Below are 131,785 nucleotides of genomic sequence, written 5' to 3'. Positions count from 1 at the left end.
CGTCATTGACCCCACCGCAGACTTCGTCATCAAAACCCCCCAAGACTATGTTGCAAGGTTTATAATTAAACCAAATAATGAATTAAACAAGTAGCATTATTATACAAATGAACCAAGAATTTCTGCCGCATCCTGTGCTCGTTAATTACGAGGCATCTCGCGACGGCGTTGTTAGAAATTGTAGACTGAAGAAGCCGGTTGGATGGAAAAATAATCACGGATACTTGATGTTTGGTGCCGGAAAGAAGAAGTATTATGTTCATAGGGTGGTATTTGAAGCGTTCAACGGATTAATCGAGGACGGTCTCGTTATTGATCATATTGATGGATGTCCTCAAAATAATTCTCTTATAAACCTGCAAGCCATCTCTCAGAGTGAAAATAGTAAAAAAGGCCAAACTGGTAAATGCTCAAAAAAAGCAAAAAGCGTAAAGTCATTTGATACAACAACTCACGAGGAAAAAATATTTCAGTCGATGAATGAAGCCAGTAGATATTTTGATATTTGTAGAGCCTCAATACAATTTGTTGCAGAACGAGTATATCAAACAGCGATCTCAAAAAAGACGGGTCACAGAATTCGATTTTCATATATAACATCAAAGGGAGATAACTCGTTTTGTGATAGCGTCGCATGACAAGAGTTACGTCCCTTGAAGTCCAATTAATTAATCATTTTACGATGAAAACTAATGAAATACACGCTGTTATCTAACAGCTGTATTCTTTTTTTTAGTGTTTTATTTGAGTATTTGGTTTCATTTAAACGCTGTGAAACACCATTAATAAGTATTTAAGGATTCAACGATTCAAGGGAATTCAAATTAACACACACCTTGTGACTGACGCGGTTGTACTAGTCACCTTATATATAAGATGATTCGTTATAAGCCTGGGGCTTTCGAAAGCCAATTCAACTAATCAAAACTAACCCACGCTCTTGACCCGGGCGTGTGGTTGTCTTTTGTTCACAATCATGCAACCGGGTTAATTTAATTGGGTTGCTTTTGATTGGTTGAATTGGCCGTAGAGTTCCGCCCCGCCGTTTTATGTTTGTGCTGTCTTGTGCCGTCCCATCATCCATCAATCATTTCATTGTAAATATATCTATCCCTAATTAAGTACATGTAGTGATGTCCCCCAAGCATATCTTCTGGGCGGTCTACGATGACGTTTGTCACCCTAGGCCTCCCTCCCGGAGATGTATGTTTTGGGGTTCCCTTGGGCTCAGATGGATGCGAAGGCACCCAAGGGGTTTGTCCTTAATTAAGTATATGTATATACCTGTAATCTGCCACAACACTCGAGTGGAGATTTACGGCATTGTACTGTCCATACAAAAAACGGGGTCAAAAATGACCCCAATAATTTTATTAAAATTTTTGATATTAGAAATAAGATGTTTATAAGAATATGGATTCCCAAGACATCAATAATATATTAACTGAGATTTCAAAATTAAAAAATCAAGGAATTGTATTATCTGATAGGCTCAACAGCGAGGAAATATTATCCGATTATGAGGCTATAAACGAACAATCGAAGCGAGGGCGTTTTACGCTAGCCCGCGAGTATTCTTTTATAAAACGATTACAACATACGTAAGCGTATTCATTGGGTTATTCACTGCCGTTGAAACAATACGAAAAAAACTCGGGCAGCTTTATGAAAAACGCCGCGAGATCTCTAGTAAGATTAAAAACATTAGGAGGATTATAGACGAAACCCCAGCATGAAGTTACCTGTGCCCACGTCGCGTGACGAAGTCGGCATACCAATGTAACATTATATACATGTGATGTACAATGCCACCATGGAAAGACCCGGCGGAAAATTTTATTTGAAATCGCGGATCAATTTACAATAATGGTAGGTGAATCACTTACTACTCGGCTAGCCAGAGAGCGGCTAGCAGCGCTTAGAAAGTTTATACCGTTACGAGACAGAGTGAGAGAGAAACTTCAAACGCGACAACAAATGCAAACTGATTTTGCTGTTGGAAGTGAACAGTTATTTGCCCCGGTAACTAAAGCGACTAAGGATGTTACAGCGGCAACTGTACCCGTTCTCGATGCGCTTGAAAAGATAGCGGCAGAGACAAAACAAACAAAAAAGTCTCTGGAAACACTCCCTGCAAAAATAGCGGCTGCTACAACACGGAGGCCACCACCACTCGCTATAACCGAACCACAAGAACCTTATGTTACAATGGCCGACGAAGAAGAACTAGGCGCCACCGCAAGAGAACCAGAAGAAGAAATACCCGAAGAAATACCCGAAGAAACACCGAAAGAAAAAAAGAAAGAGGGAAATATACCCCGTAATGTTCTTAAAAAGTCCGCAATAGATCAAATTAGAGACATCGACGACGATGAAGAATTAATTAATTTTGTTGTTACAACATCAACTAAGAGCCTTCGAGATGAGTATATCAATGAAGGTTACAAGAAAAAAATAACCTCGACGGAGAACTGGGCAAGAATAGTGTATTTAGCGAGTAAACATAGAGACGCATTACCATATCGTGGTGATCCCGATTACGATGAATTCCTCGAGAAAGTTAAAAGTAGAACACCAAAAAAGGGAAAAGGATACTCTGTTGGTAAAGAATCCTACGGCGTTACCTGTCCTGGTAGTGTTCTCAGTGATATATCACGGCTGGAAGTACTAATCGGAGGAAAACGAGCTGGAAATAACTCTACGGAAATAATCAATGAGGCCGCTGATATTTGCAAGCGGTTATTTGCAGGCGGTATCATGGACATTAATGCATATCGAACGCTCATAGACGAACTTGTGGATGATTAAAATTATCGTTTTTGTTAATTTTTGACTGTTTTTTGCCATTTTTTGAGGGTAAAAACCCCAGGAAATCATTTAGAGAAAATCGATGTTTTTCTGAAAAATCGAGAAAAAAACGACTATAGGCAACCAAAAATGACTAAAAATCAAGAAAAAACCAGAAAAAAACCAGATTTTTATCGAGGGCAAAAACCCAAGGAAATTTTGATAAAATTTATTCCGGTTTTCCACACGGCGGTGGGAAGGGGGTCAATCACTGGTGATCACAATCACTAATTGGAAAACTGGTGTTTTTAATAAGGATGATCATACACTACAACCACGATAAACCAGTACTCGTCTACGTGGTAAACTCGCGATTGCCTGTTTACCGCGCGTACTATGGAGATGGTCTCGGTAGCACCATTGCGGGGTTATTTACAAGAATGGCTCCAAAAGTAGCGCCGTTAGCCAAACAATTAGGAATGAAGGCTATTGATGTTATTCGTGATAAGGGAATCAGCGCTATTGGAGATGTTGCCGGAAAGGCGCTTTCAGCCGCGCGGAACAAACTAATGTCGTTGGTAAAATCCAAAGGATTTTCACGGAAAAGAAAACAGATGCCATCAACGACAGTGATGCCTGCGAATGTCAGTAAAGTAATAAATAACGCCGTGGAAGAAAAATTAGAGTCGTTGGCGGCGACTTCGCCATCCGCCGATGCGTCAACCAACGCGATCATTAACGCGATAGCGGGGAGTGGTCTACGACGAAAACGACGTTGATGGATTTCAATTGAAAACACCGACATGAATAATAATAGAAATGTTTGCGCAAACCGCTGACCCCGCGTTTGATATGGATGCCCCAGTGCGCAGGGATGATTCTGTCCGTGATTATCAATATTATTCTTATTATGCAACGCAACCTGACCTACGATCGCGAATTGAACTTCAAGTCCAAGATACCAGTAAATATTTTTTGCCGTGTGAAGCGTTTATCGAAATCGAGGGAGAACTCGTGACAAATGCTGCCGATAATACACCGTACGCAGATGACGATCGTGTTCGAGTTGGCTTCGTTAACAACGGTATCATGGCGTTATTTGAGAGCGCCAGATATCTTATTGATGGGCGAGAAATTGAATCAATAGAACGCGAGGTTGATGTTGCAACGACGATAATTGGGTTAGCGAGGTATTCAGATGATTATACAAGATCGGCGGGCCCATCTATGATGTTCGCAAAGGACACCACTAATAACGCTGATCATCTTCAGTATGTTAACGTGCTAGTGGAAAGAGATACCGCAGTTGACCCACAGGCTGAAGCAAATAACCCAGACCGCAGAGTAAGACCAGGCGCTAATTTCAATATTATAAAGAGTATCAACAATGATTACAATCTAGGATTCGCAACACGAGTAGGGATGTTGCAAAGACCACGCCGGCAGTTTTCATGCGCGATTCCACTCCATCACATATTTGGATTTTGCAGAAATGTTAGAAAAGTTATCTATGGGGCTAAGCATACAATCGCGCTGACACGAAGGGGCGATGATAACAATGCAATATGGCATGCTGCTGGCGTCGCTGCCGGTAAAGTCGTTTTAACTAAAATGGCATTGTGGATGCCGGTGTTGACTCCATCAGTTACCACGGAAGCACGATTGTTAGCATTTATGGAACAGGGAGGAAAATCGTTGTTGAGTTGGCTAGCGGTAACAACTGATGCTAAAGAGGATAACGTTGCCGATACGTTTACATGGCACCTGGCATCAAAACAGGGTGTTTCAGCCCCGCGTCATATATTCATAGCGCTACAGAATAGGGAACGATTGGGTAATCAAGAACGCAGCCATATGATATTTGATCGATTAGGAGTCAGGGAGGTTTCGCTGAGAATAAACGGACAACAGGAACCATCCGAGGATATACAGCTTAATTACGGTGACAACCATGTCGCACGTGTGTATCATCGATTGCTGTCATATATGGGTCGTGATCAAAACGTCGACACTGGTCTGCAAATATCACAACTTGATTTTAAAAACCTGTATCCGATTTATTATTTTTCGTTGGAACATCTTGATTTAACGAGACAATCCGTTGTTGATATACACTTCAGAGCTCGTATAGCCCCGGGTGGTGTTGATTATAGAGCGGTTGCTGTCATTCTCAGCGATAAATCAATGCTGTTGGAAGGCGTTGGTGGACGAATGAGAATCGTTGATGCACCAGTGGAAAACATGTAATTGAAAACATAAACGCGTTTACAATAAAATGTCGTATAGTGTCGTCAGTGTAGAGTTGACCGATGGTCAAGTCAAGAAATTACGATCAAAGTCGGCTAAACAATGTGGAACCACAATAACGCTGAAGCTGTCACAGATGGCAGGTGGTAATCATAAGATATCGTTGACGGCGCGTCAAATAAAACATTTCAATAATGCGATGAAGAATAAAAAGGGTGTTCAAATAGATTTTTCGGCCGCAGCGATTAAAAACATGGAAAAGACCGGTGGGATATTTCCGCTGTTAGCTGCGATTCCAGCGTTGATTGCCGCGGCGGCCCCAGCAGTGGCGAAGGCGGCGGCGTTAGGAGCCGTTGGTACCGCGGCGGGAATGGCATTGAAGAAGGCAACCGGGAAAGGCTATAAAAAAAAACGACCCGTAGCCGGAAAGGGTCTAAGACTACCGGGAACCCCGTATTCATGGTACTCGGGGAAGGGTCTAAGACTACCGGGAACCGTTTAATGACTCCAATGTCTAATTTTGATTTAATAGATGCCGCAAACGCGTTAGCGATAAAAAACTTCAGAGGTGTTTTCATGAGGGATCAATTACCGACAAAACCAAGGAATATTGAGACCGGTATAATTAACCTCGATAAATCCTCCGGAGCGGGGACTCATTGGGTTGCATACGCAATTGATCCGCGTGCGATCGTCTATTTTGATTCATACGGGTTAGCCCCGCCAAACGAGTTCATGCGGTATATCCGGGCGTGTTCAGCCCGGGTTTTTTATTCCACGCTGCCAACACAACAATTAAGTGACCCACCGATATGCGGCCGTGAGGTATTGAACGTACTCGCGGCGATTTCATCATCGCGGAAACCACCTCATGTGGTTGTAAACGAATACACTAGTGGGGTCGTAGAGGCCCGGCGGGTTAATTAGAAATGCTGGTTTTTTTTACAATAATAATGATTGATATCTGGGGACGACCGGTTTCGGCGCTGAAAAAACCCATGGAAACGCTCGCCACCGATGACATAAAAAAAACTAATTGAGGATGAAATCGCTGATACGTTAAATTTAACCAGTGTTGACCCGGGCGAAATAGTTGTATTTCAAGACCGCCAGGGTAAACTGAAATCCAGTAATGTGTCGCTGAATGACGTTTAAACACGAAATAATGATGCCTCCGAGGACACTATCGCGCTGTATACCGGCGATGGACGACTTAAATCAGGTGAATCCATCTTGACGATAAATGGAAAAATAAGTACACTTGACAACAATTATATATCCGTGTCGGATTCGTTAAAAAGTACTATTTCGGAGTTTACAACGCTGTCGGGCCAAATTTACACGTTACGAAAAAATTTTAACAGGGCTGATAACGCCATTAATAATTTCTTTGGTAAAAAAAATACCAAACCGGAAGAAATTACAATAACTATAAATGATATCACTGCGTATGGACAGGAAATAGAAACAATCAAAAATAATGTTGAAACGAACAAAGCGGGGTTATACGTTCATATACAGGAAATAGGAACAATCAAAACTAATGTTGCAGCGAACAAAAGGGATATAGAAACGCATACACAGGAAATAGAAACAATCAAAACTGATATTGAAGCGAACAAAAAGAGTGTAGACGCGCATGAAGTTCTCATAAAAGCATTCAGCGTTAATGTTGAAGCGAACAAAAGGGGTATAGAAACGCATACACAGGAAATAGAAACAATCAAAAATTATGTTAAAGAGAACAAATTTGCTGTAAACGCGCATGAAGTTCTCATAAAAGCATTCAGCGTTAATATTATAACGAACAAAAGGAGTATAGACGCGCATACACAGGAAATAGGAACAATCAGAGCTGATGTTACAGCGATTAAAGACAGACTACCGGAGGTGACAAAAATAAAAATCCCTCATGAAAACACCATCAACTCGGTATACACAATTCGGCATGAAACATTTATCTGGACTCCTACGAATAATACAGTAAATATCACCGCAACTGTTAAGGGCATTTATCGATTGACACTGGTTTCAATGATGCAGTTTAATATATTATCGTCGAGTTCATCCGGGGTTAACAATATAATATCAACAATTATAAACAAGGACGCAACTGAACAATTTACAATTAGAGCCGTTGATAGAAATTTAACCCTGTCAAACATTACATGGTATGTGGAATTTGTAACGGATCTAAGTAATTAAAAACACTAGCTCTTTTAAAATAAAAATGACCACCAAGGTAATTGAATCAGAGGTATCACCGACGTCACATCAATATCGATTCGATACCGTAAAAGAATTCTCCGCGAATTTGAAAACGCTTTCCGAACAATACCGTGTAAAAATAAAAAAATACCGTCGAAAAATAACCGTCATCGACGCGGTCGTGTACTCGGTGTCGGGTATAGTAGCCGGTACCGGTGTTATTTTATCCACGGTGACCATGATGGCCCCGATCGCTGTTCCAATCGCTATCTCCGCGGTGACAACAATTGCTGGAGTCGCCAACGCAATCACTAGAAAGATATCATCGTGTTCTCAGAAAAAACTCAACGAGTATACATTAAAACATCAAATAGTATCCGACGCATACTCGAAATTATCCGGGTTGATCTCGTTGGCGATAGATAATTCGTTTATATCCGATGCTGAATTCTCCACGATGGTCCAGTTGTATGACTCCGCGATGTCAAAAATCGAGGATTTTCAACTGAAAACCACGTGGCTGAAACAACTTCAATGGGCTTAAAACAAGCAGGTTGTTAATATTAAACACTAGAAACGACAAATAATAATAATGTCGCTGAACCCCGAAGGGTTTCAATTGCTTCAACGGATCGCGGAGAACACCACTCCGGTACAAACAAATATGATGTCGATAACATCAACGAAGCCAGAATTCAGTGTAAACTTCCCATCACCGGTTCCAGTGAAGGAAATAGCGCTGGCAAAATTGCGAGTATATCACAGTTGGCCTAATATCCGAGCGGACGCATTTAACGGACAACAACCTAATAACTCGCTGGTTTTTGCATGGACAAATAAACCCGATGGGACCCCAGACTGGAATGAGGTTACAATACCAACTGGGTCATACCAAGTAGAACAAATCAATAAAGAATTTCAACGCAGGATAAAATCGATCACAGGAAAAGAATCAAAAATCGCTATTACGGTTCATGAACCGACGTTATCGTCGACGATTGAAATAAGCACACCGGGGTATATGGTTGATATTTATAACAGTTCAATAAGAACCATACTAGGTTGGCCCGAGAATCCACCTAATGAAATCTCCGCGTATTTGCACACGAATGCGCAATCGTATCATGAGATTAATCCCAGTTATCTGGATGATTTGTCTATTATAAGAAACACGTTATTACCCAGCGAGTTTATATTTCAAGACAGGAATACCATGCAATGGTTTTTTCCGTATAAGAAAACTCCTGAATCGTCCGCAGTGGTCACAGTTCGTTTAGATGATATCGCTAGTGTGTTTGCCGAGATTAATCATAATTACCAATTGCAAGTAGAACAGCTACGGCAAACAAAAGCACGAAAACACGTTGAGGTGTTAAATCAGCTTATATCAGACATGGAATATATCAATGAACGAATCGTTAAAATAATATCCGATAGCAGCGATGGTAATAAACAAAAATTCCTAACCGAGTATAATATCACAGAAGCCGATTTACCCGATTTCAAGTTTCCAGGATACAACGCGCCAAAACTAAGAAAGTCTCTTAATGATTTTCTTGGTCCATCAACTATCCTCAAACACGATAACGGAGATGGTGGTAGGCATATTGCTCCATACAACGTAAATATCGCATCGGTGATAGCAATCAATCTAGTGTGTGATGTTATCGAAGGGAGTTACCAGGTAGATACCAAGCAATCAAATCAAGCTCAACAGGGGTATATCCTTTATTCATTTTCGCCAACAGCCCCTCCCGGATTTTTAATCGTTGAGAGCCCGATTAATCCGGTCTATATGCAATGCCATAATCGGTTTTTAACAAGAATTAATTTTAGACTTACCGATCAGTCAAATAACCTAATTGATCTACAAGAGGAGGAGTTAGTAATCACTCTGTTTGTAAGATCATTGTAAGCAGCAAGGGGGAAATGACATCGACGCGGTCGTCGCTGTGCTTACCGGACGCTGACGACGCTGGGGATCGGCGCGCAGAAAGTATTAATTAAACCAAATGACGTCACCATCGTGTAGGATGGACCGACGTCGTTTTTTTTTACCAGCGCTGACTACACCGGATCCGCTGAGTGCAGAAAGTAATAATTAAGCAAAATAACGATTGGACAAAATGTCCGATTCGCCCCCCTTGCTCACGATATCGTATCGGACTTGACCAAATATTCGGTTAGTTGTAAATAACTTCTTAGCAGCAGGGGGGGTAATGACATCGACGCGGGACGCCCGATGATTATCACGGGAAAACACCAACGAGATGTTGTCGCGAAATACAGCGTTTTCGAGCAAAAAACGCTAAGTCTCTATTTGCCAAACGGAGACTTTATTTTTTTTTGTTTGAAAAGTGAGATTTCGAAGGAAGGCTCTATTTGTCGTTTTAAAACCTTAATCAAATTTTGTCTGAAAAAGTTGTCCGATTCGCCCCCCCTGCTGCTGGTAAGCCACGTATTCAAAATGTAATTGGTAGGCCACGCACTATGCCCCGTATTCAAAATGTAATTAGTAAGCCACACATTTTTCCCTTATTCAAAATGTAATTGGTAAGAGACACATTTTTCCCGTATTTAAAATGTAATTGGTAGACCACGCACTATGCTCCATATTTAAAATGTAATTGGCAGACCACGCACTATGCCCCATATTTAAAATATAATTGGTAGAACACGCACTATGCCCCATATTTAAAATGTAATCGGTAAAGCACGCACTATGCCCCATATTTAAAATGTAATTGGTAGACCACGCACTATGCCCCATATTTAAAATATAATTGGTAGACCACGCACTATGCCCCATATTTAAAATATAATTGGTAGAACACGCACTATGCCCCATATTTAAAATGTAATCGGTAAAGCACGCACTATGCCCCATATTTAAAATGTAATTGGTAGACCACGCACTATGCCCCATATTTAAAATATAATTGGTAGAACACGCGCTATGCCCCATATTTAAAATGTAATTGGTAAACTACGCACTATGCCCCATATTTCAAATGTAATTGGTAGAACACGCACCATGCTCCATATTTAAAATGTAATTGGTAAACTACGCACTATGCCCCATATTTAAAATGTAATTGGCAGACCACGCACTATGCCCCATATTTAAAACATAATTGGTAGACCACGCACTATGCCCCGTATTTAAAATGTAATTGGTAGACCACACACTAAGCCCCATATTTAAAATGTAATTGGTAGAACACGCACTATGCCCCATATTTAAAATATAATTGGTAGAACACGCACTATGCCCCATATTTAAAATGTAATTGGTAGACCACGCACTATGCCCCATATTTAAAATATAATTGGTAGAACACGCACTATGCCCCATATTTAAAACGTAATTGGTAGACCACGCACTATGCCCCATATTTAAAATGTAATTGGCAGTCCACGCACTATGCCCCATATTTAAAATATAATTGGTAAGCCACACATTTTTCCCTTATTTAAAATATAATTGGTAGAACACGCACTATGCCCCATCTTTAAAATGTAATTGGTAAACTACGCACTATGCCCCGTATTCAAAATGTAATTGGTAGACCACGCACTATGCCCCATATTTAAAATATAATTGGTAGAACCCGCACTATGCCCCATATTTAAAATATAATTGGTAGAACCCGCACTATGCTCCATATTTAAAATGTAATTGGCAGACCACGCACTATGCCCCATATTTAAAATATAATTGGTAGAACACGCACTATGCCCCATATTTAAAATGTATTCGGTAAAGCACGCACTATGCCCCATATTTAAAATGTAATTGGTAGACCACGCACTATGCCACATATTTAAAATACAATTGGTAGACCACGCACTATGCCCCGTATTTAAAATGTAATTGGTAGACAACACACTATGCCCCATATTTAAAATGTAATTGGTAGACCACGCACTATGCCCCATATTTAAAATATAATTGGTAGAACACGCGCTATGCCCCATATTTAAAATGTAATTGGTAAACTACGCACTATGCCCCATATTTCAAATGTAATTGGTAGAACACGCACCATGCCCCATATTTAAAATGTAATTGGTAAACTACGCACTATGCCCCATATTTAAAATGTAATTGGCAGACCACGCACTATGCCCCATATTTAAAACATAATTGGTAGACCACGCACTATGCCCCATCTTTAAAATGTAATTGGCAGACCACACACTAAGCCCCATATTTAAAATGTAATTGGTAGAACACGCACTATGCCCCATATTTAAAATATAATTGGTAGAACACGCACTATGCCCCATATTTAAAATATAATTGGTAGAACCCGCACTACGCCCCATATTTAAAATGTAATTGGTAGAACACGCACTATGCCCCATATTTAAAATATAATTGGTAGAACACGCACTATGCCCCATATTTAAAACGTAATTGGTAGACCACGCACTATGCCCCATATTTAAAATGTAATTGGTAGACCACGCACTATGCCCCATATTTAAAATATAATTGGTAAGCCACACATTTTTCCCTTATTTAAAATATAATTGGTAGAACACGCACTATGCCCCATATTTAAAATGTAATTGGTAAACTACGCACTATGCCCCGTATTCAAAATGTAATTGGTAGACCACGCACTATGCCCCATATTTAAAATGTAATTGGTAGACCACGCACTATGCCCCATATTTAAAATATAATTGGTAGAACACGCACTATGCCCCATATTTAAAATGTAATTGGTAGATCACGCACTATGCTCCATATTTAAAATATAATTGGTAGAACACGCACTATGCCCCATATTTAAAACGTAATTGGTAGACCACGCACTATGCCCCATATTTAAAATGTAATTGGCAGTCCACGCACTATGCCCCATATTTAAAATATAATTGGTAAGCCACACATTTTTCCCTTATTTAAAATATAATTGGTAGAACACGCACTATGCCCCATATTTAAAATGTAATTGGTAAACTACGCACTATGCCCCGTATTCAAAATGTAATTGGTAGACCACACACAATGCCCCATATTTAAAATATAATTGGTAGACCACGCACTATGCCCCATATTTAAAATATAATTGGTAGAACACGCACTATGCCCCATATTTAAAATGTAATTGGTAGACCACGCACTATGCCCCATATTTAAAATATAATTGGTAGAACACGCACTATGCCCCATATTTAAAATGTAATTGGTAAACTACGCACTATGCCCCATATTTAAAATGTAATTGGTAGACCACGCACTATGCCCCATATTTAAAATGTAATTGGCAGACCACGCACTATGCCCCATATTTAAAATATAATTGGTAAGCCACACATTTTTCCCTTATTTAAAAAATAATTGGTAGAACACGCACTATGCCCCATATTTAAAATGTAATTGGTAAACCACGCACTAAGCCCCGTATTCAAAAATGTAATTGGTAAACTACGCACTATGCCCCGTATTTAAAATGTAATTGGTAGACCACACACTATGTCCCATATTTAAAATGTAATTGGCAGACCACGCACTATGCCCCATATTTAAAATATAATTGGTAGAACACGCACTATGCCCCATATTTAAAATATAATTGGTAGAACACGCACTATGCCCCATATTTAAAATGTAATTGGTAGACCACGCACTATGCCCCATATTTAAAATATAATTGGTAGAACACGCACTATGCCCCATATTTAAAACGTAATTGGTAGACCACGCACTATGCCCCATATTTAAAATGTAATTGGCAGTCCACGCACTATGCCCCATATTTAAAATATAATTGGTAAGCCACACATTTTTCCCTTATTTAAAATGTAATTGGTAGAACACGCACTATGCCCCATCTTTAAAATGTAATTGGTAAACTACGCACTATGCCCCGTATTCAAAATGTAATTGGTAGACCACGCACTATGCCCCATATTTAAAATATAATTGGTAGAACCCGCACTATGCCCCATATTTAAAATGTAATTGGTAGAACACGCACTATGCCCCATATTTAAAATATAATTGGTAGAACACGCACTATGCCCCATATTTAAAACGTAATTGGTAGACCACGCACTATGCCCCATATTTAAAATGTAATTGGTAGACCACGCACTATGCCCCATATTTAAAATATAATTGGTAAGCCACACATTTTTCCCTTATTTAAAATATAATTGGTAGAACACGCACTATGCCCCATATTTAAAATGTAATTGGTAAACTACTCACTATGCCCCGTATTCAAAATGTAATTGGTAGACCACGCACCATGCCCCATATTTAAAATGTAATTGGTAGACCACGCACTATGCCCCATATTTAAAATATAATTGGTAGAACACGCACTATGCCCCATATTTAAAATGTAATTGGTAGACCACGCACTATGCCCCATATTTAAAATATAATTGGTAGAACACGCACTATGCCCCATATTTAAAACGTAATTGGTAGACCACGCACTATGCCCCATATTTAAAATGTAATTGGCAGTCCACGCACTATGCCCCATATTTAAAATATAATTGGTAAGCCACACATTTTTCCCTTTTTTAAAATATAATTGGTAGAACACGCACTATGCCCCATATTTAAAATGTAATTGGTAAACAACGCACTATGCCCCGTATTCAAAATATAATTGGTAGACCACACACTATACCCCATATTTAAAATATAATTGGTAGACCACGCACTATGCCCCATATTTAAAATATAATTGGTAGATCACGCACTATGCCCCATATTTAAAATGTAATTGGTAGACCACGCACTATGCCCCATATTTAAAATATAATTGGTAAGCCACACATTTTTCCCTTATTTAAAAAATAATTGGTAGAACACGCACTATGCCCCATATTTAAAATGTAATTGGTAAACCACGCACTATGCCCCGTATTCAAAAATGTAATTGGTAAACTACGCACTATGCCCCGTATTTAAAATGTAATTGGTAGACCACACACTATGTCCCATATTTAAAATGTAATTGGCAGACCACGCACTATGCCCCATATTTAAAATATAATTGGTAGAACACGCACTATGCCCCATATTTAAAATGTAATTGGTAAACCACGCACTATGCCCCGTATTCAAAATGTAATTGGTAGACCACGCACTATGCCCGTATTCAAAATGTAATTGGTAGGCCACACATTTTTCCCTTATTCAAAATGTAATTGGTAAACCATGGACTATGCCCCGTATTCAAAATGTAACTGGTACACCACGCACTATGCCCCGTATTCAAAATGTAACTGGTAAACCACGCACTATGCCCGTATTCAAAATGTAATTGGTAAGCCTCACATTTTTCCCTTATTCAAAATGTAATTGGTAGACCACGCACTATGCTCCATATTCAAAATGTAATTGGTAAACCACGCACTATGCCCCGTATTCAAAATGTAATTGGTAAGCCTCACATTTTTCCCTTATTCAAAATGTAATTGGTAAACCATGCACTATGCCCTGTATTCAAAATGTAACTGGTAGACCACGCACTATGCCCCGGATTCAAAATGTAACTGGTAGACCACGCACTATGCCCCGGATTCAAAATGTAATTGGTAGACCACGCACTATGCTCCATATTTAAAATGTAATTGGTAAACCACGCACTATGCCCCGTATTCAAAATGTAATTGGTAAGCCTCACATTTTTCCCTTATTCAAAATGTAATTGGTAAACCACGCACTATGCCCCGTGTTCAAAATGTAACTGGTACACCACGCACTATGCCCCGTATTCAAAATGTAATTGGTAAACCACGCACTATGCCCGTATTCAAAATGTAATTGGTAAGCCACACATTTTTCCCTTATTCAAAATGTTATTGGTAAACCATGCACTATGTCCTGTATTCAAAATGTAACTGGTATACCACGCACTATGCCCCGGATTCAAAATGTAATTGGTAATCCACCCATTTTTCCCTTATTCAAAATGTAACTGGTCGACCACACACTATGCCGAATATTTAAAATGTAATTGGTAGACCACGCACTCTTCCCCGTATTCAAAATGTAATTGGTAAAAAACGCACTATGCCCGTATACAAAAAGCAATTGGTAGGAACGTACTTTTCCCCGTATTCAAAATGTAATTGGTAGACTACGCACTATGCCCCGTATTCAAAATGTAATTTCTAGACCACGCACTATGCCCCGTATTCAAAATGCAATTGGCAGACCACGCACTTTTCCACGTATTCAAAATGTAATTGGTAAGCCACACATTTTTCTCTTATTCAAAATGTAACTGGTAGACCACGCACTATGCCCCATATTTAATATGTAATTGGTAGGCCACGGATTATGCCCAGTATTCAGAATGTAATTGGTAGACCACGCACTATGCCCCGTATTCAAAATGTAATTGGTAGACCACGCACTATGCCCCATATTTAAAATGTTATTGGTAGACCACGCACTATGCCCCGTATTCAAAATGTAATTGGTAGACCACGCACTATGCCCCATATTTAAAATGTTATTGGTAGACCACGCACTATGCCCGTATTCAAAATGTAATTGGCAGACCATACACTCTTCCCTGTATACAAAAGGCAATTGGTTTGAACGCACTCTTCCCCGTTTTCAAAATGTAATTGGTAGACCACGCACTATGCCTGTATTCAGAATGTAATTGGTAGACCACGCACTATGCCCGTATTCAAAATGTAATTGGCAGACCACACACTCTTCCCTATATACAAAAGGCAATTGGTTTGAACGCACTCTTCCCCGTTTTCAAAATGTAATTGGTAGACCACGCATTATTCCTCGTATTCAAAATGTAATTGCAGACTGCATATTAAATGGATCAGGTTGCAGCCTGGAATGCAAATTTAAATGTACAGAGAGGCTTCAGGCGTTGTATTTACATCATCGCTTGAATATTGATGATATTTAAATCCTGTTGAAGCAGAAAAGACATTTCACAAAAATTATCTTATTTTGCAAACGAATATGGCATTTTGTTTCGCTGAATGTTTAATATCTACCATAATTATCAAAGGATTACATGTTGTCAGACATCTCCGTTGGTCTAAGTGGTTCCAGTGTCCGCTTCGGATTCATGATGTCGCGGGTTCGAACTCCGGCCAAGTCATTCGTATTCCACGACACAATGGCGGACATTCGTATTCCATAACACTGTGGTCGGCATTCGTGTTCCATGACACTAAGGCAGGCATTCGTGTTCCATGACATTATGTCGGGCATTCGTATTCCATGACACTATGACGGTTATTCGTATTCCATGACACTATGGCAGGCATTCGTGTTCCATTAATACGATTCCCGTTCGAAGTACACCTGTCGGATTATACGTAGCGAATTGTCTGGCCGAGAGACCCGATTTATATCCATTGTCTGGACCGTGATATAGACTTGAGGATGAAGAATAGGAACTATGCACCCTCCTGCAGGCTGTTAGAGACAAATAATGACGTCAGAAGCCGCTGAAGCTGGATAGTCAGCGTGTCAGACTCGCAACCTTAACGATTCGGGTTCATATTCTGCCATTAGATCACTCTGATTACCTCGGTACAAAATAAAATTCTTGTGTCTCTTTGTGCCGTAAAATTCCTAACCAAATCGATATTCAGGTTTTGAGTTGAAACACATTAAAATTTGATAAATGTACCTTCTGTCTCTAGCCTTTCTCCCTAACTCACACTGACGTCCTCCGTGAATTACTATTACTTATAATGGATCGAAGAAGTGAGTGAATGAGCGAGTTGGTGGTGGTGATGGTATACAGAAATATGGTTAAGTCATGTGACGAAGTGCAAAAATACTATAAGCGAAATTTAAAACTTGAGCTCTCAAGGGATATTAGTCTTAAGGATATTGAACCAGTCCAGACATCAACTAGCCTTACGTCCTACGACAATAAACGAGTTGCGCTGGAAAATACCACACAAAACAATACGTCAACTTTTCGTACGTCACAATTAGGCGGAAGTGGTTATCCATTCTGAAGAATGACTGGTACTGGTTGGTAGAGAAAACCTTTCCTAGTTTTTCATGGATTCTGGAAATTACAGTGCATTTAGGATAAGTTAATTCTTTACATTTAAAACATTTTTCAAAACAATAACAAATCCAGAAATTTAGTTAACATAATTATCCTAACTGATCAATTCGATTATTCTTTGCTGATCAGTGAATCAATCAAGACCTTGTAAAGCATGTTAATATTTTATATTACTTTGAGAGAAATAACCTACATTGTCTTAATAAATTTAAAAATAGGAAATCTGATAATCATTTTATATATTTAGTATCACTTAGACTTTCTGTGCCTTTTGGGGTTAAGAAAAACAACCAGACGATGATTTTAGTTCCGCGAAATAGTATTAAATAGTTCAAATATGGCAGAAGAGCTACGGAGGACAAAACAGAATGTTTTGTAACAGTGTAGGTTTGGCAATACCACCAGTAAAACTGTAAGTAGTTTTAATATTTTACATGAGAGTCCATGCGAACCCGTCGATATATATCTCTCGCTTTTTCCCTCATCAGTTTTCATTGTTTCTTAAACTAAGTTATGATTTTTAAAAAAATATTTAACAAGAATAAGATGACAAAATTAACATGTTAATTAATATTCTATTGACGCAAATAATGTTTGTGAGTCAAGGATTGGTTCTCAGCTTTCGGAGAAGTATTGTCCAAAGTTTACAACCAAAAATATCCATCTTCGTCGGTCTTGACATTATTATGGAAGCATTTCTTGAATTTTTCTCCCATTTTGAGTTTTGAGGTTATTGTAATCTTGATCAACGTTTTCGGCTGAGCACTTCCTATCAAACAGTTGGTATTTTTTCCCTTGTACATCTGACATGGGTCTGTCCAGTTATTTTTTGACAGTTATTAAAACCTCTTGAGATATGCCCCAGGTACCAACATATAACCCTTCAAGATACACTCGGTAACCACAACATAATTAGCATTTTGTTGTACCGACAGTGAAGTGTAGACTTCACTAGCTTTGCTAATAAGTACACTTTGTATTAATAAATTCCCATGCTTTCTTAGCCATATTAACTTTTCAGTAACTTTCTATTGTTATTCTTCTTTTTCTTTAAAAGGGGGTACTAACCTAATACCAAAAATAGAACTTTTGTGTGAAATGGAAGGATGCTTTCCGTCTGCTAGTTCTAAATCTTTTAATCTAGATTGCATTTCCCTTTGTTCCTTTTGCATTTTCATTTCTTTTTCTTCTTTCACTTCTTACACTTGCATTCCTATCTCTTCTCTTTCTCTCTCCCTTTCCTCTTTCTCCAGCTGCACTTGTCCTTGTTATTTCTTTTTCCTCTTTCTGCAATTGCAACTATCTTTTTTCTTTTTGATTCTTTCTCTCTGTCCCTCTGTCTCTCTCTGTCTCTGTCTCTCTGTCTCTCTTTGCATTTGTATAATGTCCTACTGAAGATGAAGCTTTCTGAACTCGAATTCCATCTGGTGTTTTAACTCTAATTCCATCTGGTGTTGTAACTCGAATTCCATCTGGTGTTTTAATTCAAATTCCAGCTGGTATTTTAACTCTAATTCCATCTGGTGTTTTAACTCGAATTCCATCTGGTGTTTTAACTCTAATTCCATCTGGTGTTTTAAATCTAATTCCATCTGGTGTTTTAACTGTAATTTATTTAATGTCCCCTCCGAAAGAGATGCAGACTTACTAATCAAATTATAATTTTTAATTTTCTAATGAATATGTTAAGTAAATAAATTCTCTCAAATATTAACTGAACACAACTAAAATATTGTTTCTTTTTCAGATTTGAAGATACAGAATGAGTAATTCTAATATAAACAACCTTGATATAAAAACTAAAGAAGACACAATAACATATACAGAATGAGTAATTCTAATATAAACAACCTCGATATAAAAACTAAAGAAGACACAATAACAGATCCAGAATGATGGTCAATAGTTCATTTCTAAAACGAATGTCCTGGACTCAGATCCAACTAAAGCTGTTTGACTCCAAGTAATAATGATCTTAAAATATTATGTAAAATCCTGGCTAAGAATGAGCTACATTATTCAGGTAGGTCTAAATTTCTACCCTAAAGTATGGACAAAGGTAAATCACAAAAGACAAATGAAATATATACCATAACAAGAAGCTAGCTTTGCAGTATCCTTGTAAGTGTATTTCACACACACACACACACACACACACACACACACACACACACACACGCACGCACACACACACACGCACGCACACACACACACACACACACACACACACACACACACACACACACACACACACACATATTCTTGATAATATTTTGAGAATATGTGAGCTGCCAATAAACTATCAATCATGCCAACCATTGCTTTCCAAGTTTAACGAATCTGTCGTTGGATACTCTATGATAAATTAGTTTGCTGATATAAATATTCATGACACTAGATGAAACAACAAAATAATCATTTTCTAAACCTTGTCGATGTTCTCCCAGCAAGAGACTAGTTACAGAGGGATTAAGCCACGTGATCATATGAACAATTGACCGCAAATTTCATGAATGTGGAGATCAATGGGAATGCTGTCTGAGATCTTAGCTTACTGTCTTCAACCGATTGCAGTGAGATAACATCTCTGGAAATGAATATGTATACACATCTTTATACGTCTTCCAGTGGAAAGCCATTGAATAAAATCATTACATGTATTATGCCTATCGGTTTATAGAATTAAATATTTTGTTATAAAGAAAGAAAAATTTATATCACGAATCCTCTGTATAAAACTAAATATTTATATAATGAATCAGACTAAACATATATATAACGAACCATGTATATAACTAACGATTTATACAATGAAACATTCTAAGAATCATTTATATAAAGCCAAACATTTATATAACGAAATATTTACATAACAATTCATTGATGACGCGGTTTTATGAAAGAGGGTTAATGAACAGACACAAGCTAAACAATCTACAGCTGAGGGACTCAGTCTCAAAGGGGCCTCTCAGATCTTCAGAATTTTTTAAAATTTATTACAGTTTTATTATAATTTTATTTAAGTCATAATTTAGCCGTGATCTTTTCCATCTTATGTTCACTACTATCATCTATGCAATATATTTTACATATTATACAAAATTGTAATAATTAACAAACAATTGTCAAGTCAGTTGTCACACAGCCTTGTTGTCTGATAACACTCACCAGATAGGGTCTCTAAAGCCTCCCTTAGCTTAGGGCCTCACCAGGATTTAAATCCGGACCTGATAATGAGTTATAACAAATTGCGACTATGGAACAACATATGATATGTTAATAAGTGCGATCAGAATCGTGACACGTGCTTTCAATTATATTGATTAGTGGATTATTGTAATCGTCTGTCTTGTCTTAATTCTGGAGAACTTGTACAGCATCTATGTTCGGAAGTTGTTTATCCAACATATAGGCCTATACAAATGGTAGTTTTCATTTAGTCCGATATAGTTCAAAGTATTCGTAATAACTGTACGGTTTTGTTTATAATCTTTCTGGATTCCAGAATAGAAAATGGTCAGGGCGATATGATTTTTTTCTTTATCCCCATTTGTAAGGGAAGTAATAATTATTTAGATGGTGACTTAAACTTTGACATAAGAAATTGCATTAGCATTTCTTTTTCTTTCATAGCAAAGAGCAGTGAAGAGACAGGGTTTTTCTTTCATAGCAAAGAGCAATGATGAGACAGAGTTTTTCTTTCACAGCAAAGAGCAATGATGAGACAGGGCAAATCTGTTCTTAACAATGTGGCGCTTTTTTTGTTCGCCTTCTTATGCAATTAATGAGAGAGGGAGAAAATCTTTCCGTCGGTGATGGCAAGAACGGCATCATCAACAAAGTAAGCGTGTGCCAGGCAAGTGTGCCTGACGTTTTATGTTTTCAAACTGCTCGGCTAAATCTTTAATGTTTTAACGCTCTCATACTTGCAGTCAGTGACCAAAAAGAAATGAACGAATGAGAAAAAGGGCATGGAAATGACTTTTGCGACAAATAAATGAATAAAATAAATAAATAAATAAATAAATTTTAAAAAGTTAAAAAAAGGTTGTGAAGTAAGAATGTTTCCCAAGCCATAATTTAACCGAGATCCATTTCTCTGTCCAAAAAATAAAGACAATTCTGACTTTATGCGTTAGCAATAAAGACGCAATGTAATTGAGAGAATGTTTGTTTTTGTGTGTGATGGTGGTGATGACGGGGTGATAGCGGTGGGTCTGGTTGACCTCAAAACTAGGCAAAATAAAACTCTGATTGGTAATCTACAGGCATCTAAGAATGTTTTCCTGAAGTTATTAACGCAAAGGGATCTGACAGTGACGGTGAAAAGTAAGAAAATTTCAAATGAATTGCAAAAAGGGCAATTACATTGTCAGCGCATTATATTTAAGATTTTTTTTTCTACTAGAAGATATTTAGCATAATTCCATAATTGCAAGCAAGGAAAATATCTAGAAATAATGCCGTAATTGCAGGCAAGGAAAATTTATAGACGTAAACCCATAATTGCAGGCAAGGAAAATATCTAGACATAAACCCATAACTGCAGGCAAGGAAAATATCTAGACCTAATCCCATAGTTGCAGGCAAGGAAAATATCTAGACCTAATCCCATAATTGCAGGCAATGAAAATATTTAGACATAAACCTATAATTGCAGGGAAGGAAAATATCTAGACATAACCCATAATTGCATGCAAGGAAATTATCTAGACATAATCCCATAATTGCAGGCAAGGAAATTATCTAGACAGAAACCCATAATTGCAGGCAAGGACCTAAACCTATAATTGCAGGGAAGGAAAATATCTAGACATAACCCATAATTGCATGCAAGGAAGTTATCTAGACATAATCCCATAATTGCAGGCAAGGAAATTATCTAGACAGAAACCCATAATTGCAGGCAAGGAAAATATCTATACATAATCCCATCATTGCATGCAAGAAATATCTAGACATAATCCCATAACTGAAGGCGAGGAAAATATCTAGACCTAATCCCATAATTGCAGGCAAGGAAACTATGTATGTATGTATGTATGTATGTATGTATGTATGTATGTATGTATGTACGTACGTGTGTGTGTGTGTGTATGTGTGTGTGTGTGTGTGTGTGTGTGTGTATGTATGTATGTATATAACGGTGTGAATTCTTCATTAGCATTTTAAGATATGAGTCTCATATGATATTGTTATGTGTGGATACCTGATTAGTATGGACGATGATATGATATTGTTATATGTGGATACCTGATTAGCATGGACGATGATATGATATTGTTATATGTGGATACCTGATTAGCATGGACGATGATATGATATTGTTATGTGTGGATACCTGATTAGCATGGATGATGATATGATATTGTTATGTGTGGATACCTGATTAGTATGGATGATGATATGATATTGTTATATGTGGATACCTGATTAGCATGGATGATGATATGATATTGTTATATGTGGATACCTGATTAGCATGGATGATGATATGATATTATATGTGGATACCTGATTAGTATGGATGATGATATGATATTGTTATGTGTGGATACCTGATTAGTATGGATGATGATATGATATTGTTATATGTGGATACCTGATTAGCATGGATGATGATATGATATTGTTATGTGTGGATACCTGATTAGCATGGACGATGATATGATATTGTTATGTGTGGATACCTGATTAGTATGGATGATGATATGATATTGTTATATGTGGATACCTGATTAGTATGGATGATGATATGATATTGTTATGTGTGGATACCTGATTAGTATGGATGATGATATGATATTGTTATGTGTGGATACCTGATTAGTATGGATGATGATATGATATTGTTATGTGTGGATACCTGATTAGTATGGATGATGATATGATATTGTTATGTGTGGATACCTGATTAGTATGGATGATGATATGATATTATATGTGGATACCTGATTAGTATGGATGATGATATGATATTGTTATGTGTGGATACCTGATTAGTATGGATGATGATATGATATTATATGTGGATACCTGATTAGCATGGATGATGATATGATATTATGTGTGGATACCTGATTAGTATGGATGATGATATGATATTGTTATGTGTGTATACCTGATTAGCATGGATGATGATATGATATTATATGTGGATACCTGATTAGTATGGATGATGATATGATATTGTTATGTGTGGATACCTGATTAGCATGGATGATGATATGATATTATATGTGGATACCTGATTAGTATGGATGATGATATGATATTGTTATGTGTGGATACCTGATTAGTATGGATGATGATATGATATTGTTATGTGTGGATACCTGATTAGTATGGATGATGATATGATATTGTTATGTGTGGATACCTGATTAGTATGGACGATGATATGATATTATATGTGGATACCTGATTAGTATGGATGATGATATGATATTGTTATGTGTGGATACCTGATTAGTATGGATGATGATATGATATTATATGTGGATACCTGATTAGTATGGATGATGATATGATTTTATGTGGGGATACCTGATTAGTATGGATGATGATATGATATTGTTATGTGTGGATACCTGATTAGCATGGATGATGATATGATATTATATGTGGATACCTGATTAGTATGGATGATGATATGATATTGTTATGTGTGGATACCTGATTAGTATGGATGATGATATGATATTGTTATGTGTGGATACCTGATTAGTATGGATGATGATATGATATTGTTATGTGTGGATACCTGATTAGTATGGATGATGATATGATATTATATGTGGATACCTGATTAGCATGGATGATGATATGATATTATGTGTGGATACCTGATTAGTATGGATGATGATATGATATTGTTATGTGTGGATACCTGATTAGTATGGATGATGATGTGATATTATATGTGGATACCTGATTAGCATGGATGATGATATGATATTATGTGTGGATACCTGATTAGTATGGATGATGATATGATATTGTTATGTGTGGATACCTGATTAGTATGGATGATGATATGATATTATATGTGGATACCTGATTGGCATGGATGATGATATGATTTTATGTGTGGATACCTGATTAGTATGGATGATGATATGATATTGTTATGTGTGGATACCTGATTAGCATGGATGATGATATGATATTATATGTGGATACCTGATTAGTATGGATGATGATATGATATTGTTATGTGTGGATACCTGATTAGTATGGATGATGATATGATATTATATGTGGATACCTGATTAGCATGGATGATGATATGATATTATGTGTGGATACCTGATTAGTATGGATGATGATATGATATTATATGTGGATACCTGATTAGTATGGATGATGATATGATATTATGTGTGGATACCTGATTAGCATGGATTATGATATGATATTATCTGTGGATACCTGATTAGCATGGACGATGATATGATATTGTTATGTGTGGATACCTGATTAGCATGAACGATGATATGATATTGTTATGTGTGGATACCTGATTAGCATGGACGATGATATGATATTGTTATATGTGGATACCTGATTAGCATGGACGATGATATGATATTGTTATGTGTGGATACCTGATTAGCATGGATGATGATATGATATTGTTATGTGTGGATACCTGATTAGCATGGATGACGATATGATATTGTTATGTGTGGATACCTGATTAGCATGGATGATGATATGATATTGTTATGTGTGGATACCTGATTAGCATGGATGATGATATGATATTGTTATGTGTGGATACCTGATTAGTATGGATGATGATATGATATTCTTATATGTGGATATCTGATTAGTATGGATGATGATATGATATTGTCATGTGTGGATACCTGATTAGTATGGATGATGATATGATATTGTTATATGTGGATACCTGATTAGTATGGATGATGATATGATATTGTTATTAGTGGATACCTGATTAGTATGGATGATGATATGATATTGTTATATGTGGATACCTGATTAGTATGGATGATGATATGATATTGTTATTAGTGGATACCTGATTAGTATGGATGATGATATGATATTGTTATTAGTGGATACCTGATTAGTATGGATGATGATATGATATTGTTATTAGTGGATACCTGATTAGTATGGATGATGATATGATATTATTATTAGTGGATACCTGATTAGTATGGATGATGATATGATGACCATTAGTCCATGGATGTAATTATGAGTCCATGGATGTAATTATGAGTGAATGAATGTAATTATGAGTCCATGGATGTAATCATGAATGAATGAATGTGACTATGAGTCCATGGATGTAATTATGAGTCCATGGATGTAATTATGAGTGAATGAATGCGATTATGAGTCCATGGATGTAATTAATAAATATTTTCGTGTTTGAGATGAATGAATACTACGCTATTGCAAATACATATTTGTCAGTATTTTATTAAAATGTTTATTCAAAAAACATAGAAAGATTATGACAAGTATAGCCACATATGTATTTTTCCATAACAATAAATCTTTCAACGCAGTTTTAGGTCTGGTCTGTAAAAAAAATATTTGAAATTTGTGTATTCATACAAACATCTTGGTGTCAGTGACTTAATATGCGTGTACATCATATAGATCTTCTGCTATTTTGGGCAGAATGTCAATTTTTATACACGTCAGTGTGTTTTCCTGAATATGTATGTGAACCACTGATCTTCTCATTTTTCTCTCTCACTTTCCTTGACTTTCCTCTTTTCATTTATTTTGCAGTGACACGAAATAATTGTAAAGAACTACCGACATTTTCTGTTTCATTAAAAAGTGGTTATAATACTGTTCCAGTATATAATGTTATAGTTGTTAAGTCTATTGTCCCCGATTTCATGTATTATGTGTTAAGTCTACTGTCCCCGATTTCACGTAGTACTTGCTAAGTCTATTGTCCCCGATTTCATGTATTACGTGTTAAGTCTATTGTCCCCGATTTTATGTATTACGTGTTAAGTCTATTGTCCACGGTTTCATAGATCGTATTGAACTTTCAGTAACATAAACTTTATTATTTACGTCTTCTATCTTTCCATTGATTTCTTGATTTCTACAAACTCATTCTTCCTCTGGAAAGACTACTATTGAAAATTGTCGTTCTGTCTTTCGTAGACAGCTGTTGCTGTCTTCCATTGTTGTCAGCTGTCGCTCTCAATCTGTCTTCCATTGCCAGATGTCTTTGTCTTCCAGTTTTTTCCCCCACAAGCCTTACATTTCACATCGAACTTAAATACCTTCATCAGTATCTGTCTTCTCAACGTCTTTTTGTTGAAGAAGAGATTGTGGTACATTCTAATTTCTAGAGATTCGTTTTCTTCTCGCACTTACTCTCTAATGTCAATATTCCAGTACGTATCCTTTAATTGATGTATGTTTACTACAGTTATAATATGTGATATATATTTACTACAGTTGTAATAACTGATGTATGTTTACTACAGTTAGAATAATTGATGTATGTTACTACAGTTAGAATAATTGATGTATGTTACTATAGTTAGAATAATTGATGTATGTTACTACGGTTAGAATAATTGATGTATGTTACTACAGTTAGAATAATTGATGTATGTTACTATAGTTAGAATAATTGATGCATATTTACGTTTACTTCAGTTATAATAATGTATGTATGTTTACTACAGTTAGAATAATTGATGTATGTTACTACAATTAGAATAATTGATGTATATTTACGTTTACTTCAGTTATAATAATTTATGTATGTTTACTACAGTTGGAATAATTCATGTATATTACTGCAGTTAGAATAATTGATGTATATTTACGTTTACTTCAGTTATAATAATGTATGTATGTTTACTACAGTTAGAATATTGATGTATGTTACTACAGTTAGAATAATTGATGTATATTTACGTTTACTTCAGTTATAATAATTTATGTATGTTAACTACAGTTAGAATAATTGATGTATGTTACTACAGTTAGAATAATTGATGTACACTTACGTTCACTTCATTATAATAATTTATGTAGGCTTACTTCAGACTTTAAGCTCTCAAAATCTGTCAGTCTTGTAAAGCACTTGAAAGAACTTAATCCCGTGGCAACGAAATCTCGATGATCTGAATATTTTTCTTCTTGTTATCGTTTTGTTATACTGCAATCATTGTTGTCATTATTAATGAATATTTGTTATACTGCAATCATTGTTGTAATTATTGCTATTTATTTGTTATACTGTAATCATTGTCTGTAATTATTATAATCTATTTGTTATGCTGTAATCATTGTCTGTAATTATTATTATCTATCTGTTATATTGTAATTATTGTTGTAATTATTAATATCTACTGGGTACACTGTAATCAATGTCTGTAATTATTATATATTTGTTATATTGTAATCATTTTCTGTATTTTGTATTATCTATTTATTATACTAACATCGTTGGTTGTAATTATTATTACTATTCTTATTATTATGATCTATTTGTTATACTGTAATCGTTGGATATTTCAAGATGATGGATTATCGAAGTAGTCTGGTTGCTGTCTTATCGGTTAAATTTAAGATAATGTTTTCTTATCGTTTGAAATATTGTGATAAGTAACAAAAGTGTATTATCTGTAATGACATGTACAACGTATCATTTTTATTATCAATGGGATATGACAAATATAATTTTCTAAGACAATCCTTCCACAATAATATGACTTAGCCGCACCATGTAAGTAAGAAAGAAAAAAAGAACATGATTACGATTCCTGCATATCAGTTCTGACGACCGGCATTTGCGGCCAATCCTTGTGTTTACTTTTATATTAAATTCATCGTGTCTTTTTCTCTGTCGTTATAGATATCAGTCCTGGCGTCCGGTCCTTGCAACTATCCTTCATATTAAGTCATCGTGTCTTTTTCGTTATTGATATCGGTCCAGTCGTCTGGTCCTTGAAGCTATTTCTTGAATTTACCTTCATATTAAATAATCGTGTCTTTTTCGTTATTGATATCAGTCCTGTCGTATGGTTCTTTCAACTCTCCTTCATATTAAATAATCGTGTCTTTTTCGTTATTGATATCAGTCCTGGCGTATGGTTCTTTCAACTCTCCTTCATATTAAATAATCGTGTCTTTTTCGTTATTGATATCAGTCCTGGCGTATGGTTCTTTCAACTCTCCTTCATATTACATCATCGTGTCTTTTTCGTTATTGCTCTTTTTGCTTTACTCATGATTTTATCAACGGTATTCAACCTAATTATAACAAAAGTTGCAATCTTAATTTGAAACATTATTGTATACTAGTTTGTCTTTCAAAGCGTTTGCAACTATCTCTAACATAGTTCACCATACCTGTAAAACCTAGAAATATAATAAGCTGTATGGCACAGACCTTCGCAACTCCTAAGCTGCAACAATCTTTCCACCGGAAACAGTTGCCACGTACCTCTACAATGTGCAAAAACTCGAGATTTAGTGGAAACGCCATTTATGATTGGCTGATTGCAAGAATTCGACCTAAGACTCATTCTTGTTGATTTATAATATCCAGGCTGGTGTTACATGTCTTTAATTCATTGATCTTCGTGTCTTGTCTTAACTGATTTTTGCATCCATTATTTTCACCCATTCCTAATCTATAGACGTGCCCTGACCAAGCTGTTAAAGTCCGCAGCAACCCTGGAACTTTCTATGGTAAATATTCAACAGAACACAATAAAATTTTCACGAAAACAACTTTAATCAATGTTGTCTTTAATCAATGTGGATTTCAGCTGAAGATTATGCTGGTGAATGTGAGTTTGCTGTAAGTCGTGAAAAGGTTGTGTCTTTCTATTCATTGATACAGGCATATATCGGTATTCCTTTTGGCAACTGCTTTACCGTATTCACTTGTATCGAATGCCCATAAAGGTAAAAACGAGTAGACCTATATCTTCAGGCGCATAATGTGCAGACATATAAGGGGTCTTATTTTCATTCTATGAAATATTTTGACTGCGCTGCACAGACCCTGATCTGGGTCTACACTTCTTGTAACTATACGGTGGGTACAACACTAACAACTCAGGTGATATCGATCTGTAAGTAGTTAATCCGCCATAGAAAAGGGTTGCATCATCGTTGAATCAAATTTGAAACAAAGATAGGTCAAAGGTCTTTCGATTTATATGATGGCATGAATAAGTACTGTGCAGCAATTGTCGGTGGCAATACGAACTATTTATTGGCCAATGTAAGACAGTTTCTGGGTGTTTTGAAATGTGGTTACAGAATGCAGGTAAATCAGAAAGCAAACATTGATTGTTTAAAAGTGCAGTTTTTATTGATTAAAGTTGATTGTCAGGACAGATTACGTCCATCATTATTTATATACAAAAGTAAAGTTTTATTTATGAATTTAACTTATTGAATAGATAAATTGCACTCAGACTGATAATATAATTACTCACTTGGCTGCAATTTGTGAGAAATGCGATGGGATGCTTTTAACTCTTCTCGTTTCAAGATTTGGTCAAAAGGTGCAAAACTTTCAAGTTATATTTAAGTGTATACGTAACATTTCCCACAACGATGTAGTGTCCACTATTGCTGCATTATGACAGATTTAATTTATTAATATGAATTTGATTCATTAATTTTATTTTTGTTGTATCAGTTTTTATATAAATTTGTATAAAATAATATAAATTGCAGAATTGTTTTGTTGCTGAAAGAACTATCTGTTATTGTCAAAGTTCACATTAAATGCAAATGCAACTATGTATTTGATATATGCCTTCACAGTTTCTCATAGAAACCATTTCTTGCTGGTAGTTGCATTTTGGTAAGGCTATAGGATCTTTGCTGTCATATCAAGATAGAAACGAATGTTTCATTAAAGCAGGAGCGTAAAGAAAATGAAGGAATCAGAGACAAATACCTTGCCCCTCGCACAATCGACCATATTGATTTTGCCCGGTAATGAGGCAATCAAAATGTATACAATTCTTTAAATATGTCGGCATATATATCCCTTTCCATTGGATGAACATCGCGCGGACGGCAAAGAGCGCAATGTCATAAAGCAAGTAATAGTCAATTCTACGCATACTGTTTCAGGACTCTTGGTGACTCAGATGTCATGTCATTGAAGAGCTGCGAGAATTTTTTTATTATATTTATGGCTTCTTCTGTGTAATTTGCTTCTTTGACCGCATTCTTGTCAAGGAAACTGGGTCTATATTTTACTCTTGAATTCTTTCCGACTAGATGGATTCAAATGACATCGAGCATGCTTTTAAAAAAGAAATAGAAAATATATAAACAACAAAAGCTGATGAATTTTTCATCTTTTTTAGATACACGTTGGTTAAGTCCAGCAAGTTTCACGGTCAGCTCGGGACAAGATTTTACAGGAATGATTCAAACTATGTCATATTACAACTAATATTGTACGCTTCTTACTTCACTTCGGGATTTTAAGCTCAAGAACTCTCGACTCTGACATTGAAAAAGAAAACAATATATTTTGAATGAAACGGCAATAGAAAAATCGTCATAACATAGGTCGGATGTTCCCGCAGAACTGTTCTTAAAGTTTATGGGAATTATTCTGTAAAACTGTTTTTGCTCGTTTCCGCCGTTACGTCCAAAGCAGCTGCCTCTAGGACAGTCAAAATGACAGGTCAATTGGTAAAGACCCCAACGATGGATGGAGTGGCAAAAATAATCGAAAAGCCAAAAGAGGAACCTGAAAGGGAGACGTGGGACAAAAAGATAGACTTTCTACTCTCTATTATTGGCTTTGCAGTCGATCTCGGAAATGTTTGGCGTTTTCCCTACATATGCTATAGGAATGGCGGAGGTAAGATACTAGGTTGAATGAAAATGAATTTTCTTTCTAATATCTTCTTTTTAATATTTGCCATAATATTTCATAATATTCAAGGTTTTGTGATGATTGCCTTCTTTATCTCTCCAATAATAGAATTTCACAAACACTTGACTTTTGGTTTGATATTTTAATCGGTTTTAATTGTTATGATGCAGTCATGTAATCCAATATCTGACAAGTATTTCCTTCAAAACGCGATGTAAAGAAGAGAAAATACACATGTTTTGTTTAAAGAGTATATTATACAGTACTGCACATTCCCCACCCACACACCCGGATTTCGCCTCTAAGCATGCTTTGGCCTCCATCAGGAAAACTTAGTACCTCATCACTGCATATTTGCCCCTGAACCCGAAAAATTATTGGTGTGTGTGTGTGTGTGTGTGTGTGTGTGTGTGTGCAATTATGTACTAAGAGTGTACTATTTACGTACAGCTGTAAAAATTCCAGATGAATCAGTGTGTGTGTGCGATTTGGATTTTTAACGTAGCTTTAAAAAATTACAGTCATATCGCTACGATGTCTGCAGTGTGACAGATTATGGTGGGGCATCATGCCGCAGACATGTAGCATGATGTCCCACCTAGTCACATTATCCTGACACCAGGCCGACCAGACCTAACACTAACCTCTTAATGCTGAGCGCCAAGCGAAGCACCTATTAGTATCATTTTTGTAAGTCTTTGGCATGACTTGGCCTGGGATTGAACCCATGACCTTCCGCATCTGACGCGGACGCTCTAACCACTAGTCCACCGGAGCGGTCTCAGATCAATCAGAGACAAATTAGTGATGTGTTGCAATCAATAATGATGCAATAGTTTCGCAATATTTAAGAAGTATAAAATAATTTACCAATATTTAAGGTTATGTAATAATCTGGCAATACCCAAGATTATATAATAATCGGCAATACATAAGAATATGTAATAATTTGGCAATACTTAAGATAATGTAATAATCTGGCAATACTTAAGATGATATAATAATCCGGCAATTCTTAAGATTATGTAATAATCTGGTAGTACTTAAGATTATGTAATAATTTGGCAATACTTAAGATAATGTAATAATCTGGCAATATTTAAGATTATATAATAATCCGGCAATTCTTAAGATTATGTAATAATCTGGCAATACTTAAGATTATGTAATAATCTGGCAATATTTAAGATTATGCAATAATTTGGCAATATTCACAGGACCAGATATATGTACCAAAGTATGGATTCTTATGAAATGGAAAATTAAGAAAACCTAGAAAGTCAGCCTACTTGAAATGAAAAGTTCTCCATATTTCTTTTGTTCTCGAATGTAGTCCGTTTAATATATTTAATGCATCTCTTGAATAATTAGATATTAACATGTAAATAGGTATACTATCTAGATGTTATTTGCTCGAAAGAGTAAATAACGGTTATAATAATAATAATAATAATAATAATAATAATAATATTTGCTTAACGATTGCAACAGATTATGTTAAAAAAATAGTTACAACAATTATTTAAAAAAATGTCACATACACGCACTCAAGTTTCCTCGCAAACGTGCTCACACAGATTTAAAATAAATTAATATACGTGACTATACTGATTAACAAACACATGTATTAACAATATATTATAGGCAGGTATACACATTTGAGCATGTTTGATATTTCATCAAGTTGGTGAAAAGTCTTATATTGTTTCACCCACGACATGAAATATATCCTTCATTCAATCGTAGCAAGCAAATTTTTTTTCTCTATCTTATGCTTAGACGTATTGGCTAGTAAGATGGCTAGATTGGCTAGCAAGATGGCAATATTGGCTAGCAAGGTAGCTAGATTGGCTAGCAAGATGGCTAGATTGGCTAGAAAGATGGCAAGATTGGCTAGCAAGGTGGCTAGATTGACTAGGAAGGTGACTAAATTGGCTAGCAAGGTGGCTAGATTGGTTAGCAAGACGGCTAGATTGGCAAGCATGGTGGCTAGATTGGCTAGGAAGATGGCTAGAATGGCTAGCAAGTTTGCTAGATTGGCTAGCGAGGTGGCTACATTGGCTAGGAAGATGGCTAGATTTGCTAGCAAGACGGCAAGATTGGATAGCATGGTGGCTAGATTGGCTAGTAAGATGGCAAGATTGGCTAGCATAGTGGCTTGATTGGCTAGCAAGATGGCTAGATTGGCTAGCAAGGTGGCTAGATTGGCTAGCAAGGTGGCTAGATTGGCTAGGAAAATTGCTAGATGGCTAGCAAGATGGCTAGATTGGCTAGCAAGATGGCTAGATTGGCTAGCGAGGTGGCTTAATTGGCTAGCAAGATGGCAAGATTGGCTAGCAAGATGGCAAGATTGGCTAGGAAGATTGCTAGATTGGCTAGCAAGATGGCTAGATTGGCTAGCAAGGTGGCTAGATTGGCTAGATTGGCTAGCAAGATGGCTTGATTGGCTAGCGAGGTGGCTAAATTGGCGAGCAAGATGGCAAGATTGTTTAGCAAGATGGCAAGATTGGCTAGCAAGATGGCAAGATAGGCTAGATTGGTTAGCAAGATGGCTAGATTGGCTAGCAAGGTGGCTAGATTGGCTAGCAAGGTGGCTAGATTGGCTAGGAAAATTGCTAGATGGCTAGCAAGATGGCTAGATTGGCTAGCAAGATGGCTAGATTGGCTAGCGAGGTGGCTTGATTGGCTAGCAAGATGGCAAGATTGGCTAGCAAGATGGCAAGATTGGCTAGGAAGATTGCTAGATTGGCTAGCAAGATGGCTAGATTGGCTAGCAAGGTGGCTAGATTGGCTAGCAAGATGGCTTGATTGGCTAGCGAGGTGGCTAAATTGGCGAGCAAGATGGCAAGATTGTTTAGCAAGATGGCAAGATTGGCTAGTAAGATGGAAAAATAGGCTAGATTGGCTAGCAATATGGCTAGATTGGTTAGCAAGGTGGCTAGATTGGCTAGCAAGATGGATAGATTGGCTAGCAAGGTGGCTAGCTTGGCTAGGAAGATGGCAAGATTGTCAAGCATGATGGCTAGATTGGCTAGCAAGATGGCAAGATTTGCTACCAAAGTGGCTAGATTGGCTAGTAAGATGACTAGATTGGCTAGCAAGGTGGCTAGATTGGCTAGGAAGATGGCTAGATTGACTAACATGGTGGCTTGATTGGCTAGCAAGGTGGCTAGATTGGCTAGCAAGATAACAAGATTGGCTAGCATGGTGGCTAGATTGGCTAGCAAGATGGCATGATTGGCTAGCAAGGTAGGTAGATTGGCTAGGAAGATGGCTAGATTGGCTAGCAAGATGGCAAGATTGGCTAGCAAGGTGTCTAGATTGGCTAGTAAGGTGTCTAGATTGGCTAGCAAGATGGCTAGATTGGCTAGCAAGGTGGCTAGATTGGCTAGCAAGATGGCAAGATTGGCTAGCAAAGTGGCTGGATTGGCTAGCAAGGTGGCTAGAGTGTTTAGCAAGGTGGCTAGATTGGCTAGGAAGATAGTTAGATTGGCTAGCAAGATGGCAAGATTGGCTAGCAAGGTGGCTATATTGGCTAGGAAGATGGCTAGATTGGCTAGCGAGGTGGCTAGATTGGCTAGTACGATGGCTAGATTGACTAACATGGTGGCTAGATTGGCTAGCAAGGTGGCTAGATTGGCTAGCAATATGGCAAGATTGGCTAGCATGGTGGCTAGATTGGCTAGGAAGATGGCTAGATTGGATAGCAAGATGGCAAGATTGGCTAGCAAGATGGCAAGATTGGCTAGCAAGGTGGCTAGACTGGCTAGGACGATGGCTAGATATGCAAGCAAGATGCCTAGATTGTCTTGGAAAGTGCCTAGATTGGCTAGCAAGATGTACATTATAACAGATTGAAGTATCAGGATTCTTACTGATACTATTTTTTCACTACAGTGAAATGTAAAGATTATTTCACTCAGAAAATCCAGTAATTCATCGCCTAGCATGAATTAATAATACACATTAACATTTGGAGAGATTGTTTTTGCATATCTTATAGTAATAAACGTTCGCATATGGAGAGAGTTTGCCATCTATATATTACAATCTAATTGCACACTTATTTGTCACTGGAAAAAATGTAATATCTCTCTCTCTCTCTCTCTCTCTCTCTCTCTCTCTATATATATATATATATATATATATATATATATATATATATATATATATATATATATATATATATATATATATATGTGTGTGTGTGTGTGTGTGTGTGTGTCTGTCTGTCTGTCCGTCTGTCTTACGTGTGTCTGTGTGTGTAATGTTAATGTTTCTGCTTTTTAACCATTTTTATTACAAACAGGCCAACCTCCAAGTAAGACATCCTCGTATTTCCAAATTAAGCAATCCTCTTAAATAGACGCATTCCCAGAGTAAGCAATCTTCTTAAATAGATGCATTCCCAGAGTAAGCAATCCTCTTAAATAGACGCATTCCAAGAGTAAGCAATCCTCTTAAATAGACACATTCCCAATGTAAGCAATGCTCTTACATAGACGCATTCCCAGAGTAAGCAATCCTCTTAAATAGGCACAACATAAATTATTAATGATTATGATATGTCACTGGATTGTTTACAATTGTTATAAAAGTAAGAAGAATGAAATATTGTGTCTTTGTACAGCTCCTTAATTATGATATTTTTTTAAAAAAACAATCAGCAGGAATGTGATATGTTAAATATCAAGCATTTGACTCTTTCAAACCATCAAAATATCAAGCATTTGACTCTTTCAAACCATCAAAATATCAAGCATTTGACTCTTTCAAACCATCAAAATATCAAGCATTTGACCCTTTCAAACCATCAAAATATCAAGCATTTACTATTTACAGACCTTTCAAAAACAACCGAATAATATGCTCGATCTTTAAAATTCTTTTTTGAAATGAACACATTGACAAAGCGAGTACGAACCCAGTAGTTAATGGAATGAATCTAGACGAAGTCTATATCAACCCTATACTTCAGGGATTGAATCTTGACAAAGCCTATATCAACCCTATACTTAATGGATTGAATCTTGACAAAGTCTATATCAACCCTATACTTAATGGTTTGAATCTTGACAAGGTCTATACCAATCCCATACCTAATGGATTAAATATCGACAAAGTCAAGATTAATCCCATACTTAATGTATTGAATCTTGACAAAGCTTATATAAATCCTGTACTTAATGGATTGAACCTTGACAAAGTCTATATCAGCCCTTTATTTAATGGAATAAATATTGACAAAGTCTATATCTACCCTATACTTAATAGTTTGAATCTTGACAAGGCCTATACCAATCCCATACCTAATGGATTAAATATTGACAAAGTCAGGATTAATCCCATACTTAATTGATTGAATCTTGACAAAACCTATATAAATCCTATACTTGATGGAATCGATTTTGACAAAGCCTATATCAATCGTAGTAGTTTGTAATCCCGGCTCGGCTAACGTGGTAATACTACAAATTTTGCCAGTAGCCAGCATTCTATATCAGTCCCATATGTAATGTATTGATCTTGTCAAAGTCCATATCAATCACATGCTTTATGTATTTAATCTTGTCACAGTCCATATCAGTCACATGCTTTATGTATTGAATATTGTCAAAGTCCATATCAATCACATGCTTTATTTATTGAAACTTGTCAAAGTCCATATCAGTCACATGCTTTATATATTGAATCTTGTCAAGGTCCATATCAATCACATGCTTTATGTATTGAATCTTGTCAAAGTCCATATCAATCACATGCTTTATTTACTGAGACTTGTCAAAGTCCATATCAATCACATGCTTTATATATTGAATCTTGTCAAAGTCCATATCAATCACATGTTTTATGTATTGAATCTTGTCAATAAAGAATGAGTGCCTAGTTAAAATGAATGATTTAATCACAAAATGGAATATTTTCATCAGTTTGCATTCATTTGCATAAATGTTAGAACAGTAAACGAAATATTTCACCGACAAGACTATTAGCGTAAACTATATTTTTCGCACAACTTTATTTTATAATTAATTTTGTTACGCGATGAGGACTACCATACAAAAATACACTTCATAAAGCTAACCCGCATTATTACGCAAGTTTATTACTTATCCCCTATAATAATAATAATAATAATAATAATAATAATAATAATAATAATAATAATAATAATAATAATCCATATTCAGATTTCAATCATACAATTTTATTATAATTCTACAAAATATTAAACAGAACAACTTTTTTTCTAAATGGTGTAAGACTTCTTTTTTGCGTCCTGTGTAGTAAGTCACATTACAACGTGAAATGCAGGTTGGAGTGACTTACTTTTGATGGAAAAGTAGACTACTTCTCATGAAGCAAGTATATACTATGTTACATGACTAGGCGTAATGACGTGTGAAACACCGAGCTGAACGCAAAGATTAATGTTGTGTGAAATATAGTCACAGTGACCTAGTACTCGTCCTAACAAATCTGCCTAGCATGATACACTGCCTTATCTGATAAACTAGCTAAATGAAAACATTACTGTAGTTAGCAGCGATTAGGACTATAGGTTGCATTAACGTCGTTTTTACAGAAGGATACATCTTTATACCAACGCACATAATTCTGAAAGTGATAGTGTCTTAAAAATGAGCTAAATGAAATTATAACTTTGCGAAACTGAACTTGATGCAATGTTAAGCACGTATCCCTGAATCACGAAATATATATCACAGTGACATAGTGTTCACTGATATATCTATCTCTTGTTAAGCATTTCTATACCAAATCAAGTTACTATGTGGGAATGATTAAAATGCAAACCCTAACTTCAGTGTTGGCGCCAGAAATACGGACGAACAGACTACATCAATCCGTGAGACGAAATTGCTTTACAAACGGTACAAAATAACACTTTACAGCGTATTGATTGTGTTAATTTGTTAAGTATCTGCGAATGTAGCGCGCATTAACATTAATGTAATGAAAAAAATTCAGACGGTATAATTCATGTTATCATTTACCTGGTTCGTGAATTCGTTTGTAAATGTTTTTCTTGGGATGAAGCGATAAATTTTTTGTCACTTTTTGGACCTTGTCAGACACGTATTGGGTTTGGTGTTTTACGGCACAGCAACACAAATAAATCATTTAGCGCTGAAGGAATTGGAGTAAAGGTCCTTGTCCAAGGGTAACCGATGGTTACCAACCCGGGTTGGTCTACGGGTAGGATTTGAACTCGCTCCTTTTCCGTTGCGAGTCCAGCATGCCAACTAATCAGCCATTTTTCGCTTCTGCGGGAATGTCATCGGACTTTTTAAGATTCCCGAGATGGCATTGGGATACATGGGGATAAATTTGGTGTTGTTAAAATTACGTAGAATCCATTCAGTTTATTGGTGTATAACATGGCGTACGAAGAGCTTATCATTCTTACCTCTCACATCAGTAAGAATGATAAACCTTCTGTAGGCCATGTTATACATAAAAAAACCGAATGGATTCTACGTAATTTTAACAGCACCAACAAAAAAAATATTCTCAGAGCAACTACTCCGATGGCCTAGAGGTTAGAGCGTACCCCTCGGATGCGGAAGGTCGTGGGTTCGATTCCCGGCGGAGTCATACCAAGACTTACAAAAATGGTACTAACAGCTGCCTCGCTTGGCGCTCAACATTAAGAGGTTAGTGTTGTTGTTGCTATTCTAGGGTTTAACGACCATTTTTCAGCACAAGATAGGCTATACATGGCGGCCAGTATAACTGGTGGAGGAAGAACCCTGGAATAACCAGGAAAGAACCACCGACCCACGAGAAGCTACTGGCAGGCTTTCCCGCGTACCCACGCTAGCCGAGCCTTGGACTCGAACCCACGCAGACAGAGGTGAGATGGCAGTGATCCGTAACGGAGAGCGCTTTAGACCACTCGGCCACTCGGGGCCCCCAAGAGGTTAGTGTTAGGACTGGTCGGCCTAGTGTCAGGATAATGTGACTGGGTGGGACATCATGCTACATGTCTGCGGTGTGATGCCCCAGTGCTAGACATCACTATAAACTGCCACACCGCAAACATCGTAACAATATGACTGAAATTTTTTAAAGCTATGTTAAAAGTCCAAATCGCACACACAGTCCAAATCATACTTCTCACAGCGATCTATCATGACAGAACATTAAGTACAATCACAGTCATCGTACTACAGGCAAATCCGATTTAAACGGCCACCTATGGGGAAAAATCACGATGAGACATACTACAATCAACTTTGTTTTATTTTCCGCTCCTCATTTATTTCAAGAACTTCTTGAAATGGGACAGGGTAAAAGGCATTTGCAACAAGCACTGTGGAGAGAATGTTGATCTACCTCTATACTACTTTCATATATTTCGACTCGAGTTTCTATACATGTATTTGGGGAAAAAAGCGATGCATAAAGCAGATAGCGGATCCTAAAGGATGTTCCCATGTGCGAGAGAAATTATATTGAAACAGTCTAAAGCACATTAAATTTCAGGGCTGAAACTGTTTTAAGTGACTGTACATTCGTTTTTGTTTTTCTTTAGCGAGGATGAAGTCATGAAAACCCAGAACCACCCCCACCCCGTGCAGGCCCGGAAGTTAAGCAGATTTTAAAACAAAGAAAATAAATTTTGCCAACAGTTATAACTGTACTATGGAGAAGATCATGTTTCCAATGTTTTCACCTTCTATTGTATTTATCTGTTTCTTTGTGCAATGCATGTATTTCAGTGGCGACTTTAAAGGGGTTCAGGGGCTACAATCCAAGTTTTCAAAGAAAACGTGATTAGGTTAACAGGTTAAAACAAAAAATGACTCCTCCCGTTAGTCCCCTCCCCCGGGTTAAAAAACCTCTCTTTTCGTGTTGCATATATTAAGTGGGCTTTTTTCTTTCTTTCTTTCTGAATTAAAAACATAACAAAACGGAACAGTGTTCCCAATTCTCTCAATACCACCCACGCCCGGCAGCCATTGATCGCACTTTTTATGTGCCTTGTGTAACAGCCTTACTCTAAAAGAAAAGTAGTTTACAAGTCTAAACTCTTAGATCAATATGCGATGATGGAAGAATTCATTGAATGTTTGTAAGAGAAATTTGATTTTTATGAATGATTGTAATCCGGCTCCACGCCTTTCCGTTGTCGTCATATATTGATTAATGCTGTTTAGCGGTGTATTTTAGTGCATACAAAATGAGCACTTCCGATATGGCGACTTTCTTTGCATTGTTTTAAAATCGGGCTGCTGTGCTTTTATTATTTATTTATTATTTTATAACATTTTTTAAATTTTCAGGGATGTTTTCTTTTCCGAAATGGACATTCAGGTATATTTCTTGCTTTTATTGCGAAATAAAATTCCCGCGAGAAACAACCGCCAAGCAGTATATCAACAGACATCTTTTGCCTCCACTCTTGTTAACTGTTACCACGGAAACATTTCTCCCAAAAATGATTCAGCCAGATAAATAATCGTTACCGTTTCTGTCAATTCTTTTCAACAGTTTCACCTGAGATAAGGGAGCAAAGGAACGTTATATAATTATCGTTATAGTTGATATAAAAACAAATCAACATTTTCAGATGTAATAAGGCAGCAAAGGAACGTTCTATAATTATCGTTACAGTTATTGTAAATTCTTTTCAACATTTTCATCTAAAATAACGTAACAAGGGTACATTATATAGTTATCGTTACAGTTGATGCTATTCCTTTTCAACATTTTCACTTGCTGTAAATTCTTTCAAGAGTTCTCACCTGAAATGGGGCACCAAGGGTGTGTTCTACAATTAACGTTATCGCTGCTGGCAATTCTTTTAAAAATGTTCACCTCAAAATAATGTAGCATGGGATATGTTTTATAATTATCGAAACAGTTGCCGTCAATTCTTATAAATGGTTATATATGATATAGGGTTACAATGATACGTTCTAGCGGTCTGACGAATTGCCCTATATGGATCGAGATTTTGTAATAAAAAAACATATCCTTGTTCAGGCGTGGAAACGAATCTAGTCACTGCAATAAAAACTATTTAATTAAGGTCTTTACTTTCACCGCTGATATAAAACACATTAGTGCTGAATTCGTTCGTTTCTTTAATAGTCACGCTTTAATGTTTTAAAAAAGCTTGTTCAAAACAGAAAACAGTGCAATTTACTGTGACGATAAACATACTGTATATTTGATATGTGTATTTGACGAAAGCATCAACAATGAATAGAGTTCTCAGTGAGTGTCTCTAGCAAGCGTAGTTCAAGTAGTGGTCATACAAACTGCAATATGTGTTAGTTTTACTAAAAAAGTGACACTGATTGTACTATTTTCAGCTTGTACAGCTTTAGTCATTTGAAGTAACAAAAGATATTTCAATGTTTGATACTGCATTGTTAGCAATGCATACTAGTGATATAAATAATACCACATACTGCATTGTTAGCAATGCATACTAGTGATATAAATAATACCACATACTGCATTGTTGGTACTGCATACTAGTGATATAAATAATACCACATACTGCATTGTTGGCACTGCATACCAGTGATATAAATAATACCACATACTGCATTGTTGGCATTGCATACTAGTGATATAAATAATACCACATACTGCATTGTTGGCATTGCATACTAGTGATATAAATAATACCACATACTGCATTGTTGGCATTGCATACTAGTGATATAAATAATACCACATACTGCATTGTTGGTACTGCATGCTAGTGATATAAATTATACCACATACTGCATTGTTGGTACTGCATACTAGTGATATAAATAATACCACATACTGCATTGTTAGCAATTCATACTAGTGATATAAATAATACCACATACTGCATTGTTGGTACTGCACACTAGTGATATAAATAATACCACATACTGCATTGTTAGCAATGCATACTAGTGATATAAATAATACCACATACTGCATTGTTAGCAATGCATACTAGTGATATAAATAATACCACATACTGCATTGTTAGCAATGCAAACTAGTGATATAAATAATACCACATACTGCATTGTTGGCACTGCATACTAGTGATATAAATAATACCACATACTGCATTGTTGGCATTGCATACTAGTGATATAAATAATACCACATGCTGCATTGTTGGCATTGCATACTAGTGATATAAATAATACCACATACTGCATTGTTGGCAATGCATACTAGTGATATAAATAATACCACATACTGCATTGTTGGTACTGCATACTATTGATATAAATAATACCACATACTGCATTGTTGGCAATGCATACTAGTGACATAAATAATACCACATACTGCATTGTTGGTACTGCATACTATTGATATAAATAATACCACATACTGCATTGTTGGCAATGCATACTAGTGATATAAATAATACCACATACTGCATTGTTGGAATTGCATACTAGTGATATAAATAATACCACATACTGCATTGTTGGCAATGCATACTAGTGATATAAATAATACCACATACTGCATTGTTGGCAATGCATACTAGTGATATAAATAATACCACATACTGATGTTTCCTCCGTTCGCATTGCATTTCTGCTTGTCCATGTCATCTATTGAAAATGGCTGCCGTTTCACAATTAACTGCCATTTATTGAAAATGGCTGTCGTTTCACAATTAACTGTCATTTATTGAAAATGGCTGTCGTTTCACAATTAACTGTCATTTAATGAAAATGGCTGTCGTTTCATATTTAAGTGGTCTCATCACTATTGTCTGATCAAACGATTCCAAAGTTGGATGAAAAACTAAAGAGCGCAAATGACAACGAATTCTTGATAGCTGAATTTATTAATTGTACATAGAGACAATACTACGGCATATATCGTTCTATAAACATGGACGTCCTTCCATTAAGAAACATATTGAAAGACACGGAAATTTAAAAAGAAATAGTTTGTGAGCCATTACGACATCTGTTATTTTATGTAAATTAATGTAAGAGCAAATTATATCCCGGATATTTCATTATTATAGTAGTCATTATAGGCTATTAAGCAAAATTAAAGAATTATTTAAAAGAAAATGTGTCGGCTGCAAAAGATAATTTATTTGTTCATGGGTGTCTTTTTCTAGTCTTCTTGGTTTAAACCGCTTGTTTTCAATGTTCTAAGGCGGCGTATCCAGTATCGAGTTTCTTTCCTGGTTTGGGGACTCCAGCTGTGGTTGTGAGCAATTGCGATAAGTGTTATGTCACTGAAAGTGTGACCGGGGGAGGAGAAGTGTTCTGTGACCGGGCTTCTGTACAGCTTCTTTGTTATCCAATCAGATCTATGAAGGTTGATCCTTTTGTGCATCTTTTCAGTTTCTCCGACATACTGAAGGCTACAGATTTACATGTGATGAGATAAATGACATTCTCTGTTTTGCACGTTTTGTTTGGTCTATGTATGTTTAGTTTTTCTCGGGTCACTGTGCTAGAAAACGTCCTGGTCTATATCATATGTAGACAGGTTTTCCACAATATATCGCCACAGGGGCCAGATTGACTAGGGTGGTCTTGATTAGTGATTGGCGTTAGCTTTGCCCTGACTAGGATGTCCTTGAGGTGTTTTGGTCTTCGGTAGGCTACTTCAGGTTTGTTAGGGAGGATTAACTTTAGTGCGTCTGACGATTCCACGATGGGTCGGTGTTTCCCGATGACTTTACCTACTTTGGGGTTGTCTGGATGATAGGTCAGGATAAATGGTATCCTATCAGCCTTTTCGTTCTTTCCATATTTTAGTAGGTCATCGCGGTTTGTTTGTTTAGCCCTTTGTGTTGCCTCCATAATCAGGTCTTTGTCGTTGCCTAGGTAAATTCTATAGTTAGATAGCTCTTCAGACCTTTGTAGGAATGTTTCGTCGTCGGATCAAATTTTGCGTATCCTAAGTGCCTGGCTATATGGGATGTTCCTAATGCAGTGTTTTTGGATGACATATGCTTGGGAGGAGATACTGGTGTTTGTCGGCTGGTTTCAAGTAGTTGTCTGTATGGAGTTTGTTTTCTACCAGCGTGGTTGTTAAGTCCAGGGAAACCTGGTTTGAGTTGGAGACTCCTGCCGTGAATTGTATTGAAGGATGGAAGCTGTTTGCCTTTGATATGAAATCATCCAGACTTTCTCTTCCATGTTGCCACTTCATGTCTATATCATCGATAAAGCGTACCCACTGGTATGGTGCAAGTTCAACCGATGCAACAACGTAAATTAATATCACTACCAGTCTAAAAACAACAAACTAATGAACAGTAATACCAGTCAATAAACCAAAGTAATGAATAGCAAGCACTACCGGTGTAAACTCATCAATCTAATGACCAACGTTACCAATCTAAATGAAACCGGATCACAATTAATTATACTATATAATCTCTACATTTGTTTCTCAGTATTGAGCTCTCCATTGTGTCCAGTATCTTATTCTAAAGTACATTCAAATACAAACTCACGGTTTAAATTCTGGACATTGGTTATCAGTCATTTTATTGAGAGGCTGGACTCAAAACAAAGTACCATACATTGGGTCACATATTTCACTACAGGATCAGCATCAATGCTACATTATTCAATGTGCACTCTCGCCGAAATTTAAACACACCATGATGTTCACATTCCAAAGAATAAACAATTACCTTTAAATCAACACCACGAATGCCATAATATATAATTTTTGCATAAAATTCCCGTTTGTTTGTATCCTACCCCTTACCGATTTCAATAACGATAACCTTTAGTATGATTTTTTTTTTAAATGCACAGAACTTAGTCATATCATTCATTGATTTATAATATCGAACAGACTATCACCAGTGTGGCCTTAACACTGTCATCGTCTGTGGGTTTCATGCTTCAATGACTTTCCATACCAACACGTCGCCATATTGCGTACGCTATGGACGACTCTACTTTCCCCGCAAAAGTAACTGTGTTAGGGTCCCCTGGTCATAATCAGGTTTGACATTATAAATCACTGAATCAACTGACTAAGTTATATGCATTTTTATATCCTGTACATGCTTTTCGGTAGAATGGGGTGGGGTGGGGTAGGGGTGCAAACAAACGGGGAGGTATATTCAAACTATAACTCTTGTATCACCATCAAAGGAGAGAGGGAAAACATTCTCTAAAAATAGACTGGGACTACATTCGTAGGTACTGAACGGGAACTAATAACTGTGATCTGATTCCAAATACAAGATAATGAGCAAGACGACCAATCTAAATACAACATATCGAGTAACACTACTAGTCTATATACAGACACCTAAGCTAAAGATAACACCAGTCAATATTCCCAAGTAGTGGGGAACACTAACACTCTAATATTCCGACTATATGGTCTTAAATTAAGCAACAGAAAAGAGCGAAAACCAACAAGGTTTGTAAAATGCAATAAATTATGTATTTTACCAGAATACAAAATGAAAACTTACAAAAGAACTTAGTATTGTGAAAGTATTGATCCTTCCGAATGAATTCTAGTGGTGTTCCGTATGAATTTCAATCTTGAAAGTGCCGATGTATCAATAGTCTGGACTAGTGTTGATGTTCTAACAGTCTTGATGTATCATAATGATTTAATCCAAAATGTCTCTAAATGAGTTCATAATTGTTCCGAAATAGAGACTTATCCGCAAAAGAAAGTACACTTGTAATTCCAATAATTTAAATAAAACAAATCCTCTCAAATTAAATCTGAACACAGCGTAAGTTTAAGATAGGAATAAGCAATTCTAACATTTTAAAAAAACTAATATAAAAACTAAGTCACAATAAGAGGACCAGGATGAGGATCGTCTTAATGGAACTTTCCATTAAAATGTTAACAAAGTTCCTTTCTGGGATCTTCTAGGGGCAGAATCATGACTGCATCTAGAACTAAAATCTAATAAAAAGTATTTACACTATATGACATTAGGCATGTGGGCACAAACCCCTACTTTCGACTGTGGACAAACGTCAATTGTTTACCCTGCATGACATTAGGCATGTGGGCACAAACCCCTACTTTCGATTAAGGACAAACGTAAATCATACAATACAAATTAACCAAACATAACACTAAATACATACATTTAATAAGTAAAATTCAAGTTTAAATAAAGCACGTAATGAGTTAGACTACCTGTCTAAATAAAGCACGTAATAAGTAAGACTACCTGTCTAAATAAAGCACGTAATGAGTATGACTACCTGTTTAAATAAAGCACGTAATGAGTAAGATTGCTTGTCTAAATTAAGCACGTAATGAGTAAGACTACCTGTCTAAATAAAGCACGTAATGAGAAAGACTACCTGTCTAAATAAAGCACGTGATGAGTAAGACTACCTGTCTAAATAAAGCACGTAATGAGTAAGACTACCTCTCTAAAAAAAGCACTTAATGAATAAGATTACCTGTCTAAATAAAGCACGTAATGAGTAAGACTACCTGTCTAAATAAAGCACGTAATGAGTAAGACTACCTGTCTAAATAAAGCACGTAATGAGTAAGACTACCTGTCTAAATAAAGCACGTAATGAGTAAGACTACCTATCTAAAAAAGCACTTAATGAATAAGACTACCTGTCTAAATAAAGCACGTAATGAGAAAGACTACCTGTCTAAATAAAGCACGTAATGAGTAAGACTGCCTGTCTAAAAAAAGCACTTAATGAGTAAGACTGCCTGTCTAAATAAAGCACGTAATGAGTAAGACTACCTGTCTAAAAAAGCACGTCATGAGTAAGACTACCTGTCTAAATAAAGCACGTAATGAATAAGACTGCCTGTCTAAATAAAGCGTGTAATGAGTAAGACTACCTGTCTAAATAAAGCACGTAATGAGTAAGACTACCTGTCTAAAAAAAGCACTTAATGAGTAAGACTGCCTGTCTAAATAAAGCACGTAATGAGTAAGACTACCTGTCTAAATAAAGCACGTAATGAGTAAGACTACCTGTCTAAAAAAGCACTTAATGAGTAAGACTACCTGTCTAAATAAAGCACGTAATGAGTAAGACTACCTGTCTAAATAAAGCACGTAATGAGTATGACTACCTGTCTAAATAAAGTACGTAATGAGTAAGACTACCTGTCTAAACATAATGATTCAATCGACCAGTTTAAATATAACCACGTAACATATAACACTATCTGTCTCATTACCGTTAAGAAATGATTACAGCTCAGGTAGTCTAAGTGATTAGAGCATCCGCCTCAGATGCTTAAGGTCGCGGGTTCGAAACCTGACCGAGTCATGCCAAAGAAATAAATATAGTACTAGCAGCTGCCACGCTTGACGCTCAGCATTTAGAGGTTAGTGTTAGGACTGGTCGACCTGGTGTCAGGATACTGTGTTTGTGTGGGACATGATGCTACATGTCTGCGGCATGATTCCCCAGTGCTAGACATATAAACTGTCACACTGCAGACATTGACTCAATTTATTAATAACACGTTAAAAACACATACACACACATCCGGGCACGCGCACATAGACACACACACACACACTAAGTTTCGGTGTCTTTCAAAAGCAAACACTTCTATTTGGCCATTATGGGAACGAGGACTAAATGCAAGATTTATTTACACCCAAAATCTTAACAACGTGTGAAGCTAGACGCCTTTACTAAGTGTATTGACCTTGTCGTTATAAACCGCAAGCAATAAGTATAAGAAATTTACAATTCTACAGCATCAATGGAATCCAGGGGTAAGATCTACGTTCCTTACTGATATACAGTGAAACATTTGGGAATCGGATGACCACATTAATAGTAGTACTATTGGACTCATAGACCAAAACTCAACTCGTGATAAAGTGAAGCATTGATGGTCTTTATTACCCAAAATGCAAATCGATATTTTGACAAAAACCTTACTTTTTAGGATGGGAATTTGATATATGTATTAAAGATAATGAAAAAAGCAAACATACAGGAGTGTATTAAACGTACTTTGAACAATTAAATAAAATGAATTTTATAATGAAGATAAAATAATACAAAGTTCTGCACAACGCGTAAGTCACTCTACTCTAGATCCTGAAGACAAATATTGAAGGATTTACGAAAAAGTCAGCCGCGTGAATTTTGGAATCTTTTTAAAAGTCCTAACGTTTTGATATTTATTCGAATGATTGTTGTGATTTTTATGAACAGCCTTATCAGAAAATAATACAAGTCAATTAGAGCAGAGAGTTAACATACAAGACGAACGTAAAACTGAGAATTTAACCGACGCGATATTTGCAGGGTTGGATCCTCCATTTACCGTTGAAGAACTTTGTTCAGCTGTAGAATTTAAAACAAACAATAAATCACCAAATTTGGACACAGTTTTGAATTAATACATTATTGAGTCTTTTTCATTATTGCAAGATGAAAAATTTGATATGATATTTAGCAATGGTATTTATCCTTGAAACTGGAGAAATGGTCTTATTCATTATCCATCCAATGCAAGCTATACGAGGATATCATTGCTTAGATGTGTCTTTATTGATGTTTTAAAAACGAATTTGATCTTGTCGAAAGGTTAGGATATCATTGCTTAGCTGTATCTTTAGTGATGTTTTAAAAACGGATCTGATTTTGTCGAAATGACAATTGTATGTAGTAAGTAATAAGTGACTGGGAAAGTGTTATAAATTCAGTACAGTCATGTTTAAAGCGACCACACAGACTTACATACTATTCGAGTGTTATCTTGGGGTTCTTCAAGGTGAAAGCTTCTTTCCACTTCTTTCTCTTGACATAAAGGATCTAGAAATCGCAATACAGTCAGTCGGATATCATTTTAGAATAAATGTCATTATATCAGTTATTGTTGCTGATGATGTTGATATCTTCAGACATGGCACATGGTCTACAAACGTTGGTAGATACGTTGCATACATACCGAATAACATGGAGCATATTTGTAAATGATAAAACAAATTTTATGATTTTTAACAAAAGAGAAGACTGGTCGTTTTTTCTAAGTAATTATCTGTATTTTCTAGATGATGTGGACAATTTAAAATATTTAGGACTTGTTTTTAGCAACAGAAGCTCGTTTTGGGTGTGCAATAAGGACTATTGCTGGTCAAGGTCTCAAAGCAAAGAGCGGACTTCTGAAAAATGCTAATAATCTACAATGTCCGGTCAATATATTGGGTGATTCATTGGAATATTTTACATTTACAATTTTGTCTTATTTTGATGTGGAATTTGTGGATTTTTGAAAACAGACAATATAGAATGGGTACATAGAAAATATTGCAGTTGGTTACAATATGTTAAACTTTCTACCAACAAAATGTTTGTAGATAGAGGGTTGGGTCTGCATTTACCATATCTAAATAGACGTGAGATTCATTAAGTCTTGGTCCAAACTTAAACAAATTATCAAAAAATATTCCAATTAATATTTACAGATCGCAAAATTAAGAATGACAAAATCTGTGTTTCTAAGGTGAGATCTCATTCTGATTGGAGTTCAGAAAAGATAAATCTTCTAAACCGCTTCTTGACTTAAACAAATTACAGAATGGCTTTAAGCAAATTCAGGATTTCATCATCCCCATTAAATATCGACACTGGTTATATATGTGGGAAACTAACGACATGAGAGATGTGAACATTGTATAAATAATGAGATGGAAGATGATTTCGTCTTAATCTGTTCTCTTTACCACTCACTTAGAAAGTCGTATATCGATCCTGATTATTGATAGAAACCAAACATGTAAAAAGTACTAAAACAACTCAAAAATGAAGACTTAAAATATTTAGGTAAATATCGTAATATATCGAAGGTATTTTACCTCACCATTGTTTTTTTTTTATATAGATTTACTACATTTTTGTGATTAACTACTTGACTGTGGGAAGTAGGTGATGGGGAAATATTTCTCAGCCCGAGTAATTAGTCAGTTTCTAAGGGCAAACATCATTGAGAGCAGTGTTGATGAGGTTTGATGATGGCTTGCTTTAGTTTCGTAGCTGAGTTCAGGTCAAAGCCAAATATATGGGTATGGCGCCAAGTAGTTCCTATTTAAATCTAAATGTGTTCATACGTTGTGTATTTCCAAGTCAAATATTTGTGATAGGGATCGATATTTTGTATAATGGAATAAGTGAGAAGAGATTTAGCCATTGTCTGGAGATCTTTTTTATTGTTATCATGATGGTAAATGTGATGCAAAGTCACATGTGAAATGAGGCTCAAAAGTTTGGTTCGACTGACTCATGGAAAGAATAGGAAGATAGTTTCCTGTATTTGATGGTTCGGTTGTGATTTATAATATATGATATATAAGTACTGACATTACGTTACGGAACTCTAACAAGGAGAAGCCATGGAGTTGTGAGGTTGCCGTGCAAAGGTGAAGTTGTTATGCAAAGATGAAAGTGTGTTATTTTGTGGTCATTGCTTGATGAGAGGAAAATTATTTATGGTCTTGGTGCAGTTATTAAAACGTCCAGTTTTCAACGATTGTTGTCGAGAAGTTATTGGAAATAAGGGGAAAATAAGGGAGATCGAACCGAAACCAGCGAGTGTTTGCATATAACAATATGTTTATAATGCAATCCATCTTTGATAATCCTCTCTCTCTCTCTCTCTCAGGATTTATGCTATCGCCATTATTTATTCATTTATGCAGCTGTGTAGTGAATACGAGTCGTGTATTGACTATGTACTTTTTTGCATGCTTTAGATCAATAAAATTCTATTCTACAGTCCTAAGAACAGACATAACCAGTCAATACACCCACGTAACGAGTAACGCGTCTAAATACAACACCTAATGAATAACACTACCAGTCTAAATATAGCCACGAAATAAATATCAGTACCAGTCTAAATATAATTACGAAATGATTTTCACAACCAGTCTTAACACAGCTATAGGAGGCACTCTACAGATAAGTAGTACTTCTGAGACAGTGATAGGTGTAAGGTAATTCTGAGATAGTGACAGGTGTAAGGTAATTATGAGACAGTGACAGGTGTAAGGTAATTCTGAAACAGTGACAGGTGTAAAGTAATTCTGAAACAGTGACAGGTGTAAGGTAAATCTGAGACAGTGACAGGTGTAAGGTAATTCTGAGACAGTGACACGTGTAAGGTGATTCTGAGACAGTGACAGGTGTAAGGTAATTCTGAGACAGTGACAGGTGTAAGGTAATTCTGAGACAGAGACAGGTGTAAAGTAATTCTGAGACAGTGACAGGTGTAAGGTAATTCTGAGACAGTGACAGTTGTAAAGTAATTCTGAGACAGTGACAGGTGTAAAGTAATTCTGAGACAGTGACAGGTGTAAGGTAATTCTGAGACAGTGACAGGTGCAAAGTAATTCTGAGACAGTGACAGGTGTAAGGTGATGTTTGTGTTGCAACATGGGCAATGATAAGAACGTTGGCATAACTCTAGGCTACTTTCATGTTCTAAGGCTGATATTTCTTTCTATATTTTACTTGTGGAAATTTTACATGATTTAAGCATACTGCTAATAAAATGGCTGCTCCCTTGTGCTCTAAAACCAGAATAAATCTAAATTACAATAGCTTTAGCAGTTATTAAAATAGTGAAAATGGATTTTTCAAGACCAAACAATACCAATTTATGAAAGTGATATGAGTGAATTACGAAAAATCTTTTAAGAAATGTTAACAAAGTTATCGGCTCTTTTCTTACGATGTACATGTGAAGTCTAATAAGTGAAAAATGATCAAGCGAAGCAAGCATTTTTTCCCCCATAGATACACATCTGAAGTAAGTCTGAGATGTATACTCTATAAGCCAAATTACATTCATCAATTAAACACCAAATTACACCCATCAATCATACACCAAATTACATTCATCAATCATACACCAAATTACACCCATCAATCATACACCAAATTACACCCATCAATCATACACCAAATTACACCCATCAATCATACACCAAATTACACCCATCAATCATACACCAAATTACACCCATCAATCATACACCAAATTACAACCATCAATCATACACCAAATTACACCCATCAATCATACACCAAAATAAAGGGAATTACTAATTCTTTTTACAATTTCTTAGTTATACAATTTTTTTTTTAAATAGCCAATCGAACCAGTGAGGAAACCAGGGCATATACATTTGCCACAATAAACGGTATCTAGTAATGTTAAGAACAAAATCATGTAAAGAGTAATTTCTTCCATCTATCTAAAATACGAGAATAAAAACGAATGTCATGGTTCCACATACATTTCAAGAGAAGTTTTAATTCTTATTCTACGGAGATTCGAATAAAAAATTATCTTACCTGTAATTGTATTATTTGTATTAGATATTAATTCTGCCAACTATTGTCAATCGTTCTCTTATTGAATTCAGGGACAGCACTTTCCGTTTCGTCTGGTGTATATTTATAATGCTCTATAATTAATCCTATATAAATTGAATTCCTTCATAGGAATCCGAATGACTGTCTAGATAGATTAAAATGTCGCTACACACGAGTGCATACAACACCGATTAAGTAGCATCATTTTTTGGTGATCTGTGCTTGGTCGTGATTGGTGCCGTTTATTCGCGTCCTGGGTTCGAAGCTCCGTAGAGTACGAATTAAAAATGCTCTAACGTGTATGAATACAGCAAAGTAATGTTTAACAATATCGGTCTAAATGCAGCCGCAATATGTAATACCACAAGTATAAATTACAGGCACGTAATGTGTAACACCACGAGTTTAAATGTAACCACGTAATGTGTAACACCATCAGTCTAAAGTTAACCATGTAATGTGTTACACTATCAGGCTAAATCTAACCACGTAATGTTTAACACCATCAGTCTAAAGTTAACCATGTAATGTGTTACACTATCAGGCTAAATCTAACCACGTAATGTGTAACACCATCAGTCTAAAGTTAACCATGTAATGTGTTACACTATCAGGCTAAATCTAACTACGTAATGTGTAACACCATCAGTCTAAAGTTAACCATGTAATGTGTTACACTATCAGGCTAAATCTAACCACGTAATGTGAAAAACTATTGGTCTAAAATATAACCACGTAATATGTAACACTATCAGTCCAAAAAAAATCGCGTACTGTGTAACACCACCAATCTAAACACAGCCACATGCTAACAGTTAGGCAGCTATTTATTCTGTATTTATTGTGTTAGCTTTCTGTCGGAATTTTGAGTATGCGATGGTGACGCTACTCACGGCTGAGGATTGTTGACCCAAGGCATGCATGTGTGTTCTTTTGAGTGACCCCTACCCCACTCCGACAAAAAAAAGAAGAAAAAGAAAACAAGAAACACACACAAAAGAGCAGATAACGTTGAAAACCCAACAGTGAATGGGTTGCATGACGAAAAGGAGGCTCTAAAACTGGATTGCAGAGACGAAGAAGAAGTTATAGTTCAGCACCATCACCACCCCTTTACAGCTGTGCATTCCTCTCTTGTTTTGTCTGCAGGTAACGACGAACTTACGATAAATCGGACGAAACACATTCTTTCTTGAAACTCAAAAACTAAGTAGTTGAACAAATTTTACTCGATGGGTTAAGATTCTTTTTATTGTACAAGGAAATGTTGGTGTCAGTAATTCTGTTTGTTTTTTGTTTTGCTTATACTGAAAGGTGTCTCTATGGTTTTGTTTGTATGTACTGAAAGGTGTCGGTTTGACTTTGCTTTGTTTATATTCGAAGGTGTCGGTTTTGTTTTGTTTTGTAATTCTGGAATGTGTCTGCGTATACACCCACCCACACACCCACCCACCCACACACAGAGGATTTCTAGACTGGTTCCCTCCCTCAAAATGTTGCGTTATTAAGCGACGTTTCAGAAACAAGTGATAGCATCATTTGCGACGTATATGTAAACAGCAACAATGATAATAAGTCCTAGTATTTATTAATATTAACCCTCATGCCAGATTTTAAATTAATTCATAATTCTGTGCAAAAGACGCTGATGAAAACCAAATGTTTTGAAGATGACATAAAGCAAATGAAGGAACTTTTCCAAGGTTTTCTTGATATCACTGGTCAACAGTGAAATCATTACTGACTTGAAAAGGCCCTAATCTGTAGTATTTTGGTGTGCCGAACACGAATATAACCGTGAAAAATTTGTATTGGCTCTCGTTTTGAAGATATTCATATACCTCATTTTCTATGTTTCACTGTGTAAATTTCTCCAGTAGGACTGCAGCAACATCCGGAATAATGATGTAACATTGCATAATACCATCATGCTCACATCATCCACAGTTGATTGCATCATTTTCTGATGCAATGCAATACTAATGCCATGCGGCTGCTGAAGTAAGTTGACGTCAGCAGTGTACTATACATGTGTAGGCTTATTATACTAATGCCAGGCGGCTGCTGAAGCTGACGTAAGCAGTGTACTATATAAAGCCCAATCAGATAGGTTCAGCATTTAAAATATTTTAGACGTTGTGCGAGACAGTTCAAGCTACTGTTACATAAAACTTATTATTTTATCCATTTACGTACAATAAAGAACAGTAATGCCTCGAAAGTGTGTTAATACCGCGGACAATTTTTGCTATATTTGTGGGGAAGTGACATTTGCCAACCAGAAGAAAAGTATCAATTCTCAAGTGAAGAAGGCATATCATCTTTACTTCGGATGCAAGGTTGGTGACCAAGACAAGCCTTGGGCTCCGCATATATGCTGTGCTACATGTACAACACAGCTTTCACAGTGGTTGAATTGCAAAAGGTCATCAATGCCGTTTGCAGTCCCAATGGTGTGGAGAGAGCCAAGCAACCACCTAAATGACTGTTACTTCTGCTTGGTTCCTCCTCTTTCCGGCGGAATAACGAAGCGAAAGAAGTCGAGAATAGTCCAAACATTCCGTCTGCATTGAGACCAGTTCCACATGGTGAGGGACTTCCTATTCCAGAACCTCCAGCAGAATATTCTCTTGATTCATCTGACGAAAACAAAGGTGAGTCGACCTGTTCTTCTCCTGGTCCATCAGCATGCAGTGATCCAGATTTTCACTGTGATGCATCATCAACCCCACACAGAATAACACAGGAAGAACTAAATGACCTGATTCGTGATTTGGACTTATCAAAGAACAAGGCAGAATTGCTAGGATCAAGACTCCAACAATGGAATCTTCTAGAAGAAGATGTCACAATTACTGCATATCGAAAGCGCCACCAGCAATTGGAGCCTTTCTTCAGAAAGGAAAGTAATCTGATATTCTGTTCCGATATTGAGGGCCTCATGAATGCTTTAAAAATCACTCATGACCCACAAGAATGGAGACTATTTGTGGACTCTTCGAAACTGAGTCTCAAGGCTGTGCTTTTGCACAATGGAAACATTCTTCCATCTATTCCAGTAGCGTATGCTGTCCACATGAAAGAGACATACGATAACTTAAGGCAGCTACTGAATTCCATTGAGTATAACAAGTACAGCTGGCACCTCTGTGGTGATTTGAAGGTAGTTGCCCTTTTAATGGGACTGCAGCAAGGATATACAAAATAAATGTGTTTCTTATGCGAGTGGGATAGCCGAGCAAGGGAAATGCACTACATGAGGAAGGAATGGACTCACAGGCAGAATGTAGCCATTGGAGAGAAGAATATCCAACACCCAGCTCTGGTTGAGGCTCAGAAAATCTTGCTACCACCCCTTCACATCAAACTAGGTTTGATGAAGAACTTCGTGAAAGCCATTGACCGGACTTTGCCAGCATTCCGATACCTGCATGAAAAATTCCCTCGACTCAGCGAAGCAAAGATTAAAGAGGGAGTTTTTGTGGGTCCTCAGATTCGAGAGCTTTTCAAAGATGACCGGTTCAACAACTTGCTGGAAGGTGACGCGAAACAAGCATGGAATGCTTTTCGCCTAGTTTCTACAAACTTCCTTGGAAATGTTAGGGCAGAAAACTATAAGGAACTAGTAGAAGACATGTTGATGAAGTATAAGAAACTTGGCTGCAATATGTCTCTAAAGATTCACTTCCTTCATTCCCATTTGGATTTCTTTCCTAGCAACTGTGGTATTGTTAAAATGGTCCACTACAATGCTGGCTGACTACTGCTGGACACTCCTCAGAGATGCTCCCGAACAGCTGTACAAGAGACAGGCGAAGAAATCTAAGATGTAGTCAATGACTTGATTTTTTATAGGTAGGCTATTACAGTTGACCTTTTACTATTGGAATGCATTTCGTTATGTAAACATTAATTTCTTGCAGATTACAAAAAAACTAGAGCCAATTTTGCAATTTGACTGTCATATTCGTGTTCAGCACATAAAAATTGATAAGAATTGACTAATTTTATTTCAGTAACATGACTTTTGTAAAAATTTGTTGTCCAGTGTATTAGACACAAACAATTTCCTCACATAAATGTGGGTTCATTGCTGTTGTATTATGCATTATGCATTTCTTTATTTGTTTCTTTGTTTTCATATTATCAAATATATTTTCATGTGTATCGTTTTTCCTTTTATCTGTTCTAGGTGCCTTTCTACTGCCGTACATGCTCATGCTGATATTTGGGGGTCTTCCATTGTTTTACATGGAGCTCGCCTTGGGTCAGTTTCAAAGATGCGGCTGCCTTACTGTGTGGAAACGGATCTGTCCCATGTTTAAAGGTAAGACCTCGCCTTGACAGCGTTGAAGTATATGTTTTGACAACGCTGTTTCTCATATTCATATGCAACAGGATATGCATTTGAGACGTTACATGCAATGACGGCCATGACGGCAGCGTCTAAAGTATTCGATTTTTTTAAAGAGTTCTGGAAACCGGTCGGTCTTAATGAATGCAAAAGTTAGTACCCCGAAATCAAAATATCAAGCATGTTGGTGAGAATGAACTGTTTACATTAACATGTCTATACTATTTGCCTAGGCTGTTTTTTAAAAAAAAAAAAAGATTAAGGTGTCTGTCATTACCAATAATTGCTGATTATGGCTGCTATTTATTGCTGCCATTCGATACAAATAATTGCTTTTTCAGGATCATACATACAATTATATCGATCTTCTTTGAATGGCATTCTGGATGGGTAAATTTAATACAAAAATGATATAACCGTTGGAAGGAACGAAGGCACCACTCAGTTTCGATTTTTGGCAGAATTATGTGAAAATTAAAAAAGGACAAAAGCAAATATTAAGTCTCACTTTCAGATTTTACTGTTTGCAAATTCATCCATGACATCAATGTATGTTTTGAATACAGAGCTTTCATTCTGTCTATTAATGTACAAGTTTTCATAAAATAATAGGGAATGAATCGCATCAACGGAGACATTCAGAAAATAGTCAAGTCATTTTAATTATCCACCTGATGTGCTTGGGGTTTTGTGTGTGTTCTTTTTAATTTATTTTTTTAATTTTTTTGCTTTATGTTTGAAGTTTGCTTCTATGCAAATTTCTTCTCGGCTACAACATGTAAAAGCAGCTTTGATGATGATGATGATGATGATGATGATGATGAACACTTCCACAAGGGTCGCAAATATCATACAGTCCTGTAAATAACAACAGGCTCCGTGAATATACAGCCAGTGGCTTTAGTGGAAAGACCAAAAGCAAGAGCAACAAGTGTCTTTTATGTTACTTAGTTGAAGACAATAGACTGAATACAGGAAATGGTCTGCTTTTTATCTAAATTGTCAAAGATAGTTATCTAAAACTGTGGACATGATTTTGACGGATTTTAATTATAACAAACTCAATGAATATGTCAAAACAATTATCAAATTTCATCACATACAGAAGATTCGATGAAAACAGTTAATAGAAAGCAAAATCATCTAATAATCTCCGATATTTTTAAGAAACCTTCCTAAAGACCACTCTTGGTTTTTGACAGAAATTGTAGAGCTGTGACATTTCTAAGAAACCTTCCTAAAGACCAATTTTGGCTTGTAACAGAGATTGTAGAGCTGTGACATTTCTAAGAAAACTTCCTCAAGACCAGTCTTGGTTTTTGACAGAGATTTTAGAGCTGCTAAGCGCAAAGACCTAAGATATCTAACACAGTTCAGAATGCAATGAACGCTAAAATATCACTTGCAGATAGTATATAGAAATTTAAATCTTTTTAAAGAAGCAAGCAAATTAGAACAACAACAACAAATACAGTAGGTGGTTTAAGCTTAAGTATGCTGTAAAGAAACACCACCACCACCCCAAGAAAAAACACAAAAAGACAACAACCAAAAACCCATACCAAAATAAAACTTTTTGGCGCCTTTTAAACAGTCGTGTTCTTTATTTACAGTCAACATTACGTCATTAGCTTGGAATCAACATCTATCATCAGCCAGCATGAATACCTTTCAGAATTAATTAATTTCATCTGTTCTGTTGACCACTTACTAGAAAAGAAAATATTCAAATAGTTCTTTAAACACAGATAAAATGTTTCCGCTGAGGAGGTCCAACTATCACTTAACAAACTGTAGTGTGGCAAACCCGGGTGATTAGATGCTTTATTCAGCGATTTCTTTATTTGAACGGGCAATTTAATTGCACAATATTAACAGTATTTGATATACCATTCGTTACCAGATATTATCAAGAAAACTGGTCAAAACTTTCATAACACCAAATCCTGTTGAAAGGTGATGCCAATTATATGTGCATTAGTTTAATTATCTGTACATAGCAGTTTTCACATCAGTTCTGGGCAATACAATAAACGATTGGTTGGAAGAAAATAAATTACTTGACAAAGATCAATCAGGTTTTACATGAACGATTGAAGAAAATAAAGGGTTAGATTCGTTGCAGTATTTATGGACTCTAAAAAGGTTTTGATAGGGTTGAGAGGAATTTATTAAACCATAAACTAGTTAGAGAACATATTAGTGGAAAAGTGCTAAAAATTATCAAGGTAATCTTCAACGATGCAAACGCGTGTGCTAAGTCCAAAAGTGTTACTACCGTTGTTTTGTGATTGCTCTGTATGTCCATGAAAAAGGTAATGTTTCATCGCTTTTACTCTTTTCCTTTTTTGTAGCGGTGAGAAACCTTTCTTAGCAGAAAGACACAAGGGAGTTTCTACAGAAACACTGTCATTATATATCTAGATGATTTCATTTTTTTTTTTATTTTATGACATCGGTAACCCAATAATTCTTAACAGACTGTATATGAATACTGCCTGAAGTGGAACATTAAAGCGGATAGGGATAAATGAGGATTGACTGCATCTCAGAAGACATGAAAAGGAGTACTATAGCCTTAGAGACTGAATCAAATATCTAGGATGCTTATTTTCTTTTGTCTCATTAAGAAAAAAGACTTCATTGTGCATATGCAAAAAAACAAACGTTATCTTTGCATGCATGAAGGATATGCAAATTTTCAAGCTAACTCGTTCAAAATGTGTGCGGGGGGATATAAAAATACATCTAACTGTATTACTACGTATGTGTAGTCCAAAGATAGCCCCCATTCTCAACTATGGCTTAAAGAGAGCCCCCATTCTTCACTATGACTCAAAGGCAGATGCCATTCTTAATTATGGCTCAAAGATAGCCCCCATTCTTAATTATGGTTCAAGGATAGACGCCATTCTTACCTCTGTCTCAAAGATAGCCCCCATTCTTTATTATGGCTCAAAGATAGCCCCCATTCTTTATTATGGCTCAAAGATAGCCCCCATTCTCAGATATAGCTCAGAGATAGGCCATATTCTTTATTATGGCTCAAAGATAGCCCCCATTCTTAGATATGGCTCAGAGATAGACCATATTCTTTATTATGGCTCAAAGATAGATATATATATTTAATAGGAAAGATGTGAACATATTTTGGGGTAAGAAACACGTGAATGTTATCGAAATTATGGTCATTGATTTTTTGCTTGTCAACAATATCTTAAGTACTTGATAGATAAAGGCGTTTATAATTACTATACACAGAGTGGGGCAAATCAGGGGTAATATGAAAATATCTGATAAGAAAAATTATTTGTACAGTAAATATTTAAAAATGATTTTCGTTTATAGCTACTTGTATGGAAAATTGCATGGAAAGTGTTTGCCTTACGATTCATACACAAAATGATAATGAAAATACTCTGATGAGAAATTGTTACAAAAACCTTTGAGATTAGATAAAATATTTTGTCATGACTTCTTTTCCATAGACTCTGGATATATTAATTTCACAAAACTTCAGTTTTGCTCCTTGTAGGTTTTATGGTTTTCGTTTATTTGTATTTGTATTGTTTGATGATTGAACAACATCGTTTCGCCTTATTGGAGCAATGAATTGCACTCTGTTCAATTGTTACAAACTAAAACAACCATGTATAACATATGATGTATGCAATAACATTATTATTATTATTATTATTAGTGTCATTTATTATTATTATTATTATTATTATTATTATTATTATTATAATTGTTGTTATTTTATTATTATTATATTATTATTATCAGTATTGTTGTTATTATTATTATTATTTGTGTTGTTGTTATTTTATTATTATTATTATTATTATTATTATTATTATTTGTAATGGCTTTTTACTGCAATATGAGAATATGCAAGAAGAGGAATCTCGTACGTATGATACAGTATGCAAATGATCTTAGACTAGCCACCCAATAACCCTCGCCTAACAACGGTACACAAACTTCACGAAGTGGTATGTTTCGGTTGTCGTTGTTGTGGGTTTTACGTCATTCTGAAGTACATGGTAGGCTATGTGGTGGCCAGTATATCTGGTGGAGGAAGAACCTTAGAAAGCCTCGGGAATGAACCATTGACCCACGTGAAAATACTTTAAGCTTTCTCACATATCCACGTTGGCCGAGTCCGAAACTCGAACCCATGCAGACGGAGGTGATGTGTCAGTGATCACGCGAACGAGTTACACCACTCGCCCACCAGTGGCTCGCTTTCCGGCTGTAATAGAAGCTATGCAACGTTCTTAGAAGACTGGGCCCCTCCGTTATTCAGCTTGTTTTGGTTATAAACCTTTTAGAAACTAGAAATAGAAACTATTCTGACTGGTCAAACTACTTCATTGGTCGATTGCTGGATAGTTGTCTAACTTTGGTGTAACATTTATAACTCTAAATGTAGAATAAAGTTTTCAGTCAGAACGACAATAATTGGCTAGCCAAGGCAAGGTGGTATACCATAATAGAGTGTATGAAAACGGAACGGTACCAGACGGCAATTGCAAAAAGACGATGCACGGAAAGTGTTGTCGTTTCTAATAATAATAATAATAATAATAATGATAATAATAATAAACAATTTACAGGCTTAAACAAAACCGAAAAATAATATCAGATATGACACAATATATCACATTCTTCATTCTTCTATTGTTTGCATTTTTGTTCCCCAATATTCGGTAATATAACCATTTCAGGGTATAGATTCTGAAAATTCAGTCATCTAAGGGAGACATGCAGGAGATAAGTAAAACAAATTATGCTAAAGCATTGTTCTTTTGGAACCGTTTTTTCTTTCAGGACTCGGGATTGCCATTTGTGTGGTAGCAACCTACGTGTCATGGTACTATAACACCATTATAGCCTGGTCCTTTTATTATTTCTTCTCCTCCATGCGAAGCGAGGTGCCGTGGAAACATTGTAACCATTCATGGAACACGCCAAACTGTACTTCCTTCGCCGACAGGATCCAACTAATTGAAGCGGCAGCAAACAATACGGGTAACATGAGCCGCACTATCAACTTCAACCACTACAAACTAGCAAACGAAGAATTTTTTGAGTGAGTACATTACTTTTTTATACAGTATATATACATTACTATTTTAAACAGTATATAAACTTTTAGTGTGCGATACGAATGTATTGGTCGGCACATGTATCATGATTCATATCATTTCCAACTTTGCCGAAAGTAATGGACTTAAGTGATACATATTAGCAAAGGAGGTGTTTCTCGAATTAGAACATCAATATTGCAAACAGTAGGCCCATGTTTATGCAAACAATAGTTTCTAAAGTAATGAATAAATATATGGGGTCGTCCATTAATTATGTCAACAAAATGGGGGGGGGGGGTGTTTGACGAAGTTTGATAATTGTTGACATGGGGGAGGGGGTGAGTTCAAGATAAATTGACGTCAACAATGTTATTTTTTACAATAAATTTAATAAATCAAAATAGGAAATTAGTCGGTGCGTTGGTATGGCACACACTCGCTCGCCCGTCAACAGCTCACCAGTTTGATCCTAAACCGGTTGAGCTCTTGCCAAGGAAGTCATAGTCTTGCATCATCATATTTTGTTTTTATTCAATGTAGATTGTAGACTGTAGACAGACTAACCACATATGGTATTAATCTGAAGAAATTAATGAATCAGCCACTACGCCCATTATAACAATTGAGGAACATCTGGCTTCCCCATGGGAAGATGATAGAAGTTAGAATATAAAGTCTCGATTTTTTCATGAATTCAAAGTGTTATAGTCAATTTGAAATCTGTTAAACAAGTTAAAAAAATGTATTAAAATTTATTTGTAGACCTTTTAATTTCCATAATTCTATTTTTAGCATAAAAGCCAGCCGTATAAAATATTGTAAGTTTGGGGGGGGGGGGGTTAAAAATATGTTGACAATTGTTTTAGGGGGGTCACTGAAAGTTTGACAGTTGTTGACGGGGGTGGGGTGGGGGTAAAAATTGCCTAAAAATTGTTGACATAATTAATGGACGTCCCCTATTTCGTTCAATCGAATGCTGTTAAACGCCTATTATACTACGACCACACATTCATAACTTGAAAAATGCAATTTGACAACCATGCTTTGCTGTGTTTGGGAGAGGAGACAGAGCTTTCCCTAGACTACAGTGGGTGAGGAAACCAAGAATTTTCCCCAGCATGCAAATGTGTGGAAACCAAACCTTTTTTTCCCTATGCAGGGTGTGGAAACCGAGCGTTTTCCCTAGCCTACATTAGCAGCTAAAAAGATATACATGTTTCTTTTCAGGCGAAAACAGCTCCAACAATGTTAAGATTCTGTATTCCAGCTTTCAAAATTGTGACATCATATAATTGTTGTCACGTCCTTTATAATACGGCTTTTGTCACATGCATTATAGGGCCTTTGTCACATGCATCATATAGCCATTATCACATGCATTATAGGACCTTTGTCACATGCATCATATAGCCATTATCACATGCATTATAGGATCTTTGTCACATGCATCATATAGCCATTATCACATGCATTATAGGACCTTTGTCACATGCATCGTATAGCCATTATCACATGCATTATAGGACCTTTGTCACATGCATCATATAGCCATTATCACATGCATCATAGGGCCTTTGTCACATGCATCATATAGCCATTATCACATGCATCATAGGACCTTTGTCACATGCATCATATAGCCATTATCACATGCATTATAGGGCCTTTGTCACATGCATCATATAGCCATTATCACATGCATTATAGGACCTTTGTCACATGCATCATATAGCCATTATCACATGCATTATCGGGCCTTTGTGACATGCTTCATAGGGCCTTTGTCATTCATACATCACAGGGCTAATGTCATGTCATACATCACAGGGTAATTGTCATGTCACACATAATAGGGCTATTGTCATGTCATACATCATTGGGCAATTTGTCATGTCACACATCACAGGGCAATTGTCATGTCATACATCACAGGGTCATTGTCATGTCATACATCACAGGGCAATTAGTCGTGTCATACACCACAGGGCAATAGTCATGTCATACATCACAGTGCAATTGTCATGTCAAACATCAAAGGGTCATTGTCATGTCAAACATCACAGGGCCATTGGCATGTCATACATCACTGGGCCATTGGCATGTCATACATCACATGACAATTTGTCATGTCATACATCACAGGGTCATTGTCAGCTGTTCTTATAATAACGTCGGCATCTAAGTCCGTTAAACATAAGCAGTACATTGTGGTAACAGAATAAAATGAAGAAACAAAAATAACAGATAATTATGGAACCGACTGCAAACTGCAGTCGCTATGCGTGCTTTTCGTATCTTTGTTCTTAAATTAAAGCGTTGCTTATGTTAAGTCCTGCACATTTTCGCCGCCATGTTAGTTATCGATTGACCGCTCCGGTGGCCTAGTGGCTAGAACGTCCGCCTCGGATGCGGGAGGTCGCAGGTTCGAAACCCGGCCGAGTCATACCAAAGACTTACAAAAATGGCATTTACATCTGTCTCGCTTGGCGCTCAGCATTACGAGGTTGGTTTTAGGACTGGTCGGCCTGATGTCAGGATAATGTGACTGGGTGGGACATTATGCTACATGTCTGGGGCATGATGCCCCAGTGCTAGACATCACTGTAAACTGTCACACTGCAGACATCGTAGCAATATGACTGAAAAATTGTTGAACCTACGTTAAATAATCTAATCACACACACACACACACACACACACACACACACACACTTATCGATTGGGGTTATTCATCTTTTATTAAAGTAATCTGAAACACGTCAGCACGTTTTCAGTGACGACAATGCTGCGTGCTTTCTTCTTTCCTTTCCTTACTTTTATCTTCATTTTACAACCACGAATAAAACCAGGGTCACTTTGGGATCTTCTATTTCTCCAGAAATGCAGTGTTGGGACTCGATAAAGCAAACGGCTTGGAATACGTGGGTCCGGTAAAATGGGAGATAGCAATGTGTCTTCTTCTCGTCTTCACTATTGTCTACTTCGCCTTGTGGAAAGGCGTGAAAAGCTCTGGGAAGGTATGTCATTGTTTGCATTTTTCTTTCTCTTATCAAATTTTGTTTTATTTCACACATTAATTGAATCGAAGATTGACTTTCTGTGATGTGAATAATACCATAAATTCCAAAGAAACTGACTTTGTTTGAAGGAAGAAGAAGGAAAATTCGCTACTTGATTGCATGTACGAATGTTGAAGAAAACATATAGAAGATACCTTTATTGTTTGTCTGTATGAATGCTTGAAGGAAACAGATTGAAGTTACATTAATTGATTGCCTGTACGAAAGTTTAAGTTTTTCAGAAGAGTTTATAGAAGACACGAAATTTAAGATCTCTCTCTCTCTCTCTCTCTCTCTCTCTCTCTCTCTCTATATATATATATATATATATATATATATATATATATATATATATATATAATTATACACATCTATATATACATACAATTATATATATCTATACGTACATACAATTATATGTATGTATATATCTATAAATACATACACTTATACGCATCTATATATACATACAATTATACATATCTCTATATACATACAAATAAAGATGTCTGTATATACATACATATCTACATATACTTATACAATTATATCTATTCATATATACATACAATTATACATATCTATGTATATATACAATTGTACACATCTATATATACATATACGATTATACATACAATTATATATATCTCTATATACATGCAAATATAGATGTCTATATATACATACAATTATACATATCTACATATACTTATATAATTATATATATATCCATATATACATACAATTATCCGTATCTATATATACATACAATTATCCATATCTATATATACTTACAATTATATATATATATATATATATATATATATATATATATATATATATATATATATATATATATATATATATATATATATATATATATATATATAGGGAGTATATTTGTATTCTTTATTTCAACAAATTCATTGTGTGATCGGTTAAAATATATATTGTTTGTTTTTTTGTCAAATGGCATTTTAGTAGGAAATCCAGTGATATGATGAATTTGGCGTTCGGATTGTTTGCTCGGATGTTTGTTTAGCTACAAATCAACAACGATAAGACAAAAACAACGACAACAACAGCAACAACTACTACTGCTGCTGCTTCTAACTACTGCTACTACTACTACTACCGTTGCTGCTACCTGTTACTGCTACTACAACTCTTACAATTTCAACTGCAAAACAATTATTATTATTATTATTAATATTATTATTATTATTATTATTATTATTATTATTATTATTATTATTATTTACAGGCTGTATGGATAACTGCAACCATGCCGTATGTGGTTCTGCTGATTTTGTTAGTTCGAGGTTGTACACTAGAGGGCGCTTCGAGGGGCATCTATTACTATCTATACCCACAGTTTGACAGAATGCTTGATATTGGTGTGAGTAACCGCGTAATTATATCTCACGGACCTACGTTTGTCATTTTGTACGTTTTTTAACCACATAATTATATTTCACAGAATAATAGTAAACGTTTTTAACCACATACTTGCATTCAAACGACCAAATTTCGTACGTTTTTTAAGCCATCAATTGACAGGAAAGATATGTATTTAGAACTAAGACTAATTATTTAAAATGGAAATTTGTAAGTTGTTTGAGACATAAAAATGCTAACTTGTTTACTAATAATTTAGATGAAAGTGAAACTTAATTGTATTGATAAATGATATAATACGAATTATACGGGTATTCATGTATAAATCAAAAGGTATACATCCATGCAAACATACATACCTACATACATACCTATCTACCTACATACATACGTACGTACATACAGCAGCAGAGAGGGTGAACAGACCAAATTTCCCGAGCAAAACCCTTGTGTTAGACCAAAAAAAATCCGTGCTCGTTCATATAGGTCATACCACGTCTACGAGTATTGTTTGTCCCAAACAAGATTGTAGACGAACCCTCTCTGCTGCTATTCATGTTGCAAAAGAAATTTTTACCACCATATCAAGTTTGATGAATATTTCTCAACGCGTTCTCCTCATCTGTTTCATCTTTATTTGTTCTATGTTTCAAGTAATATTCAAGTTCTGATGGTGGTTTTGGATTTATGTTCTTTCTTTTTCTGTAATAGTTCATCAAACTTCTGTATCGATCTCCACCACAATTTTTGCAAATCTGATATAATCCTCTAACGCCGTTGTTACATCCAACACAACTTCGTGGACCAGCATGAGGATTTTTCTTTAAAATATAATTATGTTTTTTACAATATTCTCCACGACACCTTTTGTTACATTTATTTGTTGTTCCTTGAACTAACCACGCACAGTTGTTCATTATATGAATGATATCTGTTTAATTAAATTTATCAATTTATCCAAATATTTTATCAAGACCCACACGATATCTTGTTCTAGGATCATGTAAATTTATTGTTATAAATCCATGCGGAGTAGCTTGCGCTCGTGAAAAGAAATTTCTGAATTTAATTATATCCATGTCACCGCTGCACCAAGTTTGATGAATATTTCGCAGCTTGTGTGTGTCTACGCCATTAAACACAACTAAAATATTACAATTGTCCCTGATTACTTTTGGTATTTGTGTATATCGTTGAGTAGCATAGATAACATCTGTATTTTTATGTCTGCCGCGAGAAAATATCCTGGCTGGATTTGATTGTTTATCCAGCATCACATCATCATACACAACTAAATTATTAATAAATCCGTCTAAAAAATCAACGGACGGTGCTTCATCAATATCTGTTATAAACTCTATAACATCATTATCTTCGTCCAGTAATCTTGCATTTTCGTTAAAATCTTTTAATACTTCATAACATCGTTGATCATCAACGGATGGTGCTACTAAATATATTTTATCCCATTTCAAGCATCTCATTATCAGATTAAGTAATAACGGCGTCTTACCCGAACCAGATGGTCCTATGATAATCATTCTGATGGAATTCGGTAGCGCAGGATGATGCTTAACAGGTTCTCGCGCTGCCAAGTTGCTGAGAAATCAATTATATCCATATATATTATAACATGAATTTATATTGTTTACGCTGTAGAGTTAAAACTCCGACTACTAATTTAGCTACAGTTATAACAAAAAATAAAAAAATAGCGTATGGTGGAAAATGTTCTGTATGCGGTAGAAAGAAATTTTCGTTTTTACCTAATAAGCGCGGTGGTGATGTTGCTAATTTGATGTCAAAGTTTCCGGGTACTCCATGGGCTAAATACCCAGGAGAAAAACATCTACCAGGATATAGTTATTGCGGTCCTGGTACTGGACTCGATATCAGGCTCGATAATCAGGATCAACCAAAACCAGGCGAGGAACCAGTAAACGCTATTGATCGAGCTTGTCATATTCATGATGTAGCTTATAAAAGTAAAAATCTACAGGATAGGCATATTGCAGATGTGAAATTAATTCAGGCGTTAAATTCCATAAAAAATAAAAATATCAGAGAATCATTAGCTAGTTGGTTAGTAAGATCTGCGATGAAAAGTAAATTAGCGTTTGGGGCTGGTAATTAATAATGGAATTAATTTATTATTCACCAAAAGGATATTGGAGAGGCAAAGCAGCAATTGGTAAACTCGCTGATGCAGCAGCGGTTAAACATTCTACTGCTAGCTCGTGGTTATCCAAACAGGCAATATAGCAAATTTATCTACCACCACCGAGACGAATTCAGTACGCATATTTCGATGTTAGTGTTCCTAATGAAGTTCATCAAGCAGATATTCTGTTTTTACCACATGATACTGTGCGTGGAAAAACGTACAAGTACGCGTTAGCTGTAGTTGATGTTGCAAGTAGATATAAAGAGGCAGAGCCGCTATTAACGAAAACATCATCTGAAGTAGCCGATGCGTTTGAACGAATTTATCAACGAGGTGGTGGACCACAAGGTGGTCTGCGATGGCCACAGCTGCTACAGGTTGATCCTGGTAAGGAATTTCTTGGTCCAGTATCATTGTTGATGAAACGACATAATACCAAAATACGACGAGGTCATACTGCAATTCACCGTGATCAGGCAATTGTTGAGCGATTTAATCGAACACTCGCTGAGCGGTTATTTGGATATCAATATGCTAAGGAATTTATTCAGGATACGAGATCTCGCGAATGGGTTGCAAGATTACCAAGCGTGATAGCTGCATTAAATAGCGAGATCACAAGAACAACCAACATGAAACCTATTAGCGCAGTCACAAAAAAAATATACCAACACAACGAAAAGGTACTGAAAAACAAAAAATAGTGGGTGATGTTACAGTTAGATATTTATATGAACCGGGTGAACTTGAAGGTGGTAGCGCGAGAGCGACTGATCCTATTTGGAGTGTTACCACACACAAAATATCCACCGTGACAAGATCACCAGGTAGACCTGCAATCTACAGATTAGATTCGGCTGCTCCTCAACGTGGATTTGTACGTGAGCAACTACAAATAATTCCCACGGATACACAACTACCACCGCGATCACTTAACTAGCACTAGCGCCTCTACGTCGATTACACTCAAGACAGGTCAACATGGTATTTTCTCGTGTATGACCGCGACTATTATCTTTTCTATCTACGGTAAATTGTCTTGAATCATTACTCGAATACCGCCATAACATTATACAATTGCAACTTGCGCAATGATTATTCTGCTGCTGTTTTAACTCAATAATAAATTCAACATCAAGATCAAAGTCGCGTTTATTTTTTTATCACAATGTTTGTATCCGATTAATTTTTTTCTAATTATATCATCATCAATGACGTTGAATTTATTAACGATTTCAGGAATTATAATTCTCCGTAATTGAGATATATTTCTCACCCTCGATACCGCTAAATAGACTAAATTTGACCACTCGATGTGATCGTCTACAATCCAGACTCGTGTGTTAGAAATAGTTAATCCCTGAGACGAGTGGATCGTCATAGCGTATCCCAACACCCATGGAGATTTGTCAGCGCGTAATGCATCTTCGACCACACTGATATCAACGGCGACAATATCATTTAATACGAGATTTTGATTCTCAGTCTGTCCTGGAATATCAACATTAATATTCTGTTTTCGTGTATCTGATGGTCTGTAACATAACGGTACGGGTAATTCTGAATATTTTTCTTTATGCAGCTGAAATAACTGCTGTTGTAAATCGTCTCTGATTATTTTTCTGCTTGCTACGATCAAATCGTTGGGTCTCCATAAATTCAAAAAATCACTCATTGAGGTCTCTGAGATTACTCCGCGTATTATTTCACACTGAATTTTCTTTGATTGTAATCTGATTAATTTTTTAAATTCCTTTAAATTTGCATCAAGAGCTCTATGATCATCGTCTATTTCTTCGTAATAATCAACGAAATTTTTTAACCAATCATGTGGAGATGGTCCAACAAAAGGCGGCGGTTGACCATGATCGCCACACACCACCACAGCGGTATTTTTCGTCAGCAACCAATCAAGAAACATTTTTAATGTATCCAATGACACCGTACATATCTCGTCCCAAATAATTATTTTAGGTATATATTTTTCTCCCATTCGTTCAGGAGTCCATGTATCCCCGCGCCACCGAAAGAAACTATGATACGTCCACGATTGTACTTGCCGTTGTTTCATCTCGCGTGCAAGTCTATGTGTGGGTGTCAGCACGATCATATCTGAATTTCTAAAAACATTAATCGTTCGAGTCGTCTTTCCGCATCCACCAGGTCCATTGAGATATACTGTCTTATATCTAGTTATTGGATCACTCAACGATGGCGCTTTCGACATTTCTGATATTTTATTACACTTACGATAAAAATGTCTCATCGGAACATCTGCTGATTCTGTATAATTGTGTAATATTTCCTTTTTTATTCTCCACGAACTCCATCGTTCATCATTACTTGTAAATTTCATAACAGACTCTAAATATTTACTCGAAATATAAAACGAATCTGTTGCGACTCTGACTGCGGTCTCAGGAAATCTATTAATCATCGATAATAAATTTATGGAAACATAAGCCAACATGGAAGATCTTAGATGAGTATAGTGTGGGGATATATCATTTATGTAACTAACGATCGTACCCAATTTTGTTCCGTCGGATAAATAAACACTTTCTCGATTTACAAATATATTTCTCGCTGTTGTATCAGCAATTATAAAATCGTACTCGGTATCATCTAAAATTAATCGTGTGTGATGTCTTTTATGATCATATGCACCACCCTGAGTAAATTTACCTATAATTTTTCTACCGAGATCTTTTGCGGTTTTGAGTTTAATCTCGAGAATTTTAGGAGCTTCTTTGATAATATCATCTTCGGAAACATCAGGACATTTTTCCTTAAACTCGCTAATAACTTCATCAACACTGATGGAATCTGGGATGGGCAACCAAACTTCGGTCTGCGCGTGATATGATATAATTGCCTCACTAACCACCAACGATGTCAGTATCGCACAATCTAGCATATATCGTAATAAAACTATAGGCGCCCAACGTTTTTCACAAAAATGTCTGCCAAACCAAACATAACAAATCTTGTGAAGATTTTCCTTAAGCTCGAATGATTCAACACAAGCGAATCCAGTCACATCAAAATCAGGTAATGGTCCATTAATTGCCACTCGCGTCATCTCGTTTGTAGGGTGACCGAATCTTTTAAAGTATACAGAACATTCTCCGTATCCTAGAAAACTTCCTGGATAACATGCAACCATATCAACCGAAATAACATCGTTGTAATTATACTTGGTATTCCACAATCCGCCATGTCCGTATTCGACGCAACTTGCGCGTACATCCTCGAGTAAATCAAATCGTGTTGGTTTCCATGAATTTCTTTCTCTAGCGAAATAAGCCGCAACAGATGGAACGGTAAAGCAATTAGTTAGTAATTTGTCAGTATATTCCGTGGAGTGCACGCACTCTAAAAACGTATCCGCGAGATTTTTCATCTCGTCATGGAGAGATTCTGTTCGATATATTTCACCGTTTGGTCTAACAAACTGATCAAATCCACCTTCCTCATTACTTTTAAATAACCATACCGATACAGGATCGTTTTTACTTATTTCGTTGATAAAATCAAACGTATCTGGGAGGTAAAATCTAATAGTTCGATCACGTGGAAATATTGTTACTGCGCTGGTCCATGCGTGCGCGTTATGATCAATAATATTTATTGAAGCTCCTTTCGATTTATATTTTGATTCCTACAGTACTTCTCCCGTTATTGTCGCTACGGCTATTGGAAATTTTAATATTTTTCCTAACTCAGCAACATCTTTTATTGTAGCACCGGTATCCTTAACTGAATCAGCCCACGAGTTTATATTTTTACGTCTTAAATCAGTTAATCCATTTCCACGCATCTCGTTTGTAAAGTGTTCTATTACTCGCTCGGCTACACAATTTAACCTTGAAAATTTCATGGGTGTCAGTTTATCAACGTTGGGTTTTTTATTTATCTCATAGATTCCATAAATAACCGCTGTTACAGGATACGCTCGCTCATAATACTGTTTGTCAATACCCGTCAATAGACCCGGTCTGGAATTTTTACCTAATATGGCAATTTTATTATTGCCAAGGACAGGATCATATTTGTCACGGATAATCCAACTACCTGTTTCTGTTAATACAATAAATTTTACTCTGAAGAAATATTTTTGATGGCCCTCATACTCAGCGATGTAGTTAATGATAGTTGCCGCTCGCTTGTCATTCATTGTGGCGTCCTTGACAGTATTGCGTATAATCTTGAACGTTGACCATGTATGAGATGCACCATCCGTGTAAAATTCTTTCTTGGCGTCGTGAATTTTATTGATCAAACTTTTATTTTTCGGATCAACCAAATCTCGTACTGGCAAGTCTGGAGATAATCTGTCGAGGTTGAATTTATATTTAACAGGCCTAGTTTGGGATAATCTCTCAAACTCATTCATATAATTAAAACAAATATTTAAATAAAGAAAATTATATATATACAATGTCTCAATGCAAATGGTTGATGATCGGCTCAGTTAATCGATGCAACAAATCCTACAGAAAGGAAATTTGTTGGATGCACTTACAAAGTATACGACGAGGAAGTCTAGGACCAATGCCGTGTCTGCGATGTGGTATTGGAGTGCGAGGAAAAACAGAATTATGTGGAAAGTGCGGTGGAAAACGGTTTAGAGAACTTAAAAGATATTATGACAAAAAAATTAATAATAGTGAAAACGCTATAAAATCCGTGGAGGATTATATATCAAGATTTCAGACAAACAATGATTTAAACAAATAATATTATTATAATGGAGCAAAATATATTTGTCCCACATCCTCTCATCAAGAATTACGAATCAGATCGTAATGGCATGATCAGACACTGTAGGTTGAGGAGACCAGTTGGTCATGTCATTAATTCTGGTTATCTAGCGTTCACATATGAGGGAGGAAAGAAAAGCTATCTCTGTCATAGATTTGTGCATGAATGTCATAATGGGATGATCAATGACGGTCATGTTATTGATCATGTTGAAGGGGATCCTCAAAACAATAATTTATCCAACCTTCGTGTTGTCACACAAAGCGTGAACTCTGCACGTGGTAATACTGGAAGATGTAAAAAAATCGGAAAGAGGGCGGTAAATTCCACAAACACAGAAACTGGCGAAGTAATTATATTTCGTTCGATGCATTCAGCTGCGAAATACTTTGATATTCACTCATATTCAGTGCAAAAAGTAGCAGAAAATATAACCAGATCTGCTTTCTCCAAAAAATATAAGCAGAAAATCACCTTTCAGTACTGTTAACTATCATCACCACCTCGAATTAGATTTATTTTTTGGAGGGTCAGAAATTGTCATTATTATACTACTTATTTTTTGACTCACGAAAGGGAGGTAATTTATGGTCATAATCATACACAACATCCAAGGTCTGTGATGCCTGGTGGAGCAAGTTGAACACACATAGACACAGACAGGTTATTCTCCCTACTGACCATAATGGTTTGTTTTGTTTTGTTGGTTTTGACAGCATCTTTAACACATAACTGGCTATATTATGCTGAGGAAATGGAAGCTATCTGCCTTTCTCAAGGTCATCATTACATCTAACCTACAGAAAACCGACATGTATATTCCAGCCTACTGAGTGCAGAATCCAGCGTCTAGTCTGTATCGTGTGGCAATGTACTGACTCATAGGTCCACGATAGTGTTTGGAATTAAAAATCAGTGCATTTTCCTTGTTCAGTGCAGAAATATAATGCGAGATTGTGTATGTATGTGTGATTATTTATTTATCGAGTAAACTCCCTTTGACCAGTCTAGCAATTAGATGATCTAGACCGGATGTTCTATCATACATGGCGTGGTATAGTAAATAGCAAATTCCTTAATTTAGCTTTGTTTGGTGAAAATATATCATATAAACGTATTTCTTGAATTCAGAATTGTATTATTCGAAATTAGTTCCTTTTCAATGATTATTAGCTATATATTAACTTCCGAAGCATATGTTTGTAACAAGATTTGATAGCTCAATCGGTGTCGTATTGGACTGTGACGCTCGCGGTTCAGGATCGAATCCCCATGGCTGACAACATGTTGGCTGGTTTGCTCATAATTGCGAATTTTATAATAATTGGGGGCTCCGCCAGATCCCCCCGCTCAGGAAAACTCAACCACGTATCAACCGGTGGTTGATACATATTTTCGTATCACCCACGGGCTTGATTATTGTGGGTGGGTTTTTGCTGAGCGTATATGTTTGTGCCGTCCTTTATTCAATTATTCATTGTATATATTTCATTTCATACATAATGAACTTGCTAAAAAACTCGTTTCATGATATATGTTTGTAATGTCCTTCATTCATTGTACATACCCATTTCATTGATACTTAATGAACTTGCTAAAAAACTCGTTTCATAATATATGTTTGTGCCGTCATTCATTGTATATATCCATTTCATTGTATATATCCATTTCATTGTACATACCCATTTCATTGTACATATCCATTTCATTGTATATCTTCACCAAACACACCCTCTTGGGCCTCTATACCGTTGTTTGACGGGTTAGTGTTTCGTGTACCTGTACCTTGAACTCGCTAAAGACTCGATAGGGGGTTCAGGGATAATTTTTTTTATTTTAAAGATTTACATATTATATAATGAACCATGAAAATATCAAAGACATTATTTCTGCTATTAAAAGAAAACGGAATTAATATATCTGATGAACTAAATCCTGAAAAAATAATATCTGATTTTGAAACGTTAAAAGAACTTAAAAATGAAAATAAGTATGTTCTATCATCTCAATATAAGTTTATAAAGCGGATTCAGGCAGCTATATTTCAGTCACTGGCTATGGTGAACGATGATCAAGTAAATGAATGTATTCCTCTTTCTGTTGCAACAGAAAAGATCAGGTCGGAATTATCCAGCGAATATGAAACAAAAAAAACAAAAACAATCAGTACCCGCATAAGATACTTAAGAAAAATTATGTCAGCGGGTAACGACTGAGTAGTAGTATAATTTCCCTCACTGTATATCACATCAGAATTAATTTACATAAAAAATAAAATAATTCAGAATAATAATAAAATATTTTTTGGAAAACTGATTGATTTCTATACTTTTAAGTACCAACCACCCCATCAGAATTAGCAAACTGATTGATTTGTATACTTTTAAGTGGCAATCACCCATTCAGAATTAGCATACTAATTAATTTGTATACTTTTGAGTAGCAACCACCCCATCAGATTGATTCACAAAAAAATAAAATATTTCAGAATAATAATAAAAGTATTTCAGAATAATAATACAATATTTTTTTTGTAGTATTTTTTGGAAAACTGATTAATTTGTATAATTTTCAGTACCAATTACCCCATCAGAATTAGCAAACTGATTGATTTGTATAATTTTCAGTACCAATTACCCCATCAGAATTAGCACACTGATTGATTTGTGTAATTTTCAGTACCAATTACCCCATCAGATTGTACAAAATTGATTAATTTGTGTAATTTATCCCATCAGTGATTATATTTATTTATTTTTTTAAGTTGATCGACTTTAATACAGGAGTGTGTATAATTTAGAATCTGATCTCTCTACAGATGTTCTCAGCGGAGTTCATCTAACTGTTCTCGCTTCCGTATTCATCAATAACTAAATTAACGCTAAATTGCTCTGTGTTTTGAAAACACTGTTCTGATGGCGTTTTTCAAGTGTATAAAAAACAATCACGTGCTGGTACATTATATAACATTTACTGGATTAATTAAGATTTCACATACAGATTTATCACAAGCTCTTCTCCACGCATGTCAATTAAGCGATTAAGGTGGTCTGTGAGCTTAAAATTTATTCGTGTTAACATATTATTGTGACACCGCAGATACACAGGATTAGTTGGTTCTTGCACGATTAAACTTCCAGGGGGAACTTGTGGTGTAAATGTATATAGGATGTATCCTTGTTGAGCCTGATTTGATTTTCCGAAGTCTATTTGATAGCTGCCATCGACTGCGTCACAAACCAGATTGACCACAATCGTGCTGGTTATATTAACGATTCCCGGAGAAACGTGCCTGCCGCCGCCATGTGTATCATTATTATCTCTGAGAACAGTTGGAGGTGGTGTTAGTTTTTTCCACGCATCGAGTATTTTAGGAAAATATTCATCAATGACATCATTGACAGATTTTCCCCGAGCGTCCGGGTCATAATCGGGAAATTTGAACGTCGGTATATCAGATTCCTTGATTTTATATTTTTCAATTAAAACTTTTTTGGAGCAGGAGATGATTTTAAAATTATGTCTATAATTTTGTTGTGAGTGCGTTCCATAGCTTCTGCGATATAATTCAGAATTTCTATTTGTTTGATAATTTCCCCTCGTGTCTCGTGAGATGTTATATCGAAAAGATACTCAGTGAGACGTTCACGTAGTTTATTTAGTTGATCTTTATGATCAAGATTGGAAACGTCAATAGTTCTTTCAATTTCGTGTTCATGAATATGGCCAGGGGTTTTATCTTCTGGTAAAGATGAAAATATGTCACCACCATAACCAATTAAATCATCCAAACTATCATCCTAAGTTCGAGGTCCACGCCACCACCACCAAAGATCTCTCATTATAACTTCGTGACGAGAGCTACTTGTTGACGTAAAATCAGATTTTTTCGGTTCTGGTGGTCCTTCATACACGGGGGGAACATCCGGCCAACCTAGTACGAATATTATCGTGGATTGATAGATATCAACGGCATAATCAGGAGAATGTATCTCAACCGTCGAGGACAGCGTCGGTTCATGAACGTTAATTGATATTTTTGCTTCTTTTCCGGTTATTGATTTTATTCTACGTTGAAATTCTTCATTGATTTCTTCGATCTCATAACTACCGGTGGCTATTTCAACATCTATCCAGTCAGGAGTACCATCTGGTTTGTTCTTGTTAGCAAATACAAGCAAATTATTTGCTGGTGTACCATTAAATGATTTTGATCTGATATTTGGCCAGCTGTAATATACTCGTAATTGAGCTAATGCTATTTCTTTTACTGGAATTGCAGTAGGAAAGTTAATACTAAATTCAGGATTAGTTGAACTTACCGAGATCATCGTTATCTTTGGCAGAGTTGTGTTAGTCACGATCTGCTGGAGTAATTCTGTCATTATTAGTATTTATGTCTTTAATACCGATACCTTCGTCGTATATTTTAGTCATCATTGAAAACTCGAAATCAGATATAATTCCATCACTGAGACTCTCTGATAACCACGAGGATAACTTCGAGTATGCGACCGTCGCTGTATGTAATCTTATCATGTAATCGGATAATTTTTCATTCATGCAAGTACATATTTTTTTGTGATGATATTGAGCACACCTGCAATCGTTGTTGCTGCTGAAATACAAATAGTTACGGCTGCTTGTGCCATCATTGTCACCGCTGATAATATAACACCGGTTCCAGCAACAACAGCGGATACTGAATAAACAATCACATCAACGATAACTAATCGTCGTCGATATTTTTGTACTTTTACTGTATATTGTTCGACTTGATCTTTTAGCGCCGCCTGCCATTCACGCGCTTGATTGTATCTGTATTGTGCAACGTCCATATATATTTATGCAGCAACCAATTGAGGTGTTTCAGCTACAAATTCCAAACACCACCAGTAAGATGTTGCGGTTAATTTCTTATCATCTGCTTCCAGGATAAATATTTCTTCGGTTCCGCTATTTAATATAACAGATACAACCCCGGAAAACCTATCCGTTGAATGACGCCATGGATACGTTGCAAATATCTCAAATCGCGCAGCACTGAACACAGACAACCTGTACACGCCAGTGACTGTGGCGGTATATTTGATGGTTTTATTTTGCTGCGACCATGTTGCGAATCCCGATGATACAGTGCATACGATGTTTGTGATATGCCCAGGAGTTATTCCGGCTGAAATTTTAATCAAATTGGTTTTATTAACGATATCAGGAATCCCCGCTACGATGTTTTGCTGTGTTTGTTTGATCGTGTCGATGTTCGTCTTGATATCAGAAAGTTTCATGTCAACGACAAACGGAGTGCCGAAGAATTCTTCTGCGGTTCTTTGATGGTTTCTGCGAAATCTTGCAAAAGCGCCCACGTGAACGTCATACTCAGCCCGCAACGTGGATAATTTACCATCTACGGTGTCGACGTATTTTTTTGTTGCTGCATCTTCGTCGGATGTTGGATCTCTTAAAACTACTATTTTATTTCCGTTCATGCTGAGTTCACCTGTCATTGTGTCACCGGTATTTTTCACGCGATTAGCAACGCTTCTTGCAATTTCATCTCTGATGGTTGTAAATGATACATTTGAATCTTTGATTCTACCACCGTCAGTAAACACAGGAATATTATCTGTAGCTGCACCAAGTACTCGTCGAACTATATCATACCATCTGATATTGCTCGTTTTTAGTTTACCATATCGATCTTGAAAAATAACGACCTCATCTGGATCAACTGCAGCCAGGCTCATGATATCAGCGAGTTCATCTTTAGTCGCATACTTCGACAGATCAACATCGCCGGATTTTCTCTTAACGCGGGAAGATCTTCTTCCGTAAATATCAACCATTATATTTTAAGATCCAAGATCTATTTAAAACGCTTTACGCGCAACGAATCGGTTGCTTGTATAATCATGCACAACTTTATGTGGCGGTTTGGATGATTTTGATATAGCGTCGAGTACATTAATTACTTCACGGCCGCATATTGGCGGATCTGTCATTGTTTGTGTGGGTAGCGTTGAATACCAAACTTGCGCGTGGAGTGGTGCGACATACTTGATAAATTCGGCAGGTGGAGCTAACCCGTATGAATCAAAATAAACGATTCCACGTGGATCAACCGCGTATGATACCCAATGAGTACCGGGTCCTGAAGTCGAGTCAATATTAATAATACCTGTTTCGAGTTTATTCGGTTGTTTTGGTAATTATCTCGCATAAAAACACCTCTAAAGGCTTTTATTTTTAATCGTTTAGCAGCATCAAGTAAATCAAAATTTGATGCTGGAACATCTAACATGGGAGCCTCAGACCGCTTCCCCAGCGAGATCCCGGTAATCTTAGACCGCGTCCCTTTGTTTTTGTTATATCGTCCACCAGCTGCTTTCTTTAGAGCCATTCCAGGAGCTGTTCCAACAGCACCTAACGCGGCTGCTTTTGCTACGGCTGGAGCGTCAGCAGCTATTAACGCTGAAATATCCGCAAGAAGTGGAAATATACCACCCGTTTTAACCATGTCTTTGGTGGCGCTCGGAGAAAGACGTAATTGGACTCCAGTTTTTGATTCTAGGTCTTTATTGAAATGTTTAATCTGATTATTTGTCAACGATAATTTGTTTGGACCACCACCCATCTGATCTCGTTTTAGTGATATTTTAGTTCCGCATTTGCTGGTGGTTTTAGATTGAAGCTTTTTGACCTGACCGGGAGTCAGAGTAACATTAACATGACTATACGACATTTTTATATAAATAATATTTTTCTGAATAATTAGAGATTTTCCACTGGTGCATCAACGACTCTCATTCGACCACTACCACCTTCAAGTAACATGGCTTTATCGCTGAGTATGACCGCGATTGCTCTATAATTAGTACCACTTGTATTTAATGTTGTTTTAAGATGTACATCAACGACAGATTGTTTTGATAGATCAAGATGTTCCAGTGAAAAATAATAAATCGGATACAAAGTTCTGAAATCATATTATGATATTTGCAATCCACTATCAACATTTTGATCACGTCCCATGAATGACATTAAACGATGATATGCACGTCCTATACGATTCTGTTCATAATTTACTTGTATATTTTCTGTTGGTTCTTGTTGTCCGTTTATCCGTAAAGAAATATCTGTGATACCTAGTTTATCAAATATCATATGAGAGTGAACTTGTAAGCCTAATCGATTAGTTTCCTGAAACGCAACAAAAATATGTCGCGGTGCAGAAACACCCTGTTGTGATGCTATATGCCATGTAAACTGACCGTTAACGTTAGTTTGCATACTATCTGTGCTTGTTGTTAACCATGACAATAAGGATTTACCACCAGTGTCCATGAAAGAAATTAATTTTTGTTCTACTGCGATCGTTGGAGTCATTACCGGCATCCACAGTGAAAGTTTAGACAATATTACTTTACCAGCATCACCAACAGGTCTCCACAGAGCATCGTTATCATCACCTTTTCGCACAAGAACAACCGTGTGTCTAGCTCCAAAAATAACCTTTCTAAAATTTCTACAAAATCCAAAAATATGCCATAGTGGAATTGCACATGAAAATCTTCTATTGTCTCCTATCAACATACTTCTACGTGCTGCAAATCCCAAGTTGAAATTTTCGCTAGAACCATGAACCACTGGGGCCACATCACCATCAGCGTTATTGGCAAAATTTCTTGGTCGTCTTATATTATACGGATCGCTTTCAGGGTTATTGGAGTTATCTTTCACAAACATCATTGTAGGACCTGCTGATCTTGTATAATCATCAGAATATCTTGCTAATCCTATTATTGTTGTAGCAACGTCTACATCTTTCTGAATCGATTCAATATTTGTTCCATCGATCATATAAGTGGCGCTATCAAACAACGCCATAATCCCATTGTTGACAAAACCAACTTTTACTGCACCTCCGTAATTAGTGTCATCCGTTTTTATAATTGTACCTTCTACCTCAAGAAAAGCCTCAGCGGGTAAAAAGTATCTACTTGTATCATGAACTTGTAGTTCAATTCTTCCACGTTGATCTGGTATTCGTGCCTCATAAGAATAAAACTGATAATCACGTACCGATTCATCTTTAAGGACAGGTGCCTCCATATCAAATGCTTCATCGGATTTTAATTTACCATTTATTTAACAACTAGTCATCAACAAGTTCATCGATAAGTTCTCGGTAAACTCCGATATCCATGATACCACCTTGAAATAATCGCCGACAAATATCAGCTGCTTCATTAATTATTTCTGGTGAATTATTTCCGGCACGTTTTCCTCCTATGAGAACTTCTAACCGTGACACGTCATTGAGGATATTATCAGGACAAATAAAATTATTTCCTTCTGATGTAGTCAGGAACCCACTTCCTACAGCGCTTGGAGGATCATCGTCAGGATCTCTTTCTTTACCCAGTGAACGTAATTTCTCCTGTTGTTTAGTTTCTATATCTCTAAATATTTCTTCTTCTTGTTTCCATTTGTCTTCTGCTGTTTGCTTCATTTCCTTTGCCATCTGCTTCCTTTTCTCTCTAGATGGTTTCAACATCAATTGCTGTTGTTCTATTTGTTGTAAAGGTGGAGGAAGTTTCTGCTAGGCGAGTTGTTCTTGTTGTTTCAGTCTCTCTCTATAAAGTCTATTTACTTCTTCATTAATAATTTCATATTTTGACCTCTAGCTTGTTTTTTGTTGTAATATACGCGATATATATTTAATAAGATTATCATCATTTACTTTTTCATAATGGGGTTTTAAAATACTAGATTTATTAAATATACTATTTAATATTGCTTCGGGTAATTGTTCTTCTTTAGTATTTCTATTTTCTTCAACAACCCCCTTCCTAAATTTTGCAATCAATTCTAAGTTTTTTTCTACTAGTTCGGGTTCAGGTGCATGTTCTTTTTGCACGTCAGCGACTTCAGTACGAAGTTTTCCAATACTTTCAAGTATTTCCTCACCAACAGGTGGAGGTTGAGCCGCAGCTATTTCCCTGGCTATGCCAGGTGGAAGATCTCGTAAAATCTTCTTTGTCTGCTTAGTTCTTCTTGCTATTTTTTCAGTTTGTTCTGCTGTTTGTTTTGATACCGGAAGAAGATCTTCTTTGATGACAGCTGTAACCTTTTCAGTAGCTGCAGTGACGGGTTTAAACAGTTTTTTAGTTTCTTCTTCGTACTCAACTTGTGCTTCTTGCTGCGCTTGTAGATTTTTTTCTAAATGAGTCTCTGACAGGAAGAAATTTTTTAATTGCTTCTAATCGTTCTCGTGCCATTCTTGCAGTATGAGATTCTGGATATACCATTATTTTTAATATAACAATTTTTTAATTGATATCAGCAGAGAGGGTGTAAATTTAATTAAACAGATATCATTCATATAATGAACAACTGTGCGTGGTTAATTCAAGGAACAACAAATAAATGCAACAAAAGGTGTCGTGGAGAATATTGTAAAAAACATAATTATATTTTAAAGAAAAATCCTCATGCTGGTCCACGAAGTTGTGTTGGATGTAACAACGGCGTTAGAGGATTATATCAAATTTGCAAAAATTGCGGTGGAGATCGATACAGAAGTTTGATGAACTATTACTGAAAAAGAAAGAACATAAATCCAAAACCACCATCAGAACTTGAATATTACTTGAAACATAGAACAAATAAAGATGAAACAGATGAGGAGAACGCGTTGAGAAATATTCATCAAACTTGATATGGTGGTAAAAATTTCTTTTGCAACATGAATAGCAGCAGAGAGGGTTCGTCTACAATCTTGTTTGGGACAAACAATAATCGTAGACGTGGTATGACCTATATGAACGAGCACGGATTTTTTTTGGTCTAACACAAGGGTTTTACTCGGGTAATTTGGTCTGTTCACCCTCTCTGCTGCTCATACCTACCTACCTACATATACCTACCTACCTACCTATCTACATCCATCCATCTATCCATACAGACATGCATGCATGCATGCAGCACACACACACACACACACACATACGTACGTACGTACATACATACATACATACATACATAAAGCCATGTTCTTCATTTGTGTGGATGGGTATGAGGGTACATACATCTTAGAACATGAGGGATTTCTGTCTTATAATAATGCATACTTTTTATCTGACCGTACGTTTTCTTGTCATTTATAACGGTATAAGGATCGACATACACACGCGGAAACACTTGGTACCTTATCACATATAATGATAAATGGATCGCCTTACGCAAAGGGGAAAAGCGTTGCCTTGTCGCGTGTAATGGTGGATAAACCCACGTACAAATGCAAAGTTAGGTTTAAGCACAATCAAACATTGTATGCCTTTATGTCAAGACATATTGTCGTAAAGAAAATTGCTCTATCCACCCGTGCGTGCGTGACATCATGCAACAACTGTACATGATGTTAATATAGGTACTTCATATTAATCTTTCAAGTTTAATTTACATTTTCTCTGTTTCCATCGGTAGTGGGTTATTGTGTCAAATTTAATTTTCAATCGTCAGTTTTCACCGGTAGCGGGTAAAGTGACAGTTTGATTTACCATCCTCACTTTCCACCAGTGTGGGTTGATACGGCAGTTTGACTTAACAGTCCTCGGTTTCCACCGGAAATGGGTTGACGTGACTGTTTGATATAGAATCCTCCGTTTCCACCGGTTTTAGTTTGATGTTGCAGGGATGGATAGTGCCTCGGAAAAATAATAGATTAATAAACACATGAATATTTCTGTTTATAAATTTTACATTACCTATTTAGGTATGGGTCGACGCAGCGGCGCAGATATTTTTCTCCCTGGGTCCCGGTTTTGGGGTACTAATGGCCCTTGCCAGTTATAACAAGTCAGACAACGACGTCTACAGGTAAGAATAGCCAAATCCCTTCAGTTACTACATGTTATTTTGTAGACGACTCGAACCTAATTTACAGTAATGAAAACATTCGGTTTCTTACGCTTCTTCCCTTCACCCTGCATGGCCATTTTCAAATGCTATATTCAAGAACTTTTCTTTTTTTTAAATTTTAAACTTGTAAATTTATTGATAATTAACGTTAACTGTTTTTAAACATATATGGTCTTATAATGTTTACGAATCTATGGTCTTAAATTAGGTTCCCTAACCAATTCATAATCAGCAATTTGTTGTACCGACAAAGAACTGCAGTCTTCACCAGCATTGCCAGTAACTACACTTCGTGATACTAAAATACATTGCTCTCTTGGTCGTTTCGAGTCTTCTGCAATTTTCTAAAAGTGAGGAAAGTATTGATCTACTTCTTTTTTGTCTAAAGGGTTGAGTTTAAAGTGGGGTGTGTGTACTCTGTCTACAAGATCTGATCTTTTAATTTCAATCGCATTTCCATTTCTTCTCTCTGCATTTGCATTTGCATCTCTTTTAATTGTCTTGAATATGCCGATGTGCCAATACACTTGATGTATCACAATAATATAATCCGGTATGTCTTTGAATGAACCCTCAAATAATCCCAAATGAGTGTTTTAGTCCAAGAGTAAATGAACAATTTGCAATTCCTATGAATAATTTTTAAATGATTCCTCTCAAGTTATATCTGAACACAACAGTAAATACCTCTTCAGATTGAAATTGAAGGAGGAATGAATAATCTTGTTGATTTCGAACCTTATTTACATTCCAACTTGACCTATGTCTGAAGAAAAAAAATCAACGATATTAACGGAACATTACGTCAAACTGTAAACAAATTCGCTTCTAGAACCTTCAAAGGTCATAATCCAGGCTATGTCTTGAACTCAAACCCATGTAAACATTTATTTATAACTTTCAATCAAGACAAAAGTCAGGTACGCACTAAACCTTTATCCTCAGTCACGAGAAAAGGTCAAGCACGCTATACAAACAAAATATGCATAACAAAATTAATTCTCGACATGTATATTGTATTAGTCAGAGATAACTCCCGACATGTATATGAATAACTCGACATGTATTTTTATTCATCAGAACTGTTATGGCTGTGGTCTTAAACTAACTAAACGAAAAGCGAAAACAAAACAAAAAGTATAATTCAACAAATAATTTAATTCTATAGAATAGTAAGCGAACATTGTATAGGAACTTACATTATTGTGAATTAAATCCCAAATAAAAGTTCCATCACAAGTCCATAAGTAAAGTGTTCCGAATGAATTTCAGTGGTGTTCTGAATAAATTCTAATCTTGAATGTGGTGAAGTGCCAATCGTCTTTTATAATGATAATTATTAAATCCAGAATGTCTTTGAATGAATTAGCAATAATCCCAAAATAGTGTTTTAGTCAAAAAGTCAATAAGCACTTCGTAATTGCCAATCATTATTTAAAAAATAAATCCTCTCTAATTGTAATTTAATATAACTGAAAGACTGATGTTAAAAAATGAATAAATAATTCTGTTAACCATTGCATAAAAACCTAAGACAAAATAAGAGGAACAGGATGTGGGTCATTTTCCTTTTAAAATAATAAACAAGTTCGCGTCTATTTACTTAAATTTTAGCAAACTACCTGACAAAGATCACGTAGTCCATGTTTTTCTCCGATGAGAAAACCGATCTCCTGAACTCAAATGCAAGTAAACCTGCTTATAAATATCATTTTAATGTAGTGATCTACAATAATCGGCAAAAGTTAGCTATGTAATATGTTGCTTGCAAATGACTCTTATAATCTACAATCATGGACAAACGTTAAACACACACAATATATAAACATAACAGAATAAGGTCCTTAAGGAATTAATTTCGGGCAAGAAACTGCCCCACTACGCGGCATCGTATCGAAACTGCCCCACTACGCGGCATCGTACAGAAACTCCCCCACTACGCGGCATCGTATAGAAAGTGCCCCACTACGCGGCATCGTATAGAAAGTGCCCCACTACGCGGCATCGTATAGAAACTGCCCCACTACGCGGCATCGTATAGAAACCGCCCCACTACGCGGCATCGTATAGAAACTGCCCCACTACGCCGCATCGTATAGAAACTGCCCCACTACGCGGCATCGTATAGAAAATGAATGACAGTGATGACGGATTTTGTTAAATGACGAATTGGTCTTTGAGTGATCACAGTCCCAAACTCGAGTATTAACTACAATACATTTTGTATCAGCCTACATAAAATTGAGATGCATTTTGTCTTAGCCTACATAAAACTGAGATACAGTTTGTCTGTCTACACAAACTGAGATACATTTTGTCTCAGTCTACATAAAACCGAGGTACAATTTGTCTCAGCCTACATAAAACTGAGATACATTTTGTCTCAGCCTACATAAAACTGTGATGCAGTTTTTGGCAGCCTGTATATATTGTGCTAAATTGCATTCTTGAACCTGCGATGATATCCAGGAAGCTTGAGGTAACTTCATGAAACTGTTTGCAACATTTTCAATATAAACTGTTGGCAACATTTTATATCCAGGAAGCTTGGATGTAAGGTTTAACTTCATGAAACTGTTGGCAACATTTTATATCCAGGAAGTTTGATGTAAGGTTTAACTTCATGAAACTGCTGCCAACATTTTATATCCAGGAAGCTTGAAGGTAACTTCATGAAACTGTTGGCAACATTTTGTATCCAGGAAGTTCTGAGGTATGATTTAACTGCTTGACACTGTTGGCAACATTTTATGTCTAGGAAGCTTTGAGGTATGGTTTAACTGCTTGAAACTATTGGCAACATTTTATATCCAGGAAGCTTTGAGGTATGGTTTAACTTCATGAAAATGTTGACATCATTTTATATCCAAGAAGCTTGGAGGTATGGTTTAACTTCATGAAACTGTGGACATCATTTTATATCCAAGAAGCTTGGAGGTATGGTTTAACTTCATGAAACTGTTGACATCATTTTATATCCAAGAAGCTTGGAGGTATGGTTTAACTTCATGAAACTGTTGACATCATTTTATATCCAAGAAGCTGGAGGTATGGTTTAACTTCATGAAACTGTTGACATCATTTTATATCCAAGAAGCTTGGAGGCAACTTCATGAAACTGTTGGCAACATTTTATGACAGACAGTTCGAACCCTTCAAAATGTTGGACAATTGCACTTACGGAACGGCGTCATCTCATAAGAGTGTTTAAAAGGCTCTAATCCTCCATAGCAAAACATGTTTGAAAGGATCCCACAGAGTAAAAAATCTGTTTTAGATATGTATGCAAATAGATAAAAAGATAGATAGATAGAAGAAGAAACGAAAAAGAAGAAGAAAAAGACGGACGAGATTACATTATGTTTGCGGGTGAGACTGTGATTTAAAGTATTGTCATACAAATGAGAAAATAATCAGCACAAAGACAAATAGACCGGCTGATGGTGTGTGTGTGTGTGTGTGTGTGTGTGCGTGCGTGTGTGTGTCCGTTTAGTCTAACTTACTATCGTCGCGTGCTTTATTATGATTACTCATATAGTCCTCTTAATCATCCATACAATTCTTTTTTTATAATAACGACACCCCACTCACCCCAATTCCTGACCATCCCATGTTGAGATAATAACGACACCCAACCCATCCCACTCCCCGTTTTCCAAAGTAGTGATAATAACGACCTCCCTGTCATCCAGTGTATTTGGGACGAGTATACTTTTTATTTCCTTACGCACTATTTTCCCGACAGGGATGCAATTTTGACGAGTGCTATCAACTGCGGGACCAGTATCCTGGCTGGGTTCGTTGTCTTTTCTGTGCTAGGTCATATGGCCTACAAACAAAATGTGGATGTGAAAGACGTGGCTAGGAACGGTAAGATGATTTTTTTCTTCTTCTGTTTCAAATAAAACTTTAATACTATTTCATATATTCCTGTAACAAGTGTTTAACACACAAAATTATGTTTTAAACTCACATATACACACTCTTGCAGTTATGAGCTTTTCTTCCTCTCTTCAGTTTGATATTTTGTCTTAATACAAATTATGGGAAAGATACATCGAAAATCTACATTTTATTAAATGTTAACGTTCGTATGGCACATGCTCAGTTTATCAGCCATATTGTAGATATTGGGGTGCTGTCTATATACAATTCAATCATATATCTAATTACAGTAATGTTATCTTGATTTGCTAGGTCATGTCTAGTTGTCAGCACTAATGAATTCCATGTCTTGAATGTGCCGATGTTCCAACTGTCTTGATGTGTCTTTGAACGAATTATATAATAAGCCCAAATTAGTGTTTTAGTCCAAACAGGGAATGAGCACTTTGTAATTCCAACGAATAATTTAAATGAATGAAACTAAACACAACTAAAAGACCGTTATTAAGACAGGAGTAAAAAATCTTGTTGATTTGTTTATTAAAACATAAGACACAGTAACATAATACTGATGTGGATCATTGTCCCATCAAATTCGTGAACAAGGTCAGGTTTGGTTACTTACATTTTAGCGAATCATCCTGACAAAATCCAGGTAGACCATATACATTTAAAGGTGAAACCATAGATTCTAAGCTCATATCCAATTAACATGTTGACAAATGATCATTATCTTAAAATATAATCTAAAATCTGAAGTTAGCTATTTAATATATTGTTTGCAATTGGTCCTTACAGTCAACAATCATGGATAACAGTTATAAAACTTAATCTTACTAGTCTATTTTTGTACCAGAAATCGACGTAACACAACCATCCAACATAAAATATGAAGGATAACATATTTTGCCTTCAAATATTTTCATTTAAACTTTGACCTTCAAATTTTCCAGTTAAAATTAGCCCTTGAAATATTTCCATTTAACATTCACCTTTCCAATCTTTCCATTTACAAAAAGTTTTGCGTTCCTGTGCAAACATCTACAATTTATAATTTTGCTGTTATATTGCCTCCGATACATTAATAGAGCATCGCTACCCTACAATCCGTGAGAATATATGCATAGTCATTAAAATATATATGTGTATGTAAGATTCGATATATGGATAATAAAGCCTTAATCCTTATCCAGATGTTGGGCTAATATTCATCGTGTATCCAGAAGCGATCTCCAATTTGTATCTTTCTCCTCTGTGGGCTGTGATATTCTTCTTCATGCTTATCACACTTGGTCTGGATACAACGGTAAGTTACACACACACACACACACACACACACACACACACGAGCAGTAATTTCTCTTCACTATTGTGTGAATATGTATTCGAAACTATGGCGCAAATATGGATGTTAAACTATTGCATGAATATGTTTGCGAAACTATTGCGTGAATATGTATAAGAAACTATTAAGTCAATATGTATACGAAACTACTGTGTGAATATGTATATGAATATATTGTGGGACTATGTATACCAAAATACTGTGGGACAATGTATACGAAAATATTATGAGACTATGGATACCAAACTACTGCGTGAATATGTATACCAAACTATTGTGTAAATATGGATGACATCGGTTGTACCAGAGAAGGGTGTTATCGAAAGCTTTCGTTTTCTTTATTTCTTTCTCCACAAACGTTTAACGGAAGGAAAGAAAAATCAGAACTAAGTCTTGCGACTGTCGCTAAGGAAAGAGCAACAAAAGTCAAAATGCCGCACTTCCTAAAGAAATACAAGTAACAGAGTTACATTTGTTTATATTCAATACACTGGAATATACTATCAACAGAACAGTAATTTCCCAGGTTGCTATTCGCTAATGCCGTTTTCAAAAGATACGTATTACCACCGACGAAAATAATCCAAATCACGTCATCACAAGTTTTCAGTTACTTTATGCGCTATTTATTGTAACTTCAATATTACATCATCTTGGAATCGAGTGTAACTTTTCAAACGGACCTATTTTCCTCTTCAGTATTACATTATCTTGGGATGGAGTGTAACTTTTCAAACGGACCTATTTTCCTCTTCATTATTACATTATCTTTGGATCGAGTGTAACTTTTCAAACGGACCTATTTTCCTCTTCAGTATTACATTATCTTGGGAAGGAGTGTAACTTTTCAAACGAACCTATTTTCCTCTTCAGTATTACATTATCTTGGGATGGAGTGTAACTTTTCAAACGGACATATTTTCCTCTTCAGTATTACATTATCTTGGGATGGAGTGTAACTTTTCAAACGGACTCATTTTCCTCTTCAGTATTACATTATCTTGGGATGGAGTGTAACTTTTCAAACGGACCTATTTTCCTCTTCATTATTACATTATCTTGGGATGTAGTGTAACTTTTCAAACGGACTCATTTTCCTCTTCAGTATTTCATTATCATGGGATGGAGTGTAACTTTCCAAACGGACCTATTTTCCTCTTCAGTATTACATTATCTTGGGATCGAGTGTAACTTTTCAAACGGACATATCTTCCTCTTCTGTATTACATTATAGAGAGTAAATTTTCAGAAGCATCGTTTCGCATTTATTTAGAATGAGCCAACATTTATTGCATCTTAGTTGAAAACTCATCTGACTAAAATACATACAAATTCGTTAGATTCTAATTAGTCTTGATAAAAAAGTAACTTTGAACCATTTTTTACAAAAAAATAAGTTTGGCGGTTCAGAAACCATAGCAACAGGGCTTTGAACTGTTTATTTTAGTTTGGTGGTTTAGAAGCCATAGCAACAGGACTTTGTACTGTTTATTTTAGTTTGGCGGTTTAGAAGCCATAGCAACAGGACTTTGTACTATTTATTTTAGTTTGGTGGTTTATAAGCCATAGCTACATGACTTTGTACTATTTATTTTAGTTTGGTGGTTTAGAAGCCATAGCTACAGGACTTTTGGATGAGTTTCCGAGCCTGAGAAAGAGAAGAGAATTGTTCATCCTCGGGCTGATGATCTACTGCTTTTGGGGAGCCCTTGCTACCACGACCCATGTAAGTAGGCTTTACACGGTTGTATTAAGTTGAAATTTTTTGGGCCAGTGGTTATTGACGGAGTCGTAAAATCAAAATTTGGCAGTAAATTGATGTCCTTTCACCAGGTGTTTAAACTTGATTGTGTATATTAAGTTCTTACCCGGGCTAATAAGTATTCGTGCAAGGACTGGATCAAATCTCGTTGCCCTAATGTTGTGGGATTCGACCCTTTAGATCATCGCATAAACTTGATTGCGTCTAAACGAACACCACAGTCGAGTAAAGTTACACTTCGAAGCGGACGAGATCATTGTACAACACTGAGGTTAAGTTTTGAAACGGACGATACTGTCCCAGTACTGTGGTTACGTTTTGATGCATAATATACCGTTCCAGGACTGGGATTACGTTTTGATGCAGGCGAAACCGTCCCAAGACTGGGGTTAAGTTCTGAAGCGGACAAAACCGTCCCAACACTGGGGTTACGTTTTGATGCGTATGGCACCGTCCCAATACTGGGGTTACTTTTAGAAACGTACATCTCTAACGTACATAAAGTTGTTTCGACCTGATTAATGTCGGACGCTTATACGCATGCCTCATGCCTCCCTGACTTGAACACAAAACAGTTATTGGAAAATATACTTAGAAAATAATAAATTCTAAAATCGAAAGGATTCATATATTTCTCAGATCTGCATGAATTATAATACAAAAATATTGTAAATGGCAGCATGTATACGTCATGATTTGTTATTTATTTACACTTGATTCGATAAATTAATAGGGAAGTCAGACTTATATACTTCGTCTGCCGAATTTGGCAGGTGTATACCACAGTCATTTTCAAGAGACAGGCAAGATAAACAGTTACATACCTCAATCATTATCAAGAGACTGGCAAGATAAACAGTTACATACCTCAATCGTTTTCAAGAGACTCTGGCAAGATGAACAGTTACATACCTCAATCATTATCAAGAGACTGGCAAGATAAACAGTTACATACCTCAATCGTTTTCAAGAGACTCTGGCAAGATAAACAGTTACATACCTCAATCGTTTTCAAGAGACTCTGGCAAGATAAACAGTTACATACCTCAATCATTTTCAAGAGACTCTGGCAAGATAAACAGTTACATACCTCAATCGTTTTCAAGAGACTCTGGCAAGATAAACAGTTACATACCTCAATCATTATCAAGAGACTGGCAAGATAAACAGTTACATACCTCAATCGTTTTCAAGAGACTCTGGCAAGATAAACAGTTACATACCTCAATCATTTTCAAAAGACTCTGGCAAGATAAACAGTTACGTACCTCAATCATTTTCAAGAGACTCTGGCAAGATAAACAGTTACATACCTCAATCATTATCAAGAGACTGGCAAGATAAACAGTTATATACCTCAATCGTTTTCAAAGAGACTCTGGCAAGATAAACAGTTACGTACCTCAATCATTTTCAAGAGTCTGGCAAGATAAACAGTTATATACCTCAATCGTTTTCAAGAGACTCTGGCAAGATAAACAGTTACGTACGTCAATCATTTTCAAGAGACTCTGGCAAGATAAACAGTTACGTACCTCAATCGTTTTCAAGAGACTCTGGCAAGATAAACAGTTACGTACCTCAATCATTTTCAAGAGACTGGCAAGATAAACAGTTACATACCTCAATCGTTTTCAAGAGACTCTGGCAAGATAAATAGTTACATACCTCAATCATTTTCAAGAGACTGGCAAGATAAACAGTTACATACCTCAATCATTATCAAGAGACTGGCAAGATAAACAGTTGTATACCTCAATCGTTTTCAAGAGACTCTGGCAAGATAAACAGTTACGTACCTCAATCGTTTTCAAGAGACTCTGGCAAGATAAACAAACCCGGTTCCTATGTATTCAGAAAGTGCCAAGAAATGGCTCTAGAATATAACAGTGAAGCCCGATGGTGTTACAGTTTTGGGTGTTGTGTTAATGATGTTACACTGTTGGGTGTTACAGTAAAGGCTATCTTATTGGAGTTAATAGAAGTCCCGTACATTGACGCCATATTACCAAATCAAGAATAAAACATCGCCGTTAATCGTTAAGGCCTTCTCAGATAAGAGGACACCGTATTAGTAAGGACTGCTTGATCGAATTCAGGATAGATAAAACATGAAATCTCAACATTGTTTACCCAAAACAGTTTGACAAAAATCCAAAGTTTTGAAGTTAGGTTGCATAGTAAAAAACTGCGAGTGGCCTTGAGCTAACTTACCGTGTCAATGGTATTTACCCTGCAAGCTCTCATCTAGTTACCGTATCAGTTATGCCTGGGACTATGGGAGCCAGGAGTTCATCTAGTTACCGTATCAGTTATGCCTGGGACTATGGGAACCAGGAGTTCATCTAGTTACCGTATCAGTTATGCCTGGGACTATGGGAGCCAGGAGTTCATCTAGGTACCGTATCAGCTATGCCTGGGACTATGGGAACCAGGAGGTACCACTGATACTTTAACTAGATAAGAGCTTGTAGAGTAAATATGTCTCGCCGTATTTTATAGAGCAATTACGTTCCCCCTTATTTGATGGAGTAAATATGTCTCGCCGTGTTTTATGGAGTAAATATGTCTCGCCGCATTTTATGGAGTAAATACGTTCCGCCTTATTTTATGGAGTAAATATATCTCGCCTTTTTTATGGAGTAAATATGTCTCGCCGTATTTTATCAAGTAAATATGTCTTGTCGCGTTTTATGGAGTAAATATGTCTCGCCATGTTTTATTTAGTAAATATATCTTGCCGTGTTTTATGGAGTAAATATGTCTTCCGTGTTTTATGGAGTAAATACGTTTAGCCGTGTTTAATGGAGTAAATATGTTTCGCCGTTTTTATGGAGTAAATATATTTCGCTGTGTTTTATGGAGTAAATATGTCTTACCGTGTTTTATGGAGTAAATATGTCTCGCGGTGTTTTATGGAGTAAATATGTCTTACCGTGTTTTATGGAGTAAATACGTTTCGCCGTGTTTTGTGGAGTAAATATGTCTCGGCGTTTTTTATAGAGTAATTATGTCTCGCCGTGTTTTATGGAGTAAATAAGTTTCGCCGTGTTCTTTTTTGCAGCTCGACAATTGTCTTGTCAAACAACATAGCTTGGGAAAGTGCACTTACCGAAGTCAAAGTCTGAAATGTCTCAGCTGTACCTGAGCAAAGTAAAGAGATCAACAAAACTTAGGACAACGATCTATAAGTTTTGCATTTAGTGCGGAGTTTATAACTATATAACCACCATCTAATCATGTCATGATCGATCTCGAAGGGTACTTTTTCCCGTATGCCGATTTTCCTATAGAAAGAATAATCATCAAGTACCGCAACACATCCAAAAGTTCTATGATAGTAACTTTTTCCAGGTTTAAAACTACATTCTAGTCTACTTTGCCCAGGAAAAATAATCGCTCTTCGATTGTTTACCCACCATTGGAGATTCTATTCTAATGTCAAATAGTTCATATTTTGAAAAAGAACGATTCTCTTTATAAAAGTAACTATATAACTTTTGCATTTTACCCATCATATCCAAACTGTTAAAGAAAAATTAATTGAAACTCAGTCGGCATCATCTTAGAGAAAGTTTTTAACAAGCATTTTCCTGATTTTCGTATAGGTAATAGAGGCCATACAACTCTGTTACGTATAGGTAATGGAGGCCACACAACTCTGTTACGTATAGGTAATGGAGGCCATACAACTCTGTTACGTATGGGTAATGGAGGCCACACAACTCTGTTACATATGGGTAATGGAGGCCACACAACTCTGTTACATATGGGTAATGGAGGCCATATAACTCTGTTACGTATGGGTAATGGAGACTACACAACTCTGTTACGTATAGGTAATGGAGGCCATACGACTCTGTTACGTATAGGTAATGGAGGCCACACAACTATGTTACGTATAGGTAGTGGATGCCACACAACTCTGTTACGTATAGGTAATGGAGGCCACACAACTCTGTTATATAGGTAATGCATGCCACACAACTCTGTTACGTATATGTAATGGAGGCCACACAACTTTGTTACGCACAGGTAATGAAGGCCATACAACTCTGTTACGTATAGGTAATGGAGGCCACACAACTATGTTATGTATAGGTAATGGAGGCCACACAACTCTGTTACGTATAGGTAATGGAGGCCACACAACTTTGTTACGCACAGGTAATGAAGGCCATACAACTCTGTTACGTATAGGCAATGCAGGCCATACAACTCTTTTACGTATAGGTAATGGAGGCCATACAACTATGTAACGTATAGGTAATGGAGGCCACACAACTCTGTTACGTATAGGTAATGGAGGCCATATAACTCTTGTACGTATATGTAATGGAGGCCACAAAAGGCCATACAACTCTGTTACGTATAGGTAATGGACGCCACACAACTCTGTTACGCATAGGTAATGCAGGCCATACAACTATGTTACGTATAGGTAATGCAGGCCATACAACTATGTTACGTATAGGTAATGGAGGCCACACAACTCTGTTACGTATAGGTAATGCAGGCCATACAACTCTGTTACGTATAGGTAATGGAGGCCACACAACTCTGTTACATATGAGTAATGAAGGCCACACAACTCTGTTACGTATAGGTAATGGAGGCCACACAACTCTGTTACGTATAGGTAATGCAGGCCATACAGCTCTGTTACGTATAGGTAATGCAGGCCACACAACTCTTTTACGTATAGGTAATGCAGGCCATACAGCTCTGTTACGTATAGGTAATGGAGGCCACACAACTCTTTTACGTATAGGTAATGCAGGCCATACAACTCTGTTACGTATAGGTAATGCAGGCCATACAACTCTTTTACGTATAGGTAATGGAGGCCATACAACTATGTAACGTATAGGTAATGGAGGCCACACAACTCTATTACGTATAGGTAATGGAGGCCATACAACTCTGGTACGTATAGGTAATGGAGGCCACAAAAGGCCATACAACTCTGTTACGTGTAGGTAATGGAGGCCACAGAACTCTGTTACGCATAGGTAATGCAGACCATATAACTATGTTACGTATAGGTAATGCAGGCCATACAACTCTGTTACGTATAGGTAATGGAGGCCACACAACTCTTTTACGTATAGGTAATGCAGGCCACACAACTCTTTTACGTATAGGTAATGCAGGCCATACAACTCTGTTACGTATAGGTAATGGAGGCCATACAACTATGTAACGTATAGGTAATGGAGGCCCTACAACTCTGGTACGTATAGGTAATGGAGGCCACAAAAGGCCATACAACTCTGTTACGTGTAGGTAATGGAGGCCACACAACTCTGTTACATATGGGCAATGGAGGCCACACAACTCTGTTACGTATAGGTAATGGAGGCCACACAACTCTGTTACGTATAGGTAATGCAGGCCATACAACTCTGTTACGTATAGGTAATGCAGGTCATACAACTCTTTTACGTATAGTTAATGCAGGCCATACAACTCTGTTACGTATAGGTAATGCAGGCCATACAACTCTGTTACGTATAGGTAATGGAGGCCACGCAACTCTGTTACATATGGGTAATGGAGGCCACACAACTCTGTTACGTATAGGTAATGGAGGCCACACAACTCTGTTATGTATAGGTAATGCAGGCCATGCAACTCTTTTACGTATAGGTAATGCAGGCCACACAACTCTTTTACGTATAGGTAATGCAGGCCATACAACTCTGTTACGTTTTCTTGAAGACTGGATGAAAGATCTTGATGACAAGCAATATGTAGCTTTAATAATGATTGATTTTTATCTAAGGCTTTTCACTGTCTCCCTCGTGATATTTTGATCTGTAAGTTAGGGGCTTATGGTCTATCAAAATGACTCAGTAGGACTGAGTCATCCGTCGAATAGAAAGCAGCCAATCAAGTTGCAGTCTTCAATAGTTTGGACTGAAATCCAAAAAGGGGCTCCTTAGGGCTCGATCCACGGACCATTACTTTTTCATGTTTTTATCAATGGTTTAGGAGTCGATCCTCGGACCATTACATTTTAATTCTTTTATAGATGGTTTCTTCTATTTTATTACATATGGCTCTTTATATGATTATGCCGACAATAACACTTTGTCCTTTTCCCCACTGGATTTTGGAAAACCTAACAATATGCAGGCCAGCAATAAAAAGTTTCATGTACTAGCTGTAGGAAAAAAGACATTCAGTATGAAGCTCGTATTAAACATAAGCAGTGCTATTTTAAACTTTGAAGAAAGTGTTAAACTGATAGGAATTGACACTGATTATCAATTGCTATTCGATTCAATGTAACGAAATCGCCCTATGAAAGCGTTGAGGCAACTGTCTTGAAACGTATTGGTCAGAAGCTAACTCGACTTAACAACCTGAAAATCTTACATTTATTTATCATCTATTTCATTTCTGTCCCTTAGCATTGCATCTCGACAGTGTCATGAAGAAACTAAACTAGAATGACTACAAGAACATGCTCTGAGACTTGTGTATGCTCTGTCTGTCTGTACGTACCATGTATGTATGTATGTATGTATGTATGTATGTATGTATGTATGTGTTGCTACTAATGTATTTTTGTCAAGAAATGCTGCAAATCGAATTACAGTTTATTTATTTTCTTTTAATAGTTGGTTTAAAGTAAGTCTTTTTTTTTCTCCTATTTTCTAGGGTGGGATCTACGTTGTACAGCTTATGGACACATATGGAGCACCCATTTCTTTGATATTTGTTGTATTTCTAGAGGCCACTGCTATTTCATGGATCTACGGTAAATATAAATAACTGGGCCAAAATGTTCCAATCATTTGAAGGCATTTTCGGTCTTGAATTGTCTTCAGGGAGACGTATATACAATTTCCAATATGTCTGACCAGTTTTCTCCCATTTCCTACTCCTACCCCTCTCCTCCCACTACTACTACTACTACTGCACACTAGCCTACTCCTCTCACTCCTGATTATATTACTGCTCATACTGTTTGTATCAATTCAATTACTGCTAATTACTAACTCTAACACTATTATTAATTATTACTACTGATATTACTGCTAATTACTAACTCTAACATTACTATGAATTATTACTACTAATAATACTGCTAATTACTAATTCTAACACTACTATTAATTATTACTACTAATATTACTGCTAATTACTAATTCTAACACTACTGTTAATTATTACTACTAATATTGCTGCTAATTACTAATTCTAATACTACTATTAATTATTACTACTAATACTAATGCTAATTACTAATTCTAACACTACTGTTAATTATTACTACTAATATTGCTGCTAATTACTAATTCTAATACTACTATTAATTATTACTACTAATACTACTGCTAATTACTAATTCTAACACTACTGTTAATTATTACCACTAATATTACTGCTAATTACTAACTCTAACACTACTATTAATTATTACTACTAATATTGCTGCTAATTACTAATTCTAATACTACTATTAATTATTACTAATAATACTACTGCTAATTACTAACTCTAACACTAATATTAATTATTACTACTAATATTACTGCTAATTACTAATTCTAATACTACTATGAATTATTACTACTAATACTACTGCTAATTACTAACTCTAACACTACTATTAATTATTACTACTAATAGTACTGCTAATTACTAATTCTAACACTGCTATTAATTATTACTACTAATATTATTGCTACGTTTACTACTATTACCTATTAATAAATACTGATGACATGACTACTAATTGCTATGACTACTAATTCCTATGAGTATTACTGATAATACTAGTACTTTTGCATCCTATCAATATATTCGGCAAAAATGTAATAATAATAATAATAAGAAGAAGAAGAAGAAGAAGAAGAAGAAGAAGAAGAAGAAGAAGAAGAAGAAAGTATTCTCATTGTTGTCATCAAAATCATCATCACCCTCATAATCTTCAATGATAACATGTAAATGACAGGTGATACAAAAAATAATGGTTGTTTAATTTGTATGTTCAGGTGTGGAAAGATTCAGCCATGATATACAGTCGATGCTAGGATTCTATCCCGGGCTGTTTTGGCGAATGTGCTGGAAATTCATCAGTCCAATCTTTCTCCTGGTCAGTTATGTTTTCATCAATAACTATGTCTCGTCATATTCTGTTGACAAATTTCCAGAGTGTATCTACATGTAGTTATCAATCGTCCTTTGCTTAGTGTTGCAATAAACCGTTAACCAGTCCATTTCTGGGGTATTGCAATAAACTGTTAACCAGTCTCATTTCAGGGTATATCGTTACTTAATGCAAATGGAGTGCTATAATTGTTTCAACTCTGGAGCAGTGTGGTTCACGGACTTTTCAATATGTATCAAAAACAAATTCTAAATGTTACAACTTTGTTATTTTACCTATCCTGTTACAAACACTATTACCAATAAACGATGAATATTTTGTAAAAATGGTAAATAACTTTGGTTATCCCTCTTTTGGATTACTATAGAAAGTGCCAGGTTAATATCGAAATACTGATATCGCGACTCTAACGATTCATCCCTTCGCCTTCTTAAAGTTAATAAAGCGCAAAACAGGGTGTTTCAATCAAAAGTGTATAATCAGATGTCAAAACACGGAATAAAAGTTAAGTTTCTGCATTAAGTATTTTTTTTTATCTTTCCCGACATCTATCATCTAATTTAATTAGAACTGTCAAAGCTCAGTTTTATTACACTGGCCAAAATGCTTCCGAAGTAAATGTACTCAAACTTTAATAATTCTGGGTCACTGAGAACGAAAATGATGCTTAAAATTGTTGATTGGCTCTATATTTAAAGATATGATACTGGGTCAGTATCTATGACCCTTGACTTGGGAATGGCGGAGGATAAGTGAGTAATACATGGAAGGGATCTGAATTGCAACCACAAATGACTAAAATACATCTTTGACGGGATCTATCAATAAATATATGACTGGGTTTTGACAGTACTTGCTTTTTAGGCAAATCAATGAATGATGCAATCTGAAGCTGGTATTGCGTCATAGATGATATGAATTACATCATGTTATTCCTAGAGGTCATGGATGACGCAATCATAACTAAGCTTACATCACTCTGCTGAACAAATTGCATTATATCAGGTATAGAAAGTCATACAGTATTGTGCTTTCTAATTTGTCAGTGTTTGATTTTGCAAAGGGACACATTTCTGTTGAACCAAAGTGAGCAAAGATGCCTCGTACTTGTGTGAACAATGCAGATAACTTCTGCTATGTTTGTGGTGAAGTGACGTTTGCATCACTCAAACGCAGTATAACCATTATGGTTAAGAAAGCCCATCAAATTTAGTTTGGCTGCAAAATCGGAGATCAGGACAAGAGGTGGGCCCCAAACATAGGCTGCAACATTTGTGCAACAAATCTTGGCCAGTGGTTGAACAGGGAAAAAGTCTATGCCTTTTGCAGTGCCAATAATTTGGAGAGAGCCAAAAGATCATATAAGCAATTGATACTTCTGCATGGTGCCTCCAGTTGGGAAAGGTGTGTCCAAGAAGAAAAAGTGGACTGTGCATTATCCAAACATTTCAGCTATACGCCCAGTACCCCATGGAGAAGGACTGCCGGTTCCTGATTGACCAGACTCATTCTCACTCGAGTCAGACGAGGAGGAGAAAGAGGATGAAACTTCTAGTCCTGAACCATCAATGTCACATGACCCATATTTTCTCCCATCCTCCTCCTCTGAACCACACCTCGTAACACAAGGTGAACTGAATTACCGTATCAGGGATTTGGAACTATCCAAGAGTTAGGCAGAGCTGTTGGGCTCCAGACTACAGCAATGGCATCTCCTGGCAGGTGATGTTAGGGTTTGAATGTTCCGTGACCGTCAGAAGGTCTCATTCGTCTTCATGGAAGGCGATCTTGTAGCCTGCAACAACACTGATGGTGTGATGGTAGCCCTCAACATCGTTCATGATCCAGATGAGTGGAGACTGTACATAGATTCATCGAAGACGAGTCTTAAATCTGTTTTGCTTCATGTTTTCAATGTTCGGCCATCAATTCGTGTTGGTCATGCAGTCATTATAAAGGAAACCTATGAAAACATGAAACAACGTTTGACATGCATAAACTATGACAAACATCAGTGGCAGCTTTGTTGCAATTTGAATGTTCTTGCTCTCTTGCTTGGTCTGCAGATTGGATACACAAAGTACTGTTGTTTTCTCTGCTTATGGGATAGTCGTACGAGAGATTCCCACTATATCAAGAGAGATTGACCACTCCGACAGTCATTGCAGCCTGGGAGGAAAATTGTTCAGCATCCAGCACTGGTTGAATCAAGGAAGATTTTGTTACCACCTTTGTACATCAAGCTGGGTCTGATGAAAAACTTTGTCAAGGCCATGGACAAAACACAAGCAGCTTTCAAGTATTTCCGTGGAAAATTTCCAAGGTTAAGTGAAGCCAAGATAAAGGAAGGTGTCTTTGTTGGTCCTCAAATTCGTGAACATCGAGATGATGCATTTGACAGTGCACTGTGTGGCAAGGAAAAGACGGCATAGAAATCCATTATGTTAGTGGCAACAAATTTTCCAGGAAACAACAAGGCAGACAACTACAGGGAGCTGGTGGAAAACCTCCTCAAGGCATACAAAAGCCTTGGTTGCAACGTGTCACTAAATATATATTTATTGCACTAGCATTTAGATGTTTGTTCCACCGAACTGCAGAGCAGTGAGCGACGAGCATGGCGAGCGATTTCACCAGGACAGTGCAACAATGGAAGAACGCTATCAGGGCAAATGGAGCCCATCAATGATTGCAAACTATTGCTGGACAGTGATAAGGGATGCTCCATTTAATGAATACAAGAGACAAACCAAGAAGTGAAGAATATACAATGAATAAGGACTAAACTATGTACTTAAATACACATAATAATTTTTTGCCTTTTGTTTCATAACAAATATTTATTTATACAACCCTTTAGATGTTTTTAAGTGTTACATAAACAGGAAAGGTGAAATATTATCATGTAAAGCAATCATAAACACATGAAGAGACTAGGTTTACGATTCACTCTACTGTACAATATAAACTTGAATATCTTATAAAAAGTATCCAATCAGTTGTTTTAATTGTCATATTTGAATTCAACACATCAAAATCCATAATATATATCACATTTTATCTCTGAAGCAGACGACTTCTAGAAATATTTAGCCATTGTTATTGATAATTAGGAGTTTAATTTAAGTGTGCAGTCAAGTCGATTGACCGGTACTAAATTTTCATTCTTTTTTTACCAGAGTCTCTTCATTCTGTCCATCATTAACCCTGCAAAGCCCGAGTATGGAGGATACAAGTACCCGGAGTGGGCAATTGCTATTGGATGGTGCATGGTGTTCTCCTCCCTCCTTTGCATCCCCGCCTATATCATATACAAGTTTATCAAAACTCCCGGAGGCATCAAAGAGGTAAGACTGAAATAGAATGCACTGAAACCTTTGATAGAAAATAGACACAACGATGCTATATTAGACCATGCCGTACCAGGTGCACTAGAGACAAGAGTATACTTCAGTGGAGACGACAGTAGACTTAACTTGAGACAAGAGTAATCTTTACTGGAGCGAGAGTATGCTAAAATGGAGAAAAGTGTAGTCTAAACTCGAGACAAGAGTCGTCTAAACTCGAGAAAAGAGTTGTCTAAACTCGAGACAAGAGTTGTCTGAACTCGAGAAAAGAGTTGTCTAAACTCGAGACAAGAGTTGTCTGAACTCGAGAAAAGAGTTGTCTAAACTCGAGACAAGAGTTGTCTGAACTCGAGAAAAGAGTTGTCTGAACTCGAGACAAGAGTTGTCTAAACTCGAGACAAGAGTTGTCTGAACTCGAGAAAAGAGTTGTCTAAACTCGAGACAAGAGTTGTCTAAACTCGAGACAAGAGTTGTCTGAACTCGAGACAAGAGTTGTCTAAACTCGAGAAAAGAGTTGTCTAAACTCGAGTCAAGAGTCGTCTCAACAGGAAACAAGAGTAGACTAATCTGTAGTCAGGACAGTTCGTCACTGGAGATAAGAATAGACTTAATTGGTTAGGAACATAAGAGTAAAATAATGCCTAGACTAAAACTAAAATTACACAATCAGAACGAGACAAATGGACTGTAATGAACGTTAAATATTAGGCACAAGTAGACAAACCTAAATGTGATTGTAATGAATGAATATGAAAGATCAAACATAACTTACAAACTTGGTGGAATTGGTGAATGAAAGAAAGAAACAAAATATTAATTAAATTGGACTAGAATGGATTAGACTATATACCAAACTAGTCTGAACTGGTCTACACTGATTATAGTATACCAAATTAATTTGAATTGGTCTACACTGATTATAGTATACCAAATTAATTTGAATTGGTCTACACTGATTATAGTATACCAAATTAATTTGAATTGGTCTACACTGATTATAGTATACCAAATTAATTTGAATTGGTCTACACTGATTATAGTATACCAAATTAATCTGAATTGGTCTACACTGATTATAGTATACCAAATTAATTTGAATTGGTCTACACTGATTATAGTATACCAAATTAATTTGAATTGGTCTACACTGATTATAGTATACCAAATTAATCTGAATTGGTCTACACTGATTATTGTATACCAAATTAATCTGAATTGGTCTACACTGATTATTGTATACCAAATTAATTTGAATTGGTCTACACTGATTATTGTATACCAAATTAATCTGAATTGGTCTACACTGATTATTGTATACCAAATTAATTTGAATTGGTCTACACTGATTATAGTATACCAAATTAGTCCGAATTAGTTTACACCGATTAGACTATATCAAATTAATCTGAAATGGTCGACACTGATTGGACTGTACTAAACAAGCCGGGAACGGTCTACGTTGATTAGACTATATTAGAATACTCTAAAGAATTAGACAGCTCTTGTGAGTCCTTGATAGAATTCTACAGATATATCTTACAAGAGTAGACACCAGTTGATTTTCTGTGTAGAAATGGTGAAATACAGACAATATTAAATTAAACACTTTGCCTGGACTGGTATGGACTGTATTAACTAATTTAATCTGATCTAAACAAGACCGGACTAGACTGAATTAACTTTGAATATCTAGACACAAGTAAACTCAACTTGAAAACATGACTAGAAAATTATTGAATGCTTTAAAAAATCATATTAGACAAAAGCTAGTCTTGACTAGATTTTATTAATTAAACTAGACTTGACCAGGATGGAGTGAACTAATTAAATATAACGGAGTTTTTAAAAAAAGAGAACATAACAGAGTTGAGACCGTTTGAAAAGAGAACAGAACAAACTGGAGTGGGAATGAGTAAAACAAAAGAAGAGAACATAATGAATGATTAAGTAAAACAGAAGAGAACATGATGGGTTAAGACTGACGGGAACAGAAGAGAACATGATGGTGTATAACTGAGTAAAATAGAAGAGAACATAATGGGTTAAGGCGGACGGGAACAGAAGAGAACATAATGGGTTAAGACAGACGGGAACAGAAGAGAACATAATGGGTTAAGACAGACATGAACAAAAGAGAACATAATGGATTAAGACTGACTGGAACAGAAGATAACATAATGGATTAAGACTGACGGGAACAGAAGAGAACGTGATGGTGTATAAATATGTAAAATAGAAGACACAATAACGGAGTAAGCCTGAATAGACAGAAGAAAACATGAATGTGATGGAGTACGACTGAGTAAAATCGAAAAGAACATAATGCAAGCAATAATGTAAACCGGATTGGACAAATTAAGCACACACACAGAGTTTATAAATATAATCTAATAATGTCGTGTGAAGTAGATGACGCAGGACGGAAAATAAAATCATAAAACTTACAAAAACGTGAAAACTAATCTTAACCTAGTACAAAATTTTCATAATAATCATGACATGGATGAATTTAAATTAGTTCTCTTAGTAGTGAATAGACATTTTTTATTACTTAGAGCCTGAATCAATGAGACAGTCACAAACGATTTAGTTGAGATTATTTCAGTTCAATATTGAAAGGCAAGTTAGACAGCTATGAAGTGGACCTCTATAAAATGCTAGAGAAAAACTACAATGCATACTTTTGGGGTACCAGAGTTGAAATTTGAAGAACGAAAATATTGAAAGCTTATATATTTTGTTATTTGCTCTACGCCTCTAAATAAATTACACATCATACGTTGTATAGAGACTCAAAGATCTGTATTAGATTACTAGTGGTATATTCCTGGTTGCCACCAGCCTTTTGTTTAATTTTGTGGATAAATAACAAGATATCTTCAAAGAAATGAACATGCCACCATATATTGAAATTTTAGGCAACTTCTACATCTTTCCAGTTGCGTCTTTAATGTACTTAAAATTTCTTTTTTCAAAATATGAATTGCATATGGGAGAACTACCTATCCCAAACTAGCAAATAAAAACATAATTTTCCTTGTGTACTTACAGAAATTGCGGTCCATGATAACTCCAGAGGAAACTCCGAATTATGGCCAAGAAGTAGTGCCTGTTTTCATATAATCAAAATGCCCATTCGCACACTAGTTAAATGCACGAAAAAGAACGAAACAGTAAACATCTGTACTGACTTCATAATGTTGAACATGTAAAATTACTTTTTTTTCCATTTATGTTTCACTTGGAAAACCTCGGGCCATCAGTGTATCATTCTTATATATATGACTGTACAGTTCAATCGATATGCAAGTTCAGTTCAGGTGACGTAGAAGCGTTTGCGCTGTATAAGGGTGGTGCAAGATGCAAGAACATAATCCGTTATGTATCGAGTGTAATGCGATATGTATCGAGTGTAATGCGATATGTATCGAGTATAATCCGATATGTGTCGAGTGTAAATTAAGTTATTTCTTTGTTACACACTTAGATTTTGTTGCATTCTGCGTTATACAGAGCAGAAATAAATGCTTGCTTGTGTCATTATTTGGACGGAGGAAAACTACTGGAAACAGGCGTACTTTACTAATGGAGACTGAAAGATAGGAGTCGAAACAATAGTCAACATCTCTACTTTACTGACAGTAACAATAGTAAACATCTCTACTTTACTGACAGACAGGAGTCGAAACAATAGTCAACATCTGTCCTTTTCTGACAGACAAGAGTCGAAACAATAGTCAACATCTGTCCTTTTCTGACAGACAAGAGTCGAAACAATAGTCAACATCTGTCCTTTTCTGACAGACAAGAGTCGAAACAATAGTCAACATCTGTCCTTTACTGATAGACAAGAGTCGAAACAATAGTCAACATCTGTCCTTTACTGACAGTAACAATAGTCAACATATGTACTTTACTGACAGACAGGAATAGAAACAATAGTCAACATCTGTCCTTTACTGACAGACATATATTATTGATGCAATGTCAACATCTAATTGACATTGTGCTAATAATAAATTGTATACTGTAAGATGTAGTACAGTGACTAGGATATTAATATACATTCCACGTGTATAAATGTAGTACCTAAATTTTGTTTCTTTTGTAGTTGTTTATATTTATAATTTAGAACTTACTTTAGATCGGTACAGTTGAGTCACTATTGTGTTAAAGTTACGTAAAACTTCGTACTTACGTGCATACATTCGTCAATATCTAGGAAAAGTATTACTGTTTGTACTCTGGTATAAAGAACTATATTAATAGAAATGTCGTATGTTGAAACAATAAGTAAAGGATGTATATAAATGTATGTTGTTATATGTACGATATATGTACATAACTAGCATAGATAAAATGTACACTGTTATTTCCCACGGGTTCATGTTCGGGCTTTCGATTCATTCACAGTAACAACAATTTTGTTTCGGTTTTTCCATTATTGATAATGGCTTTGTAGCACTTTCAGCATTTGATCCCACATATTGAAAAAAAAGTTGAGCATAGGAAACTTGTCCCTAGAATTAGACTTGTCCCGAGAATTTGACTTGTTCAGAGAATTTTACTTGTTTCTAGAATTTGAAATTATTACAACCATATCAGCCACAAGCAACGTCAACTATACTTCGACGCTGTATTATCGCGAGCGTTGTATTATCGCGGCAAACAGGACTTCGCGAATAATTTTGAACACACGGCACAGTCTATCGTTGTTTACTCATGTAAGACTGCAGCCAGGAAGGACGCAAATCTATCAGAACACAATTACCTAAAAAATGTCAGCATTTTGGGTAATTCTACATTGAAAAACAATGAACATCACTTTCCATGCAATTCCATTGATCATCATATACAAAACTCTTGTCAAACTTACTGGATCTGCATTGGCCTTGATTACGAAATACAGTCGGTGTATCGTCTGGTGTTAGATGATTATAGATATATACCGATGGCGATATAAATGGCCTTGATTATGAAATACAGTCGGTGTATCGTCTGGTGTTAGATGATTATAGATATATACCGATGGCGATATAAATGTCCTTACTAGGTTATGCTTGGAATGTCATTCCATGGTAACCAATATGGACCAAAGTTACACAAGTATTGATCATGATTCTATCAATTGTACATAAATAGGAAAACAATTATATATATATATATATATATATATATATATATATATATATATATATATATATATATATATATATATATATATATCCAAAAATCATGGCTTTTAATGTGTTGGTTTAAAAGAAATTGATATACCAATACTATTGGTATATCAAACTGGGATCCACAAATGGCGCAATAATACGCACCTATAAACATTCTCGCGATCATGTTCAGTTGACTGTAGATCAGTGATGAATTTCCAAGTATTGATCATTAGTGAAGTATGAACATAACGATATAAAGTATTAATAATCCCAGTTTTCTAAATGAATTTAATATAGTACAGATTTTCTTCGCAATCCTTTCTGCTTTCTGTTCCCCCTTCCCATCGCACGCATAAAGGACAACTACGCAGAAATGTGGAGTGAGAGAGAAAAGGATTTGGGCTGGATTAAAACCTTGAAATAGAAATTACACCAAGTAACCTACAAGGATATAGTTCGTCGTAGTAATATGTGTGCGCTTTCCTTGGGATTTATTAACAGTGTTTATCAATGATACAAAGTTGCAAATCATGTTGACATTACACGGTAAACATCTCGGTTACTTGGTATATATACTGTGATTTATTTATTGTTTTGTTATTATTGTTGTTTCTTAAAATTATCATAATGTTCTAACAATCGGTTATTTTTAATTAAATATGAAAATGTCAAAAGGCCTCTCTCTCTCTCTCTTTGTTTGTCTGTCTGTCTGTCTCTCTGTCTCTCTCTCTCTCTCTCTCTCCATCGTAGCAAGATCCGGGCTCAAATCTATGAATTGACGGGCGTAGAAGATTTTCGTTTGTGTCATCCCATGATGTCTCTGGGCTTATGAACGATGATAAAAGTCAAGTCGAATCGACCAAAGGATGAGAGAGAGAGAGAGAGAGAGAGAGAGAGAGAGAGAGAGAGAGAGAGAGAGAGAGATTTATGATCAGTGGTACTCTTACTAAAGTAGAATAATTACTTACATCAACTGTAAATATATTACAATATTTTAATGACCTCTTCTTGGTTCGTCATTTCGCTTAGTTTCTATTCCACATTAATTTGCATGCGCCGGTACGTGATGGCTAAGCGTTGGTGTGAATGGCGTTTCTAACCAGAGTTTGTTTTGCGCTACTTTCATTATTAAAACCATCTTTCATGTTTAAATCATAAGTGTGTATTATATTTGATTTAATCAATGTCAAGAAAAAATAGAAACTACAAAAAGTAGACAATCAACTTATCAATATTCAAAGGGGATTGTGAATAGCCACAAAAGACATAGAACTACATTTTATAGCGGACACAATAGGGTGATGTGAGGAGTTCATTCACTCAGTCAATACAGAGCTGCGTGTAATAAAGATTAACTCCGTTTAAAGGGAAAGCCTCGTTTCCTTTTAATGAAAAATGTATACCTCTCGTGGTATAGCATTGATACAGCGTACATATTATCTATCTATCTATCTATATATATATAAATTTTGCCCAGTTTGCACTTAAAATTCAGACAAAGTTATATAATTGTTCTGCTGTTGTTATCATGGATTTCTACTTACCTAATATTTGTTAATCAATACATTCATCGGATCCTTTATTTTTGTGGAAATATTCAGCCAGTGCAAGCATGGATATTCCGCCTCATCCTTAAGTTTAATTTTATGTTAATTAGAAATGCGTGCGTGCTACCATACTTAAGTCAGGCAAATACTGCGATAACATATAGAGCTGTTACCCATAGTACAGTAATTTGGGTCAGACGCCATAAGCGGTTCTACTTACATTTATGTGATGGAATTGACAAAGATTTTTTTATAGGAATAGATAGAGGGAAGGTCAGAGAAACCTCGCAATTTGTAACAATCCACCAATAACCGAACGTTTTTAAAAAAAAATACATACCGAAAACAACATTAGGTACCGCGATAATACAGCGTTCCAGGCTCAAAATGTTTAAGGGTGCCGGGAAGTAGATTTAGGTATAAATGCACCCAATCATTCGGAATAAAGGAAGCATTTTTTTTTTTCTGTGGAAACATTTCAGGGTCTTGTGTTTAATATAGATTTATAAACCTCTATACAGTTAATACGTTTTACCATGTTTAAATGTAGAGATTAAATTCAAGTTTTAACGTTTTACTGTATGATTCAATCAACATGTGGATTTTTTTCTCAAATATTTTATTTTCATTTTTTCATTTTGTACCTTGTTCCAAAACTCTTGACTCACAAAGTGAACATTTGTTTTGGATGTCTGGTACGTGTATCTTAGAACTATTCTTGACTTATTATAAAATTAAATCAATGTCTCGGAAACATTTTAGGACATTCTTGACTTATTATAAAATTAAATCAAAGTCTTGGAAACATTTTAGGACATTCTGTTTGGCCACTATTACTGTATTCCAAAACATAAAATATCATATTCGTATATTAATAAAAAGAAAAGTCCCGAGAATCAAATTCTGAAATTTTATATTGATTGTCCAAAGGGCTGTTACAGCATCTTCTTTTGTGCAAATACGTTATTATTTCTACGTTCTGTTTTTCTGATTTGTAATGAATACATAAGCCAGGTTAAGACCAATGCGGCCGTCGCATCGCATTTTCTGCGCGGCTGCTTAATGCTATCGTATAGCGGAATTCGTTATAGTCGTAATTTGCATCGTATGCTAATTGTGACGAGATTAAGTTTGTGATAGAAATAATCCACGTTATGATCATTGTAAAAGTTATCATCATGGCAGAGCGTATTCTAAGCTATCGTTTACCAAGTTTACTTGTTGAATATGGTACAAATCAATAAAACAGTTTCCTACCATGTGTATTTGTAATTTATTTTAATCCTTTATCAGCCCGTGATCAGTATTAGCATTAAATGCGGCTTTTCTGTAAAATGCAATGTCTGGAAATGATCAATTTATTTCTGATATCCTAGACGAAGATGAAGTGATTTTATATTTTAAGCAAAGCTCTCTCTCTCTCTCTCTCTCTCTCTCTCTCTCTCTCTCTCTCTCTCTCTCTCTCTCTCTCTCCCAATGTAAGTAAAGTATGACTGACTGCCACTTTACCATTGTAAAGTACGATCCATCTATTGTTATTATCCACTATTATCATCCGGAATAAAGGATCAGTTTCTCTCTTTTACAAAGCATTTGACAATGCCAAGTCTGGCAGAAAATTCAGGGCCTGAAAGTCAACAAAATTTACATCATGTGAAAATCTTCCAGAATCTCTCTCTCTCTCTCTCTCTCTCTCTCTCTCTCTCTCTCTCTCTCATAGTTCCAAGTAGCAGTGTAGAATCGGATCTGAAGGATAGCTATGTCACAGCAGACCTGGGTGTACCCTCTTAATAATTGGACGCAAGCTGCATACCGATATATACGGTATCTTAACAACTGATGATCCGTTTTGCTTAAAACGTATAAACCCGGAAGAAAAGTTGCTTTTGCAAGTAACTATGTACAGATCTAATACACAATTTGCATAATTCCCAGCCTAAGAAAAACGTATACACGGTAAGAATTCACACTAATTGGACCGCTATCAGGAAAAACTAAAAATTCCCATTAAACGTTATGACCTTTGCTGTGGTTTTGAAGAACTTTTCACACAATACTATTTTTACACTAATTTTCATTAACATGGTAGATGGGACAAAGTCTAAAATAGAATGCTTACTCGATATTCTTATTCGGTATCATTTAAATCAAACATTTTATGCAGTAAATAAATAATTTAACACTCGGCAGTTTGTTTTACTTTTTACTCGTTTAACTAAAAGTCAATATCTCCCCTAGAAGTTATCTGTTGTAAATTTAGTATAAAGTAAAAATGGCGTTTCATAGCCACAGTTTTTGTTGGCTTAAAGGAAAGACAACCCCACCCCCCACCCCCCACCCCAAAATAACAGGGTCTCAATTGTTAGAGTTTTGGGAAATGAAACTCGTACCAACAGGAAAATCGTATCAACAGGAAAATCGTATCATTCGCAAAAGATGACCTACATTTTTTAAGTGCCTTGAGTATGCTGCTCAGAAAATAGTAAACGTAGATTAGGTGAGGGAGTTGGTGGGATGAGAAGGAGGAGGATCGAAAGGTGCCACAGAGCAAACGTTTCCACCTTACAAGCAAAACCATTTGTTGACACAAGTTTCTGACTCTTTTCCATCTGGAATCTTTTTTTAATACTGGGATCTGTTTTTATACTTACATGAACAATGCGGTTTCAATAAAACATCAAACTAAAAAACTAGTAAAATTTCAACAATGACCAATTATATGTTTAGAACCAGGAGTAGAAATTTGACCTATATAGCAGTCCACGTACAAGTAGTCAATTACTAAGCAGCCTATCTTTTGCAGATTTTTTACTGATTGTACGTGTGCCTCACTTTAAAGTAGAAGACCCAGGTTTGATCCTTTCATCCCACAAATTAAACACGTGATTTTCAGTCTCCATTGCAATGAAAGGAATCAGGACATATGGACTGATAGATATGGCTAAATAGATAAAACAATCAAACCATTTTCTCTATTAATGATTAGGTTAATGCAAAAAAGGTATTTCACGTAATATCTACCATACAGGTATTACACATAATATCTACCATACAGGTATTACACGTAATATCTACAATACAGTTATTACGCGTAATATCTACAGTACAGGTATTACACGTAATATCTACAATACAGGTATTACACGTAATATCTACAATACAGGTATTACGCGTAATATCTACAATACAGGTATTACACGTAATATCTACAATACAGGTATTACGCGTAATATCTACAATACAGGTATTAAATGTAATATCTCAATACACGTAATATCTACAATACAGGTATTACACGTAATATCTCAAAACACGTAATATCTACCATACAGGTATTACACGTAATATCTACAATACAGGTATTACACGTAATATCTCAATACGCGTAATAACTACAATACAGGTATTACACGTAATATCTCAATACACGTAATATCTACAGTACAGGTATTACGCGTAATATCTACAATACAGGTATTACACGTAATATCTACAATACAGGTATTACACGTAATGTCTACAATACAGGTATTACACGTAATATCTACAATACAGGTATTACACGTAATATCTCAATACAGGTATTACACGTAATATCTACAATACAGGTATTACACGTAATATCTCAATACACGTAATATCTACAATACAGGTATTACACGTAATATCTACAATACAGGTATTACACGTAATATCTACAATACAGGTATTACACGTAATATCTCAATACACGTAATATCTACAATACAGGTATTACACGTAATATCTACAATACAGGTATTACACGTAATATCTCAATACACGTAATATCTACAATACAGGTATTACGCGTAATATCTACAATACAGGTAGTTCACGTAATATCTACAATACAGGTATTACACGTAATATCTCAATACACGTAATATCTACAATACAGGTATTACACATAATATCTACCATACAGGTATTACACGTAATATCTACAATACAGGTATTACACGTAATATCTACAATACAGGTATTACACATAATATCTACCATACAGGTATTACACGTAATATCTCAATACACATAATATCTACCATACAGGTATTACACGTAATATCTCAATACACGTAATATCTACCATACAGGTATTACACATAATATCTACCATACAGGTATTACACGTAATATCTCAATACACGTAATATCTACAATACAGGTATTATACGTAATATCTCAATACACGTAATATCTACAATACAGGTATTACACGTAATATCTCAATACACGTAATATCTACAATACAGGTATTACACGTAATATCTACAATACAGGTATTACACGTAATATCTACAATACAGCAATACTGAATCCCTATGAAATCGCGATGTACTAAATGTATTAAATACCAACATTCTAACCGGGGTGGAACAATCTTGTCCTCCTTTTGGATCTCTACATACAGCAGTGTAATTATCATCATCAAACAGTATTGAATAATAAAGTTTGCAAAATTGTATATAGTGCGCCATTTACGATGATCTAATTTGAATCATCCTTCAAATAATTACTGTCTAACGAACATCATGCAAAATATGTATATCAATGTTGCATGTCTACAGCATACCGAGAGTATTATGATGTATATCAATGTTATATATATATATATATATATATATATATATATATATATATATATATATATATATATATATATATATATATATATATATATATATATATATATATACAGCATACCGAGAGTATGTACGATGTATGTCAATGTTACATATCTAAAGCATACCGAGAGTATGTACGATGTATGTCAATGTTACATATCTACAGCATACCGAGAGTATGTACGATGTATGTCAATGTTACATATCTAAAGCATACCGAGAGTATGTACGATGTATGTCAATGTTACATATCTAAAGCATACCGAGAGTATGTATGATGTATATCAATGTTATATATATATATATATATATATATATATATATATATATATATATATATATATATATATATATACATATATATTAATATATATATATATATATATATATATATATATATATATATATATATATATTATATATATATATATATATATATATATATATATATATATATATATATATATATATATATATATATATATATATATATATATATATATATATATATACACAGCATACCGAGAGTTTGTACGATGTATGTCAATGTTACATATCTACAGCATACCGAGAGTATGTACGATGTATGTCAATGTTACATATCTAAAGCATACCGAGAGTATGTACGATGCATGTCAGTGTTACATATATACAGCATACTTAAAGTATTGTCATAAATTTCGAGTATGCGCATTTGATAGCGAACCGTTTTAAGGAATTCTTAGATTTTTGTGATTACTTGTTCGATTATTGGAACTCGGTGCGATGGAAATATTCCTTAACCCGAAATAATTAGCCAATTACTAGGTGCAAACGTTTAGGAGTGAAGTGTTAGTGACATTCCATGATGCCATGGTTCACTAGTAGTGAATTCAGGTCAAAACTGAATAAGTGTCTCTATCGTACCATATTCCCTATTATAATCTAGTGGTGTACATTGGTGGTGTGACTGCAGTGGCAGTATTTGCGATAGGAAACCGGTAAATTACACAAAGGAATAAAAAAGAAGGGACTCAACAGATACCGTTTATGTCACCATGGTGTTAAATGTGATGCACTTGTACTTGCAAAATGTGCCTTGAAACCATGAATTGACTGGCCTAAAGTGGCGTAGTTAAAATTGTTCCCTGTATTAGGGGATAGATGTATATTTTCTACGGCGTGAAATGCTGACGGTACGGAAACCTGACGAAGAGAAACCACGCATATGTGCTTTTGATAGATATTTGGCAGGTTGTGAGATCTGTGGTCCTTCATTGATTAGAGAAAAATTTGTGTATAGAATGGACAAGTCGGACTTTCTAATTTTCAAATTAAGTTGTATAGAAGTCTTTGGAAACTGGGGAAAACTTATGACTTCTAGAGGGAATCGCGCCAGGGTTTGACACCGCTCGGTCATACAAATAACCCTGGCTTGTAACAGCATGATGTATATCAATGTTACATTTCTACAACATGCCTGGAGTATGTGTAATTTATTTCAATATTATATTACATATCTACAGCGTACAGAGAGAATGTGCGATGTATATCAATGTCACATTTCGACAGCATACACAGAGTATGTGCGATGTATATCAATGTCACATTTCTACAGCATACACAGAGTATGTGCGAAGTATATCAATATTACATTTCTACGGCATACACAGGGTATGTGCGATGTATATCAATGTCACATTTCTACAGCATATACAGAGCATGTGCGATGTATATCAATGTTACACTTCTACGGCATACACAGGGTATGTGCGATGTATATCAATGTTACATTTCTATGGCATACACAGAGTATGTGCGATGTATATCAATGTCACATTTCTACAGCATACACAGTATGTGCGATGTATATCAATGTTACATATCTACAGCAGTATGTGTAATTTATTTCAATATTATATTACATATCTACAGCATACAGAGAGAATGTGCGATGTATATCAATGTCACATTTCTACAGCATACACAGAATATATGCGATGTATATCAACGTCACATTTCTACAGCATACACAGAGTATGTGCGATGTATATCAATGTTACATATCTACAGCAGTATGTGTAATTTATTTCAATATTATATTACATATCTACAGCATACAGAGAGAATGTGCGATGTATATCAATGTCACATTTCTACAGCATACACAGAGTATGTGCGATGTATATCAGTGTCACATTTCTACAGCATACACAGAATATGTGCGATGTATATCAATATTACGTATCTACAGCAGTATGTGTAATTTATTTCAATATTATATTACATATCTACAGCATACAGAGAGAATGTACGATGTATATCAATGTTACATTTCTATGGCATACACAGAGTATGTGCGATGTATATCAATGTCACATTTCTACAGCATACACAGAGTATGTGCGATGTATATCAATGTTACATATCTACAGCAGTATGTGTAATTTATTTCAATATTATATTACATATCTACAGCATACAGAGAGAATGTGCGATGTATATCAATGTCACATTTCTACAGCATACACAGAATATGTGCGATGTATATCAACGTCACATTTCTACAGCATACACAGAGTATGTGCGATGTATATCAATGTTACATTTCTACAACATGCCTAGAGCTGCTTACAGAACATAATTCAGGGTAGACTTCTGTCGCAATTTCGTCGCACATTTAGCCAGTTGAACTGATGACATTTTAGTTAGGTTGTTCAAAACGTGATAATAATATAAACATAAATATAGTTTTCAGTTGAGCTCGAAGAGGAAATAAGGTATGGCATATCGGACTTACCGACATATTAACATCTAGATTTAACGTAAGCTACAACAGTAATGCTGTACAGGATACACTAAAACTTGTATATAGCGGACTGTCAAGGGACTTTATCATTCGATCATTAATGTCCACTACATCTTGTACAAATCGGACTGCAAGGAGACTGCATTATTCGGTCGTTCATTCACAGGTGCCACATAATTCGAAATTAATTTAGTCAATAATAAGAATTAACGATATCTGTCTTTAATAGACTGATGTCGGTCAAAATTATAAGTTTGTCAAGATAGGTTGTTTTGTACATGAAACATGCATTTCTAATTGTACGCAAATTCGTCGAGTTTATAACAATCTCAAAGGAAAGCGCGTGAATGCAGAGTGAAATCTTGGAGACAGTAGAGATAAGAACAATCGAGAAAAACGAAACAGAAACAGCAACAACAACAAAATATTTCAATCACTGATTTTACGCAACCACTTTCATATATGATGATAGCGGATCGATTCCGTGATGGGTACATGCAAACTAAGTTCATACTTACTTTGTCAAAAGGATAACAAGTTCCATGCAATCATAGATTATATTGTGATTCAATTTGACAATAGTATAAAACGAAACAGAAACAGCAACAACAGTTGCAACAACTCGAAGCGCTCGTCACTGAAAAGGCGATTCAACGTCGTCACTGAAAAGGCGTCATTCAACGTGAGTGAAAAGGCGTCATTCAGCGTCACTGAAAATGCGTCATTCAGCGTCGTCACTGAAAACACGTCATTCAGCGTCGGAAGAATTACTGTTACTTATATCCTTGTACAGCATGGCAGATGGATTGATAATTATACGGAGATGGATGAATGGACTGGCGGACGGACGGACGGGCAGACAGACAGACAGGCAGGTTATTAGGCAGATAGATAGATAGATAGATAGATATAGATATATAGCGCATTTGTTCTCGATGTAAGTTGTGCTTCTTGGAACTTGAAAGCCCTCGAAATCTTTATCAAACATTATGAAATTAAAAGCAGTTTAGAATTAAAAAAATATAATTTAGGCAAGCATTCAGGTTGTCCTTCACTCCATGGTCAAATATAACAATCATTCAGATTATCCTTCACTCCGTACACAAATATGGCAAGCGTTCGGGTTGTCCTTCACTCCGTGCACAAATATGGCAAGCGTTCAAGTTGTCCTTCACTCCGTACACAAATATGGCAAGCGTTCAAGTTGTCCTTCACTCCGTACACAAATATGGCAAGCGTTCAGGTTGTCCTTCACTCCGTGCACAAATATGGCAAGCTTTCAGGTTGTCCTTCACTCCGTACCCAAACATTGCAAGCGTTCAGGTTGTCCTTCACTCCATACTTAGATAGGACAAGAGTTCAGGTTTTTCTTCACCCCACTCAGAATATGGTAAGTATTCAGGTTTTTCTTCACCCCTACTCAGAATATGGTAAGTATTCGAGTTTTGTTCTTCTCTCCATACGTGCGACTGACAAACGTTTAGACTGGCCTACACTCCATAATCTGATCAAACCTAGCCCTTGACTTCATATTTATATCATAGCAAGCATTGAATTTGTCCTTCAATTTTTAATACATAATTCTACCAGGCACTCAGATAGTAATTAAGTTAATACACATATCTGACAGGCACTCAGATTGTCCTTCAGTTAATACACAAATCTGGCAGGCACTCAGATTGGCCTTCAAGTCCATATGCATAGCTGGCAGGCACTTACATTGTCCTTCAGTTTATACACAAATCTTGCAATCATAGAGGTTGGCCTGCAGTTAAAGTTAATACACAAATCTGGCAGGTACTCAGATTGTCCTTCAGTCCATATGCATAGCTGGAAAGCATTGATATGCTCCTTCAGTTAATATAAATATCTGGCAGGCATTCAGGTTGTCCTTCATTTAATATACAAATCTGGCAGGCATTCAGATTGTCCTTCAGTTTATATAAAAATCTTGCAGGCATACAGGTTGTCCTTCAGTCCATATGCATAGCTGGCAGGCACTTACATTGTCCTTCAGTTTATACACAAATCTTGCAATCATAGAGGTTGGCCTGCAGTTAAAGTTAATACACAAATTTTCCAAGCATTCCGGTTGTCCTACAGTTTATACACAAATAATGCAAGCATTCAGGTTGTTTTTCAGTTAATCCATAATTCTTGCAAGCATCCAGGTTGTCCTACAATTATTACACAAATCTTGCAAGCATTAAGGTTGTCCTTCCTTTAATACACAATTCTTGCAAGCCTTCTGGTTATCTTTCAGTTAACACACGAATCTTGCAAGCCTTCTGGTTATCTTTCAGTTAACACACGAATCTTGCAAGCCTTCTGGTTATCTTTCAGTTAACACACGAATCTTGCAAGCCTTCTGGTTATCTTTCAGTTAACACACGAATCTTGCAAGCCTTCTGGTTATCTTTCAGTTAACACACGAATCTTGCAAGCATTCCGGTTATCTTTCAGTTTATACACAAATCCTGCATTCAGGTTGTCCTACAGTTAATACACAAATCTTGCAAGTATTCAGGTTGTCCTAAAGTTAATACACAAATCTTGCTAGCCTACCGTTTTTTCAGCTAATACACAAATCTTGCAAACATTCAGGTTGTCCTAAAATTAATACAAAACCCTTGCAAGCATTCAGGTTGTCCTAAAGTTAATAAACAAATCGTGCAATCATTCAGGTTGTCCTACAGTTAATACACAAATCTTGCAAGCATTCAGGTTGTCCTTCAATTAATACACAAATCGTGCAATCATTCAGGTTGTCCTACAGTTAATACACAAATCTTGCAAGCATTCAGGTTTTCCTTCAATTAATACACAAATCGTGCAATCATTCAGGTTGTCCTATAGTTAATACACAAATCTTGCAATCATTAGGTTTTCCTTCAATTAATACACAAATTGTGCAATTAATCCGGATTGTCCTACAGTTAATACACAAATCTTGCAGCATTCAGGTTTTCCTTCAATTAATACACAAATCTTGCAAGCATTCAGGTTGTCCTACAGTTAATACACAAATCTTGCAAGCATTCAGGTTTTCCTTCTATTAATACACAAATCGTGCAAGCATTCAGGCTGTCCTACAGTTAATACACAAATCTTGCAAGCATTCAGGTTGTCCTACAGTTAATACACAAATCTTGCAAACATTCAGGTTTTCCTTCAATTAATACACAAATCGTGCAAGACAAATTAATAAACTGACAAGCATAGGGTGCACGGATGGTGAATAGTTGACAGATGGATACATCAATCGATATATATATATATATATATATATATATATATATATATATATATATATATATATATATATATATATATATATATATATATTCGACTGAAGGCATATAATTATTTTTGCATATGCATGTACAGTATGTATGTATGTATGTATGTATGTATGTATGTAATATACAAAAATTGTTTTCTGAAATTGAAGACTAGCTGCTGTAAAGGTGTCAATTGTATAGCTACAAATAAAGTATTGATTCGGAACCCAATATGTCGGATCAAGTTACATGCCGTTACTAAGGAAGTTTGAACCCAATACATGTATGTCGGTTTAAGTTTTATCCATTGCTAAGTACATGTACATATTTATGTTTCTTTGGAAATAGACAAGTTGTATTGTTAGCATTAAACATCGTACACACTGTTTAGCGACGGAAGTCATTTCTGTTATGTTCGCTCATGTTTCATAGATAAGAGATACTGTTAAAATACTTTCATAACCTCCAAGTTTGTTATGTCAGTGTTTAAAAAGAATTGTAGGTCTTCATCGCAGATAAAAACAGTGATAATAAAATGTCATTTTCATTTGAATGGAATGAATGGATAATGAATTGATATTTGCATAAAATGTAGGAACTTGAAAGTAGAAACAGCTATCTGATACAAGAAAGAGTAAGAGGACAACGAGAACAGTTGAGTTGGCATTTCGCTGACAAGACAGATGTAGATGAAAATAAAATATACATTTTTTTGCATATATTTTCGGAGTTCTTCAGTCACACAAGCGATTAGTTGACAGCCTGATTAAAACATTGCATATGATTTACCTTTAACTCTAAATCGCTCGTTCGGTGTATCGATTGATGTATCTGATGTATCGATTAATATGTCCGATGTATCGATTAATCATTTGCTCGAGCAGATAATAAATAATCGACATAAACAAGATTAGTTGGTTTCAAAATCTTAATTTAAACGGAAAAAACGAACCCACATTTTCAAAATGAATCTGCATGTGTCCATAAATGCAATTAAAAAAAATGAAAATAATTTATTTCAAGTAACTGATTAGCAACTGTAACACGGTAAATCCAGTTGATCGTTTTGACAGAATATAAAATAAATATAAAAAGATTGATAGAATTCGTGGATTAGAGCGTAGTCTCTAAATACTGACAACCTGACAACGTGCATGACTTCCTTGCAAGGTTAAGAATTTGACAAAAGGTAAATTAAATTTATTTACGTGTATCTTCGTACGACCGGAATATTTTCCATTACTTAGGTTATACATTTTTTTTGTGCTGGAGATAAGGTAATGTGTTTATTGGCGACCTGTCATCTTTGGTATTAAGGAGATTTCATAAAATTAAAGTAATGAGAAATTCAAGATGGTGGTCTCCCGTATTTCCCAATATTCGGATCCATATCCTATCACCCCAATTGGCAATAAATTTATCACTTAACATCATTTATAAAGGGGATTCCATGAAATATGTATCCTCGAAAACTGTCCATTTTATATAGAGAGCAATAAGATTTAGCAAATAAATAAAACAAAGGTCTGCCAATAACAGGCAAGTCTTCCAGCTCCTCTGCATGACTCCTGCCAGACGCCTTAATACATTAATCCCTGGAGGTTTTAGTCGTTTTCGCCTGAAATTCGAGTAGGAAACACATTTTGAAAGCTATTTCTAAATGCATCCGAAAACACCAAATCCCAGGTGATCTTTCAATACCATACTGCCAAGTTGTGTTAAAAACATTATTTTTCATTGGCGCATGAGCAGAAGGGTAAAAGTCTTTTCTTTTTTCTTTTTTTTTTTTTTGCTAAACGGAACCATTATTTTTGTATCGAGACCACTCTTTATTTCAAATGCCCATCTTATCCTATTTTTTGCAAAGGTTCATCTGTCTGTTTGCAGTTCATACCGGTTTGCCTTAGATCTGAGACCAAAAAGTCTAATATCCGGACACAAAATCGAATCCCGACCACGGGCCAATTTTGGATAGAAAAAAATCGATCCCAAAAATTGAGGTTTTTCCCTCTGTATTTTGTAGTGCAACTAGAAATTCTAGATTATTTGGTATCATTGTAGAGCTACATCTGTCAACCTTTTTATAATACCACCCACTTTAGTGTATCATTCATGAACATGACGCTACAGAGCTCGGCAGTAGGCTACTACCTCCTGCTACGTTAACTCGTCGCTAGGGGTTAATGTGTTAGAGAGTGAAACATTTCATATCCAGTTGATGGGTGAACCACATGCGTACCTATACGATCTGAGGAGAAAGGTGATATGCCAAACATGACGGGAGCAATATGAGGCAATAAAACTTGCAATCTAAATCCGCGTTGTAATGGGTGGAGTTACGTCTGTGAAAGTGTGACAAATCATTATAACTCCTCAACAGAGTACATGTCAAACGTAAAATAGAACGACGATATTATAAAACTGAGTACGTTAAGTGGTCGATGATTGGCCTGAAACATCATACGTGTTCCTGAGGTAAGATTAATATTTTTCATTTAGTACTCTGTCCGTACGTCTTAAATACAGATGTAATGACTTTACCTTCTTGCACTTTTTTTCCATTTCTCTATTGTTCTTTCATATCGTTTTTGTCTTTAATTTGCCCTTACATCTTAATTACTGTTAGCTGCATCATAGAGAACTCGCCATAATTAACGTGCTTTCTAATTTGACCCGTTTGTTTTCTTCTTTTTATGTCAGCCGTATGCATTACATGGAACTGAACGTGCCGCTTGATAAGCGTTTAAAATGTATCTTTTCGCGTGCATTTGGTTCATGATTTATTTCACTTAGTAATTGATTTAATACATGATTCACGGCAATTAGTAATTAATATTTTATATGATTTCTGGCAATTAGTAATTAATATTTTATATGATTCACGGCAACTAGTAATTGATTTTTATTATGATGTATGGCACTTAGTAAGTGATAGTAAGTGATCAAGTAAAATTCACATAAGATTCGCTGACGTGTTTTACCATAATACTTTGGAACGACTTTCCATTTTTTAATGAAAAGGAAAAAATTCAAAACTAATTTTCATATGCGTATTTAATAAATATAGTATAATAATTAAAATATATCCCAAAATTTTATTCAGATCAATGTTTCAATTTTAAAGATATTGGCAATTAATTTCAAATATTTTGGCCAGTAGTCTGGACTACGCAAATCGCCATGATGGATGAAATTGGTACGTGACTATGTAACACCTGTCTATATATGAGCTCTCCGGAAAGACACTTGGCTCCCCCGACAACAACAAAAAAAAAACCAAAACTGGGAGTTTAGACAAATAGCTTAGCAGTCTTGGCAGAGAGGACGTTCAGAAGGAAGTTTATGGGTCATGCAGCCCATTTCATAGATATATTGGTAAGTTCATGAGGCATGCATGCCATTTCATAGCTTTACTGTTAAGTTCACTAACATGCACTCGTTTTCGTAGATTAACTATTAGGCGGTTTTAACAAAACAAAGATACCAGCGTAACCACGGAGAACTACTTAAAGGCAATAAGTCGGAACTTTGGAGAGGGCAAAGGGTTTTAAATGCTTTTTAAACAAAGGATGTTAACATGCAATTGGTAGTGGACACGCTGGTCTACAGATTCGCTGTTGGCATAAAGCTCCTTTTGAAACTATTAACAAAATCACATTGAGCGACGATCATAAAACTTGAATCAATTCTAACTGTGGAGAAACACGGTGAACAGGATCAAGCGACTGTCAAAATTGTACAACTTACTCCAAGAAAATCTGCTTTTCACTATAGTAAAAGAACTATTAAAATAGTATTCGTCATGTAAATTCAAACTTGTACCAAAATAATCTCAAACAGCACCAAGACGTGCACATGTCATAGGAAATTAAAACCTATCCATATTAAATGCAGTGATTCTGAAACTATCTCAACTTCGAGACATTTCAACTGACTCTCAATTTACTGGGAATGAATAAAAACATCCCAAGTCTGGTCAACTTTTGCTTATCACGTGTTAGGGGTTACAATTATGACGATACCATGTAAATTAGTCCATTGAGGGACAAAAATCGTGACATTTATTCCTCACAAAAGTAGTCGAAAGAAACACTACGTTCAATGCCGAATTTTTCCACATTTGACAGTTAACTAAATCGATTTTTCACAAGCAAGTTGTGTTCCTGAAACACTTTTCCAATGCCCCAAAAACGTTTTAAAGCACAAACAGTATGTGACCCCGGGTATTTTCATGTAATATAAGCGTATTCTGGGTGGCCCTTTGTATTATTGTATAATATTAGCGTATTCTGTGTGGCCCCATGTATTATAGTGTAATATTAGCGTATCCTGTGTGGCCCCTTGTAGTATGGTGTAATGTAAGAGTAGTCTGTGTGGCCCCTTGTATTATGTTGTAATAGAATCGTATTCTGTGTGGCCCCTTGTATTATGGTGTAATGTAAGAGTATTCTGTGTAGCCCCTTGTATTATGTTGTAATATAACTGTATTCTGTGTAGCACCTTGTATTATGGTGTAATGTAAGAGTATTCTGTGTAGCCCCTTGTATTATGGTGTAATGTAAGAGTATTCTGTGTAGCTTCTTGTATTATGGTGCAATATAGGCGTATTCTGTGTAGCTCCTTGTATTATGGTGTAATATAGGCGTATTCTGTGTAGCCCCTTGTATTATGGTGTAATATAAGCGTATTCTGTGTAGCTCCTTGTATTATGGTGCAATATAGGCGTATTCTGTGTTATGCATATCCAAATTATTTGCAACTCCTACAAGCTTTTATGTATCTGTTCTAATTTTTATTCATAGCTATAAATTATACAGAATATATTTAGATAGATTTGCCAAGGACCTGAGTCTGTTTAGAGCGTAATGTATTACAGTTACTAATAATAATCCATATAATAGGACTTAATGGCGTCTTTCGGTCAAGTTTTCATTGGCTGATGAGGTGGCGCTCACCAGATAATATGTACTTTTGAGAGAGTGACGTATGTAAGGTGAAGTAGTTCGCATTTAAAACATGCACAGTGGAGAGAACGTTTGCATACCTCTATGCTACATTAATGTAATGTGGATGATATTTCTTTTGGATATTGTACTTTTGGAAATTTTACATGATTTAAGCACACTGCTAACTAAAATGACTGCTCCCTTGTGTTAAAAAATCAGTCTGAATTAGTCTAAAGTACACTATACATAGCAGCTATTAAAATAGGGAAAATGAATTTTGCCAGACTAGACAATACCAGCTTCTGAAAGTGCAATGAATGAATTACCAAATATATAAAATGTAAAAAAAGTTATCGGCTCTTTTTTATACAATTGACCTCTGAAGTTCAGGAAGTGAAAATGACCAAGTAGAGCTAGCACTTTTTTGAAAGGTACACATTTGAAGTAAGGCCAAGCTGTATACTCTATAACCCATAGTACACCCATCAATCATACACCAAAATAAAGGGAATTAAAGGTTCTTTGCATTATACCTAAGATATACAAGGTCTTTTTTAAATAGCCAGTATAACCAGTGAAGAAAGCCGGGGACATTCTTTTTCTTTAAATTCCTAACCCTATGCAAAATGCGAAACTGTATAGCGCCACCTGAGGTTTGGAAGGTTTCTTGAAAAATTCAGTAACTTCCCATTGCTTGGGCTAGGTCACATAAATAGGCACGTTCGATTTAAATTGAGTAGTAAAATCAGTCACGTGGGGTATATTGTGCAATATAGTCGAAATAGAAGGTGTATATCAGGAAGGCATTGCGCAATCAGATTCATTCCTATTTTGGAGTCATCCTCATTTCTTTTGTTCCTGTTGTAATTCTGCATACATTTTTTGTTGTACTTAGTATTACATAAATCTAATTTGTATTCTTTGTTAGTTAGCTTTTCGTAATTTTTTATTTCATAATATTCATTTTTTATAATATAACATTGTATGTTGGACTTGAAAAAAAGAACATTTTCTACCTGATTTTCGTTTCGTAAACAGCATGTTATTTCAATCTGAGTCTAGAGCTTTTGAAATTTATGTTGAATTGCCGGGTCTACACGGGTGTTTACCCCACATTTTATATTACAATTTTAGTAACAGACTTCTAATTATAACTAAGATTTTATTTTGTAAACATTAGGAGACATCGAGAAGATTGTGTTCCATTAGGTAATAGTTTCTTTTAGAAAATGCTAATCGTGACATGAGATCAAGTATAGGACTATATAATCTTGTTTTTCTAAATATTAAATATTCGTGTTTTAAGGTCTTAGCAGAAGCAATTGTGTTATTATTGTGTCCAGAAATTCATTTGAGATGGACAATATTCAATTTATTTATTCACTATGAATATAGAGTGCTCGTTAAAAATAACATTCATGGAAATGGAGACTTCATTTATAGGGACATTTCAAATAGAGATTTCATCCTTGGATTGTATTATTGTGATCCACCAAAAGACTGTTAGCACATCAGTACTATACGGGCCACCACAGACACATCAATACCTCCAGCGTTGGATTTAATTTGGATTTCCACTAAAGTTTATTCAGAACTTTAATCACTGTGTCTGTAATTATAGGATTATTTGTAATTTAATTCGCAACACAAGGTAGTTTAATTATTAATGACAACGCAGATGGTTAATACAATGAACGGTCGAATCTACACTTATGAGCTACCGAGAAATGAACACGCCGCGAGATATTTTAGCAATAAAAATTAAAATATAATAGAAGTAAAATACTAAAAGACATACGGATATAAAATACTGTAATGCAGGATAAAGACAATTTTCAACCAAAAAGCGATGCCGAAAGTCTCACTATTCACAAAAATAGTTAATTTTATTTATTGTTATTGTTAATCATCAACATTTAATCAGTACATCTTAAATGAAATTTTTACTCTTTACAAATCCCTTGATTTACCATTTTCACGTTCTCTTGATATTTCAAGTGACAAACGTGAAGCGTCTCTCTTTTCGAATCCATACTCCCTTATATTCAGTTCGATATCAATTAGTAAAGTACATAAAAATGTCTTTTTTCAGGAAACCATTGTACATAGTTGAAGCTCCATTACTGCATTCTCAATAAGCTGTCCTCACCTGGGGCAAAACACCGGGATCGATTGCCAGGTAAAGCCGAGTTACGGTACGGAAACAAGAGTGAAATTCCTAACTAGGCGCCCGATCGATGGGAATGTTTACGTTCTAATTAATTATGGGGATAGAAACTAATAGCACTGTATTTAGAGCTAGGTCAGCCTACGATGTTAGACTGCTCAGAAGTAAGACTGGGTTGACCATTTTGAAGGGAGGAAAGTTCTACGATAGGACTTTGGCGAAACAGTTGAGACGTATTACTCAAGATGCTCACGTCGAGACCAGGATAATAACTCGGCAACAGAAATCGATTTGGAAAAGAAACGATTCAAATTTAAATCGGAGTCAAAGACTGGTGAAATTATACAATCTCCCTCCTCTAAAATCAGGAAGCATCACATTTTCAAGTAAACCTGTTGAGACTCGCGAGGAAATCACAAAGGAAATACCTATGGAGCGGTCTCAGCAACAACAGTTGGACTCACAATGTCAAAAGAGTTCTAGACATGTGGGCTCTAAAAGTCCGAAATGTGCTAGAAGACAACAGGATGGGACTTTCTCGGGAAAGGTAGACCACACGAGGATGAAATCTGAGCATCTTTTGCAAAGGAGACAGCTTGCAAATGAAGCAAACGAGAGTCGATGCTCTATGTATTCCCCAGTTCCACAACAAGACACAGACGATTCTATTGTAAAAACCAGTATCAGAAACGTTAAAACTAAAGAAACGCATATATTAGTATCTCCAGAAATTACTGTAGAGAGATGTGAAGAAACTTTACCGTCAATCCATGCAAGATCTCTCACAAATGCGGAACCGAGTTTGCAGCCGGAATATGCTCGTTCGTCCAGTAGTAACAACCTCTTGGTTCCGGGTTCATGGGTGCAGCACCGACGAAAAGATGGAAGAATAGTGGTCTTGACAAATCTGGAACGTGGAATGAGCCGTTCGGAGGGGAGTATACCTGATTCTGTCAACAAGGAATTGAAGGGAGTGTCAGATCCCAGATTCAAAGCTTTGGAGGCAGTATTGAAGCCATTGTCAGTGTCAAGGGTACGGACTAGTTTATCGGCCGAAGGAATTCCTACTAGTGAGCTGTACTCTAAATACTTTCAGAAGAGATTGACATAACCCGGATATAATCAGCCTGACGCAGGAAGGCCGTGTTCTCGTGGTATCGTACGTGATAGGCTAACTTAGATACGTTAGACATTAGCCAATAATGAGGAGACTGCCGTATCTTGATGGTACTATGTGTTTTGTTTATTTCATTTTTTTCTCTTTTTTAACGATTTCTGAATACATTTATTAGACTGATAGAAGATAGTCCTCTAGGAAATATTTGTATGTGATGTTAACTATTCACTACAGAATAGCTATTTAAAAAAACGGCTTTTTCAGATCCATGTTTATAAGGCGAACATACTATACTTAATATTTGCAAAGATAAAGTAAAATTTTACACCGGTACTCTGCAATTACAATGAACTGGGCCGGAGCGGCGATTGTACTATTCTATTCCTTGGTCGGAGTGTTTACTTAATCTTTCTTTCCCAACAGTTTTGTTTATGTTTTAACATTAATTGTTCCTAATTAGTTACGGATGGCACGATGACATTTATCTATATTTAACATACGCACAATTCTTTTAGAAATTAAAGAAAAAGCCAACATACTAAGTTAAAGCTGGTGAAATTCATGACGCGAGATTTCAACATGATGGTGAATTCGTCGTTGTCTCTCTGCTAATCTAAGCTCATGTAATTTAATAGCTCAAAACCATCAATGAGTAAATAGCTATGACTTCAAATAAACAAAAAACATTTCATGATGGAGTAAATAGCTATGACTTCAAAACAAACTTTCATAATGGAGTAAATAGCTATGACTTCAAAACAATTTACATGATGGAGTAAATAGCTATGACTTCAAAACAAACTTTCATAATGGAGTAAATAGCTATCACTTGAAAACAATTTACATCATGAAGTAATAGATGTGACGTCAAAACAATTTGCATCATGAAGTAATAGCTATCACTTGAAAAGAATTTACATCATGAAGTAATAGATGTGACGTCAAAACAATTTGCATCATGAAGTAATAGCTATCACTTGAAAACAATTTACATCATGAAGTAATAGATGTGACGTCAAAACAATTTGCATCATGAAGTAATAGCTATCACTTGAAAACAACTTACATCATGAAGTAATAGATGTGACGTCAAAACAATTTCCATCATGAAGTAATAGCCATGACTTGAAAACAATTTCCATCATGAAGTAATAGCCATGACTTGAAAACAATTTACATCATGAAGTAATAGCTATGACTTGAAAACAGTTTACATCATGAAGTAATAAGTATGACTTTAAAACAATTTACATCATAAATAAAAGATGTGACTTGAAAACAATTTACATCATGAAGTAACAGATGTGACGTCAAAACAATTTGCACCATGACGTAATAGATGTGACGTCAAAAACAATTTACATCATGAAGTAATAGCTATGACTTGAAAACAATTTATACATGAAGTAATAGCTATGACTTGAAAACAATTTACATCATGAAATAATAGATGTGACTTGAAAACAATTTACATCATGAAGTAATAGATATGACTTGAAAATAATTTACATCATGAAGTAATGGATGTGACTTGAAAACAATTTACATCATGAAGAAATAGATGTGACTTGAAAACAATTTGCACCATGAATTAATAGATGTGACTTGAAAACAATTTAAATCATGAAGTAATAGATATGACTTGAAAATAATTTACATCATGAAGTAATGGATGTGACTTGAAAACAATTTACATCATGAAGTAATAGATGTGACTTGAAAACAATTTGCACCATGAAGTAATAGATGTGACTTGAAAACAATTTAAATCATGAAGTAATAGATATGACTTGAAAATAATTTACATCATGAAGTAATGGATGTGACTTGAAAAAAATTTACATCATGAAGTAATAGATGTGACTTGAAAACAATTTGCACCATGACATAATAGATGTGACGTTAAAACAAATTACATCATGAAGTAATAGCTATGACTTGAAAACAATTTACATCATTAAGTAATATATATAACATCAAAACAATATACATCATGACTTATTAGATGTGACGTCAAAACAATTTACATCATGAAGTAATAGCTATGACTTGAAAACAATTTACATCAAGAAGTAATAGATATAACTTCAGAACAATATACACCATGACGTAATAGATGTGACGTCAAAACAATTTACATCATGAAGTAATAGCTATAACATGAAAACAATTTACACATGAAGTAATAGCTATGACTTGAAAACAATTTACATCATGAAATAATAGATGTGACTTGAAAACAATTTACATCATGAAGTAATAGATATGACTTAAAAATAATTTACATCATGAAGTAATGGATGTGACTTGAAAACAATTTACATCATGAAGTAATAGATGTGACTTGAAAACAATTTGCACCATGAATTAATAGATGTGACTTGAAAACAATTTAAATCATGAAGTAATAGACATGACTTGAAAATAATTTACATCATGAAGTAATGGATGTGACTTGAAAAAAATTTACATCATGAAGTAATAGATATGACTTGAAAATAATTTACATCATGAAGTAATGGATGTGACTTGAAAACAATTTACATCATGAAGTAATAGATGTGACGTCAAAACAATTTACACATGAAGTAATAGCTATGACTTCCAAACAATTTACGCCATGACGTAATAGTTATGACTTCAAAACAATTTACACCATGACGTATTAGCTATGACTTGATTTTGAATGACTTGAAAATAATTTACATCATGAAGTAATGGATGTGACTTGAAAACAATTTACATCATGAAGTAATAGATGTGACTTGAAAACAATTTGCACCATGACATAATAGATGTGACGTCAAAACAATTTACATCATGAAGTAATAGCTATGACTTGAAAACAATTTACATCATGAAGTAATAGATATAACTTCAAAACAATATACATCATGACGTAATAGATGTGACGTCAAAACAATTTACATCATGAAGTAATAGCTATGACTTGAAAACAATTTAAATCATGAAGTAATAGCTATGACCTGAAAACAATTTACATCATGAAGTAATAGATGTGACGTCAAAACAATTTACACATGAAGTAATAGCTATGACTTCCAAACAATTTACGCCATGACGTAATAGTTATGACTTCAAAACAATTTACACCATGACGTATTAGCTATGACTTGATTTTGAATGCTGTTGTATTCATATATGATGTCCATCATTTTACTGTACAGATGGCACAGGTCATATCTGTGTCCCGTAGATAGACCTCATCCGGACAGTAATATTGAATTCTGAGATCATTATTGTTTATTTATTTGAAGTAAAGTTCAGAAATTAGCGAGAGATAATGTTTGCATGCTCGTCATTACACGAATTTTTCCAACTGCAAAACGAATTATGGTTTATGTTAATTCAAATGCTCAAGCAATTCTAGAGCAAGTTGTGGATGATCG

At 35.8% G+C, this 131,785-nt stretch overlaps 2 protein-coding genes across 3 annotated transcripts; both read left to right on the top strand.

Annotated features, from left to right (window-relative positions):
• Window positions 1-30,968: 30,968 nt before the first annotated feature.
• Window positions 30,969-105,841, top strand: LOC149779693 (sodium-dependent serotonin transporter-like). Its single transcript, XM_089938455.1, has 13 exons — window positions 30,969-31,155; window positions 56,695-56,829; window positions 61,690-61,951; window positions 64,828-64,966; window positions 66,273-66,407; window positions 84,112-84,215; window positions 88,003-88,127; window positions 89,336-89,448; window positions 91,085-91,213; window positions 97,916-98,015; window positions 99,256-99,356; window positions 102,551-102,718; window positions 105,770-105,841. The coding sequence occupies exons 1-13, from the start codon at window positions 30,969-30,971 to the stop codon at window positions 105,839-105,841; spliced, it is 1,770 nt and encodes a 589-aa protein (XP_089794581.1).
• Window positions 105,842-122,384: 16,543 nt separating this feature from the next.
• Window positions 122,385-128,917, top strand: LOC149779692 (uncharacterized). 2 transcript variants are annotated; one of them, XM_089938665.1, is made up of 3 exons: window positions 122,385-122,620; window positions 123,306-123,520; window positions 127,184-128,917. In XM_089938665.1, exon 3 carries the CDS (start codon window positions 127,356-127,358, stop codon window positions 128,367-128,369), a length of 1,014 nt encoding a protein of 337 aa, XP_089794791.1. In that variant the 5' UTR covers window positions 122,385-122,620; window positions 123,306-123,520; window positions 127,184-127,355; the 3' UTR covers window positions 128,370-128,917. The 2 variants fall into 2 exon arrangements, with proteins under 2 accessions (XP_089794791.1, XP_089794792.1); XM_089938666.1 differs by having other exon boundaries at window positions 123,303-123,520.
• Window positions 128,918-131,785: the final 2,868 nt, after the last annotated feature.

Source organism: Sinohyriopsis cumingii, chromosome 17 (assembly GCF_028554795.1).
Source record: "Sinohyriopsis cumingii isolate HCF-2022 chromosome 17, ASM2855479v2, whole genome shotgun sequence".
Classification (NCBI taxonomy): domain Eukaryota; kingdom Metazoa; phylum Mollusca; class Bivalvia; order Unionida; family Unionidae; genus Sinohyriopsis; species Sinohyriopsis cumingii.
The sequence above is the reverse complement of the archived record's forward strand: the minus strand, read 5'-3'. Positions and strand labels throughout refer to the sequence as shown.

Bases quoted from the DNA above. Each gene is read 5' to 3' on its own strand.
- LOC149779692 (XM_089938665.1), top strand. From the start codon at position 127,356: ATGGGGATAGAAACTAATAGCACTGTATTTAGAGCTAGGTCAGCCTAC.
- LOC149779693 (XM_089938455.1), top strand. From the start codon at position 30,969: ATGACAGGTCAATTGGTAAAGACCCCAACGATGGATGGAGTGGCAAAA. The intron at 99,357-102,550 runs GTCAGTTATGTT...TTTTTTTACCAG, and splicing joins TCAGTCCAATCTTTCTCCTG to AGTCTCTTCATTCTGTCCAT. The intron at 102,719-105,769 runs GTAAGACTGAAA...GTGTACTTACAG, and splicing joins CTCCCGGAGGCATCAAAGAG to AAATTGCGGTCCATGATAAC.